The sequence below is a fragment of the Lepisma saccharinum genome, chromosome 13 (assembly GCF_977018435.1).
Source record: "Lepisma saccharinum chromosome 13, izLepSacc3.1, whole genome shotgun sequence".
Lineage (NCBI taxonomy): Eukaryota > Metazoa > Arthropoda > Insecta > Zygentoma > Lepismatidae > Lepisma > Lepisma saccharinum.
Window position 1 is genome coordinate 66,770,971 of NC_139241.1, and position 122,073 is coordinate 66,893,043.

The 122,073-nt window shown below is 38.4% G+C and overlaps 1 protein-coding gene across 1 annotated transcript; it reads right to left on the reverse strand.

Annotated features, from left to right (window-relative positions):
- Window positions 1–14,592: 14,592 nt before the first annotated feature.
- On the reverse strand, window positions 14,593–87,237 carry LOC145997393 (DBH-like monooxygenase protein 1 homolog). Its single transcript, XM_083134390.1, has 12 exons — window positions 86,956–87,237; window positions 58,178–58,327; window positions 46,302–46,481; window positions 42,140–42,226; window positions 30,318–30,513; window positions 28,874–28,978; window positions 25,585–25,751; window positions 22,213–22,329; window positions 21,986–22,111; window positions 21,455–21,630; window positions 18,513–19,029; window positions 14,593–17,570 (listed from the first exon to the last, which is right to left on the reverse strand). The coding sequence occupies exons 1-12, from the start codon at window positions 87,226–87,228 to the stop codon at window positions 17,397–17,399; spliced, it is 2,268 nt and encodes a 755-aa protein (XP_082990516.1). The 5' UTR covers window positions 87,229–87,237; the 3' UTR covers window positions 14,593–17,396.
- Window positions 87,238–122,073: the final 34,836 nt, after the last annotated feature.

Below are 122,073 nucleotides of genomic sequence, written 5' to 3' on the forward strand. Positions count from 1 at the left end.
ATTAATTTACAATTTTTACAAAACTTCACGCATATAAGAATGTAATTCTTAAGAAACAAAGTGAAAAATCTTCACCACAATTCAATACAATTTTAATATCCAATTAATCAATTTTTATCAAATCCCAGTACAGGTATGTAACAATGTAAATTCACTATACTGTAAAAAAATAGCAAAAATTATTGACCAGAAGCATAATTTCTGAACTTTCTCTTGACTTTCTTGACCTCCCTGTTGATTTCTTGACTATTTCTTGACCTAGCTGTTTATTTCTTGACTATTTCTTGACTTTCCTGTTGATTTCTTGACCTACCTGTTGATTCTTGACTTTCTTGACATTCTTAACTGGTAGACATCTCGCATCCAAAGGTGCTCGCTTTTCAACACACTCTCTCCTGGGAATGTGTGGATCAGGTAGATAAGTGGAGGAAGCGAGTGGGCGGATGAAAGCAGTGTGCGCTGTTGCAAATGTCTGGTAGCTGCAGCGGCGTTTTTCCCTTCATGCACTAACTTCTCCGCTCATGTGCTCATCGGTAGAGTTATTTCGAGTCACTATTTGAATCAGAATTGTTTTCGTTCGTTTACTACACAGGTTCCTGCTATGATCTTGTTTCTCTTCTTGCTGGTACAACAATACGAAACTGTAAACACAATTTCTTCTTGTTGCACTTCCAAAAAAATATATGCGAAAGTTTCGCATGCTCATTAATGAAACAAGAATACGTAAATTGTTCAATATTTTTTTTATAAAGGGAATAATTAATTATCTTACAACAAGATGTCCAAGTCTTTTATTAATATTCGAAACATTTATAAATAAATTGTCATATTGCTTCATGTATTTAATAGGCCAAATTACTTGCAAATTTTTCTCATTCTACTTTGGGTAAATTTTTCTAGTTCGTTTATCTGAGACGAATGAACTTCAGAAAACGATTACGGTTGAGCCCTGCCATCTGTTGGGAAAATATTGAACCACATTTGTTTCTTTACTCAACTCCATTGGAACTGGTCGTCAAAATTAACAACTTTACTCATTAAAGAAAATTTATAAAATAGTTTAATATTTTTTATAAAGGAAGTAATTAATAATCTTATAAGAAGATGTCCAAGTCTTTTATTAATATTCCAAACATGTATAAATAAATTGTCACGTTGCTTCTTGTATTTAATAGGTCAAATTACTTGCAAATTTAACTCATTCTACTTTTGGGTAAATATTTCTAGTTCGTTTATCTGAGACGAATGAACTTCAGAAAACGATTATGGTTGAGCCCTGCCATCTGTTGGAAAAATATTGAAACACATTTGTTTCTTTGCTCAACTCCATTGGAACTGGTCGTCCAAATTCCCAACTATACTTACAAACAGCAAGCAGAGGGGAATATATAAAATTTGGACACCTGAACTATCCTTTATTTTGGGCCCTGCCATCATCATCATCATTGTTATTATTATTAACAGTTTTGTTATTATGGTGCACCGACTCTGAATTTATGAGGGAAGTTTTAGAACACTAGGATGCTTATTTGCGAGTGTTCCCATATCATGACGCATCCTCATCGTTGCGATTAGTCAAACATGGAAGAAATTCCGCGGAAAATAACAATACTACAAATACGAGTGTGTGTGTGTGTGTGTGCGCGCGCGCGTGCTTGTGGATACATGTATATAAACACACGCACACAAATTTGGGCATATTCGCTTTCATTACTCTGCCTCATTGGTGTGTAACAAATTTTAAATATTTTTATCGCCTTTCAATTTGCACTACTTGCTGCGGATATTGCAAATTAAGCAGTACGATATCCTGCAGGAAAAATCCCTTGCATTTACGCTGGACATTTATTAGTAACAACCAGCCTCAGATCTACTGGGAGGGTGATGGTGGGAATCACTCCAGCACAATGCTTACTAGTTTCTACTAGTTTTTTGCATGCTTAATTGATTGATTTGGTTAATTTTACTTCATTTTCTGCCACTTTTGGCTAATTGCGAAGATGGGGATGAGTGATGATATGATGAAATTGATGAATGAACACTCACAAACATCAATGTCCAGACCGGGATTCGAACCCGGGACCCTAGCGTCGTAGTACGATGTGCTAACGACTCCACCAAGGAGGCCGGCTTCTTTGCATGCATTATGTTTAATTTTTTTGTATTTGTATTAGGAATGGTTATTATAGATATTGTAACGGAATTGTTGTACTGAATGTCAATTATTTATTATTATTTGTTCCTAATTTTGTATTGAGGTCTTCTAGTAATAATCTGCATCAAAATTAAATACGTAAATAAATAACAACTCCAATGCTTAATGCATATTTATATTTGTACATATGTATATATATATATATTAACTATAAATATATGTATAAATTATACATATATACAGGGTGTCTCAAAAGTAATAGCGCAAACTGACACAGGTGAAAGTACACGGTAATAGAAGCAAAAAGTCTCTGCAAACATGGGTCTGCAAACGAGCCGTTTTCGAGATAATTGCGAATGTGTGGTTACAAGCCGCCACTGACTTCATTGTTTGTAAACGTCGTCCTAGTTGGTAAAATGCTAATAATGTGTGCAAAATGTGTAGTTACAAGCCGTCATTGATTGCATTTTGTAAACACCGAGTGCTTTACTCCTTGCGCGGTCCGAGGTTTGCTCTTTGTTTACAAAACAGAACATTTCCGAGAGGTGGCGTTGTAATCAAACAGTATGGATACAATCAGTACAGAGAATTATACATGCTTGTGACCAGTTCCGAAATGAACCGGGGGTGTTCGAAAGCATTTTACCAACTAGGACGACGTTTACAAATAATGAAGTCAGTGGCGGCTTGTAACCACGCATTCGCGATTATCTCGAAAACGGCTCGTTTGCAGTATTATGCAGTTCGAATATTATGCATAATTAAGTTAGAAGTTAAAATAAATTTTACGTATTGTTCGTTTATTTTAACTTTCTGATTTACTATTGTGTCCCACAAATTTCTCCTTTGCTGTTCTAATAATCTTAGCTAACCATAAACTGAACTTAAAGAACGTTGTAAACCAAGAGGGTGGATGACAGGCAACACCTGCTAGTGTTGCCAGCTACGGAGATATGTCCCCAAATGACACTTTTTCACTCAACCCATGAATTCGCCAGTCATAAATCCATCAAATACATGATCAGCATCGGTTGCAAATGACAGATTGACATGGCATCAGTCCTCACAGTCGTCTAATTACGACCCTCCGATAATTTCTTATATATTCTTCTCATTCAAAAGTGCATTGCTGGAAAAAAAAATTAACGCTGCCTTCAATCAGTTATTATTTTATAAAATGTTCTGTACGGAGTGAACTGACAAAATTTTTGGATCCAATTTTCTTCCAGGCTGAAATTAATATTGATTTAATAGGGCGCATATAATTTCACGGGACGCCAATGCATTCTCTCTTTAACAACTTTTGTGCCTCCGCGATGGTGTAGTGGTAACATCGTCGGCTTGTGATCAAGGGGTCCCCGGTTCGATACCCGGTGGAGGCACATAGTGGCTCGGATCCCACTTTAAACTGTAGGTCCAGTCCCGATTAGCCTTACTGTGCACAAAGTGGAGTTAAAACATCAAACCAAGAAAGATATATATTTGGATAGCTGTATTCTTTTATTTCTTTTTGTGTTGTTGAAGTAGGTCATGAAAAATGAAGATTGAAAAGTTTTGAGACCCTGAAAAAATTTTCTACAGGGGAGGGAACATTACACAACAATTCATCCATCTCACAATAAACCAACAGCAAAAAATACATAAATTTTATCTCAAATGTGCATGCTTCCTATCCTCAAAACAATTGTTCATGCTCCCTTTCCTCAAAACAATTGTTCGTGCATTTAAGACAAAAATCAATTAAGACAAGTGTTATTTCTCTGTCTGGGAATTTGAGGACTGAAAGTGGTAAACGTTGTAAGTGCCAAAAGCGAAAGTGTTGGGAAATCGCATCGTTCCACACATCGTTCACACTAGTGACCTCTTTACACGCTCTTTGAACTACTTAGAGGGCTACCAGCCACTTTTCACGTTTACCACATTATAAATCGTGGCACAATGCACAGTTTAACGTGGAAAACCTTGTTTGAATTATTGTGGCACTTACAGTGTTTACCAATTTTAGTCTACATTTACAATGCATTACAGAGATGAATGAGACAGACGTTGCGAGTGAAGCGAGCAAGAAAATTTTTGGATCCAATTTTTTTCCAGGCTGAAATATTGATTTAATAGGGCGCAAATAATTTCATGGGACGCCAATGCATTTCCTCTTTTACAACTTTTGCGCCTCCCCGATGGTGTAGTGGTAACATCGTCGCCTTGTGATCAAGGGGTCACGGGTTCGATACCCGGTGGAGGCACAGTGGTTTGGATCCCACTTTAAACTGTAGGTACAGTCACGACTAGCCTTTCTGTGCCTAAAGTGGACTTAAAACCACAAATAAATAAATCAGTTTTACAACTTATTTTCATTTAGATCGTTCGGCGCCCAGGGCCGACTCCCGCCGCCCCCTAACTACGGTTCTGAACTTGATATAACCGAGAAAAGAAGATGTTGCGAGCAAAGAGAGCAAGAAAATTTTACGAATAGGTTTTTATTTGCATCAAATTTGAAGTTGTGTACACTTGGCCGTCAATGTTTGCCCCCCTTGCCCACCATTTCCGTCCCCCCTATGGTTGTGTCACTGCTCAGAGTAGGACCTCATCGACTAGGACCAGCGAAGAATGTGAACTCTACAAGAACTACAGGTTCGAACATTCCTTGATCATGTCCTCACCCTGCCTGTCCAGTCAGTAGAAGTGTTTTATATTAAATGGTGTTATGTTCCGTCATTTATCTGGGGTGTCACCCCATTCCCTTGTGTCCCTCTTGCTAAGCAAGCGAGTTGCTTCAGGCCACAAATCTACCTTGGATTCAATATGCTACAAAGCAAGTCAATGTTTATAAGCAAGGAGGGTTATAATAACAGTACATGAAAACAGATGTTTGGGATGTTGTTGCTCTGAACTAATAAGTAAACTGCTCGCCATTAAAAATGCAACACCCAGAAGGAGTAATCGGAATCGGACGAAATGTGCACAGTGTGTAGAGGAGAGGTGCAGAAGGAAATTATTAGGTGTTCAAGCCCGTCATGCGTCATGTGCGCCTGCCACGCCATCTGGTAAGTGGTACCTGTTGCAGGTCAGATAGGTGCAGAAGAGCAGTGAAAGTGCATGGTCGTGAGTGTAGTGTGTTAAAATCGGTCAGCAATGCCACGTCGTCGAATACGGAAGCGATTCCAGCAGGTTTCCCAGTTCGATCGCGGCCGAATTGTTGCATACCGTAAATGCGGATTATCCTAGGGATGTTGTTGCTCTGAACTTACTAAGTAAACTGCTCGCCATTAAAAATGCAACACCCAGAAGGAGTAATCGGAATCGGACGAAATGTGCACAGTGTGTAGAGGAGAGGTGCAGAAGGAAATGATTAATTGTTCAAGCCCGTCATGCGTCATGTGCGCCTGCAACGCCATCTGGTAAGTGGTACCTGTTGCAGGTCAGATAGGTGCAGAAGAGCAGTGAAAGTGCATGGTCGTGAGTGTAGTGTGTTAAAATCGGTCAGCAATGCCACGTCGTCGAATACGGCAGCGATTCCAGCAGGTTTCCCAGTTCGATCGAGGCCGAATTGTTGCATACCGTAAATGCGGATTATCCTACCGTGAGATCGGTGCCCGTGTAGGACGGAATGCATCCACAGTGATCCGTGTATGGAACCAGTGGGTCCAGGAAGGCACTGTAGAGCGACGTAGAGGTTCACAACGTCCGCGTCGGACGACGGAACGAGAGGACAGACGTCTGATACGCATGGCCCTTACAGACAGAACGGCCACGTCAACGAGGATTGCGCATGAAGTACGGGATGTTTTACAACGTCCAGCGTCCCCACGAACCGTGCTTCGTCCTTTGGCGAACCGGAGAATTTTTTTTCCCGGCGCCCACTGTTACGGATACCTCTGACGCTAGAGCATAGGCGTTTGCGTCTGAGATGGTGCCAAGACCGTCCTGCATGGATGGCGGAGTGGAATGCTGTAGTGTTCTCTGATGAATCCCGCTTCTGTATACAACATCATGATGGACGTACACGCGTGTGGCGGCACCGTGGCACTAGGCTTCATGACGCCTGCATTATGCATCATCACACAGGGCCTTCATTGGGTATCATGGTATGGGGTGCCATCGCCATAGGTGTTCGTTCGCGTCTCGTACGCATTCAAGGGACATTGAACAGCCAACGGTACATCACACAGGTTCTCACCCCTGTTGCTGTCCCATTAATCCATGCACTGCATAATGCCACTTTTCAACAGGATAACGCGCGCCCCCATGTTGCAAGGAATGTCCTCGCATTTATGGAAGCTAACCACATGCCCCTGCTTCCTTGGCCAGCACAATCGCCGGATATGTCGCCAATTGAACATGTCTGGTCCATGGTGGGTCGCCGGCTGGCCCAACTCAGGTTTCCGGCACGTAATGTTGAATACCTCTGGCACCGTGTGGAAGCCGCTTGGGACGCCATACCGCAAGCAGACATCGATAGACTCATTCTGTCCATGCCTCGCCGTGTTGCAGCAGTTATTGCCGCCCGTGGAGGCTGTACACGCTACTAGCTCCTTGGGGTTATGCAACCATGTTCTACGTGTCACATGTCACACCACCGAGCTCTAACTGTAATCATTTTCTTATCTTATTATGAACTACATATTTGCCAAGTTTCGTGTTTCTATCTCATTTCCTTCTGGGTGTTGCAATTTTAATGCGAGCAGTGTAACAAGCTCCTTCTTTTTTAAAAACTTGAACAATGCAATTTTTCCAGGGGTGGTCGACGGACCTTTTCGACTCCCCCCCTCCCATCTACCACCCTGCCGACGCTCATGTAAATTATATTTATTCGAAGGGAGTCACAGATTTGCTGCATTTTACCATGTTCCCATTGCTGACCTCGTGCATACATTTTCAAGACGGAAGCATTTCCTTTAACATACTACTTTACACGGAGGCATTTCTTGTAAAATTCCGGTAAGCTTTTGCGATTACAATGTGTCATATATAGAGCACGAAAGGCACGTCGAGTTACACCATATATGGTGAGTGCATGGTGTTTACAATTGAAATAACTAAAATGTTCTTCCATACGTGTGCAATAAACGTTATAAAGTATGTATTTAAGCAGCGCCATTGTTTAATACCTAATAACGATTTATATGAAACGTTATTCCTCTCGGGTCAATAGTTATCGGCTTTTAAAAATGTGAAGTGATACATTGTTTACATCTCACGCGGCCGCCATTAGACCTGCACTCGTGACCTAGAGGTCGTTTCTGATTGGTTATGCTACGAAAAGAGCTACGGAAATAGAGCCGATTCTATCCTTGAGAAATGCCATGAAATATGCCATGGCATCTGAATTGCCACAAGATTTTATACTTTACGCTGTGGTCATGGCACAAATGTTAAGGGAAATGCTAAGGAAATGAAGAAAATGCTTTTGTCTAATGCCGACCTTAGTGCTTGTATACCTCAAGAAGAAGAATCTGTGGGGTGCACTTGAACCACTGCAAAGGTCTTTCCACCCATGAAATGTCTCATTATCGTAATGATGCGACTTATTTAGGATGTGCAGACTGAAACAAACAAAGTTATATATTATTGAACACTTTTCGGACACGCGAAACTAAGTCGACTAAAAATAGACACAGGTTCGTGACATCGATGATATTTCCCCCAACATTTAAGCAAAATCTATCCATTATCAAATTGCATTCGTGCCATTACTAGCATTGTAGCTCTGATTAATTCTCTATATGATACAGCATTCCATTACATTGCAAAAGAGTAGTGCACATAGATATATATTCGTCCTGTCTCCAGGATAATTTATATAATTGTCAACATTATTCTTATTTGTGGCTATTTGTGATGACGTCATTCCCTATTGACCCACCTTGTGTTATTAACCTTAATCACTATTGATTTGCTAAAGACTTTGAAATCTGAGTAGGCTCATTTATATAAGTTGCTATACCCATTATAATGGATTTTTTTTCCTTTTTCGGAGAACGAAAGACGGATAATTATTTTGTAATTTTAATGAAACTGCGTGTAGGATTGTAAAGGTTATTCTTAATGCAAAAGAGCGTGATATAAAGATAGGGTAACCGTGGCTCAGTGTCGCTTCGAGTATTAGGTAGTATCCCCCTTTTTTCTGTCCACCAGTCAACAACATTTACCAAACTTTGTATTTAAACAAGAAAGCTTTTATTATGGTATTTAATAGTATATTAAGTATGATTGGTCTCCTAGAATTTATGCACACACCCTGCTCCCAACTTACTTCTAGACCCTTCGTCGTCCCATAATAACAAATATGGTTATAGTACTTCTCTAGAATTCCATTGAATCTCAAGAACATTGATATGATGAAGATCTCTAAATATTGTCCACGGTATTGCTAAAGGAAAATGACAAGACCAATGAAATCGCGCCAAGAAGTATACGGTATTCCTTAACGATACCAGTAGAGGCGAGGCGTTCGGTCATCGGGAGATGCGGCGATGACAAAGCAAAATAATAACAATATTGCCTTTTAAATATTTTAGAGAAGTAAAAAATAAGAAAGAATATTCGCATATTCGAGCGAAATTAGTCAAGTGGCACCATGAAACAGCTAGAAATACGCAAGAGATTCGCTAAGTTTAGCCTTACCTGTGGTTTAGCGCATCGAAAGGAGAGCCCAGTTCTACCTCCCGTGCCCACCCGTCCCGCTACGTTTCCTGTTGAGTGCAGTGGTGTCAGGCGGGCCAGGTCTGCGAATCCAAGGGCCTTCGACCGCTTTTCCCCCGCTCTTGAAGGTCTGGTCATAAGAGACCTTTTATTTCAGCCTCCTTGTTTACAAACACGGCAGGGTTTCTCTGACGTCATCAAGATGAAACTCCTCAGAATGTCAAGCACTGTAAAGCATGCAACCCTCTTGATTTAAAGAGAGAAACACACATTGAAGAGCATCGCAACGCAACTTCCACAGAATACATGAAAGTAATGGTGCATTGAAAAAACAATATAAGTAAGCAATAGCATAAATTTCTCCGCAGTTAGTGCTAGAGAGAACTGAAGAAAGAAAGTAGTTCTGGATCCATTGTATTTTATTCATAGTATTTATTCTTTTTGGGATCCTGCGGTTCAAATATCGATTTCGGAGAAAAATGTTCTTGCTTTACAAAACACGAAGTACTTCCTATTGTTTTGTGTTTTTATAAATGACAAGACTGAACAAGATTTTTTGTTCTCGAGGTGACAGATATGCTTACTCAGACAGAACCTTTTTCCTAACATATCTTACTTTCACAAAAATATCAGGATTCCGGAAAATGTAAAGTCTTGATTCGGAAATTTTACTACCCGGATTTCTGAGGCAATCCAAATTTCGGAGAGAGAGGCTTAACAATATTTCCAATTTTTCGGGTAGAATTTATTAAGAAAGATTTGTCTTCCTTATTTTATTATCATATACTCCTTAGGAAAAAAATTGGATATGGTCATCTCTACCTCACACGTCATGCACGAACACTGTAATCATCATTATCAATGTAGAAATCCCCCAGCCCAGGTTGAAAGATTGACCCTGACGTTTGGCAAGGTCTTGCGATGACTACGTGAAAATATCACGCTTCGCCACTGGATACCAGCTTGTTGTTCGGAACCCATTCTGCATGAACATGGTGCGCGACGGATGAGTTATGAGCAGGCAGTTTGTACAATATCTTCCCCCACATATATATATATATATATATATATATATATATATATATATATATATATATATATATATATATATATATATATATATATATATATATATAGTTAATGAATATATGAATATCCACAGTGGCGAAACCTTGTAAGAGATAAGAGGAGGCCCAGAGGCCTCTATTATTTATATTTATATTTATTACTTATAATTTCATTAAATGGCGCTTAATACAAGAAAACTGAAATATTATGTTTTACGATAATTACCGCAAATTTCCACCCCTGCCTGGTACTCTATCTTCGCATACAGTGAAGTATGATGGTATTGAGGCATTACTTTAATGATTAGTAACATAACTGAAAACGAAATCCAGTCCTTTCCGCTGGCGTAGTGTAACGTCGTCTCCTTGTAATCAAGGTGTCCCGAGTTCGATCCCTGGTGGAGGACCATAGCGGTTCTAATCGCACTTTAACCTGTAAGTCCAGTCCCGATTAGCCTATCTGTGCATAAAATAGACTTAAAATCAACAAACATATGGACAACAAAACACGCCAGGACCTCGTTAACCTGATTTTTTTGTCAAGGTTGTACTAACTACATGGAGGAGAGGTTAACGTTTGGGTGCCTCTAGAAAAAAATCATAACCTTACACCCTGAGAGGACGACAGTTCTCTTTTGTTAGGGCCGACCCACGTGGCGGAATGGTTAGCACATCGCGCTACAACGCCAGGGGTCCCGGGTTCGTTTCCTCGCCTGGGCATGGATGTTTGTGAGTGTCCATTCATCAATTTCATCAGTACTCATTCCCATCTTCGCAAATTAGCCAAAAGTGGCACAAGAAACGAAGTGAGATAAAGCAAATCAATCAGTCCTCTGTTAGGTATTGTTTATTGTTATTCTCACGTATTGCGATTGTTGTTCATTCCTTCTCATGGACGTATTACGTGGAAAGAGAGAAAAGGGAGGACTTGCCTTCACCCCTGAGTCGTCTTCGTTCTTCCGTCACAAATTGTCTGACCATCTCAACTGCCATAAATTTAGTCGTTCAGATAAAGTTGCTTCTGCAATGAGATGCCTTGGAGGGCTAGAAAGCTGTTGTATTTGTGGGAAATCGCATCACGGGTACATACCTAAGTGGTGGAATGGTTAGCGCAGCGCGCTACGACGACAGGGGTCTTGGGTTCGAATCCCATCTGGGCATAGGTGTTCTTTCTGAGTGTTCACTCATCCTTATTTTCGGGATTAGCCAAAAGTGAAACAAAAGGGAAGTAAAGTAAACCAAATCAACCAATCAGATGGCGAACGAGAAACAGATTTCATTTGTGCTAGGTGCTCTAAACTCAGTAAGGTTAGGGCACATATTGAGTCCCAAATTTGCAATAAAACGTTTGAAGTATAATGCTCAATTTAGGAGGTTACTGGAGGCCCAGTTTCATTTTTCTACTACAATGAACGCCGCATATTTAGAGTTTTAGAGTTGAAATTTCGATATCGTATAGATACCTTAGAGTATTGGTCAATTATTGCAACTGAATGAAATCAGCTCCCATGTTTCAAGATAATAGACGAAAACCCGATTTTTCCTATCTTGTCAGCGGCTCAAATTCTACTCATTTTGACTACACTTCATTCTAGTAGAATACGAAACGGAAAACTGAGAAATTGTATTTCATCACTCAAGCTATAAGCTTTCAATGTAAAAAATATAGGCTAATATTTGATACAGTATGTAGTGACAACGATAAATGCAGCAAATATGGAGGTTTCAAACTTAAATTCATGTATCCACTAGATAAGTTGACTGAAGCCATTAGCCCTGAACATGACGTTTAAAACAAACAGTAAACTTTTAATAATCGAATTGGCCAAGAAATAAAAGTTCCTTCTTTCCAGGAGATGAGGTGGTTCATACACTCCAAAGTTTGCAGCGTTAAAACCCGAAAGACCGGACAACTCATGGCATATCGAGACGATACTTGTCTATCTCTAGTCTCGTCTTTTTCTGTCCTTTCACACAGAAAATATAAATTAATAAAGAAAACGCTAAGGAAAAAAGAAAAACTTGCCAGTTTTTGATTCTATATCAGGTGACTAAGTGCAGTGCAGTGAACTTCCGACGCGACCTTGCAGTTGGTGGACTTTCTGCAAACGATTTACACGTATATGTGCGGAAGGAAATTAAAATTCATTACTACAATTTCCATAGTGAATGCCAAAACACGCCTTCTGCAGACTTGACTTTTCAAGAACTTACAAGTTGCACCTTTTCTCATGGCCGATAACCTTTTGTCAGCAAGGGGTCTCCTTAAAAATAGCTCGTGTTCGGAAAGTGCACCGGAAGATTTAAAGTTAAGCTGCCCTCTGTCCTCCTGCGCCGGTGTATTGTTATATGAAGGCGCACTTATAGGTACAGAACTTGCCAGGCTTCAAAACAAGACTGCAAACAGAAGCAGGGAATACCAACGGGTATACTTCATTTGCAGAGACGTGACTGCGATGTCATGTGCTTCTTGCTGTTAACAGAAACTTGAGTGCACGTTAACATATCTAGTGCAAAAAAGATTTTTCAAAATATTCTTCACAACCACGATAAGTCGAAATTGATATAGTATCATTTTTTAGGGAGTGATCGGGGGTAGCAAAAATACAATATTGCCCCCCTCTGCTGTTTTTTCACATCAAGTAATACTGAATTTGGGGGTATGGCCCCACCCATTCTCGATCTCGGCCATTTTGGAGGCGATGTGATGAGCACTACGCTCCGGCCACCTTTACATCCCCAGGTACCCATTGATTTAAGGCTGGGTGAGCCTCGGATCTGCTTTTTGCGGGGACAAGACCGGAAAAATTCTGATCTTAGATCATCCACCCCGGAATCGAACTCGGGTCTCCGCGTGGCAGTCAGATCAGACGCCCTACCAGACAACCACCGCGTCGTCTCGATTTTTTGTCACGTTCAACTTTTTACTTAGAAGTCTCAACCTTCATCTGCCCCCCTGGTTCGGAGTCCTTGCATCCGTGCATTGTAGTTGTAGATGAAAAAGAAGAGATTTAAAATGAAGCTGTTTTCTGCTCAATCCTCCCTTCCCATCGAGGTACGCTGGGTTCATTGTTTCACACCAAACGCACCAGTGCGTACAAAACCTGGTAGATTCAAAGGAAAATTGGAAACCGAAGCGGTGAATTCCTGGGGGGATAATTCCACGTTGCACTTGATTTACGGAGACATGGCTGCGATTCTAAAGTGCACGTGGATCTTTGTAACACGTACTTCTTGCTAGTATCGAAAACTTGTGTCCACGTTCAGTTAAGTAGTGCAAAAATATTTTTCCATTTTCTTTCCAAACGAAACATACGTTGGTTAAAATAGTCTAATTTTTAGAACGCGACCGGGGGGGGGGAGACTATCTTGACCCCCTCGATGATGAGTGGGGGCAAGTCCCCCCCACCCCCCGGGGTTCCGACGTCCCTGGTTATGAGGGTTTGTAAACCTTAATTCGAAATGTCCTCTCGTAGCCACTTGCATTTCCATCGTAATCTCCTTCTTTCCTGGAGTCCAGAACAGCTGGAACTTCCAGTAATCGTCCAGTTTCACGTGATTTTTCCATCGTATCGGCTGGACGGAGGGTGAAAGTATTATCACAAGAAGAAACGATAGTAAAGAGTTCACCGTCATTCTCGCTAACCTATCGCACACTGTCGCACGTGAAGACTTCGAATCGAGGCGTATTCATTGACCGATCAATATTGCCAGTTCGTGCTGATAAAAATAATCACCAATTAGCACATGAATTTCATTATTTGAATGGATGCGAGCTACCAACCTGTCGTTACTGAGGCTGTGTCCGAAATGTACAAAGTACAGACTTGAAGTATGGTCTTCACGGAAGTGACGTCACCTAGTGTAGTTCAAAAGCGCCAAGTACACAAGCAATCGGGACTACAGCTCGTAGCACGAATCGTAACAGACTTGATCACGTGATTTCTGCACTTGTTGTTCATTTGTTTGAAATCACGGAAGTAGAAAGCCAGCAACACAGGTTAAACACAAGTTTTTGGTTGAAGTTCTTCTAATGTGTGGAAATGTATGTTTTAGAACATTTGAATATGCTATGTGATTTCTGTGGTGGAAAAGAAGTGTTTGAAACGCGGAAAAAATAACCTGTCCTCAGTTTTATCTAGCTGATCGTATTTGGCGCTGCAGTCGAAGTGCAATTCGAAAGACTTTCACTTCCAGTCCACGACTTCAAGACCGCACTGCAAGACCATTCTCGGAGAATGCTCGCTTCAAGTACGTTCTTGCACCTCTCGGGACACGGCCTAACTCTTAGATGTACGATAATTTCACTACAGTTGGCAACGTAAAGTAAAGACAATTGCTAAAAATTACAACTGAAAAACCCATTTACGTGAATGTTTTTACAGTAAGTACATAAGTGACTGGCACATTGCCAGTTGGTATATCAGTACTCTCCACTACAGAAATCTTTCAAGACACTTTCTTTTATTTTGTATTTTGTTGCTGTTGTTTTGTTTCAAGGGTGTTTTCACACTTACAGACCACCCTCCACATATTCTGTGGCTGTATATGTATAATGCATATCCATACAGGAATACATGAAACACCTTAGAAATATCCCAGTGCTTCACAAACACCTGTAGATTCTCAACGTGCAAATTACTGTACCAGCAGTAAAGGAAACATGGAATTAACCACACAGTTTTAGTTATAACGTTTATTACAAAATAAACATATATAGATATGAATAATATTGTTTTATATACACAATGGACGGAACTTTGACAAACTACTACAGTGAATTACACTACGATATCACAGATATGATTTGGATAAATTATAATAACATATATAACACTGGGTAAACATATTTTACAGAAAAAAAGTTTACATATTAATATTTTATGCACCATAAGCATAAGTCTATGTATATTATACTCTTTTTTTTCAAAATGAAATTTTAGTACTTAGGCTTAGGGGGTTGCCCGATATCCATTTTTTTTATCGACTTTGAATATCGATACATCGAAATATCGCACAACTCTAGGCTTACTTGTTCTGTTCATCTGGGCGAGGGAGTTAGTTTCTAAAATATCTCCCCTTTCCGATCTTCTCTGAAATTCCTTGCACCAATTATTCCTTTAGTTTCCATGTTAACATTGAATCGTTGGCGTACACGGAGTAGGGGCTTACGTGTGCATAACCGCCTCTGTCTATAATTTAAAGAATGCTGGAAAGTAGCAAAATATAAGAGAACATAGGGAAGTAACCCATTTACAAAATTTATTATATTATTGCTACAAGAAAATCTGTACTGGAGCAGTAATTGATTCATAACTAAATAAAATAGACATCTATGCCTAGGGTACAAAAAGTACAGGAACTAGTGCTGATTTTCATACATATTATGTACTACAGTGTAATAGAGCCATGCCTATTATTATTATTGCTTATTCACGTCATCATACTTTATAAATATCTTTGTTCTCTTATGTATCTGTACATTATAACTGAACCCAATACTCTTATAATTTATCTAAATACAGTGTGTCCTCTTTAATTCAAACTTGGATAATTCGAAAAAAAGCACATTCCCTTGAAACCCCTATCTAAAACAATGTTAAAAATGACTACTTAATTCGAATTTTGAAGGTTAAATTTGGATAATTCGAAGTCAGGTTTCCAATAATTTAACATAAATCTTTCCAAGAAAGACCAAAGTGGTTGCTACATAAGAAATTCCAACAGATGACTCATCCCCCTTTTCTTCTTGAAAAGGTTTTTTTTATTGATAACAGAGGTGCCGACGGCAGATAAGAGAGGGCAGCGGGAATCTCCAGAGCTTTTGTTTGTAGGAATGTTACCTTCACCCTCTCAGAAACAAGTTGACAGGGGAGCGGATTGCCGGACAGAAATGGTCATTTGTCTGTGTTTTAGTGGAGTCACAATGTCAAACCGTGGTGCGTACAGTAGCTTAATATTAGATAAGAAAGTTGAAGTGCTTAGAGAGGTAGAAAGAGGAATGAAAAAGAAGAGCCAAATTGCCAAGGGATATGAGATATTTCAATGTAGTGTAGTGTAGTGTACTGTTCCTGGATGGAGATATGGATATAACATAGTTTTATGTTTAATACAGTGTGTTATTTTATAGGTGTGTTTTTTTATTATATTCTGGTTAATTCGAATTTTGGATAATTCGAATTTCTATTCGTAGCCCCTTGGAGTTCGAATTAAAAAGAGTCCACTGTATTCAATAAATTCTCCGTTTACTTCGTCTCTATATACTACTATATACAATGTTATATACTATACAATATACATAAGTATGAAAACAACCCAGACCAAATATACACTAATAATTTGTATTGCTTTGTCAAGATTACAGCACCATACTCTATCAAATGGGAAACAATGTTCATCATTGAAGTTTAATTAGAATAATTCACTGTCTTCTTGATTCCCTCAAATGCAAAAAGGGATCATCAATTATGGGTAAGTGTGGTAGCGTACATATTTATGTTGCCTCTTACACATTCCAACATAACGCGGTGGTACATGAGGGGATGTAGCCTCACATATTCTCAATATCGGCCCTTTGTGGAGGTGATGCTATCAGCACCACCTTCCAGCAAGAAAAAAAATATATTGAAATCACCCACCCTGGTGTCCCACGTGGTAGTCAGGCGCCATATCGACTAGAGCACCGCAGTTCTCATATGTACACACACACACAGGCACATGGAAAGAGATTGCGGGAAGTCGGAAGTAATAGTATTGAAATTTTTAAACATTTTTCAGTTTTCACAAGAACCGGTTATATACATTTTCATCTCTTTAGAAACCGATTTCGACAGAACTAGTTATTACCAACCTTTTGGATTCCACCTTAATGACAAAACTTGGCGAATATAATTAATTATTTTCTTTTCCCAATGGTCGTGGGTGCGTGCCCCTATGCTGAGTTTAAGAATTAGTACATTCCCAGTGGTTGCAAGAAAATTTTAAATGGTTCGATAGAGAGATTTAGGTTGACACGTCTCTTCATTTCAAACAACTTGTACAAGAAATAACTTCTTTTCAACGATTTTAAACATCTTTTCCAAACAACGGTTCTCAAATTCCCTGTTACATTTGTCGGGAAAGCCACTGGGGGAAGGAGCACCACAAAATTTCTAAACACCGCCATACGATTTGGTTCATGTGTTGTATTTCAACACGTTAGCTTTCTCCTAAGTTAAGCTCGTTCTGCTATAGACCACACAAACATTTTTTTTCCCTTGGGGATGAAGGTGCCAGTACTGTATATTTCTGAGTACCGCCAGGACGAAAAGAGAAGTATGTGGGTGTTGTATATAAACAGGAGATCCAATTCACCCTTTTACCTTGTAAATTGATGTTACATTAATTTAATTGTATTCCAGTTGTTTTCCATATTTCGTGTAAATCCAATGACGAAAAGTCGTTGTATTGTAAATATATATAAAGAAACAGTCTCCCATGTACGAAAGTACCTCAACAATACTTCAGTATCACAACTCAGCAACATAGCACATTCAGTGGATCATCAGCCCATACAAGCCACTCATGGTAGCACAGATAAGAGTTACCAAGGACGAAGAAACCAAGGAAGAAACTGCTTTGCTACGCAAACGATCCCACGTCTCGCATCTGACGTCATCGACTGAAACGAATTCTACGTCATCAGGCTTCTTCGCTTGCACAGGCACCTGGAAAGAGAGTAGAGTATATTATGTCGCGAGGCTAGTTTGTTGTGCGCAGTATTGTTCTGCGCAAGAAGGAGAACTTTTCTCTGCGACGTCATGTGGAAGATACGCAGTGGTCGATGCTGTTGCCTACTGCACATGCGCTGAAGAAGGAAGGGCATCAGACGCAAACAGTATGGTGATTTGATCGGAAACAGGAGCAAATAATGAACATAGATAATTATAATACAACGGGTTGTGAAGAAAATTGGAAATTTTGTGCTTCAGAAGTTTGTTTATCGGGACTGGATCTACAGTTAAAAGTGGGACCGTATGTGCCTCCACCGGGGATCGAACCTATATCCTTTAATTACAAGACAAGAAAGCGCTACTTCAAACAGCTGATTTCTATTCTGACTGAGATAAGATCCAATGCGTTAGACAGTTTTTGTCGTACACGAGGTAAATCATTGCCTACACCCTCGTGGTGGAATTTGAGCCGTTGACTGTGTTTGAACCGGAGTTCCAACCTGAAAAAGTGAATCTGAGCATAAAAATGTACTGAAAACATACTTTCCCAATTTTTTGAGTAGCCATCTCACTAAGTCGCCACATAAGGTTCCCGGTTCGAGTCCTTGCCTGGGCATAAACCTGAAGAATTACTGCTTACACAAACGTGCCTTTTCTCTTTGTTGCAATAAGCAGAAATTAAGTTTTGATTCTAATCTTACCTGTGTATTAGCAATAGGTTGATTGTGTACATGGGTATCTATATACGAATATTTTTCTACACATAGTTTATATTCTAACAATTTCTTTACGTGTTATATACTTTGAAAAGTGTTTGCTGTAAGAGCGGCCTTCGAGATCGAAACACGTCCGCTCAATAGAAACGAATCTATTCTTCCTCAACGTCATGATTAGCTTCAAGTGGAAGAAATGCGACAGAAAATACAAAACACTTACCTTGATGTCGACGCCTCCCGTCGCCACGCAGTATGGCCTGAGGTTCCCCTCCAGGAACCTCCTCTGAACCTCCATAACGAATGTGGAGTTTCCCCAGTCCAGTCCTTGGACATACTCCCCGAAAGACTTCCCAGCGAGCGACTCAGGGAGGCTTATCTTCAACTCCAACACCTCACTCAGGACGTCACTCTTCAGCACGAAAGACTTCTCGCTGAAGAAGAGTGCGGCGACTTCTGGAGGGGTTTGGTTCATCGTGGAGTTTGACGTCATCATCTCGTCTGATTCTGTGGCTCCGGCACTGGCCGCATCGCCCTGCATCATCATTGATGTTACCCTATCCATGCCCTGGACGGCTTCCTCTCCCTCCGGTTGAGCAATATTGCCAGCCACTGTTGTTTCGCTCTCTGGAACATCAGGAAGAGGTTCTGGCTCCACTGTAGGTCCCATCAGCTCAACAGGGACATCCGTTACTTTAGATGACATCATTGTTGTTGTTGTCGTGGTAGTGGTCATATGTCTAAAAAATGAAAGAACTCCGATAAAATTATGCCTTGCACAATAAGCCTTCAGCCAGGAAAACATTCTAAAATTTAAGGTTTTTTTTTCCCAGAATTTTCAATCTGAAGCCAAGATGACCAAAAATTGGGGTTTTCTGAAAAGTTTAAGCGGGGTGATAAATCGTCGCCAAAATCTAGCGTCAAACTAGAAATTACCTTCTTATAGAAATAAAACAAATTCAGATCAACATTAGACGCATGAATACGTCGTAACAATCTAGTGAAAAATAAAAGCTCTTACTCCGAGAAAATCTACAAAGGTTTTGACCTGCTAGAATGGAGTTTTAAGTCCAATCTTCCAGTCATCAGTGATCCTTGCAACTTGTTCATGAGGGCAAAATTAAGGACGACCCCATCGTGGGTGAATAAAATTTAAAAAAACGGAGAAGCGAGATGATTCTGAAATTGTAAATAGAAAAACTGTGATAGGGAGTTGGGCGATTAATTTTCAAGATAGGTCCGAGGAATTGTCACCACCCATGGAGAAAAAACAGTGAACTAGAACCCACATAATAACTTAGTGTTTTGAAGGTTAATTACTTTGCATTTTCACTTATACAAATGTCTCGCAATGTAAAACACGATTCCTCTTTCTTACCGCGCCTAATGCGATTCTTAACGTGAAGATGAAGATATTATCTCACAATTATCGACCAGGTGAGTCCTGGAGAAGATCGTAGCTATCCAGAGCTAACGCCAATTCCAACTTCAGGGTTTAATCGACGTTAGATCTACAAGCGGTCGTTTCATCTCCAGTACTAGATTTATTAGGCCTTAGCCGAAGATGAGATAGACGTTTTATCTTTAAAGCCCTGAGTATATTTCTAAAGGCGCACGTTCCACAACCTGACTGGAGTTTTCAAAATTTGTCTCTACTCTCATTCACTACTCTTTCTTTAATTAAAAGCATTTCACACTATAATATTAGTGTTCTTATGTTTAAATTTTCACAAATGGAAAATATAGCTGCATATATGTTGTAGTTACCTACATACTAACATCATTTAAAGTGTCTAAGAACATCAAATCTAAGTCAAACATAAGTAAATATCTTCGGAATGGATCCCAGGTTTCTATCTGTAACTGGTCTGGAAATTGTATCTACTTTTACTGGACCCACGTTTGTCTAATTTTGAATTAATTTAGGTTAAAATTCCTAAAACACTAATTACGTAGATATAAAATTGCACATACATTTCTAATTTCTGATTGGATCAACATTCTCATTCATTCTTATGCCAGTTATAATAATAATAATAACCCGTGGCTCGACAGCCCTTGAAGGGCCTTGACCGATCTCCCGACTGCCTGTCTCCCTCCCACAATTCTATCTAGACGTGTAGAGATCTACAACTGGTAATGTGGTGACGTGGGGTCAGCACATTGAACCCCCAGCCGTCATAGGAGATTTCCCAGACCGTGTTACTCTACCTACCAGGTTACCCTACCCTCTCGTAGCTCCCCAATTTTCTCACGATGGTGGGTTGCCACCGGCCCTATACACAGGCCGAAAACTAAGAGACTGAACCCAGGCGGACTCGAATCCATGTTGTCCCGCAGTCGGAGTCCAAAGCACAGCGTCTTAGACCATACGGCACGGAGGAGGACTCTTATAGCAGTGGATGATGTCATATAAGGTAAACAGTGCTCTCCTTTAGCAGAGCCAATCAGAATATACTATTATAAATTAAAGACGCGTCTTTTGTCAAATACTTGTATCGGCAATGACTTTACACTTCACTGAACGGAAATGTTTTTTTTTTTTGTTAATATATGTCTCCATCATGAACTAAATTTTAAACCACGAAAGGCCCTGTGAAGTTGAATAGTTAATTATGTATGGTGCACATGTTTTGAAACTTAGCATTGAATCTTGTAGAGAAATTACAGTAAATAAAGCTTTGATGAACATATTGATGATAGTAGACGTTCGTAGTTCATGAAGTCGCGTGAGTAATTAATTCTTATTTTTCTATTTTAGGACGCCTGGGCATGTTAAATAGTCATGAGGAAATTAGTCGTACTTGGAGGTAAGTGAAGAATAGTTGTAATTTAAGCTAGTCATGTATATAAAAGATTAAAGGTTCGTAAACTTCTATTCTCCCCATCTTTCATAGAGAGATAAATAGGGAAGGTTAGTAAAAAGTTCTGTTACTTTGTGATTCATTGCTCGTTGCCAGTTGCGTCAAGAAATCTTATAAACAAATTATACAAAGAGATGTATGGCATCTTGCTCTCTGATCAGCAGTTTGGTTTAGGAAAGCATGTCTAAACAGAAATAGGCTGCTACTTCTGACCTGTGCAAATATTTACCCCTGGACTCGAATAAAATTATTTTCACATAGAATAGGGATTTTTTAAGGAAGATTAATCACGAGTACTCACAACTCATCTATCTCTTCTTGAGACTCCAAATAGTTCTCAAATCCTTCCAGCTTCTCAACACCTACAGCATTCAGCAAAGTCCTCCCTGTGGGACGACTAACGCAGTTGGCAAGTTGTGTTCGAGGATAGTACAGAAGGAAAGCAAGGCACACTTCTTTACTGTCATCAAGTCCACCCTAAAAAGAAAAATAATCCAAATTATACTACGGATTGATTAACATTCTGTTTCCTGAGATTAACTTATGACAACAGTTGTTGTGACCTACAAATTGTGTGAACAATTAATAGATTCTCTTGTAACATAAAATATAAGACACCTGAAGAAATTTCCGAGCTTTTAAAATATAGTTTTCTCATATCCAGGGACTAAAGTGAGAAAGGCATTAGCTCCTGGTATCCAGAAATATCTGGTCGATAACCTGAGTCTCTTCAATACCATTTTAACATTGAAACTGTGTGTCCATAGACATAAAATTCTACCATCAAAACTAAATATTTTGAGAAAAACATCTACCTTACTACTGAACCTACCCAAACAGCAGATTTCTTCTTCTCTGTATTGTAATGACACTCCAAGACTAGGCTGTCTCCTAGCTTAACATTTATTGGAGGATATATTTTCCTCGTCTCCTGATACTTATAGTTGAAGCCATTGTCCTGAAACATAAAAAATAAGATAATAAAATCGACAAGTAGAAAATGGTATTTCTAAAGACTGTTTGTAGCGGAAGAGGAAGAAGTATATATTTCAAACGTACCTGTACGATAGGGAGCATTTCTGTCTCATTGCGTAAATGGCGTAAAATTATCTTCCTTCCGTAAGAATGAGTGTGGGCGAAAACTGCGAATATGTTGATACCAGTCTCTTGAAATGGCTGAAAGAGATGAGCAATTCTTGGTCAGTCCATTAAAGTTTAATAGGTCGTATTGGTGAAGATAGAGTTAAGTAAGCAATCTTTGGTCAGTTCATTGAAGTTTAGTAGTTCGTATGGGTGAAGATAGAGTTAAATAAGCAATCCTTGATCAGTCATTTGAAGTTTAATAGTTCGTATGGGTGAAGATAGAGTTAAGTAAGCAATCTTTGGTCAGTTCATTGAAGTTTAGTAGTTCGTATGGGTGAAGATAGAGTTAAGTAAGCAATCCTTGATCAGTCAATTGAAGTTTAATAGTTCGTATGGGCGAAGATAGAGTTAAGTAAGCAATCTTTGCTCAGTTCATTGAAGTTTAATAGTTCGTATGGGTGAAGATAGAGTTAAATAAGCAATCTTTCGTCAGCCCATTGAAGTATAATAGTGCGGGTGAAGATAGAGTTTTGTTTTGGTTGATACATATGACAAATCAAATTAAAGTATCTGCTCGCAAAGGCACTAACCACAAATTTAGGTCTTACAATCTCATCACTACAATTACAACCATTGGACAACAGTAGCCAACTTGTCATATCTACAAAGTTCGAGAACGACATTCACATGAGTAATCTGATGTGAATTTGATTAACTGACTTAATGACAAATTCTAATGCCAAGTTTGGCATCATCACTGAAACGAAACAACACGAAACCAACATGATATAGATACCAGGATCCTCGAATGAAAATGTCCTTTAATTCAACAAGAAAAGTAATTATGAAAGACAATGGGGGTATCAATTTCATAAAATGAAAATAACACTAAACGTGATTCGAGTTGTAATAGCACTTCAATTGGAGGAAGTTGACACATATTTTCTATGTAGTTTATCTTAGTATGCTTTATGTGACCGTATTGTTCAATGGAACATGTAGTCATACATGTCTGCATTGAACAAGACGATCATATTTGATAAATTATAGACGATAACCGAGCAAATGTAATGGCAGAAACTTGAAAAAAAAAAAAATAGGCGAATACGACAGTTCGTAATGTACTGCAACCATTTTTATTTTATGTGAGGTGTCAGTCGATAATGTTCAGTTAATCTACCTACATACATACACATGTAAAGGAAATATATCATTATGCATCAGCATTTCCTCATAAAAAAATAGGAAGGACTGCCCAAGTAACATTATTAGTAACGTTATTTCCTTGTTCAATTGCTCGATTGTAAGTCCAATCCTGATTTGTTTGATGTTTGAATTGATGTCTTAGGTACACTTTATGCACATATCGGCTAATCGGGACTGGATTTGTAGTTTAAAGTGGGATCCAAACCATTGTTCATTATGCCTCAACCGGATATTGATTACAAGGTGACGACGTTACCCTACGCCATCGGGGGTCCTGATTTGTGTTGAGGAGCATTAAGTGTACTTCAACTTTAACCAAAGTAAGGAGTTTGATCAAGCAAATTTACGTATATTCTTGTTTAGATTGATACTTTTTAAGATATATATATTCTTCATTGATTTGTCTACGAAACCCAAGCTACTGTTATATCGTGTTTCGTTCTCTGGTGCCAAAACACGATGAGAAATTTATATCTTCCTGTACTCCTCTCGTTATACCTTATCGATCTCCTTGCTAAGAATATTGAACAAGGCTTCTCGTAAACAAGATAATAATGTCAGGATATAGAGCTATGTTTATTACTAGAAAGAGCAATACGTATGTTAATGTATGGAAAACTAATCATGATTTTGCGTGAATAGTACAATGACACTGCTTATCACAGAATTCGACCAGTTTATATACCAATGAACTTGCAGGAAAATTTCCAGTATAGCGTACATTGCTCTTTTATGAACAACATGTGATTATGGATTCGTTTAGAGAAACTGTTATTAGGCTAATAAGAAAATAAAATTTTGCTAGGAGAAACTCTTCTTGGAAAACTTTTCAGTTTGGTCAAACTAGGTAATAAATTTCGATCGGTTTTTTCCGAAGATCAAAGCTCGCCTGCTTTAGACACCGGAAGAGTAGCGTGTACTTGTTTGCCCCAGCTGTTTTCGTGTAACACAAACTCTGATGTAGACCAAGATAAGGAACTACTCAAGAGGAATGTACAACACTCACGACACACCCTAAGGGTCTTGACCTTACGAAAGGGTTTTTCGTTTGAAATTCTGAGCTCTTCATATTGCGTGCAGCAGTTCGGTTGAGAAACATATTTCAAATCACAAATTTGTTTCGATAATTATGCACCAAATATAAGAATGTTCGCTTGAACACGCACTAAGTGTGCATGGCTTTGTTTGATATTTATTCAAAGTACGAAGGCTCCGCAGAACTTTGTTTCGATACTTATTTCAAATTCAAAAGCTGTGTAACAATATGTTTGATTACTTTTTCAAATGATAAACCTATGCATAAATTTCTTTAGAGGGTAATTTAAAATACAAAGAGTGTAGAGAAGTTTTTGAATGCTTGTATCAAATGAAGAAGCTGTGAAGAATTGTGTTTGGATGCTTATGCCAAATGTAAAATCTATTCAGAAATTTGTTTGGGATTTTATTTCCAAATACAAAATGTGGTCAGAATTTTGATTTGATGTTTATTTTAAATGAAAAAGATGTGCAGGATTTTGATTGGATATTTATTTCAAATGCACAAGCTGTACGAAACTTTGTTTGAAAAGTTATTTCAAATAGAACGGACATGCATTACTTTGGATGCTAATTGCAAATGAAAAATCTGTACAGAACTTTGTTTTGAAAGTTCTTACAAATACAAAGGGTGTGCAGAACTTTGTTTGGGTGCTTATTTTAAATTAAGAAACTGTGGAGAACTTCGTTTGGATATTTATTTTTCAGATCCAAAAACTGTGCAGAACATTATTTGGAAAACTTATTGCGAATCATCGCTGTATGAAAATTTTTATTTAAAAACTGATTTCCAGTACTTAATTTTTGTAAAGCTATCTCCTCTAAGTGGGTTGCAAATTTCTATCAATTGTTTTACATTCGTATTTTTTTCTTGTAGAATTTGAAAATTGGCAAATCTTGCAGCACAAAATGGCGAATTGAGCTGTGTAAATTTAGAGTACATGCATAGCTTTATCCTGATTTCTGAAGTTATGTTTCCAACTAAATCAACACAATGGCGTACCATTTTTTTTAGGGGAATAATGTGAATCTGTGAGAGTTGGTTGTCTGCAAAAACAAACATATCTGGCATGCCTGGAAGAAATTGTATATTAGAACTTTACCTACCTGGTCCATGCACTCGTGAATGCACCAACCGAAGGTGGCAAAATCCATAACCATTGGAGGAACCATTTGGAAGGAGTGGACTTGGTGCCCCACCGTCAGTCCCCCTGCATCGTACTTCTGCCTTCTGTCTGTATAGTATATGTCGAACCCAGAACCGTCTAAAATTACTGAAACGGGAAGAAACTAAAGATTAGAACTTCAAAAGACAAACATGAGACAGTGGATCAATAATCTAGAGATGATTAAGGTCACATCAATATTGAAAACCCACAAATAAGCTTCATTTTCTATAATTGGGTTTGTTCATGCCCACATTGATTCAGGACTGAAGTTAACAACATCAGGAGGTTTCCGATAAACAATTGTTACTTTTGTCCCAGGCCTCCCCGATGAGGTAGTGGTATCACCTTGTAATCAAGAAATCCAGCATTCGATCCCACGGTGGATGTACATGGCACAGTGGTTTCAATCTTACTTTAAACTGTAGCTCCAGTCCCTATTAGCCTATCTGAGCATAAATTGGACTTAAAACGAGTTTTTGAAAACGTATAGGATAAGTTATGTCAGACGGTTAGTTAATTTTCTATATTTTTGCGACACTCGATATATTTTTTAAAATTTTGTGACCCTATTTTGAAGCAGTTTTTGCCGTCAAGTGGAGATCCTTGAGCAATAACAGCACAAGTCTACCCTCCCCTCCCAACTGAATCCGAATTATGTGTCGAATTATTCACGTACTGTCACAAGTACAATGACTCTTTTGTCGTTTTTGAAAAAGTAATTTTATACCCTATTTTTGGAACAATATTAAGTCATTTTATAGGCAAGCTTTTAGGTAAATTTTAATGCAGTGGACACTTTAACTACAGCGCCTAAAATAACGTAGTGTGGAAAACGGCATGGTTCTGCCGTCTCTCGCTGGTTCCACTCGAAAATGATCCGCTAGAGGCGCTGGTGTTGACCCCGGGTGCTTGGTGTTCGACGGCTTATAATGGAAGTAAATGGGGATTTCGCTGCAACGTCTGATTCTTTTCCTTGTAACATTTCTTTGTATCAGAAAAATGTTATGATATTTGGTACAGTAGTCGCGAAAATATTAAAGAATATTATGAACCGTCGATCATGACCCGTCCTTGCGTTTTTTATTAACAATACGGAAACATAGGTATGGATTGTAACATGGCAATTGCTGCGAGAATTAGTATTATGTATGCATTATCCTGAAAGGTTCATTAATATTGTCATTGTCACAAATATTATTTTTATGGAATTTCACACAGACAATACTCGTTTATTTTTCAAAGATTGTTTTACATCCACTCGCGTGTTGTCAAACTTACCGCCCAAAAACTCGCAAGCGTGAAATATGGCACTTTTCATTTCCCGCTTACTGGAAAAATGTAAACAACGCGTTGGTTGAGTTATATTTTCATCAATGTTCTACTTACCAATCGACACGAATGTAAAGCAATTTGTTGATAGAGATGACAAGGTACATCCTAATCGGCTATTTGAACTCCATGGAATATGAAATTAAATTCTTTCGAATATCTGCATTTCGGGAAAATGACTTCATAATATGTACGCCACGAAACATTTTTTCTCCTTCATGACACTATTTCAATTTTATTAGTATACAAAAATAAACTTGTGTACACAATCCAACGTTTGACGTCCAGCCTCACATGCGATATGTTGATGCTCGTGTTGCGTTGCACATAAAACGTATTTATGTTACTTTTCTGTGTAAATTAATGCCATTTCGTGACTGCAAATCACTCCACAAATATAATTGTTTCCATCAATTCACTTACCGCCTTTCTAGAGAAACAAATCTACACAATATATTCCAAAAACTAACTAAGCCGCATTACTTTCATAACAAAATTAGCACCTGGGTCGATCGCACTGCCATCTACTTGTCATCGTCTCGGGGAACCAGTTTCTTGGGTCGTTTTCCACACTACGTTATTCAAGGCGCTGTACTTTAACTGTGCTGAAAGCCAGGGCTATTTTGATGGTGTGTATAATTATTATACACTTGGCCTGTGTGAAACACTGTTTTGAATTTCTTCTTCCGTAGGTCGTGTGTATAACAGTTATACACACCCTACAGTAAGAAAGTAGTTGCATATACACACTTGTTTCCAAAGGAGTTGTGTGTAAGAACTATACACGCCTGCAAGTTGTGTATTAATCTGATACACTTGACCTGCGACAGGAGACGTCCTGTGTATCTATTTGATACATGTGCTAGTTAAAGTGTTAAATTGGCATCTATCTGTATGGGACTTTCACGAAGTTGAATAACGCTCTCACCTTTGGTGCGAGAGGTTCAGGATTCAATTCCCGATGCGACCTCCCAAAATATCGGTGGTTTCTAAAGGATAATTAGGGAGCTGATGAAGAGGTTTTGTCGTGATATAAACCAGGTGATTTCCGAGCTTTCTACTCACTCTCATTTTCAGTGACGTTAGTCCTCGAAAGCTCGCAAGACTATCCGGAAATCACCTGGTTGATATCCCAAGAAAACCTCTTCATCATTTGCCGCCAGGAAAGTTTCAAGAATTAGGGAGCTATTTGAAAGTAACAGGAGCTAACCCCATAGTTTCCAAGGTCACAAAACAGAGGCGATGGACCTCGATGCCCTGACCACGCGTCACTCAAAGAAATGCGCCACCGAATTCAGTACATCTGTGGGTGTGTGTGTGCCGCAGTGGCATATACTGAGTCCAAGATCTGGGCTATGTCACGTGGTCCTAGGCTATGAATAGAAATAAATTTACCAACTCCTAAGAAATCAGGTTGCCAACTCATAAGAAATCAGGTTGCCAACTCATAAGAAATCAGATTACCAACTCATAGGAAATCAGGTTGCCAACACATAAGAAATCAGGTTGCCAACTCATAAGAAATCAGGTTACCAACTCATAGGAAATCAGGTTGCCAACCCATAAGAAAACAGGTTGCCAACTCATAGGAAATCAGGTTGCCAACTCATAAGAATTCAGGTTGCCAACTCATAAGAAATCACGTTGCCAACTCCAGAATCAGCATCATCATCTCACTGATATGAATAATATTTACAATTTCTGATCGATTTTCCTCCTGTATTTCATTCTCTAGACTTCAGGCTTCGCATAGCCCAGCTAGCCTAGAATATACGCTTCTGGTGTGCCGGTAATACTCATTATATTGTAATACTCACCCTGCTACAAAGCAGAAAAATCACGTAAGGTGTCCAAAAATAAGACAGGATTGTAAATAATAGAAGGTGTTATCCACTTACCTCCATGGTATTTCTTCAAAACATAATGAGCTTGCAGCATATAGAAGGAGGCTCCTCCCTGTACCTCACCAATGGGCATTCCTGTGCCTCTGGGAAACAAAATGCCTGAAAAGGAGAGCATTGATTTCCTTGTAAAATGATGTTGTAAAGTACCAGATAATAAACCACCATTATGTCTGATTTCTTTATTTCCACGGTGGACTTGAGAGGCACTCACCTCTTTGTTTCAAAATAGCAAAGAGCTTACTTGGTTAAAATCAATGTTGCTTCTATCTTATTGCCAGTCTTCTGGTCTTTTTTCTGTGGATAACACTGGCTACAGTGTTCAGATTTCCCTACAGCATTTGTCACATTAATCGTTCTGTATCTCTATTAGATGAGGCTACTCTGTTTTCAATCTTTCTATGTTCTTGTAAAATATACAGTTGGTTATGTTATAACCACAATGTTTCTATCTATAATTGTACTGTTATTATGTAATTTCTATGTAATTATGTGTATAGCTTTTCCTTTACTTTTGCTCACATCTCCGTGGCGAAGTGGTTATCACAGCCCACTGAGAATACAGGGGTCCCGGGTTCGAATTCCGGCCTGGGCATGGGTGGTGTTTGTGAGTGTCTCTTTATCAATTCTAATCGTTGTGATTAGCCAAAAGTGGCAGAAAAGCGAAGTAAACAAAATCAATCAATCAATCAACTAACTTTTCCTCTCTTTGTTGCCAAGCAAAAAAATTACAATTAATATCGGCGAAATACAATGCTGGGAACGGAATCTCTTGTTACATATCTTTGTATATTTTAAACTATACTGCATATTTTCAGCATATATATTTTTACATACAGTGCGAAATTTGTCTCCATTTCTCCAGTTTTGCCTTGAGTAACGAAGTTATATTTACGAGACAAACATTAAAAATATGATTGACTTTTCTTTAAAAAAAATCCATATATTTTATCTGATTGTGGCATCTTACTTTCACTTCATTCTGTTTTGAGCCACGGAAATCACACTACCGCCATATTTCGCAAGTAACCCCTGCCGATTCTAGAAATAGTGACTGCAGGTTAGCAGTTCAGGCAGTGACCCTGACGGAAAGTCAGTTGCTATACCTGTTGCTATACTTCATGAGGACTTAAAAAGATTGCTTCGCGGGCTTGCAGCAGACGACAATATGGGGTTGTGTCTGCGAGAACCAATCAGGTCCGCGAATGAGCAAGCCCGGATGCCATAGCCAGCTCGCTGCACCCTTCTGGAAGGGTGAATGACCTCTGCCTCTTGCTACCTCGGCCTGTTTGTTCGGCTGAGGAGCAGACGACACAAGAGTATCGGCAATAGTGTGCGAGCGACGTCTGCTGTTAGCCCGCGAAGCGCTCTTTCTAAGGCCTCCTGCAGTTTTTTTTTTTAGTTTTTATTATTATATATAATAAGAAGCACATTTCCTTACCTTTGGATCGTATACCCCAGACTGCAGCGAGTCGCTTGCACTGGAACCACTCTTCGGGCATCTTGGCCGTGTAGCACTCTCTTCCACGTTGCTTCACGAAAGCTTCCCACTTGTCCTCTTCTCTTCCGGTGTCGCACTCGTACAGGAGCATGTGCTGGACAAGGCTCTCGTGGCCACTTTCTATTTTGCCCTCGTACTGGAATATGCATCAAGAAGGAGATATGAATGAGGCTCGGTTTCTCTAAGGGGAGGTCAACGTTTTTGAAAGGTCATGATCTCAAGTGGGAAACATATATAGGGTGAGTCAAAAGTCAGGTTACATAGAGATTTATAGCATGTCTTCAATGTGTGCAAGTCTGGAGACAGCGGTGCCCACTCAGGAAAATCACCTACACCCTCTCGTCTTTTGTCAGCATCTTATTGCACTCACAGTCAGAAACTTCGAATGTAACCTGACTTTTGACTCACCCTGCACATTGATGTATGTCAATTCTGCAGGTTATAAAAACAGAAACGTTTTAAGGCCGTGTTGCAGCGAGCCACTTTCCTAAGGGAAGAAATATTAAACTCAGGAATATTAATCACGGAGGGGGAATGTTCTGCATCCATGCAGTCTGCATGTGATGAACATTCTGATAGTGACTAACATAGCAGTGCTGTACAGAGAATGCTGCTCAAAGTAATGTTCATGTTGCAGGTTCACACCTATTTGAAGAAAATGTTGTGTTGCTTAAAATTTATTATCGAGAATTTTTAATGTGAACATTTTTGGTCAGAACACTTATCTTGTATTCATAGTAATGTTGTATCAACTAATAACTGGTCTGTAACATTTAAAAACTGGATTTACTGCTTGCTACGTTCAAGTAAGAACCAAAAGGAAAACATTCCCCGATGATTTTATAATTTTGTTTAATTACGTATTAAAAATTTACAAAAAGTATTGCTTTAGATGTCAGAGCTTTGTATTATAATTTCACAATAGAAAGTTTTTTTTAAAATTAATACAGTATTTTGAGCTTCAGAACTATTTCGTTGATTTCCCAAAAATTACACTCTGTCTGTGGAATCTCTTCCTTCTTTTTCTCATCCATTCAATTGATAAGACAACTCTCCGAATGGTTATTTTTTCATGAACGACAATTTATATTTTTATCATGAATAAAGAGAAATACACATTACGAATATAAAACGACATTTGCAAATTGATTTTTTCGAAAGTCATTTCCTCCGACAAAGGATGTGTTTTCGTAATAAATGAACGATCTGCACAGGAAACAGGCATATAAAAAAAGCAATGTTATCAACTTCTCCCGAAGTCACGAGACTTCCCCGGGGGCGGAGGGATATAGTGCCCCTCTTCCCCTTCGTTTGAAGCTGCGTATCTGTCGCCTCGCTTCGCTTCACCTCTGCTCCAGTAGGTGTCACACTTCCACCGGAACATTCAGCTAGAATGATCAAAGATGGGATGACACGTATGAATGATTGAGTGTGAATTTTTGAACAGCCACCGTACCGTAGCCGTGGAGGAATCAATAATCACATGTTTGATTCAAAAGTCTTTCCGAGCTTGATTACAGTGTAGCCATCTACTTGGCTTTTTCACTGATTTTGAAATTCGTGCTAAGGTCGACATTCAAGATGAGTTGTCCTGCTGTCGTGTTGTAGACAATCGATACGACGAAATTAAAGAGCTATATCTATATTGAAAACCTTATTCGGTCACGATACTGCGTCCTTCTAGAGAAACGAAATGCAGCTGGTTGATTGAGTGATTTGTTTTCATTTTTACTTAGCCTTTCTGCCACTTTTGGCTAATCGCGATAATAAGGATTAGTGATGATATGATGAAGGAACATTCTCAAAGAACACCCATGCCCAGCCAAGGTCGGCATTCGAACCCGGGACCCTTGACGTCGTAGCTATATTCCTTTTGAGGAATGTCTGGAGTAAGAGAACGCGAACGCGTCCTTAGCGCACGTTGCGGCTGTGTGCCTCGTCCAATGAACGCGCGGAGGGGAGGGGACCGCGCGGGAGGGGGCGACTCGACTGGTCCAGTAGTTCTATAGTAAACATGACAGCTCGCAAGCCTACTAGGGGAATTCTGCATTCTGCACCCTTCCCCACCTAGTCTGGCCCCGCCCACAAGCTTTCCCCTCTGCGCGTCGCTACTCCAGACATTCCGGAAAAGGAATGTAGTGTTGCAATCTGAGCTATTTTGAGCCTATTTGCAACGACATACTAAAGAGTGGCCATGAATTAAGGGGACACCTCTTGTCACTCTGTGTATTAATTGAGCTAGAATTTTTTTATTTCCTTTGTATCTTTTTTTTACGCTTATGTAAAATCTAATCTACATAGCGGAAGAAGTGGATGTTGCTTAGAATGGCAGCAAGTTGCCTCAAGTATTGAGCAGCGTGTCAAATGTGTACGTGTATTTTCCATTACCAACAACGTGCAGCTGAAGTTCAGCAACGAATGCTGCAGGAATGTGGTCCTCTACCACTTAAAAGTGACACTATCTATAGAATCAATAAGTTATTTGATGCAACCGGAAGTGTTTCAGAACTTAACAATCTGATAAGCCACGAACACATAGAAGGAAAGACAATTACGTCTCCAAGCTTGCATTGATTTAAATGAACATCAATTTGACAATTATGTGGAGAACAGATAAAATTGTCATTGTGATGTCTAAGTCACTATCTTCAGAAAATAAAAAGTTGCCAATATTCTCATTGTTAAACGTAATTGATGATCAAAAGGTGCCCCCCCCTTAATTCGTGGTCACCCTGTAGAAGGAAAGTCCTAAAGCAGGTGTATAAACCAGCAAGTATAGCGTTTTCATTTCATTGTAGGTTGCATGTTTTTAGATAATGTTATACCACAGATTAGGATCTATAAGCAGATCTTCAACTAAAGCAGGAAAACCGGTGCACGGGAATCGCCATTCGCAAGACGTTTTGTAATAATCCGCTAAGAGGCGCTGAGGAGCACCACTCGCACTTTTGCTTTCACTACTTCTACCAAACAGAATAAGAGATGGCGCTGCTGAATGTCACCGCTGTCTAGGTCACTAATCTGTGGTTATACGTTTGAGAAAACATACAACAAAGACCATTTATTAGACATCTTCACCTGGTTTCCATTTCCCAAAACTATACAATATAAATCTCACATATTGCGGATAAAATTGACACGATTTTAAGGTTTACAGTTTTCGAACTTTGATCAGTTACTTGGTGCGGGGGAGGGGCTGTGTAAGGGGTGACAGTGTTTGAACCTTTTATATGGTATTTTGCATGTAACATTTGTCGAGTCATTGCAATTTCGTTAATAAAGAGATGCTCTCCTTTATATAGTGTAACCGACCTCTGTGTTGGAGTGGTTATCACAGCGCGCTACGACGCCAGAGGTCCTGGGTTCGAATCTCAGCCTCAACATTGGTGGTCTCTGTGAGAGTCCCTTCATCAGTTTCAGCATAGCATATATGCTCATCGTATCGATTAGCCAAGTGGCTAGAAGCGACGCGAAATACCAAAAATCAAATCAAATCATATCCACAAGGCATTGTGGAACTTTGTGTAGTGATAATATGGATGTTCAAGGGCGCTCGCAGAATTTTTCCTCAGGGTGGCAGAGTCATAAAAACTTTTATTATTATTATAATTATTGCTATTATTTTTGGTATTTTTCTTGCATAGAAAATAAATTCGCTTTGCTTTCTATCAATAAACATCCATCACTTTGTTGATGAACAGTTCTTTCTTTGTCTTCTTGTATTTTTCCCAATGCACAGATATCAAACAGAGACCACTTAATCTACTGTCCTTCATGGTACCTCTGATCCATGTTTTACGTGCCAAAGGGTACTGTAAAATAATGATGATAACAACAATAATAGTTGCTGTGACTTACGGCCAAATTTACAAATTCGCCATTCAAATTACATGAACTCTCTCCAGACATCTCAGGGGGTGCAAGTGCCCCCCCTGGCCCCCTCCTGCGGGCGCCCTTGATTATGTTATCTATTATTAACACTTTTCTTCCCTCTTCTACAATTTTGGATAATCGTGGCGATGAATATGAACAATGAGTGAATCAAATATGATTGAAACAGCCACTCCCAGGCCAGGACGCTAATCTTGAATCTACGCTCACACGAGTCGATAACTCGCGTGTTTGAAATAATTCTGCATGTTATCGTCAACAATGATGCTCATAAATTTTTGTTCTGAAAAATCTTGTAGGTTCCTTCACCTTTAAGCGAGCCTTGTAAATAAATAAAAAGGTCGTAATCTGTTCTTAGTATCTACTGTTAAAGGAGGAGCTTTCTTGTAAAATTATTTTCCTCTCGAGAAGAAAGGTGATGAGGTAGTACCTTGAACCTGAGCATTTACATACAACGTCATGAGAATATGGTAATAGTGTTCGACAAAGTTCCACAATGTCTTTTCACCACGCAAGCCTTCTTACTAGAATTTTTAACGCCACACTCGTACCTAGGAGACGAGACGAGATTTGATGTTCTCGTCTCGTCTCGCGTCTGACGAGATCTGACTTGTTCTCGTGTCGTCTCGCGTCTGACGAGATCTGCCTTGTTCTCGTCTAGATTTAAAAAGGCCAGTGAGCAGGGTGTGATATGTTACAAACAGTATTTGTTTTTTGTTTCTTTTTTGTGATTGTGTATGATTTTGTATGCTTGGGTTTCTTCCATGGTTCTGTGTAGTTTAAAAGAGCCAATAAGGTTTGAACTTTCAGCCTTCCCCCATGCGACGCGGGAGGAAGTATAAATATGGCCTCTGGCAGAGGACAGACAGAGTGTGTTAATGAACTGGATAGCAGAAGGGAGAGCGATCTTCGGGCTCCAGTGGACTCCCATGAGAAAAGCATCCCGAGGCAGTTCTGCCGATGCTTAGCTTCCACTTGGCAGTTCTGCCGTGGGGCTCAAGTTCGAGGAATGTAAATAATGTAAATTAGAGAATTATTGGAAGAATCCGAGCCTTGTTTTGTTAAATTGTAAATAAATGTATAAAGCCCATTTCTGCGAGTTTTCAGCAATCACCCTGTAACATTAATTCAGTAAGTTCTTGCCTGTGATTGATTCTCTGGTTCCGAGCGCTCTGGTGAGGAACGGGATGGGAACCCAGGACTAACGAGCCTATTTAGTTGTTTATTGGGGTTTTTCTTGCCAGAAGCGGCCCGGTAAGGGTGGAGTGTTGCGGAACAGATATCACTGCAGATTGGTCAGGGGAAAGGAGCTGACAGACAGACAAATACACACTATATGTACCGTATATAATTACAACAGTGTATTACATGGACTGTCCTTCACTCAAAATTCGATTGCTAATTGAATATTTTAATATTCTACTAACGCTATAAACAGGGATTTGCGTGACTAGGGAGAGGAGCAAAGAATTAACACACATTAAGAATATAATAGTTTCCGATATAAAATTCACATCTAAATGCTATTACGTATGTTTTATATATATTCATATACTTTGCGGTACCTGACGAAATATGATGATAAATGAATAAATAACAAGTCGGACTAATTTCTGCTTTCTGGAGATTGCTGGGTTCAGTGTCCTTAGAGAAGAGGCTCTTTGTGTGTGTTTTCGATATTATTCCAGTAAGGGGTATATTCGACTTAAAAAAAAAATTGTTTATCTTTGTTGTAAGAATAAAAACTCTCCACTTGGAAAAGTGTGGTGGTAATTGGGTGGGGGGGGGAGTTAGGAAAATATTGTTGGTGGGGGAATTCCTCCCTGTCCCCCCTGGATTTCGCACCCTGGGCCAATTTCATTCTCCAAAGGCAAATTCAGTCTCAAGAAATTTGACAAACTTTATGTCCATTATATGCTCAGGTAGTCCAATCGGGACTGGACCTACAGTTTACGTTGGGATCCCAACCACCTGGGATCGAAACCTAGAACCTTTGCTTATAAGACGAGGCATTGCCACTAGAACATCGGAAGGCTTAAACGAGGACTAAAAGTGGTAAACGTTGTAAGTGCCAAAAGCGAAAGTGTTGGGAAATAGCATCGTTCCGCACATCAGTGCATAAGAACGTGCACACTAGTGACCTCTTTACACGCCCTTTGAACTACTTAGAGGGCTACCAGCCACATTATCAAGCATGGCCCATTTCACAGTTTAACGTGGAAAACGTTGTTTGAATAATTGTGGCACTTACAGCCTTTACCAATTTTAGTCTTCAAATATCCAGTGTCGTTGATTGATTGCTTGATTTGGTGTATTTTGCTTCGCTTTTCCCCCACATTTGACATCGGGAAGATGAGGGTGAGTGTCGGTATGATACAATTGATGAAGGGACACTCACAAAGAATACCCATGCCCAAGCCGGGATTCTAACCGTAGCGCGCTAACCACTCCACCACGGAGGTCGGTATATTCAGTCTTGTCTCAACCTATAAGCAGCATTCACAGTGTACAGGAGTAATTAAGGTAGCCAAGTTTACTAAAAAACTTTTTTTTCTGTTTGACCCTAGGAGCCCTCCATAAATAGCAGTTTATCCTTAAAGGATGCAACCATGCCGCACAAACTCACAGTTGTCACTACATTGGTCGCACTTGCAGCTGGCGGGCTGGGAAACAGCGAATCAGCGATCAGTTGAATTCTCTTCAACTGACATCGGCTATTTTCGAGTCACAAGGCACCGAACGCTGACTGATCGCAACTCCAACTGGCGGTTGACCTTGATGGCTATTTCTGGCGCGTCCTGTCACCCAATCATTTTCGGGGGTGCGTGGTCCGATGGGTATCAACAAACTCAATTGCGAAGTAAAAGCTGAAGGGATCAGCTCTCTCTCCCGAAGCAACGTTGCCAAGCGTACTTCTGTTTTTGCCAGTTTTCTTTATATAACTGTGTATCCTCCTGCATTCCGACCTGTTTGTGGTTCTTCCGGAATCTTCATCGTCCAGGACCACGTGTGCAGTTGTACCATTAACCTAACTGATTTCTGGTGCTGACCCGAGAAAACGGTAAGTTTGGCAACATGTGGTGTACCCAACGCTCAGTTGTTTCGTCCCGCGAACAACGTTCGGTGCCTTGTGACTCGAAAATGCCCGATCTCAGTCGAAGAAAATTCAACTGATAGCTGATTCGCTGCTTCCCAGCCGCCAGTTGGAGTTTCGTTCAGTAAAGCGAGAGAGTTCTCCGACAACGATATCGTCAGTATCAGAAACCAACGGGGGTTAATGGAACAACTGCGCACGTGGTCCTGCACAATAAAGTTTCCGGAACAAACCCACAAGTCGATATGCAACTGGCAAGAGCAGACGTAGGCTTGGCAACGTTGCTTCGGGTGAGCGATGTTACCCCTGCAGCTTTTTACTTCGCAACTGAGTTTGTTGACCCCAATCGAACCACACACCCGCGAAGACGATTGAGGGACAGAAAAAGCCATGAAAGTCAGCTGCCAGCTGAAAATGAGACCACTATAGTGATAATGGATTGACTTTGCAATTACTTCTAACAAAATATATATATATATAGGGTGAAGCAGTCAAACGGGAAGATTTAAAAAAATCACAAAAAATAGAGAGAGCAAATATTAGTTAATTTTTGAACATGAATGTACTGTACATGAGTTGAAATTACTAGTGTACCTGAAAAATGTTCATTTGTTTTTAAATATGGTGTCAGTAGGATGGCGTCCTAGGTGTTGCACACATTGTTGGAGTCTCAGAGTAAATCCGCCCATGACGCTTCGTAGCTATTCCAACGGAATGTCGTGGATCTCTTGCCGAATTCGTTCCTTCAAATCGTCCCTGGTTCTTGGAGGGTTGTCCTTGAATACTTTGGATTTGAGGTAACCCCAAAGGAAAGAGTCAGGAGCCTTCAAATCGGGTGAACGGGCTGGCCACGGAATATCGCCGAATGTGCTGATGAGACGACCATGGAATGCGAGTCTAAGCACATCCATAGACACTCTGGCAGTATAGCTAGTTGCACCATCTTGCTGGAAGAGTAGTTCTTCATCTGGGTCATAGTCATCGAGGACAGGCAGGAAAAAGGTTACCAATATGTCAGCATAACGTCATGGACGGATTTACTCTGAGACTCTGACAATGTGTGCAAGACCAAGGACGCCATCTTACTGACACCATATTTAAAAACAAATGAACATTTTTCAGGTACACTAGCAATTTCAACTCATGTACAGTATATTCATGTTCAAAAATTAGCTAATATTTGCTTTCTCTATTTTTTGTGATTTTTTAAAATTTTCCCGTTTGACTGTCTCACCCTATATATGCGATACAGTTATAATAGTCCGGATGATATCGGCGACCCCGTGAGGGATTGATAGCTGATCGCGCTACGACGCCAGAGGTCCCGGGTTCGAGTCCCGGCCTTGTGAGTGTCCATTCATCAATTTCATCACGTCATCACTCATCCCCATCTTCGTAAATTAACCAAAAGTGGCACAAAAGGCGAAGAAAAATAAAGCAAATCAATCAATCAAGAAGGTATCAACTTCGTACATCTGAATACGTAGAATAATTATGTAATCTTGGTTTTCGAATATCAAAATTTTTACAGTTCGATCTCGTCTCGTTGTGATTTTTAAACCACAATCTCATTCTCGTCTTAAATTTTGAGACGAGACCGAGACTTTCTCGTCCTCTTACCGTCGCCACTCTTGCACTTCAGGGTTCAATATAAGATACGTGACCACCAGGATGACATGCAAGAACTCAATTGAGACCGGTCACGTGGTTTGCAAGGGAAGGGGGCCTCCATTTCCTCGCACGAATCTTGATATTTTGCTCTGCAATCTCTCTCTCTCTGTTGCTGCAAAACTTTCGAGACATCTTGACCTCATCTTGCAGTTGCCTACATATAAGCATCAGGCACCAGACAAAGTTAGCGTTAGTTTTAGAAATCGTCTCCGCGCGGGGTGATCCTCTACTTTTAGCCGTCAGTGTTGTCTATTTTCATTTTGTCCTGCGTTAATTGACGATTTATTGTTAGTTAGACTAACATAAGACACTAAACCTTTGCCATACCTTTAGACACTAAAGTGATGAGTAGCTTTTAGTTTTTATGTTAAATGATCCGACACTGTAAAACAAATACCGTACTTTACAGTAACGTCAGTGATATGAAGATAAAATTACTGTTGTTTCACCGTAATTAATAACAGAATTGCACCGTGATATTACAGAAATTTCTCCGTTGCAGTTCAAGTACCGTAACTGATACAGTCATTTCACCGTAATTTTACAGAAAATTTCTTGTGATAGCAACACTGTCTATTTTGCTATTATGCATAAATTTTCTCTGTAAAAATATTACACTTTTACTGACTTAAGTTTTAAGCCACACAAAGATCCCACAATGTACTGTATTTGTTAAGGTTGCATGTCCTTGTCACCAAAATCAACATAAATTTAAGGCATTGAAATATTTTTTGACATAGTTTTGGGGACTTATGAACATAACCGCTTCAAGAAAGTTTTAAAGTTTAGTTCAAATGTTGAAAAAGGATTTGAAATTCCATTATGGATAGGAAATTACAGCTAAATTATTCATTCATTCATTCATTCATTCATTCATTGTTTTCTGCCTAATGGGCAGGTTTTTCACTGCAATCTCCAGCTTTCCATATTCTCTGCCTTACGCTTCGTAATAGCATACTACCCAATTAATTTAATATCATCCATAAGCTGATATCTCTTTCTTCCACGGACTTTTCCTCCTTCAACCATTCCCTCCAAGGCATCCCTTAGAAGGCAGTTCCTTCTTAGACAGTGTCCTAACCAGTTTCTTTTCCTCTTCTTGATGGTCTCCATTATAGATTTTTTTCACCAACTCTTTTCAGTACGGCTTCGTTTCTTACCTTGTCCGTCCATTTTACGTGCTCCATTTATCCATTTTAAAAGCTTCGAGTCGTTTTTCTTCATTCCTTCTCAACGTCCAGGTTTCTGCATCATGTAGTGCTACACTCCACACAAAACATGTCACTAATCTCTTCCTTAGATCTGTCCATGGGTCCACAAAAAACATTCTTTCTTCTATTGAAAGCTTCTTTTGCTATTGAGATTCTCATTTTCACTTCTTGTTTGCAGCTCATGTCACTGCTTATAGTGCATCCGAGGTACTTGAAGCTATCCACTTGCTGGATTCTTTCACTGTTTGCTCTTACATTAATATTCCTTGGTTTCCGTCCTATGACCATTGCCTTTGTCTTCTTTCTTCATCCCATACTGCTCACAGCTGCTGTTTAACTCTTCTAACATACTATTTATGGTTCTTTCATCCTCAGCGAATAATGCCATGTCATCAGCAAATCTTATGCAGTTTATTCTTCTTCCTTCCAATTTGACACCTCCTGTGCCCTGGAAACAATTTTTCACGATATCTTCTAAATAGATATTAAACAAAGTAGGCGATAGGCAGCATCCTTGTCGTACTCCTCTTTCAATTTCACAGCCTTCTGCCATTTCGTCTCCTATTCTCACTTTAACTCGTTGATTCATGTACAAGTTGCTTAGAAGTCTTCTCTGTTTCCAATCTACACCAATGTTCTTCAGAATTTCTGAAAGTTTAACCGAATTCACTCTATCAAAGGCTTTCTCAAGGTCTAGAAATTCTACAAACACCTCCTTTCCTTTCTCTAAATATTTTCCCCAATGGTCCTCAGTAAACCAATTGCATCCCTTGTACATCTTCCTTTCCTGAAACCAAACTGTTCTTCCTCTAACTCGCCACTGACGTCTATATAGGCGTCTGTTCAGAATTCGTAGAAGAATTTTTGCCGAATGAGATATCAAGTTGATTGTCCTGTACTCAGAACATTTTCTGGCATTGCTTTTCTTCTGCAGAGGTACCAAAACAGTCTCCGCGAAATCTTGTGGCCAATCCCCTTACTCATAGATTTCATTGCATAAGTGCAATATTTCTCTTCTTCAGTCTCCCAGGCATTTGATAAGTTCAACAGGAATTTCATCAGTGCCCGTTGCTTTCCCATTCCTCATTTCTTTGAGTGCTTGCTCAAATTCTTCATTCAGGATGTAGTATCCTTTCTCATCATCAGGCACGTCTTCTTCATTTTCTACATTCAGACTGTCTGGGCGATTCTCTGTCTGGTAGAGCTCTTCAACTTACTTTCTCCACACATTCGATATTCCTTTTTTCTCTGTGATTTCACATCCTCCCTCGTCTTCTATCATCCACATTGTTTTCCATTTCTTCTTTTGGAAGCCCAAGCAGTTTACCTCACGATACATCAAGTCATACCTTCCCCTTTTTTCCAGTTCTTCAATTTCTTCACATTTTTGTTTAATCCATTGTTCTTTTGCCCTGTGAGTTTCTCTTCTTAGCTGGTTAATCAGTATCCTGTAATTATTTCTTCCTCTTCTGTATAAGAATGAGATGTGGGATGGAATAAAAGCTTGCTTACAGAAGGCAGTGGATGAAACAATAGGCTACAGGGAAAGGAAAAGTGCAAAGAAACCATGGATTACTGAAAGTATGCTGGAAAAAATGGAGGAACGGAGAAAATGGAAGCTAAATTATATTAAGTTATTTTTTCAAGAAATTAAATTCATAGAGGGGTTCTCCCCCATGTACCTGTGACTGCATACAATATTGATTGATCCTGATATATTAGGGGTGATACATACTCACTTACTCGCTTATTTCATGTTATCCAACAAATGAATTAAGCTTTTCTTTACACACCATAATTGCCTTCTCTGTATATTTAACTATCGGTTAGTACAGAAAAGTACACCATCGATTGCTAAATGCAGTAACTTCAGATTTAAAGAGTTCTTTACTTACCCCGACAATCCAGTTTTTACTTTCCATGTCGGGTGGTTTGAAGATTTTACACCAATAGAGTGACGTCACGTCAGGGAGAATCTCGACCTAAAATAGACATTATAATAATTAGATCACAAAGTATTGTTGAGAAGGAGAGGCTTAACCAGGTCCTCAGCATATTTATCATCATTCTGAATTTGTCCCCATTTTGATACACCACTACAGAATTTGTCTTAATGCATGAGCACAATCCAAGAATTTGCATTCCATTGCGAACATTATCGCAGGAATTTGTGAACACGGTGGTAGAATTTGATTTAATGTGTGAACATAAGGCTTTCGTGTTGTATATATATATATACTAAATAACTAACTCTCTAGCCTTCTTAAACCCGAAGGTTCATGGCTGCAGCAACTCAGGCCTTCCATCTGTCCCTATCTTGAGCAAGATATATATACTCTTTTCCATCCCTACCGATTTCCTTTAGGTCCATCTCAACGTTGTCCCTCCATCTTCGTCTTGGCCTTCCTACAGGTCTCTTACCATCAGGTTTCCCAACAAGAATCCTGTAAACTCCTCTTTCCTCTCCCATTCGTGCCACATGGCCTGCCCACCTAAGTCTTCTTGATTTAATTATTCTAATAATATCTGGACATGAATACAAATTATGTAGTTCTAAATTATGTAACCTTCTCCACTCCCCTGTTTCCTTATCCTTTCCTAAGGATCTTATTTTCAAATACTCTCAATTTATGTTCCTCTTTCAATGTAAGGGACCAAGTTTCACACACATATAATACTACAGGCAAAATTACTGTTTTGTATATTTGAACTTTTAGTTTCTTAGATATTAAACGAGAAGACAAAAGTTTATGAAGAGAGAAGTAACATGCATTTCCTGAATTAAGCCTACTTTTTATTTCCTCTTTAATATAATTTTCACTTGTTAATATTACTCCTAAATATTTGAATTTGGAAACTGGTTCAAACGAGCTGTTATCAATAATTACATTTTGATTATTCCTGAACACTTGTTTTCGGCCTGTAAGCATATATTTAGTTTTCTCTTTGTTAACTTCTAAACCTATGTCTATAGCAGTTTTGAAAAATATTTTAGCATTATTCTTAATTGTATTTATATCATCCCCTAATAAGTCTACATCATCTACATATGCTAACAACTGCGTCATACCGTTTAATTTTAGACCTTCGTTAGTTTCTTTTACCTTCCTAACAGCATATTCTAAGGCAAAATTAAAGAGCAATGGAGATAATGCATGTCCTTGTTTTAGCCCATCATGAATTGTAAATTTGTCAGACACATTAATACCCACAAGAATTTTACTATCTGTTTCACTGGTCCATACTTTTATCATACTAACAAGCTTCTTAGGTATTCCAAACTCTACTAATATATTATATAATTTATATCTTTTGACCGAATCATATGCTTTTTTGAAATCAATGAATAGCTGATGGACATTTTGATTATATTCCCACTTTTGTTCAAGTGTCTGTCTAATGTGAAAAAATTGATCTGTAGTTGATCTGTTACGTTAAAATCCACATTGATAATTACCTATAATCTCATTAGCATATGGGTTAGTCTTGTTAAAAGAATGTTAGATAATATTTTATATGTTGTTGAGAGTAGAGAAATTCCACGGTAATTATTGCAGTTCATTTTATCACCTTTTTTAAACACAGGAACAATAATGGATTCTTTCCACTGTTGAGGGATTTCTTCTTTATTCCATATTAAACAAATTAATTTATGAATTTGACATATTAACGAATTTCCACTATATTTAATTAACTCAGCTGGTATTAAATCAATGCCAGGTGCTTTGTTATTCTTTAGCCTTTTAATAGCATCTTTAACTTCAGTCAAGTTAGGTTCTGGAACTAATGGTTCTGCTGTGTGTACTTCATTTCTGATATATCTCCTACATGGACATTTAAAAGGTCATTAAAGTAGTTCTTCCATCTATTTAGATTATCACTTGGGTCAGCTACAAAATCACCGTCTTTATCTTTTATCAAGTTTACTTTAGGTTGCCACCCCTTTCCAAACTCATTTCCTCGTTTATATAAATCTCTGATATTTTTGTTTTTGCTGTTTGTTTCAATTTCGCTAATTTTGCTTTTCAAGTCATCTCTTTTTTACTTCTAAACGTGCGGTTAATTTCTCGCTTTATCCTATTATAATTACTTAGCTCTGTATCATCAGAGTTATTTAACCACCTAAGTCTAGCCTGATTTCTTACCTCTATTAGATTATGACATTCATTATCAAACCATGGCTTACTTTTTCTTGGTTTATGGTATCCTATACTTTCTTTAGCTGCTGATTCTATTGCATTACGTATGTGCTCCCAATTCTTATTTACGTCTGTTTCATTTATATTTTCATCATCATTTAAATCCTGCAAAATATCAAATCTATTTGACAGTTTAATTTGGTAATCTTTCTTTATTCTTTCATCAGAAATTTTCTTATATTAAATTTTAGAACTTCTAGATTTTGTTGCTTATGATTTATCACTGCGAATCTTTCTCTTAATTTAGCAATTACTAAATAATGGTCACTGGCACAGTCAGCACCTCTATGTGTAGGAACGTCAATTATACTAGTATGCCTTCTCTTATCAATGAGAATATGATCTATCTGATTATGAGTTTTACCATCTGGAGAAGACCAGGTATATTTATGGATATCTTTATGTCTAAAAGTTGTACTTTTCACAATTAAATTCTTTGAGGTTGCAAAGTAATCAATCTTATACCATTATCATTACTTAATTCATGAAGACTTTCTTTACCAATCGTGGGTTTAAATGTCTCTTCTTTGCCAATCTGTGCATTACAGTCACCTAACAGAATTTTCATATCATACTGAGAAAATTTATCAAAGACCTGTTCTAACTCTGCATAAAAATCATCTTTAGTATTATCATTTTTATCCTCCGTTGGTGCATGTATGTTTATTAAAATAATTCTACACCACCTACCCTGTAAAACTGCATATGATATCCTATCATTAATAAATTCTACTGTTTTAAGAGCCGAGATAATTCTATTATTTATGAAGATGCCTGTTCCAAAATTATGATTTTCAGTAACACCATAGAAAAAAGTATAATTTTTAGTTTTACAATTCCCTTCTCCTGGCCACCTAACTTCCTGGACAGCTACTACATCTATTTTATACTTAACTATCTCACTAACTGTACACTGAAATGCCCCAGGCCGGTAGAGGCTCAGAACATTCCAGGTACCTAATTTAATATCCTTATTCCTAATGTAGATCTTATTCTTAGTCCAGGGACTTCCCAAAGTAGTTCCTACCCGGAGATCTGAATGGGGGACTATTTTACCTCCGAAATATTTTACCTTGGGAACATCCATGGCCTCATATTGCTGTTTCTTTACATGTCTTCTTACAGTGCAGAGTTGTCAACTCTACGCCTAAACCCAAATATGAAAGGAGGACCGCACCTGTCGTTGGTCAGCGGATCCCTCGGATCTAGCTGGGAGGATCACATTGTAGTCCACTGACCATACCCCACTTCTGCCGATTGTGGGACGCTCATAGAGCCATGACAGGACAGCTCTGTAAATCCCAACATAACAAAATGTTGACCATTTCACTCTCTTGGTTGACTAACTTCAGTGAACAAGTCACTGGGCGATGAGGTCGTCACATCCCTACGCATACACACACACACACACACACACACACACACACACACACACACACATATACCTGTGTAATGTTTTCTGAACGCTTCGAAATCGTAAATACGAACTGGAATGTTACATGAAATGTTTCCGTGTAAAAGTACTTTCTCCCTCAATTTTTTTAAAAAGAATTTTGGGACTCTTTATGTTCAGTGCTCAATGTGGAAATCTCTAGCTTTAACCCTAAGCTTGGTCGAGTTTGGGGACAAACATGAAGAAGCTTATATGGATGATCGTGGAGTCAATGCTATAGGTGAGGATGCTGTCAACGGGGGAAGCTTATGCAAGTTGTCATAGCTGAGAACATAATTCGTGAAGATTTTCTTACCTGGAGGAACATCATCTCGTGGCCCTCAGTCCCACTTCTAGCACTGTTTATGTTAATAATATTAGATGCAATACTTCTGTATGAAGCTGCCCTTACTGGTAAATACTTACATCTGGCATCCTAACAGGCCAAGTCTTGTAGGAGGATGGCTTCACAGGTGATCTCTGAGGCAGATCCAGAACAATGACTTTGGACCCTCTGTCCAAACCATCAGATTCCAGATTTCCGAAATTGCTAGCTGGATAGGGGTCGTCATGGAAGTATGCCCACGTAACCCGGACTCCACCTAGCTAGATGAAAAACATAGTTGAAACCTAAAGTTCAAATCACCAATCCTGAGACCTTCTGTAAACAAAACCACGTGCATGCAGAACTCATTGCAAATTCATAGAAGTAAAATAATCCACACGAAAATCCAGCGTTGTTACAGGATTCATTACGTAAGGTAAAACAACGGCCAATTTGTAGTATGGGATACGCTGCCGGAAATGACGTCTCACTTTAAACCCAATGCTCTTTCTTTTGTACTTATTGCATCACCTTTATGGTTAACTCTTTTAACCAGTAATCATTTCCCATAAATCTGCCTTCTTTCTTGCATGCGAATTGAATATATTTTACTTGCATTTTTTTAGACAAAATTATATAACATGGTAATGTATATTTCAAAAGTTTGATATCTTAGACAGGAGTGTATTTGAAATTTGTTTGTAGATTTTATGTAAATTGTATCTTATGTAAATAAAATATGTCATGGGCCTGCTGTAAGTCCAATAAATATATTGATGATGATGATCAAAAGAAGACAAGAAAGTTCGTAAATTTATTGCGGTTGGAAACTTTGACAAGCATCTTCATAACGATTTTTGTTCCGCCAAATATAGTGCACTTCGTAAAATAACTTGGTGACATGGCAAGGCAAGATAAGTGTGAACATTTTGTAGGAATATGCATTGTAGCTTTCAATGAGCTTCGAGATTTATGTACATAATGATATTTCATAACATTGCTTATTTTTTAAAAAAAATAATGATGGGAACAGCAAGGAAGTAGTGCCACTTGCAACATGGCGAGTTCTATGCGTGGGGGAAGGTCGAGCTTGTTTTCAAAGCACCAATAAGGACAGCCTTTAAAAAGGGGCGAGGAACAGATTCTACTCAATATTTATGTAACGTTCTGTCAGTGGTATCCTGAGAAACCCGTAATCAGCTGACGCGGAGGGATACATCGAATCGGTGAGACGGTTTGTTTACAGAAGGTCTCAGGGTTGGTGATTTACACTATAGTTTAGAGTAACAATGGTTTTGGGTAATTGTTATAAAGACTCGCGGAACATGATAGTACACTGCATAAACTTATAAAGTTTATTGAGTTTATTGTGAAATATTCACACCGAAAATTCCCCTGAGGGGCACTGGTGCATGTACATTATAAAATACATGTTAACATCGCACATAATACCGTGCGTCCATTTCGATCTGCAGCCGAGAGATCGGGAGAAGCGTGGCGGGCGGCGCTGACGGAGATGCCGACATTTGCGGCCTGAAATGCCCGCTTATTTTTATGGACATATGCAGACATTTATATAAATATTGCAAAACGAGCACTAATCTGTGTTATAAGAGTATGGTTTTAATTTTAGTAGCTTAGTGACTGTATGTGCCGATGATTTTGACACGCCCACCTCTTGTGAAACATGGCGTAGAGGTTTGTTTGGAGAACGTTCTAACGCTGCACCAATATCATCGAGTTTCGCTTCGGTTAGAATCCGTCGTTTTTGCTTAGGTGTTTTAAAATTTAACGATACAGTTTCTCGTAATTTAAGGACAAGATGTCTAACCGTATCTCTGTGTGGAGTTGAAACGCATGGGAATTTCTGTACAAATTACCTACACACGTCCCGACACGAGTTTGTTTTCACGTACGTGTCATACATAAAAATCTTTGTTCTAACGTGAATCTTGCGGCTGGCATTCCAATCGTCTCACTGACACGTCACACATACACACTACAATAACACAAACAAGTAACTGCTGCAAGTAACCAAGAATAACACTCTTGCGCACAGTACGAAATTAACACGCTCTTGGTTTACATTGCTCGCCACTATATTTACAACTCTGTCTTCATCTAGTCGCGAAGGAACAAAAAACTCGAGCTCGGATATTTCGGATTGCAAGGAAGCAGGGACGGCGACAGGGGTGGGCACGGGTGGGCAAGTGCCCACCCAAAAATTCCTGTGCCCACCCGATTGCCCACCCAATCAAATTCAATAAGTACATATACTCGGGGATATATGAATGATTAAATATTTAAGTGTAACCTGGTGTTCATAACATGTATATTTTACTTGTGAATATTATCTATGCCGGAAATGTTCACATATTATCAACCCATAAAAAGCCACTTTTGTCATTGTTGAAACAAAAACTGTGATCAAATTAATACTTCCATGTTTAAAAGCAGCTAGTAGGCTTAGGAGGCTCAAAATTATGCAGGGTACGATCATCAAGATTAAATCAGAATTGAGGGTGAACTTGAGGGCTGCAGCTCCGGGCCTCCACTACGTATATATATTCCGGCCTGGCTATGGTTAAAATAATCTCCAAATAAACAAATCTAAACATCATCTTAGCGTTACTTCCACCAGCAACACAATAAATTATTTCGACTTTTTAATTAATATTAGAATAATTTAATCAAGAAGACTTAGTTAGATGGACAGGCCATGTGACACGAATGGCGGAGGAAAGAATAGCTTACAGGATTCTTGTTGGGAAACCTGATGTTAAGGGACCAGTAGGAAGGCTAAGACGAGGATGGAGGGATAACGTTGAGATGGACCTAAAATAAATCGGTAAGGATGGGAAAGATTGCATTGTTCTTGCCCAGGATAGGGACAGATGGAAGGCTTGTGTTGCTGCAGCCATAAACCTTCGGGTTTAAGTATGCTATAGAGCAGGCATGTCCAACGCGTCGATCGCGATTGACCGGTCGATCTCGGGGCGTTTGTTGGTCGATCGCAGTTATCTATTGTAATTATACGAATATAATGTATAATGGCTGAGTAGGTACAGATTTTTGCAAAGATTAACGATTAATAGTAGTTCACTGCCTGTTGTGGCAATAACAGGTAGATCACTGCTTGATTGAAGTTAGACATGTCTGCTATAGAGTATAATATAATTTTAATTAGCTCTGCATTGAAATTCCAGAAGTGTCCCTTTTTTTTCATTACAATTTTTACATACCTGTCATCTTCAAATATCAATATGGCATACGAAATATCAACTTTATATTCGTTCTACTAATAAGAAGAATCACAACAATCACTACAATACCGAAGTGAATAAATTTTAATAAATCAGTTATATATGGAAAAAGCTACAGAATTATTCTATTGCTAATGAGTGGCTTATCCCATTTAGAAATCCTCTTTCCACACATAAATTTTGTCACATGAATCAGCCGAAAATGTCAACAGAATCTGTAGATGCAGCTGAAGTAAAGAAAAAAAAAGTTATGTCACGAAGTATATAGAAGACGATTTTGTTAGTTTGTTTCTAAGCCCACTTTTATGCTCAGATAGGCTAATCGGGACTAAACCTACAGTTTAACGTGTAGTCCGAACCCGTGTGCATTGTGCTTCCACCAGAGGAGGGGGAATCGAACACAGGACTTCTTCATTATAATGCGACAGCATTATGCCATTGGGGGAAAAAATATACAGGAAGAACTCGCACAAAACGTGGCATTTTAACACCACAGAAGATGCGTCTATTTTAAGAGGGCGATTGCCTGAGACAAATATTTGAGACTTTCGGAAAACAACGTCATTATTCACGGAATTAGCTGCCTTGATCCACTAATGAAACGCTGTGCAATTGAAACTACCACCTCAACTTTCTAAGAGCTCGAAACTCGATTTTTGGAATAGTAAGTTGTGGTTGATTTGTTTTATTTAAAGTCGTATTTCTGATAATTTTGATACTGACAACGATAAGGTTCAATGGTGATTAGATGAAAGTAACGAAGGGGCGAAAACAAACACATGCTGACACTCAAAATACAAACCCTAATAAATTATTACTTTGACAGTGGTTCCAGACGCCAGGGACTCGTTGCCCTGAAATAATAAAGTTTCCAGGGTATGCTGCACAGGATATAGGTTGACATTCTAGTGTGTTCGAAATGGCCACCCCATACAACCCAATGAAAAATAGATGAAGTATTACTGGTACGATGATCAACTTCGATGAATTCCTTGTGTCCTAAATCATTTTGTTACCTCAAAAAATATGTTCATGTAACCATACGTGTATTGCTTCTCCCGCATTATTAATATGACAGTTCTTCAGAAAACGAAGAGCAACTTAGCTAATAATCTCTTAAATTCTGAACAGATTTCTCAATCTTACTTGTTTATTACTTATGACGAGTGATATTTTGTCAAAATAGCTTTTCATTAGCCTAGTGATACTTAATGGACAATGAACAAATATTTTTTTTCCGTATGTGTTTTAAATCATTCCTAATAAGGTTCATTTTAATCCAAACATTCAGTGGCGGCGATTAGGAGGAGCGGGAAGTGGGGGATGCAGTTACCCAGCCACATTTTGCCACTTTTTGCCGCCGCACTATGGCCTCTTTATGCTAAGCCTTTTCTACCAAGAAAACGTATATTCAGGGGTGCCCACAGGGGGGATTATGGCGCAGGCTGCGCCATCGAGATTCTTTGGGGAATTATTTCCCTTCAAATATTGTAAAATTGAACATTTATATATTTTTCCAAAATACAGGTAAAAATTTTACACCTTAAATTCACCATATTTAATCCATTAGATGAAGAAAAGAAAGCGTTTAAGGTCATTATTGAAGGTGCGAGGGGGAGGATAAATATCCAACTCTCATATATTAGGCCTTAATTGACACGTGGGTTCTAGGGGGAATTCTGAATTAAACGTTGGCGGGGACAGTATTCAACTCTAAGTCTTAGATTATGGCGGGTATTTTAGTTAGAGGGGCATTGAGCATTGAGGTATCCAATTCTTGTGTATTACTATTGTCTTAGAATGTTGCAGAAATTCTGGTGTGGAGACTGAGAATTAATTTTTTGGAAGAGGCAATATCCAGTCTTCAATATCAACAGTAAGTCTGAAATTGGCATGGACATTTTTGTGGTAGGATTGAGTATTAAATTTACAGGGGGAGATAGGAAGCTCTTGATAAAGTGTTAAATCTTTGATTGTGAAGGGATTTCTGTAGTGAAGAGAGAGTTTGAACATTAAATTTTGGAGACTGTATTTAGCGATATGGTATCCACACGTTTTCGACCCCGAACGTGCCTAAGAAAGCATTGACATCCCGTTAAATTAATATTCTTGAAAGCCTGCAAATAAATGGATGTAAAAATGTTCTTGCTTGCTTCGCTCGCAATAATGTGTTTGTTACAACAATGCGTGTTTGGCGCTTTACTGAGGTGGATGTGAATTTTTATGCTATAGCTGCATTACAAGACATGAGCGATATTCTCCATATTCATGAGTAACATCACTTCTTAAAATATAGTGCTTAGTGTTCGTATACTGCTTATTTTAAAGCAGGTGCATCATTTGTAACAAAAAGCTAAGGAAAAAGTTACTTTCGGTGTAGGGATTACGATATAGTTTCAGGGCGCAAATTATATGATTGGGGGGGGGATGACATGGACGTGATTTTTGTGGTGATGAGCCATTGGCCTTGGGGGGGGGATGGGCACCCCTGCGTATATTGTCCTTGCCCCTCAAATGTTGGCACCCAATCGCTGCTACTACAAATATTCAGATAGATTTGTCAGTTGTACAAACCTTGTAAGCTAAGAAAAGTTACCCCCAAGAAGTAGGAAAACTCTTTCAGTCAAAAACTTGTACGATGAAAATACTATGCTCAGGAACATGCATTTAAATTATGAGAAACGATCGTCTACCATCGCACTTTCTATCATTGTCGCCGAATACATAAAATCAAGTATGTGCCTTGTATTTGCAACACAAGCTTAAACCTAATTCACATTTATTTCACTGTATTAACATACATGAAAGAATGTGATTAGAATGTATGGCTGGTGTATGGCTGCGCATGTGTAAACACTTCCTTGAAATAATTGTGTCCATCAGAGACAAAACGAAAGGAAATGGAACAAGATGCGACAATAGATTAGAAAAGAATAAAGAGGAAAACAAGGAAAGGGAAAAGAAGTAAGAGGAAAATCGGGAGTGTGAGAGAGAGGGGGATACATACGTCTTAGGTACACATACATGGTCTTACATTTATACTGCCCACCCTAATCTATCACTATGGAGCTTCTGCCCACCCGGTCGAAAATTTCTGGCGCCGCCCCTGCAAGGAAGCTCACGAAAACCATTCACTTTTATCGGTTTCGTCTGCAGTGTAATCCTGATACAGTGTTGCACATTCGAAACCTCCAAACGATTCCCATGGCCACAAAACTCTTTCAAGGATATAAACTTAAACAGGACGTTACTGGTCAAAACTATGATTAAAATGCTTTATTATCTGTGGCTCTTAACATCGTTTCTATAGCGTATTTATTTGTGTATATAAGAGCAGAACTTGGATGAATTACAGAAGAACTTTTGCGTGTTATAACACAGGTTAGTGCTCGTTCTGCAATATTTATATAAATGTCTGCATATGTCTATAAAAATAAGCGGGCATTACAGGCCGCAAATGTCGGCATCTCCGTCAGCGCCGCCCGCCACGCTTCTCCCGATCTCTCGGCTGCAGATCGAAATGGACGCACGGTATATATCTATACATCAATTGGGCAGTATGTGTTTTATAATAGTATAACATAATATGCACATAGTGTGCACATTATTTATTTGAGAAGAAACAAGCTTTTACCAGGCTACACGTAGAACAGTTATGAACATTTTGATCTAAAGTTCAAATCACAAACCCTGAGACCTTCTGTAAACAAAACCACGTGCATGCAGAAAGCATTGCAAACTCATAGAAGTAAAATAATCCACACGAAAATCCAGCGTTGTTACAAGATTCATTACGTAAGGTAAAACAATGGCCAATTTGTAGTATGGGATACGTTGCCGCAAATGACGTCTCACTTTAAACCCAATGCTCTTTCTTTTTTTACTTATTGCTTCACCTTTATGGTTAACTCCTTGCACCAGTAATCATTTCCCATAAATTTGGCTTCTTTCTTGCATGTGAATTGAATATATTTTACTTGCATTTTTTTAGACAAAATGATATAGCATGGTAATGTATATTTCTAAGGATGATATAGATAGGAGTGTATTTGAAATTTGTTTGTAGATTTTATGTAAATTGTATCTTATGTAAATAAAATATATAATGGGCATAAACAGTCATATGCATTGCTGTAAGTCCAATAAATGTATTGATGATGATGATTAAAACAAGACAAAGAAAGTTCGTAAATTTATTGCATCTGGATACTTTGACAAGCATCCTAATAACAATTTTTATTCCGCCAAATATAGTGCACTTCGTAAAATAACTTGGTGACATGGCAAGGCAAGATAAGTGTGAACATTTTGTAGTAATATGCATTGTAACTTTCAATGAGCTTAGAGATTTGTGTACATAAAGATATTTTATAACATTGGTTATTTTCTAAAAATAATCATGTGAACAGCAAGGAAGTAGTGCAACTTAGTAATATTGCCTGACTTATCCTTAGAAAAATAACATGCCGAGTTCTATGCGTGCGGGAAGGTCTCCGTGTTCTCCGAGCTTGTTTTCAAAACACCAGCAAGGACAGCCTTTGAAAAGGGGTGAGAAACAGATTCTACTCAATATTTATGTAACGTTCTGTCAGTGCTATCCTGAGAAACCAGTAAATGAAGTGGTTAAGTTCGTATCCCAGTGCAGTGGTGTGTCAGTGTCTGCAGTTTTAAGGGTTATGAAAGAGAGAATGACCGGGAGAGTAACAATGTATGGGGCTGCATATTCGTCTGATGTTCTGAGAGCGGGTTCTCACATTCAGAGGCTCTTATATAAAATGAATAGGTGCGGCGAACTATGAGTGTAACAGCAGATGATTGCGGTCATGAATCAGCTGACGCGGAATGATACATCGAATCGGTGAGACCGTTTGTTTACAGAAGGTCTCAGGGTTGGTGATTTACACTTTAGTTCAATTGCAAAAAAATAATTAACTTCTCTATTAAAAAATTGAAATAAAGCAAATGAGACCAGCCAGATACAGAAATTGAACAATGAAACTTGGCAAATAACTTTCACCAGACAAACGTTCTAAATCACTTAAATCATGTGTCCAGATTAATGGAATTGCGCTGGGGAGTCCTTCCGAGAGCAAAATTAACTGACCAAAGGAATGATTGGGCATTCCCCAGAACGAAAAATTTAGCACGCATGCTTCTCAATACACATGGGCCATTGTTGTTCAAATTAAACTGACGGTAGTAAAGCAACGAAAAATAACCTACCAGTGAATCAATCAAACTTGGAACAAGTGTGACCGTCTTAAGATTCTAGGTGAAAGCTCTTACCCCACCCCACATGTTTTATTTACTTGACGCCTGTATGCGAGTCTAATAATGCTACATTCACCATATGTCAGTATGAGATTCATAAGGAGCTATATTATGCAATAAATATATTACAAGTGTTGAAATTGAATGCAGGCTTCTGTATATACCATAAACCTTAAAGATAACACCGATCAATTTTCAAGTGAGCGTACAACTTCACACACAGCCTCTCCAGCTTCAATGACACCAAGTAGATTCTTGCGGAGTCATTTCCTGTCGTGGTCTACAATTTAACTAGGGTGGACGCAATTGACCAACCTGCCTCACTTGCCCCACTCCCCTATAACTGGATGTCTGTGTAAAAAGCTCCTGTCTGTTCCAGTATGTACAAACTTGGAAGTGTTAATATGCGAATTTTTAAAAAAAGAGGTTTACATGTATCAGTTTTGTGTGCATTTGCCAAAAATACGCAATGCTCTTTTGATTCCGACAATAAAATATCCTTACCGTTATCGGCTATTGTGTGTCAAAACTCTAGAAAGGGGGAGGGGGGAGAGGACAGTTTATTTTTTCTTGGTAGAAAAGTGAAGTTAATGGGGCAACTGTTCCCCACGCCCCCTATTAGCCGCCACTGATCCTTGTACATCAATAGCTGAGGCTGTAAAGATGCACTGAGCACACACAAGGACAAACACACGTCAACCACCACCCACAGAGGATTATCCTGACCGTGGAATCAGGCGCCAGTGCCTCGTTGGCCTGTAACAAGTAATTACCGGGGTGTACTATACGGGGAAGTGAAGTTGAGTTTTGGGTTCCTTAGCATCTTATGCAATTATCGCAAAAGAATGATAACGATCGTTTTTTAAAGAATTAACGGTTGTTACATAGTTCGTTTATCTAATTATAATAATTTAATGTGAGATATGGTTCCCTCAACACAGTTTATAATAATTATCTATTTTTATGAATGAAAAAATATTCAAATTTAGATGCCAAGATTGGTTCAGTTCTTTTCTTGTTACTTTAAAAAAAATAACGGTAGAATATTTTATGGTTTACGGTAATTTTAACGGTGTTTGGTGTCATCATTTTACAGTGAGTTTCCTCCAGAGAGTAGCTGCATTACTTAGAAGTTTAATTTCTCAACACAGCTGCCCCAGAACGGAAAATGCACTCTTAGGACAGACAAGTAATAAAATATCGACCTGCGTTCTTGTTTCACCAAAATAGCTTCTCCTTCAATTCTGCCCTATCCAATGTTCTGTCCCACTTACAATCACACCACGGAAGTTCCTTTGGAAGCAGGAAATGAGCATTGAATTAATGATCAGCCAGCTGGCGAACACGAAAGCTTACTATTATTGAATAGATCGTTTCGCAGTCCATGCAGGTTTCCTGCAGCTTGTGAAACTGGGGCATTTATTTTGCTAAAATATTCGGGGTCGTACTTGGATAGTCATAATACGAGAGGTGCCAAGAACCACGGCATTGTGGTTTAAAAGGATATAACATGCTTCAAAGAGCGATACCTGGCCGTTCGGCGAGCCAGACAACTGCAAGATACATCTGAGAGGAAACACGCGACTATACCGCGTTTGGTAGAACCTGTCCCGTTTCCCGCGCTAGGGAGCGCTCTACAGTTTCGGTGCCAATGAGAAACGAGGAAAAAATCGTCTGCTGGGGAGCGAGGAGCGAATGGAAGCCAGAAGAGAGGCGCTTACGTAGACGCTGTTGTGACGTTGCGTATTTTAATTGGCTGCCTGGCTTTGACTTTCCCCAGCACGGAGAAAAGGGAGCGACCAGCTAGCGCGGGAACCGGGACAGGTTGTAACAAACGCGGTTTACCTACTTCCGGCTTAAGATCATCTTAGCTGAATCGTCGGATGGTCGTGCGCGGTCTGTGAATGAAACTAGTCAATGCAACAACTAACATACAAGCTGCAAAGGGGAAAATTACGGAGAAAAAATATATTTAGGAAAGAATGAAAGAAAATAGTTATTATTCTCGGAAAGGGGGTAAATATGGTATATCTTCTTTGATCATACGTTTAATTGAATTTAAATAATTAAAATCAATTTTGAGCTCATTTTCACATTCAGCTTCATAATATTCCGAGTTCGATCAAAATATTTATTCTGAATAGAAAAAAATGTTTCCACGTTAGGTCTCATTGTGGATATATACTTAGTATTCTCTGAAGTAGATTGTAGTTATTGTTCAAATATGGCGTCAAATTCACGCTCTTCGTTCTTTGAAGCAGACGAGATATTCAGAGAACGTGGTCTTGATAATAAAACAATGAACTTCTCTCTTCTTACACTTCAAACCAATATTTAAACATTTTCAAAGCATAATTTATTTATCTTGAATGCAGAGAATGTTGTCAGACTTCGCCATATATAACTATAGCCATCCCCGCAATAACATTATCCCAAACCGCACATATCTCGCCGCCATCTTGCAAGATCTTGTGCAGACGAAAAGAGTCAACTTTTCCTTGACTTGCTCCGGCTGCAAGATGGTTGTAAGCCGTCTGAATGGCCGGACGCTCTTACTTTGTAAGACGTGACGTCAACTTCTGCCCGCCGGACGCTAAACGTGCAAGATCTTCAAGACGACTTGAAGTTGTCTGGTTCGCCGAACGGGGGACTTATGTCTGTGACATTTGGCGCTGTGATCGTATGGCTCAGTTATGAGAAAGTTGTCGATGAGTGAAGGCGTGTTTAGTCTGTCTGGCTGAATGGCTTTTAGAAGGGATTGTTGAGCCAATGTTGTTTAACTTTCAGACGAGTGTCAGTCGACAATTCAAACAATTTTCTTGCGATTGTCACACCAAATTTACTGTTAATGGAAAAGTAAGACTTCGTTAGGAGTACTCTTAGAAGTTTTAGAAATTATAACTATCATTCAGTATTCAACAAAGTTTCACTTAAAAAAGTTTAGAAAACTATTATTGTCAGACAACAAGGTAGCTTCTATTACGGACGTTTTTAAAACTGAATTACAAAAGTGTTAGTAAAATGAACGAATTTTCAGTTAGATATTTCTGAAAACTGTTACTGTTACAGAAAGAACAAAGAAGCTTCGGTTAGAAATCTTCAGAAAAGTGTTAGAGTAGAAATCTCTTGAAAATTGTTACAATTTGTCAAAATGCAACAGGTTCAGTTAGCAAACTTTTGAAAACTCTATTAGACGAAGCAAACAAGGTTTCATTTAGAAGGCGTAAGAAAACTGTTGTTATAACTCAAAAAGCCACATAGATTCAGATCGAGATCTTTGAAAGTTGTTACTGTTATTGTAAACGTAACAACGTTTCGGTTACAAGTCTATTGAAAACTGTTACCGTTAGTCAAAAACAAGATATGTGTTACAATTCTTCAACAACTCTCTTAATGTTATTCTTAATAAAATGTAACAAATCTTCATTAATTATTGCACTTACTCCTAACGGATAATCCCCCTTATCGTCGCATGTGTTCCACTGTCTCCTGAACATGATGGTGGTGTGGGTGGTGTTCTGGTAACCACGTATCAATTGGTAGTTCTGGTAGTCATCGATCTCCACGTTTCCTTCTGCATTGATTCTACCATCCTGAAAAAAATATAAGAGTATGGTAGTTGTTCGAAATTCCACTTGTCTATAATTTTCTCTACGTTACAGTTCAAGTTTTCAAAAAACAGGTTTGGGATATGTTTTTCAGTACTGAAGAAATAGTAATGTTATTGTAGAATTGGGTTGAAATTAAATTTCTGGACGACTCAGCACTAAGGCTATTTGCGCCAATCACGATATATGGGGACAAGCCCTCTACCAAAAACCACATGAAGGACAGGTCTTAAATAAAACAAACCGTGTTAATTAAAACTCATTATGTGAAGGCACTCCTTACCGAAACTAAAAGCAGGAGAACGCGGCTGCAGCTACCAGCCGTTTGCAACAGCGAGCGCTGCTTCACTCCGCTCACTCGTCTTCTCCCCTTATCTATCGTTATGCGCGGCCCTGCTACACAGATTGCCCTTCAACACATTGTATTTACTGTATAAACGAGTTTATATTGTATTTATAGAATACTCCTTATGAATGTAGACTGAAAGGTGGGACAGGTTGTAATATGAAACTGATTAGAACAAATTACAATTATTATAATTCATCAATACAAGAATAATAATTATTATAAAAAGTTTAAGTCCAACTTTAGTCAGAGACGGGCGAATCGGGACTGGACTTTCAGTTTAAAGTGGGATCCGAACCACTATATGCTTCCACCAGGTATCGAACCTAACGACCCCTTGATTGCAAAGAGACGACATTACTATTACGCTATCAGGGAGGCACTGAATGAAGACATTAGATAGTTATCCTAAAATAGATTCGAATCGGAACCCTTAGTTTTCCAGCACGGCACGTTAAACGTTAGTGGTGGATATTTTGATTAATGACCGCAATAGAAGTCGTTTGTTTTTGTTGATGCAAGTTATCGTGGAGATATGAAATATTAATGCATTCTCATTTCCAAGCCACGTGGTTGGCGTCGCAATATCAATAAGCACGCAATCATCATTCCACTGTGAGGTTTATATAGACTCTTTTTAATCATTAAATGCTCTAAATGTAAGTTATTTATATCGTGGTTGACGTGAATGACACGATATTTCATCGTTAATATGACACTTGCGACGTGGAATCAGATAGCGAATCAAATAGCATATCTTCGATGCTATATTTCCTAGTCGTGACAGTATCAGATGACATTGAGCATGGACGTTCGAAGAGGGGAAAAGGGGGACCATGGCCCCCCTCTGGGAAATGAAAGTCAACCAAAAAGTACATATTTCACACATATAATTTCATTTCAGTCACAGTAATATATGTTAATTATTGCTATGGCGTTGCAGGAACATGATAACTTCAAACTGAAAAAAGGTAAAGTGCTCCCCTGTGCTTAGCACCACGCCATGAAGGCGTATAGGGGGTGTGGGGAGGGGTCAATACTATTATATACATCGTTTGCCCCCCTGGAAAGAATCCTGCTGACGTCCATGACATTGGGAGAGTTTTTTTAATCCGATGTAATAGAATGATCCTTTTGGTGTTAATGCAGAATTGGCATTGTACGGCGTCATCTTAGATGTCATGTTACACCAAATGTCTAGAATACATTTCTACAAATATCTTCCTTCGAACCTAGTTAACTTGCAGGCCATTAATAGAGCTACATTTCTTATGAAGTAGCATTTTTTATAAGGTTGCCAATGTTTCTTTCATACCTTCCATACGCGTTTTCGGTTCTACTAGCACTGATAGCGAGTTTGCTCCTACCACTAGCGGCGCCACTGTAGATTTCGCATTTCAATCAAGGCCTCTTGATTTACACATATTGTTCTGTCGCCACTTTAGATGGCAACTCACTATCGTGTGTTTTAGAGTTTACGCTCAAACGTGACAATTAGAAAACGCTAACGAAGTTGATTATGACATAAAGTCGAGATCAATTTTAGACAAAACAAATTCTTGCACTTAATACAAGGTTTGGAACTAATTGTGGTGTTGCTTTCTGATTACAGTTGTTCTATGGGACGGACAAAAGAGGGTCGAGTGGGGAGAATTCTTCTTTGTGAATGAGAAAGGTACATGATTTGAAATTTCGGGATATAGATCATCTGCGGGAGTAGTTGTATTTACGGTACTATAAACCCGAGAAAGTATGAACCCCTCCTCAAGCAGATTTGCTATACTTAAAACAAGCTTAACATGAGCATATGAGCTTTTTGTTCAAGTGTGGAATCTTGTCTAATCTAAGATTTTTGTGAAAATGCCCTCGGGAATTTCCTCAGAAAGTATGACCCTCTCAGATTGATTTGTTTATACTTACAAAAGGCACTTCTGTGAGATTGTTATCCATAAATTTGTTAAAAATATGCCCCTCTTGTGACCACACTTAAAACTGGCCATCCACACACATACACACACACACATACATATATACACACACACACATACACACATACATATTTATTTCTGGTTTAAGTTCTTGGATACCAGGTTCAATTTACATATCTAATATTAAAACAATGTAATTCTTCTAGAATTGCTCCGTGACTCTCTCATTTCTTACATCATAAACATATGATTTTTCACCTATGAGAATGACACTACAAATGGTGTCATCGGGTAATTCCTCGTGGAATTCACAGATAATTTTAATGTTTGTCCTGTCGTTCACTACAACTTGTTTTCTTTTTGAAGTGTTGATTACAAACATGGGTCTCCGTGTTTTGAATTCATCTGGTGAGTAATACATATCAGTACTGCCAGTAGTGACCCTTTTGAAAGCCGAAAAAGCCTCATATAATTTGAGGAAATCATCCTTGGACATGTCTAAATTGTAATTTTCTCTAGGAAAGACCTCATTTCTGCCATTTTTAAGATAAATGTTCTTGATGTTGCAGTTATCAAATCTACTTGAATTTTTTTCCTGATTGTTGTGTCTCCCAGTCTGAAACAGTACCACCACAAAATCAGGCATGTCAAATTGAATACTGGAGAATGAATTTGTGGCATCAAACTCATAATAAGTACCAGAGGCAGGCTTCTGTACGCATTGATATGTATAAAATTGCAGAGGAACCTGTGGATTTTTTAGGATATCTGCTTTGTATTTAAGAGCGTAACTGGCCTCATATTCAACAACGGGGATTCTTAGCTCCATAGTCTGAATAATGCATTTGCCTGCATCAGGTAGAGTATTAGGCATAGCTTCCCCCGTAGGGTTTAATGTGCTGTACCTCATCAAAGCATTATTATCATTTGCAGCTCTTCTAAATGTAATTCTTAACCCGCCCTTCCACATAATTTCTTTGTAATCCGAGAAGAATCCTGGCAACAGGCGCATCGGGAACAGCACAGTGTGGTTCTTAGATAATATTTTATCACCAGCCTCAAATCCACCTATTTTGTAGTAAGAAGCTTCGGTTTTGGATAATTTTAGTGTGGCCAAAGCCGTGGAGGTAATGCCGGGATAATCTATTCTGTTTATAACAACGCCATGCTTTCTGATCTCAATTTCAGAGAACAGATGCGGCACAAAATTGTCTACAAGTCTTATATTTGAATTTGCCGGGTAATCTGTACCATCGAGCTTTACAACATCAAATTTGATGTATAGATCTGCTCTGTGGGGGTGTATAAAGCCATCCCCTACATCAAGATCAACCTCAATCTCTGTGTTGGGTTGATTTAAATTTGCAAATGTCCTCCTGTTTGGGGGGAATGATTGTAGCTCATAACTCTCAATATTTTCCATTGTATGTATTTTTATTTAAATGTTAATCTCTATGATAGCAGTTGTTGTGGCTCCAGCAAAATCAACTAATTCTTCTTTTTCATTAGTGACCATCAATTCAATATAATCTATTCTATTATGGCACACAGGAAAATATAATGTTGGGGATGGATTGTAGATGATTGGCTCCATGAATTCGGAATTAGGTTTGAATGTTGCAATGATGCCGGTTTGTTTGTGAGTGCCTATGCCATTTGATTTGGTGATCATACCCTCAGCCACATTACAGTGAATATTCAGAGTCTCTATGGCTAAGAATTTAGGTATATTCATAGCAGTGTGTTTGATGCTTGCTTCAAGTTTTGTGTTGTTCTCAAATCCTAACAGCTCTCCTATAGTACCCAGATGTACTGTCTCCGTAGCAGATACAATCTCTACTCTGTGAGTGACAGAATTTTGACTTAACACTACACCTCTGGGTAATTGAGCATTTAGAGTGGACAGATTATATTGCCCTGGAGTGATGACAATTTTTTGATCCCCTACTGCAATTGTATTGTTGTGGTGCGTAATATTAGGGATCAGGTACATGCCGTAAAATGCTCTGAGAGCTATTGTTTTGGGATACACTATGTCATCATGCAATTTGAGTTTCAATATTGAATTTTGGCTGGTGAGATGGAATACCCCCATGATGTTTCAGATACCACAAGGCTTTTTGAAAATTTTCAATTGATGGTTTATTTATTTGAGACATATATCTAAGAACAGATAAACACAAATGTCCGCAATTAACATCTTTGAAGTTTTGAACACGGGCATTATTGTAATAAAGATTAGCTGAATTTAGATATTTTACTAAATTTTCAGGTGGAACACCTCCAAATGAATCAAACACAAATGCCTTATTGTTTAAATATTTAAGATAACAGATCCAGTGAGTGCCCTGATTTTTGTACTCATCCAAATTAACAATGCCACACTCTTTGTTGAGTGGTTGTTCCGGTAAAGAATCAGACATGTACACACCTCTAAAATGTTTGATGCCCAATGGCTTGATTAAAGCTTCAATATCTTGGTTTGTAAGCGCCTCTTGTTTTTTTTAAACTTATTCATGGCTCTCTTAAGACCTTTGCCCTTTTTCTCCATGGCCAGGTTATGGCGCCTCTGCTCATCTAATTCTGCCCTATTTTTCTTGGCATCTATTACCGTTTTTGCTATGGCAGCTGATCCCCCAGCCAAGCTCCCAACAGCCCCGAGAGCTGCTAAGATGGCCGGGATAGTAAATATGAAACCCCCCACATGTGATTTTTTCCTTGATTGCTGTAATTTTTTTAATTGGGGGGTACTAAGCAACAATTTCATACCATGGCCCTTTGCAAGACAAGAGCTTTTTTTCTTGCGCTGCTTTTTGGTTAAAAGACTGTCAATAGTTTTAAGAGATTTGAGACCTGCATAAGGTATTTGATACATAACACCCTTGGCCTTCATTGTAGGTTTATTATATACATGTTCACAACCCCCACCCCAGTTTTTGTTTGGTGCTCATAGCTATGGTGGTCCCCAATGCTGCTATTCTTTCACTCAAAGAAGCATCTTTGCTTACAAATCTACCAAATGCAGCCTCTTCTAATTTCTTGTCTGCAACATGTCTCTTGTCAAGATCAGAATGTGTGTTGTATGCTATGTCATGGTCTCTACAAGCAGCATCTAAAGGATTAACACCAGGATCCCCTCTGTTTAATCTATGGTCCAATTTTGTACCGGGACCACAATACTGATAGCCTGGAATGTGTAGTTCAAATGGCAGCTTGTTTATAATGTCATTAACCAACCCCCGACCCTCAGAAATATTCCAAAATTTAGGTGGTAGAGTATTAATAATTTTTATAAGATATCCAATCCCCTTAGGGTCATTCACTATAAAATTAGACAATTTTGTGCTTATCATGTCCATAATTCCAACCTTTTCATTGTAAAAATTGTGGTTGCCAGCATTTTCCTCCCCAGCTATCACCAGCAACCTATCTACAAGTTTCCTGACATCATCAACCCACACAAATTCTTTAGGCAGGGTGTTGTATTGTTTGATTCCACTGCCAGTCTTGATCTGTGACCATATGGGTTTGATTAAATTATTGTATTTTGCTCCACTGCTAGACTTGACTCTTTTTTGTGTGGGATCATTGTTCTGGTATAGAGCATCTGATTTTATTAATATTTCTTTGTAATCCTCATAATCCTGATCTGTATAGCTGCCAGGCCTTTTCCTAGTCATCAGTTCCCACAATCCAGGTGTGCCGGTGTACTTAACAAAAGCACCTTTTTCTCCGAGACGAGATTCTGAATATACAATTATATCATCTCCCATAAATGTTACCCTGAAATTGCCGATTCTATGTATGATGCTCCCATCAAGCTCTGTGTCAGCATATAAGCCAAACACCTCATCTTTGTTGTCTTTAGGTGTGGTTAAATATTTTTGAGCAAGAAGACCCAATTCAATAGGATCCTGACTAGCTTCAATTCTTCGAGGAGCAACAGGACTAGGTGTATGAATACTGGAAAGTGGGGTGAATGGATAATCTAATATGTTCCTAGCAGCTACAGGTACAAGCTCTGTGATCAAATTTTGATTTTGCTCTGTAACAGTTTTGATATTCTTACCTAAATTATTAATAGCATCAATGACAGGCTGTTCTGTTTGTTTGTGTTTTTCATAAATTCCACGGTTCTCTGATTTCCATCCCTTAAATCTTTTTACAAGATAATCTCTTAACTTAAGATCATCAATGATTGGTCGTTTCATGGTTGTTTATTTATGTCTCAACGTTTAGAAAATCGTTGATTTTATTTCTGTATTTGCCACTATTGGGTTTTCTTGTCATATCAATTGTGACAAACCCATAACTGTCCTGGCTCCAGCACCTACTGCAAAACTTGGAAAAATCATTGTAGCTCAAGTCCCCACCTACATATTCATCATGTATGTGTTTGAGGTTGGTATGATCTTGATGAAACACACATATAAAATTGCTGTTGTCTCGGATCAGTTGCTTCGGAATTTTAGAAAAAGTCTGTGCCAGGTAGAAGCAGTCAATGTTTTTGTGCCGGCCCTGTGTAAAGAAATTTCTAATCTTGTTTTGATTATCCAGTATAATGTCATCAAACACAACAACAGAATTATCGAGACATTCATGAAGTGGCTTAACATCTGGTTCAAAAGTGGCAATATCCAGTCCATCATATAGCTTCATCAGCTGCTGATATTTTAATTGTTCCAAGCTCTTAGAGAAGATATACAAGTGCCTGTTTTTCCAATCTAACCAGTTGGGTGCCAATAAAAAATTATCAACCATTAGTGTAGTTTTACCACAAGCAGATGGCCCAACAATAAGACACCTAATATTATCAGGCAGCAGCACTCCATTTATCTTATTCTGCTGTTCAGGTTCTGGCAGCCTCTTTATAACATCCCAGGTGCTCATATTATTATTTTGTCTGCATCGATCCAGCTGTTTTCCGGATGACCCAGCCATTTGACAAGTAACTTGTTGCCTTTTCTGCGGATGACTTTTTCTATGAGATATGTGTCAGGCTGTTTAGTTTTGCTGAGCTCTTGTTCATAGAACCTGCCTTTGAGAATTTCTCCTCGGTGATCCTTTATTATATATGTGTTAAGGGTCCCGGGTTTAACTTGAACTACTGTAAATAATTCTGTGCTCCAGTTTCTTGTAAAGCCTCTTTTGAATAAGTGCTTATATTTGCTGATTCTTACTTGATCACCCACCCTGTATTTGGCCCTTCTTGTTGTTGGCTGGTATCTAGGATAATAAACAGTCCTGATCAATTTTTGCTCATCAGATGAAGTTACTTCAGCGGGTTTCATGTTGATTGTGGAATGGACCGAGTTGTTATATTTATGTAGAAGTTCTGGTAGGATTGTAAGCCATTTATAATTACCTTGGAGTGTAAATTGTTTATACATAAGATTTTTTAAGGTTCTGTTGAATCTCTCTACAATTGAGGCTTTGAGATCACTGTAACTCGAATAATGTTTTATTGCCTGGCTTTTAATAAATTGTTGAAACACTGAATTATAAAATTCTTTGCCATTATCTGTTTGCAAATAGCGCGGTGATCTTCCTGAATGATTGATGATTGTCCTGAAGGCTTCTGTAACACATTTTCCAGTCTTGGATTTGAGTGGCACAGCCCAGGCAAATTTTGAAAATGTATCTATTACAGTGAGTAGATACTTGTAGCCCTTGTTGATTTTGTCTAAGTTTTTCAACTGTCCAGTTGCCATTTCAATCAAGTCGCTCTGCCATAAATCATCTATGCCTTTTGTAACTACTGGGAGTCTCTTATAATTATGTCGGGCTTGTCTGTGTAATTCATCAACAATAATTTGTCTAGACATGGTATGAAAACAAGAATATTGCAACTATAGGGTGTTCAGCAGCTGAGACTGCAGGATTTTCTAAATATAATTTGTCCCCTATTTGTATTTTAAATTCCAAAGAGCCATCATCTTCAGTATAGGCTGTTTCTAATGTATTAGGATCTGTAAAATCCTCTAACTCTACATTGGTGATTTTTGGTTTGTTGTCAGCATTTGTTATTGATAAGGTGGGGTAGTGGTGTGCCTGTGGCTGATGCCAATATTTGATCTTGATTGGTCTCAATGTGCCTCCAACAAAAAACTGGTAATAAAATTGTGCAGGGGACAGCATATATATTTTGCTACCTGGTGTAAATGGTGAATCATATTCTTTATTGGGGATGCTGTACAATTCAAGAATTACTGTATGTTTTGGATTCTCGATTATGCCTGTTATTTCCTTTTCTGCTGTGAGCAATCTGCTTGTTACAGATTCAAGGTGCTCATTGATGGTCCTAACAACATCATCATGGCCTGGCTTGATCTTTACGTCCACAACAAGTTTCTTGTATTGTTGCACAATTTCTTGAAGCTGGGTGGCAAAAACAGACAGAGCATTTGCTTGATTGGATTCCATGGTCCCTAGCTGTTGCTTGATATTAGCTACAATTTGTTGCAAATTTTCAACAACTGCCAATTTTGAATTCTGAGCAGTAAGATCATGGACCTGTCTTCTGATATCCTCAAACAGGGCATGCAGTTCATTAATATGTTGATTGGTTGGTAGAGTGGCAACTGTCTGAGTGAGATGTTTGATCTCTGCCTGGATATTCTTGATATCTTCTGATTTCAATATGCGATTCACTGCCCTCTTAATATTTTTAAGTTCCTGTGATGTAGGCAGATTTGATACAGTATTTTGCAAAGATTCAAGTGCCAATTTCACATTGTTTAATTCAGAAGCATGAGCCACATTTTGCATAGCATTTTGGAGCAGGGCTATATCTGCCTGAGAGGGTGTGGATTGTTGTAAAATTTCAAGTTTCGTTTGGATATCATCTATCAAGTGATGAAAATGAGATAGCTCAGATTCAGTGTTGAGGTTTTCAAGCTTTGTGATTTGTTGCTGGACACTGACAAGAGTATCTACAATCCCGGGCAGGCGAGATTCTAGTACATTTGCCAAATCACTTTGCACTGCTGCTATTGTACCTTCAAGATGGGTTATGGAACTTTGAATTTTTCCAAAATCTTCATATGTTTCAAGTTGCAGCTTGATGTTGGCAACACTCCGAGTTATTGCATTCAAAGCATCAGAAGATGGCAAATTGTTCATAAAATTTTCAAGTGTCTCAATTTTTCCTTTAACCTCGGCTATGGCATTGTTCAGAGGGTCCAGATTAGGTATCTCGAGTGACTGAATCTGTTCTTTTAGAGTGGAAATCACTAGATCAAAATCTTCTTGTGATTTTATGCTTTTGACAATTGTTTGGAGCTGTGCCTGGACATTATTTATCTGCTCTTCTAATTGCTGTTTCAATTGCTCAGAGTTGGTAGCCTGGGTCTTAAATTTGGCTTGAAGAGCTGCTACAGCTTCTTCCAAACTTTGAAAATTATCCAATGTAGCCAGATCAGTATATTTCTGAAGCAACAGTTTGAGTTCGGAATCAATTTTAAGAAGAGGGTCCATGCATTGTGATTGTAAATTTGTAATTTCTAATTGAAGACTGGCATTGAGTGTGGTTTGTAAAGCTTGTAAATCACTTCTTAATTTCTTGACTCTGACATCAAGCATCAGAATCTCATCACTGTGATCTTCATGCCTTGTATGGCCAAATATATCATTAGGCATTTTGTTTTACTGGTTATTTATTATAGAGTATCTGATTCTTAATTCTATGAAAAAGGGTATAAGCTTGTCATATGATCCAGGGACCTCAATATATAAGCAGTCACCAGCAGAAACAGTATATACAGTGCCAGAAACCATGTTTGAGTGCTTAATTCTGTAAATATTTCTCCCTACTGAAATCTTGACATCACCCTCGGGGGTTGTAATAAATTGCAATTGCCCACCTACAGGTAATTGGTAGTGATTTAAATTATTGTTAAATATGTACAATGTTTTGCCTGTTTCTTCATCATTATCTATAAATATACTATTCAGATGAATAATTAACAAGCCACTCAGTTTAGACATTACAGATTGTAAATCAGGAGAGGGTAGTGGTGTCGGCAGGTCCATAATAGCCTGTTTTTTGAACCCAAATAAGTTCATAGGCATGTTTATTTATTTCAAATCATGCTCTGGAATTGGGCATTGATTTCCATTTTTCAAATCACAATGCCCCCAAGGTAAAGTATGTGTGCCACATGACAAAATGCATCTCTTATCATCATGTGGGTCCAGGGCCACTTTTCTTACAACATTTGAAGTCAACAAGTGATCCTCACTCTGAATTCTATTTTCTGATGTTCTGATTGAACTCTGTGATTTGATGCAATTTTTGTAATCTTCAAATACAAGCTCTTTTTCAACAGTTACTCTGCCAATGCCCTTGGCCTTTTTGGCAACAGCACCACTACATGTTTCAAAACTGTACATCTTGGCTCTTAACCCAGCAAATTCCACAATAACATCACCAAGTGTCTCATCTTTTAACTTGCCAGGCACCTTTTTGTTGTGGTGTTGTTGAATTCTTGTATGTTCACTGGTATCAAAGTATTGAAACAATTCAGGCTGTGACATATCTTGATAAACATCTTCTGTTTGAATTTCAAGAATAAAACTATCCGTGTCCATGTACAATAATTTTACACGATCACCGTAAAAAGGTTTCAGCACATCATAATACAATATTAACATATGTAATTTGGACAATTCCAATATCACAGCCCCTACATAAATAGGTTTATCAAACTTGATCTTTGTTTTCATCATGTTGAAAAGTGCCATGTACTCATCATAAATTCTTCTGTAATTGAAGTTGGGCTTTGCAACCAATTTTTTGCTCCGGCTGGGGTCAGTAATTATTTTAACATCGGTATGTTTCCTGACATTTTCAATTGTTTTGCCATACACTGAATTCACCATCAATTTAAACAAGCCCTTATCAAATTCGCTCTTTGCAGATGTTCGAAGCTCCGTATTTGTATCAATGTATGGTTTCAACCATCTTGAGTGCCTGAACCTCAAGACTTTGCCAACTTTGGTCACTTGGACACCATGTTTCATCAGGAATTGGAGGTTTTTATAATATATGACATAACCCTGTTTCGGCTCCAGTGTCGTCATGAGCTTCTTCTGTTTAGAGCCAGGTGAGCACTGAACCTCGGGAATTGGGGGCAGATCAGAAAATTTGTTGTGTAAATGATCAGGAATTGTCAGATCAGTCTCTAAGAAGAGGCCATACTCACTGTCATCAAAATCCTTAAGATCTTCAATATTGAAATCTTCGACCCACTCAAGCTCTGCATATGGCAATTTATCCATCATAGCGTGACCATAGAGGTTGTTTGCATCTCCATACAGTATATAATTTGATGGCCGTGTTGGATCATAATCAGGCATGTATTTGTTATTTGCTCTGGCATATCTCTGGGAACATTGCACCATCCCCCCTCTTATACATTCCTCCATAAACAGATACTTTTCTTGATCGTGGATCAGATCCAATGGCTTTTTGGTGTTGAAAAACATTGCAGCCCATGCTAGGCCCGGGGCACTGTAAAAATACACTGGGTCCAGTCCATAATTTTGCATGGAAGATTTTCTGAATATCTGTATTATATCAGCTAAGAGGGTAACATCAAGTTTCAAATAAGCCATGTGATAATCACCAAATGTCTGGCAATTTAAATTGTCCCACATCAACTGGGCATGGTGATAATCTTCATCACTGATTCCAGATCCTCTGATTTTGCTGTAAAATGCTTCTTGTGGTGGCAGGGAACACTCATCAAATTTAGAAGAATCTGTGACATAGTCATATGGATATACACCCTTCCGCCTAATTAATTTCAGGTCCTGATTTGGAAACAATGCACGTGTGATTTTCAAGTCATCATCAGATAATTGAGAGGCCAGTGTATCCAGGCTAGCAGGTAAAAATCTGTAAGAATCAAGAAATCTTAATTGAATAGGAACACCATCAACTTTAATTATCTTGCTAATAGATATATATTTTTCATCATTTTCAGCTAAAATATTTAAATTCTGCTTCTCAAACCCCTCGTACTTGATCAGATGATGGAAATCATAATTGGATGCTCCATGGCAAAATATGGGGATAAATCTTGGTCTCTTGATCTTAATATTACAGCTATTACACAGGGCCATTAAGAATTTACCATCTGTATGAGAATGGTGTTTCACCTTGATATTTGTATCTGAAAATTCAGAATCACATACCGGGCATTTTTCTGCATTGTTGAAATCCTCAATCTGTTCCTCTGTTAAAGGCAACATAGGCTTTGATTTTAATAAGATGTTAGATGCTATGTCACGACACATATTTTCCATTCTATGTGCAAATTCTTTGATGGCATCTTCTCCCATGTATGAATCTATTTTAATAACAACACCGTCCCGTATAACCACATAACAAAAGCTGGATGGTTCATGTTGCTGGTATGGTGTACTTGATGATTCTTCTGGATCTGGGCTACAGAATGCAATAGGTTTGAGGTTCGATTCGAAATCACAGACAATATATACTGGGTGTTCCAACAGGGCTTCATACTTTTTGAATTTGCAATTTTCACCTGGATTGGGCATCACCATATGAACAGGTTTATGGTTGCCACAGTATTTCAGATGCTCTTTTAACTTGTTTTTTGCAATTTCTGCATTCTCTTCCCGAACCCCCTTCACCATTTTTTGACCATCAAATACAGTCAAACATCTTCTGCACAACTTGAATATTGTATGAGTTTTGTCTAGTTGTTTTCTGACTAAAGCTTCAAGACTGTGTATCAGAGTGTAATGATATGTGCCATCCCCTTCAATTAAGAGCAGATCAATCGGAATTGCAGATTCATCATCAAGTGTACTGATTCTGAGAGGTTCTATCAAAGAATTGCCACGTCCAGTAGAACAAATAAAAACATTAATAGATAATTGTTTGCCATTGATGTGCCTGGCCCTTTTTTCAAATTTATCAATATTCTGAACTGACATTGGATATTCTAAACCCTTCATTGCATCGTCAAAAATATGTTCATGCTGTTTGTAATAACTTATTCTCTCAGGATGCCTTGAAACTAGAAACAAAGCAGCTAATATACACCACAGAAAACATTTCTGGTCGGTATTTTCTATATTAACCACGGCTCTTCTGTTTTTAATATTGGCAGGTAAAGGCAGATAAGTGGATCCTTGTAATGGAGTGAATTCAGAAATATTAACATATAACTTGTGTGATGAACCGCATAGGCTCCATCCGGACTCTTTTGCCGCAAATTCAGAGTGTTTGATATTTAATTGATCAATCAACCTGCTTATTATTTTGTCTGAATTTGCATTTGAATATACCGGTACAGTTTCTGTTATGTGGGGCTGTGTAAATTTTGTGCCATTTGGTTTCTTATATTGTACAAACAATTTGAGGGATAGCTTATAAGAGCCATTTTGTGCATTAAGAATTGCCTGCAGATCAGAATTTATACTGTTCAAGAAATTCTCAATGCCGCATCTTAGCTCTGATACAAACTGGTAATCCTTAAGTTGGGCATTAAAACTGCTACGGGTAGGTTCATGGCGTGGCTGTTTTGCTGCTCTGGCATTAACAGGTGCTTCGTGCCTTCTTTTCAGACCAGATGTAGATGGTTGAGAGGGCAATGCAGAGCAAGTATCTTTATGTTTATATGTGAAATATTCCATGTTGTATTTTCTATTGCATTTGGGGCAAATTTTTGTGGGAGTTTTGTATTTGTCTGGATTACAAATTTTTTGATGCTTGGCCCAATTGGGGCTGGATATATTTTTATTGCATTGATTACAATATTTTTGATTCGGCATTTTTGTTGTTGTTTATTATATACAATTTCCTGGGTTTCAATTCAAAACTTTATACTGAATAAAAATATCAGTTGGGGTTCAGCACTGTACTTTGTGTGTGTGTATGTATATATGCGTGTATACACTTAATATTTTTTGGCTTTGGTATTTATATACAATTTCTTGGGATTCAATTCAAAACTTTATGCTGGATCAGTTGGGGTTCAGCACTGTGCTTTGTGTGTGTGTGTATGTGTGTACGTGTATTAATAGTTTTGGCTTTGGTATTTATATACAATTTCTTGGGGTTTAAATTCAAAACTCTATGCTGGATCAGTTGAGTTCAGCACTGTGCTTTGTATGTATATGTATATATGACCTTACTTGGATTATTCCGCCAAATTATATGCTTCAAGTCTCCTATACTTTGGTGGAGCAGTGGGTTCCACTGCCAATCCAGCAATGGTGAAGAATCTGCACTGTACCCTGGCTTTTATAGTTTTACAGAGCCAATAGAAACACTGTAGGGGTATATTCAGAAACATGAGCTATTCTCTAACATTTTTGCCGAAGTACTTTCTTCTGAGTGTATCCCGTTTTTCTGCTGAGCGTACATGCAATCCCGACCGCAGCGCCTCCACGCTTAGGGGAGCGGAATTGTCTGGAACTAATTTGTAAAGGATCGCTGCTCCAAATATTGATCGACACGCCGGTGCTGGGCTCGAAATGAACTGATCGCTGTGCAGAAAGTATCGATCCCACCGCTTTGGGGCCGTCATGCGCACATATTGTTCAAGTATTGATCTTATATTTTCTCGGGGCTTGATTTTATATATGAACAGATTACAACAAATAAATTGAATATAACAAATGCAAAATATCCTAGTTTCTATTCAATCCTTTTATGTGAATTGAAGAAACCAACAATTCACATATCCCCATACCGCCATATGCTTGTCCTATTATTTCACTAATAGGCAATGTTCTCGAAGAGTCCTAATAGGCAATGTTCTCGAAGAGGCCTAATAGAACAAGATACAGCGGTATGAGAAATATGTGAATTGAAAATATTTTAGTAATATACGACGTCTAAGAAAAGGAATATTCAGCTCCAAAGTACTTTGTCTAATGCTTGCTACCATTTCCCTATTACTGGCAAAAGAAGTTAAAAATGTTGACATAATGAAAAAAATGGACTTGTTCCCAAGTATTCACCGAGTTCAGGCATTTGCACATAGATGGGTCTGTTGTCACGGAGCAATTCTAGAAGAATTACATTGTTTTAATATTAGATATGTAAATTGAACCTGGTATCCAAGAACTTAAACCAGAAATAAATATGTATGTGTGTATGTGTGTGTGTGTATATATGTGTGTGTGTGTGTGTATGTGTGTGGATGGCCAGTTTTAAGTGTGGCCACAAGAGGGGCATATTTTTAACAAATTTATGGATAACAATCTCACAGAAGTGCCTTTTGTAAGTATAAACAAATCAATCTGAGAGGGTCATACTTTCTGAGGAAATTCCCGAGGGCATTTTCACAAAAATCTTAGATTAGACAAGATTCCACACTTGAACAAAAAGCTCATATGCTCATGTTAAGCTTGTTTTAAGTATAGCAAATCTGCTTGAGGAGGGGTTCATACTTTCTCGGGTTTATAGTACCGTAAATACAACTACTTGCGGGAAAGGATAGTCTCTGTATCGGCTGCTTTGATACTTACATTTTCAAGAGAATTCAAGCAAACATGTTGAAACCTTAAAGGAAATGTGTCAAAACTGGTGATGGACATTTTGCATCAAGTAAATGTTTATTCATATGTTCTCCCATTGGTTTCGGGATTAATGCCCAACCTGCATGTAATAATCTTTAAAACTTCTCCTTCGAAATTAGCAGAGAAAACTAATATATGAACAAATTCTTATGTGTGGATTGGCATATTTGCCCACTGTTAGGGTTTGCACAAATATTTTCTTATAATGCGACCGCCTTGTCGACCAATTCGCACCATTTATCCAGAAACAAACAAGCACACTGGATAAGTAAATGCTCCTTTAGCGACCTCTGTTGCAGGGTGGTTATCCCAGCGCCCTGCTACGGCAGGGGTTTCGGGTTCGAATCCAGACCTGGGAATGCATGTTTTGTGTGAGTCCCTTCAACAAGTCCATCATATCCATCGATTAGCCAAAATTGGCAGGAAAACGAAGCATGTAACAAATATCAGATCAAAATAATTTTATCCTAAGGCAACAAATTTGCATGAATCTCTTCTAGAGATTCTCCCCCCCCTCTACCTCCCCACCCATGCTTCTCTGAATATTAGAGTCCCACGTCACTATATTCATTGATTATGTTCACCGAAATCCGTGGTGGAGTGATTAGCACACTGCGCTACGGCGACAGAGGCCCCAGGTTCGTATCATCATATCATCACTTATCCTTGCCTTCGGATTTGTCAAAAGTGACAGCCAAGTAAAATAAACCATATCAATTTATTATTGTTTAGGTTCAGAAACACGCAGTCTATCCGTGACGTAGTGGTTAGAGTAACGCAGGGGTCGTAAGTTCATCTTGCCTCAGTATCGATTTCTGGAAGAAACATAATATTCCCAAGGGAATCTGAAATGGGCATATCGGTGATCTCGACAGTTGTGAATTTGAGCAAATGTTTGCACAGACTCGTACACACTCCACTAGACAGCAGGGCAAACACTGTGTAGCAGCGACACGCAAAGGGCAAATATTGACGGCATACTCTATCACCAGGCAATCAAGAGTACGTTTTCTGCTTGTGTATTAACTTCAAAACTGTTTACCAGATAGTACAACCTTTCCGTGCAATGAAGGCTGCAGTATGTTTAGCGTGAGCCAGCTCTAAAGAAAATACAAAACAAAAGTAGTTTGCTAAATTTCTATCGATGTGTTATGTTCCTTTTAATCTTTCAGGTTTATACTTATCAAGTGTTTCGATCAGTGGCGGCAATTGGATCCCAAATCTGGGGGGGGGGGGGGGGGGCAAGGACAGTTTACTTTCCCTTGGTAGCAGAGGCGTATATTCGGGGCTATCTAGGCTATCTGCGAAGCCCAGACTCGGGGAATAAGATACAGAAAAAAATCTATCAAAAAATGTTCATAAAAGTTTTCATTTCAATAAGAAGATGAACCTATTTCTTAGAAGTTGGAAACATTGCTCGCTTTCTTTGAATTCGCGAGACGGCTGACCCAGCTGGCGGGCAACTCCACGGGGGTAACGGGTAAGCTTGACAGGGCTCCGATCAATATTGCAAACCAAATTTCTTCCCACCATGTAATTTCCCCAGGATCGGGGAATTGTGGAGTCAAACTGTTACAGGAGAGAGAACAGGGTTGCATATGGCGGGGAAAAAAAACCTCTGAACTTCCTCAACAGTATGGGTCAATGTTGCAAACCAATTTTCCCGAGCCCGTAATCTTCCCAGGAATGGGGAATTTTGAAGCCAAATTATCGCGGGCAAGGGGAAAGTGTCATGTGGCAGGGACAAGAACATGATTGAACGCTTGCAGAGGAGTTGAAAAAGAGGTCGTTGACCTTCAAACAGCTACAGATACAGTGGGGAGTAGAAAATTGTTGGCTGAGCGGGAATGGTTTACCGAAATGACAAGGACCAGTTCTAAAGTGAGAATCATAGAACTTAAGACCTTCTGTAAACAAAAGCACGTGTACCCTAACAGTGTTGCAAACTTATGAAAGAAAAAATAATCCACATAGCCTACAAGTTGTAAAAACATTCCATTTGTCAACAGATGCGGAATAAGCAGTGTATCACTGAGTGATGACCTGTTGAAAGTTATTGAATGTATGTTAAAAAAAAAGTTTTAAAAATGCACATCTTGCCTGGTGGCCGACTTTCAGACTCATCGCCGAAGTTCCCTGGCTCGAATCACGGCATGGGTGTTATTTGTGACTGTCCCTTCATCAGTTTCATCTGACGATCACTCATTATCATCGTCGGGATTAGCCAAAAGTGGAAGAAAAGCAACGCTAAATTAATAAAATCAAATACAAAATTTACATCTTATCCCCCAGGAGTAAGACGGTTCCGTACCAAAGGATTAATTTTCTCTCATATTTTACTAAAAAAACCTTGCTAGAAGAATGTGACACATGAGATAAATTACGTATTGAAACCGGGGTTTCTTCATTAAATTTATTTGATGTTGGAAAGTGTTATGATTTATTATTATAGATAATGAAAGTAAGCTAATATATATGATGTGATTGACTAAATTAATAATTATGCAGCAAAGACACCAAGGGAAACTAAAACGGCAACTTAGAGAAGCATAAAATTAGGGAAAGAACACGTATTTAATCACTTGTAGAAAATTTATTATACTTCAATGTGTAGATTATCAGTTAAAATAAGAATACGTTTTTCCATGTTACGTAAAATTAAAGGTTGCGAGTGAGCAGCATATGATGGCCGCACCATTCACGAACAGCTGGCGCGGAGTGATACGTTACTCGAAGTGAGACGGTTGTTTACAGAAGGTCGGAAGGTTCGTGATTCTTACTGTAGTCTAGATCGCGTCGAGTGGTCTTGGTGCGTGGAATTTATTTAGAGGTAGCGTGTGAATACAATAGTGAGTGGATTGTTTTTTTGTGAATGATATGTGCTGTGTGTTGTGTAGTGAACTGAAATGAGGGACATAATTAACAAGCTGTCTATTCGGCTTACGAATGACGATAAGCTCCAAATCGTTGTGGATTTTCTTGTATGTCCACTTTACGAACAGATAAGCTAATGGGGATCGGACCTACAGTTAAAGTGGTATCTAAACCACCATGCATCGAACCCGGGACCCCTTAGTTTCAAGGCAACGACGTTACCACTGCGCCAACCATGGACGTCCGCAGGATTTTTTCCAGGGAGGGGCAAGGAAGGTATTATTTTTTTCAGGGGGGGGGGGGGGCAAACGAAGGCAAACTTTTCCCCAAAATAGTGTTGTTCCCTAAAAAACATTGCTTAAATTTGAATTTATGGTGTTCATGCAATAATTAACACATATTATTGTGGATAGAATGAAATTATATGTGTGAAATACATATTTTTTGGTTGACTTTCATTTTCCAGGGGGGGGCCACGGCTCCACCTTGCCCCCCCCCTTCCGGACGCCCATGGCGCCAACAAGGAGTACCCGAACTTAAAATCGTGAAAATAGGTAGGTTGAAATTATATTTTTATTCTCGTATATAGGCCTACATAATATTTCACAATATGGGTCTCACATTTATGCAAATAAGAATGAAATTCTTGAAATCCTTTCCTTACTGACAGTGTAATTTCCATGTTTTATTTATGAGGTATATATTTTTAATCATAGAGTCACATCACTTCAACCCGCCACCCCAAATGAGTTAAAAAAACAAACATAAACAAACCCCACCAGCAAATCTTTGTCCATTCGAACACTATGATATGGTGCGATAGCCCAGGTTCTTAACCCAGCATACGCCACTGCTTGGGAAGATAAGTTTATCATAGTGCGGGGACGAAAGTGGCAAAAACGTTGGGGGCAACTGCCCCCCCCCATCCCCCTAATCGCCGCCACTGGTTTTGATTGATTGATCTGGTTTATTTTACTTCACATTTCTGCCACTTCTCGCTAATCGCGAAGATGAGGATGAAAGATGATATGATGAAATTGATGAACCCGGAACCTCTGGATTCGTATAGCCCTGTGCTAAACACTCCGCTACGGAGGTCGGTTATTCGAGCGTTTTATTGAAATGCAAGAGTCTTATTTATTATATGCCATGTTTATATTCGCCATGATAGAATTTTTAGTTAAGACGCCATGTTGCTATTTAAGCGCATGTTTCTATTTACAATGAAGCTTTAGGTTCTTATTTAGTGGCCAGGTTTCTATTTATGGGTCTATTTCTACGTCAAGTTCTTATTATTTGACCGTCTGTTTTATATTTTCATTCAAGTCTTTTTAAATTTAAATGTCAAAATTTTACTTCCACGTTGTGTTTTTATTCAAGCGCAAGTCCTCCGTGGCGGAGGGGTTAGCACGCCAGGCGTCCCAAGTTCGAATCCCGGTCTAGGCATGGGTGTTTTTGTGGATCTCTCTCTTCATCGATTTCACAGGAACAAACACAGGAGGGAACCTCGTCCCCAGGAAATGCTACCGGAAAATAACACCACTCCACTTGAACAGAGAAAAAGGAGGCAAGTGAGAGATGAAGAACTATCTTCTCTACCATCTTTCTTCCTTACTACTTATATAACCTTCATCTCACTCTTCATACCCTCAATTCCTGACGTATACCTGGATTTTATCCTGAGACTCCCAGGAGTTCTCATTAGTACTGATGCCCCTCCCTGTACCTCTTCCAAAATGTTGGACTCCACAGCATCCTTCCTCAACCTAGCCCTTCTTTTCTCTTTCTCTTCTTTGGCTACATTAACCATTGCCTTCTCCCTCCTTGTTCTCTTTAATATCCGTACTTAAGCTCATATTTCTTGCTCTTTCTTTTTCACTTGTATTTATTTCTCTCCTTTCTCTTATTATTATATTATTGTTTTTATATATTATTATTTTTTTTTTCCCTCAAATTTCTTATTTATAGTGTTGCCCACGAGACGAGACGGGACGAGACTTTGGTCTGTCCCGTCCCGTCTCGTGAAAATGCTGTCTCGTCTCGTGTCTCGTCTCGAAAATATTCGTTTGTCCCGTCTCGTGTCCCGTCTCGAAGGGTTCTGTCTCGTCTCGTCTCGTCCCGTCTCGTTTTGTCCCGTCTCGTCTCGTAAAAGTGATCCGGGATATCATACCAACAAAAGTCAAAAGTAGCAGAAATACAATATTTTTCCGGAAAGTGGGATAATGCTCCAAATATTTTACCCATTGCGTGGTGAGAATAAATAAGGTTCGTTAATCATGAGGACATTAATATTAAAAATGCAGTTTGTTGGTTACTGAATGCTAGGTATCTTATGAAATCTACCTTGAGGCTTTTCTCGCTTCATACAACTGTCTATCCATCGTACATTTATACAATTAAGCAAATGTTTAAATTAATGCATTAATATAATTCATAGGTCTATTCACTTAAATATGTAAATTAATCAATTCCATTATTGTTATTGCATGACATGTTACAAAGATGGTAGAAGAATAGTAATATAACAGCACAAATATTAGCTAATATCTAGCTTACGTGTAGTTAAGATCGTCAAAATCTGCATAAAAACAGCTGTCCTGGCAAGAAAATTAATGTCAAAAAAGGTGATGAATTGAATATTTGCTGAATAAAAAAAAAAGATGTTACATTCAGTTGACGAAAAATAAAGTTCCTGATTAATATTTTATGCTCATTATTATAAGTAGTAGCGTACATAAAACTTCATTGATACTGTCATTCAAAGCAGTATGATCCCAATAGAAACCTTGTTTTCTAGTAAGTTCGGCAGGAATATGTAACCCTCGATTATGCTAAACAAATATATTTTTTGTTTAGCTAGAGCAAGGCCCCGGGAGGATGCAAGAAGCCTTTCCTGCAAAAGTGTATGTTTTACGAAGCGAAGAAATGTGACAAAACCACCACGAATGGAAGGCAAACCTGCATTAAGTTCATATCGCACGTTTACAGAGCCGTGCCTCCTGAAGTTATAAAAATCCCAACTTCAATGATTCTTTTAGACATGCTATAGTTGAAAAAAATATGTTTAGATGCACCCAAAGTGCATCATTATCAGATTATACATATAACGTGTTATTGGAATCAACATATTTGTGTACATTGGGTGCCTCCCCGATGGCGTAGTAATAACGTCGAGGTCTTGTAATGAAGGGTCCTCGCGTCGATACTCAATGGAGGCACAAAGTGGATCGGATCGCACTTTAAACTGTAGGTCGGTTCGCGATTTAGCCTATTTGCGAATCAAGTGGACTTAAAAAAACAAAAACAATATCAACCTTAAGAATATTAGAATAAACTATTCACCCGCAGGTAAGTCAAATTTCACATATCCTTCTTCATCCTCGTTCATAGACTTCCTGCAATACTCTTGTGTTGCATCCCACCAGGTGCGAAAAGTGTGAAGTTATTATTTCCCCGTACTGCGTTATTTCTTTTCATAACAGTAAGGCTAAATTCTCGTTTTATCTGAACTTTTTAAAAATGTGCAAAATACGTCTCTATCTTTAAACAACCACCCTTTCCCATGTATGTGTAAAACAATCCCACTCTGTCTCAGAAAACCTCTTCCTAAGATCAAATGAAGGAAACAACTCTCAAGTCTCAACAATTATAAATTTTTGCTTAAATTTCCTATCATTTATATAAACAGTAGCACATATCACGTCCTTTGGTGCAACACTGTCAACAGCTAATGTTACTTTCCTCGTCCTAATAAATTTACTTCCAACCAGTGACGGCGCCAGGGAAATTTGACTGGGAGAGGGGGATGGCTGGCTACAAAATATTGTAAGGGGGCAGTCACATTAAAACGCCCGAAAACACTACACATATATATACTTATATAATAATAATTATTATAATAATTATTATTATTATTAGAATTATTATTATATTCATGTATGGTCTTTTGTGTGTGTCTTTTATTTAGAGTGGACGTTTACAGCCTAAATTTACTTCTTGATTACGAGTTTATCTCCACATGATTCGTTTTAATAAAGACATTAATTCTTTTTTATTGGTAAGTTGCGTTGTCTCTAGTGGCCTATTTCAGTATTGGAAGACATTCATAATTTTATAATTCATCGTCTTTCTTGAGATGAAACTACTGATATAAATATTTAAGTTATAAGATAATAATATAAATGATGAAAATAATTCTTCTAAGAGTTTAATTTTCTTGCAAAATAAACGTGACGTTGGAAGAAATTAGTCTTCTTAAGTATTAGAAACAATGTGAGGCACTTAGTGAAGTGCAATTCTCCTGTAGGAGAATTCTGCTCTAGGTGCTTTGGAGAACATATTGCGCACCTTTGGTACGTCCAGGACTTGACATTTCTTCTCAATGGTAAGAACAGCCAAATGAGGCAGTTTTCATCCAGCATCCTGTTTCGAGCAAGCCTTTTCAAAGATTTTAAGGACAACCATCTTCGTAACGCTGAAGAGTTTTGGGCAAAATTTGTGTTTCACCTTTCAGGGAAATGTTATCACAGGATAAAAAAATCAGACAAAGGTTACAGTTATCTCATAATTCAAGAAATATTCTGACCCTGGCAATACTTACTCTTAATCTACCACTCCATCGTATGTTTATGCTACACAATTACAGGCACGTATGGAGTTCGTGGGAAGAAGTTCTTCGATTTTGATATGTACGAGAAAGAGCGAACCTGCATCTAATGATTGAAGAGTGGCAAATCCTAATAAGCGTTCTTTTAAATACCCGCGATATGTTTTGAATCGAATTTTAAGTGTAATTTGCATTTTAAGGTTCACGTTCAATACATTTCCAAATAATATCCCCTCATTAGCTTCACGAGTATCGAAGAAATCCTCTTTGTTAAGGTTTGCCTCAGACTCATCATCTCGAAATTCAAGTCCCTGAATAGTAAGAAACCGCGATGAATCCACAATAACTGACATGTAGTGTCGGTTTTTCTCCAATCACCTTTGGTCCTGGGTTCGATACCCAGTGGAGGCACTTTAAACTATAAGTCCAGTCCCGATTAGACTTACTGTGCATAAATGGACTTCAATCAACCAACCAACCAAATCTTGAATCAACTTTGAATGTCTTTTAATACTTAGCGTTATCACTAACGACCACGATTAGAATAAGTTGCCCGTACTACAGATGATGTCTTGTGGTCCTGAAAATATTCGTGATGTTTTAAAATCATCCACATTCAACACTTTTTCCGAGTTCTTAAGACTGGTTAAAACTGGTTAATCTCGGCTATTACAGGACATAAATGAATGATAAATTACCTATGCCCAGGTCGGCGCTCGAATCTTGGACGAAACAAATTAATATTTGTTAATCAAGTTGGTATTATAAGCAGGAAAGTGATATCATGCAGAATACACCACTTTGAAAAGGTGAAAATCGTCATACTCTTATAAATGAACTCTCTTATTATTCGATATTTAATTAACTTCAGTTGGGGGTCCCGGGTGGGGGTGGCGAAGTGTCTGACATGGGGCGTCCCCATGCTCCCTCTGGCGTCGTCACTGCTTCCAACCCTCTAATAACTTCGCTGCTGATAGCCTCACCTTCGAAATGGAAGCTTGTGTGTCGGCGAATAATACAAAGGACTTGTGTTCACTGTCCCTCTTTCATTCAAAGTCTGCCGTTTTCCTTTTCAGCTTTTCCTGCAAAACTTCCTGTCAGCAAGCAAACCAAATTACAGAATTTTTATTGCCCCTCCCTTGCATCAACTTTCATACCTACTTTAGGCCTGGATTTATGGCACGTACCCGCTACTGCAGGTCAACCTCGCCCTATGTTTGGTGTTTGCCCCCTGAAGCAACGGTGTCCATTGTTCAAAGCGAAACCTTTGTCAGTGGGGAACGGCTAAAAATAGTCTCGGAATACACCCTGCTCGTTAACAAGCTCCCACCACCCTGACATTGCCGTCAGCTTCCCTCTGAAGTTCGATAAAACTACTTTGTGAAATGTGTTTAATAACGAGTGAAAATGTTACTACATGTATTTTGCTCATAAACTTGAAGGCTAAATTTACAGAATAAAAAGAACAGCTACAACATTCCTTCATCTGATTTACAGAAAGGCTAATCGGGACTGGACCCACAGTTTAAAATGGGATTCAAATCACAATTTGCCTTCACCGGGTATCGAACCCGGGACCCCTTGATTACAAGGCGACGATGCTACCACTGTACCCGGGGAGTCCCCTCATAGAACAAAGTTTCCTTCTACGACGATTATACAGAACTTAGTGCAATTCCTTCATTTGTAATCTATTCTATATCAGCCTCAGTATTTCGTTATTACAATCCAAGGAATAGTATTCTCCTTAAATAAGAAATAAAGAAATAAAAAAAAACATTGGAAATAATCTTCAAACGGACGTAAAAAATCGAATCCAACCACCTGCAGAATGCCTGAGGGAAACAACAAGAATTTTCTCAACAAAGACATATCCGAAATTTCCATAACATTCTAATAATTTCGTAACCCGTGCAAATAATCATGTGGTAAAATCTTGTCGTGGTTCCCTGTAAACACTAAAATCACCAAATCATTTCTTTCCATATTTCCCGTATTTTCTCCTCCTCTTTAGCTCTCAGCTGTTCGGAGTGGGATAATGCAAGATTATTTGTCCCTAATTATCTCCTTTTCTTAGTCTTGCTTATATCTTGGACTCCTTAATAACTTTCCCAACAACTCCTTATCAATCTGTACTGCCATGTTTCCTACAATGCTTTTCCTACTTCCTAATAACAATCACTTCTGTACACCCTTTGATGTAAAAATTAAATAATGAAAATAAACCATATCCGTCGGTCCGTTTATCTTTCCAACCTATAGAGCTGAGACTAATTTTACAAGATAAACCTCGGACGCAGACACTCCACGATCTTTTGGCCCCTCCTTCCACCTTCTCTACCTGCCTTTTACTTGATGTTATTCAGAATTGTATTAGTATCTGGAGTACTATCGTAACATAAAGTTATTAACCTGGAATATTTTTTTTAAAAAAATGGGGAGTAACGCTGTGTTTCGAAAGAGTATAGGAAATAAGTTTAGGTATTCATTCATGCCTCTCTCTAGAATAGTCTTCTTATTTTGACTTAATACACGCTTATCAACGTTTCTAATTGAAATATTTTATTCAAAGCAAACAAGTATTTGCAACTGATTAAAAATTTTGCTTTTATTTTTTCGAGACATTCGAGACGAGACGAGACTTTTCAAAACCCGTCCCGTCCCGTCTCGTGTCTCGTCTCGAAAACGAGACGAGAAAGGCATTCCGTCTCGTCCCGTCTCGAATTTCAAAAGGCTTGTCCCGTCTCGTGTCTCGTCTCGTTTTCGAGACGAGACACGAGACGAGACGGGACATGTCCCGTCCCGTGAGCAACACTACTTATTTACTTATTACCTAACTACTAATCAGTTAGGTAATAAGTAAATAATAAATTTGAAGAAAAAAAAACAAAAAAACTACTAATCAGTTAAAACAAGGAGATGCATTATCTCCATTGCTCTTTAATTTTGCCTTAGAATACGATGTTAGGAAGGTAAAAGAAACTAAAGAAGGACTAAAATGGTGTGACTCAGTTGTTAGCATCTGCAGATGATGTAGACTTATTAGGGGATGATATAAATACAATTAAGAATAATGCTAAAATATTTTTCAAAGCAGCTAAAGACATAGGTTTGGAAGTTAGCAATGAGAAAACCAAATATATGCTTACAGGCCGAAACCAAGGGTTAGGTAATAATCAAAATCTAATTATTGATAACAACTCGTTTGAACCAGTTTCCAAATTCAAATACTTAGGAGTAATATTAACAAATGAAAATTATATTAAAGAGGAAATAAAAAGTAGGCTTAATTCAGGAAATGCATGTTACTTCTCTCTTCATAAACTTTTGTCTTCTCGTTTAATATCTAAGAAACTAAAAGTTAAAATATACAAAACAGTAATTTTGCCTGTAGTATTATATGGATGTGAAACCTGGTCCCTTACATTGAAAGAGGAACATAAATTGAGATTATTTGAAAATAAGATCCTTAGGAAAATATTTAGACCTCAAAGGGATGAGGAGACAGGTGAGTGGAGAAGGTTACATAATTTAGAACTACATAATTTGTATTCATGTCCAGATATTATTAGAATAATTAAATCAAGAAGACTTAGGTGGGCAGGCCATGTGGCACGAATGGGAGAGGAAAGAGGAGTTTACAGGATTCTTGTTGGGAAACCTGATGGTAAGAGACCTGTAGGAAGGCCAAGACGAAGATGGAGGGACAACGTTGAGATGGACCTAAAGGATGGAAAAGATTATATAGATCTTGCTCAAGATAGGGACAGGTGGAAGGCCTGTGTTGCTGCAGCCATGAACCTTCGGGTTTAAGAAGGATAGAGAGTTAGTTAGTCTAACTACTAATCAATGTAGTGATTTCTTTTATATTCGGAGTTTCTAACATCTACAATGTCTCTACCCTGTACTCTTAACTCATCATTTTTACTTTTCACTATTTGTTCCATTATTATCATTATTATTAGTACTATTAATACTATGCATTCTGTTAACCAAATATGTTCTGGCTCACCAGAACAGTTGTGATTATACAACAAAAGGGGGGAAAAACAGATGAATCCGTGAATGTTCGCGGAAAAGACGCCCAGGGTTTATTTTAAGGTACCTGCGCTAAAGCGTATACCTCCGAATGTATATTATTATTAATAAAGTGTTTTTTTCATCGATTTCATCATATCGTCACTCATCCTCATCGTCGCGATTAGCCAAAAGTGGCAGAAAACCGACGCTAAGTACAAAAATCAAATAAAACCAATCAAAGCGCTTTTATTTATTCTCTAGGATTCTAGTGATTTGTGAAATTCTATTTAGCTATAGATCAGGTTCTTGTTTGATCTTCACATTTCGTTCATATATTATAAATAACTTTTATATTTATGCTCTCTATAGGTTTATATTGTTTGATTTGTTGTTTGAAGTCTATTTTTTGCACAGAAAGGCTAATAGGGACTGAACCTGTGTGTGTGTGTGTGTGTGTGTTCATGTATTGAAGTGGCAGGTTTTTATTTACGGGCCGAATTTACATTCATTTTTAAATCATTTTTCTTTCTTATTTTATGTCACTTTTATGTAACTTTTAGCTAACCGCGACGCTGAAGATGAATGAGGATTTGACAAAATTCATGAGACACTAGCCGACGTCATTGGCGGAGTGGTTAGCACAGCGTGCTGCGATGCCAGGGGCCGCGGGTTCAAATCCCGGCCTGGTCATGGCTGTACCTTGTGAATGTCCCTTCATCATGTCATCACTCATGATGAAGATGTTCTTCGCTATTACCCAAATGTGGAAGAAATGCGAAGTAAATAAACTAAATCAACCAATCAATCTATCAATAAGATACACTCACAAGGAAAATGAAGCAAATGTATCAAATCATATCGAAGTCTCTAACAAAACTGAGAATCTCGGATGCTGTCAGTCTCAACTCGCCTTTAAAGAGGTATTTATCGTTCTTGGTATCGACTCCACAAATCTCAAAGGATCATAGCCTCGTTCTCGTCTTGAAATCTGTACGCTCACATCTGCCTCGTCTCGGTATCATCTATAGCCTACTGATCATTCATCTTCTTTCATGAAGTCACGTACAGAATTCAGAATGCACGAGAAAACTCCCCTCCCAAATGTGTATTTTTTCTTGTAATATTTGAGTGTAAATATATGCAACAGTCTCCACAAAATAATCACGCACAACTACAATGACTTACTTATTTTGTGGTGACCTCACTGCTCCGCTGCACGATCTTGCGTGAGAATAATAATTTCAACCAATAAAATCGCGCCAAGCAGTATAGGACCTACCTTAATGATACCAGCTTTAAGCTTCTTGTCCGGAACCCATCCTACCAGAACATCATGCACGGCGGATGAGTTATGAGGGTTTGTGAACCCTAATTCGAAATGTCCTCTCGTAGCCACTTGCACTTCCATCGTAATCTCCTTCTTCCCTGGAGTCCAGAACAGCTGGAACTTCCAGTAATCGTCCAGTTTCACGTGGTTTTTCCATCGTGTCGGCTGGACGGAGGGCGAAAGTATTATCACAAGAAGAAACGATAGTAAGGAGTTTACCGTCATTCTCGCTAACCTATCGCACACTGCCGCACGTGAAGACTTCGAATCGAGGCTTATTCATTGACCGAGCAATATTGCCAGTGCAGTCTGGTAGAAGTCACCAGATGACAGATCAATTTCACTTTTTCATCGACACTGAACACTTTTGCTAGAAAAGCACGACGTTTCTCAACTCATACTAGCAATGTGTTTTTAATATTTGGAATATTCATGATTTTTTCATTGTGTTTTTGCTTGTTTTGGTGGTTGATGAAGTTTATTTTACGTCGCATTTCTGTCAGTTTTGGCTAATCGCAAAGATGGGGATGAATTGTGATAAGGTGAGATGAATGAAGGCACAATCAGAAACACATATGGCGACACAATAAGACTCACTGAATGTGGGACCAGACGCCAAAGCTCTGTTAGCCTGCAAAAATTTAGCCCATCGTGCTCTCCGTGGAACATGGGGCAACATTTCGGTGCTTCTCGAAACAGTCACTACTTACACCCTACTTGTTTTGTTTGTGTGAGTGCGTGTGTTTAGATAATACATTTTAAAAATAAATGAAACTCCTCACCATACATTCATCTATGCCATGAAGACACATCTCCATGTCGGACTCGTATCGCGCTAGGATACCAAAGGTCCCGAGGTTCGAATTTTCGTCAAGGTATGGATGCATCATTGTGACTACCTCACATTAATTTTTCGTAAGTTTTTCATTCATCCTCATTGTGGCGATGAATCTCAAGACGTAGATAAGGGACATAAAATAACCCTCGGAGCTTGGAGTTAGGACTCTACATATTCTCGATCACGGTCACGTCATATATCAGCAACCCGCTCTGGCTGGCTTTACCCCAGATACCCCAGAGGCTGAGTGAGAACCAGAGTAACTTTCCATAAATATTAATTTGAGTATTTGCACCTGAGGCAATGCACTTGTGAATTCGAATCCAGGTCTACAGCGAGGTATCCAAACACCACACAGACTTCACCATCAGGTCTCGGGTTACGCACATCCAGTAATTTTAGTATATACAGGGTGTCCAAAAGAAAAGTATACCCATAATAAAAGTGATAGTAACCTTTGGGTATAGTTTTGTTTGGGACACCCTTTATAATGAATTACAAGACTGACACAAGCACACATACATTTATGTAGAGTCGCGGAGACCCATTCGTCTGACTGTCACGCTGGAGACCTGGATTCGATTCCTGTGGATGGTTATCTCAGATGAGAATTTTTAAGACCATGTCGTTATGGTGAAAGGGCATCCCCGATGGCACAGTGGTAGCGTCGTCGCCTTGTAATCACGTGGTCCGCGTTCGAAACCCGGTGGAGGCACAAGTAGTTCGGATCCCACTTTAAACTGTAGGTCCAGTCCCGATTAGCCTTACTGTGCACAAAGTGGACTTAAAACATCATCTTAATCAATCAATCAACAAAAACCTTATGGTGAAATAGATCTGTGTTTGTGTGCGCGCGCGCTTGCCTGTGCGTGCACAGGATTGACGTACGTTATAAACGGCGACGATACATTTTGATGCACAGACCAAGCAACGAATAAAGTCGATTGACTGGCCTCAGAGGAGTTTATTTTGTGTTTAGTGACTTTTATCTGTTACTGGCAACGCTGCTGGCAGTTTCCATGGTAATGGCAGACGAGTTACGTGAGGTAGAGAAGTTTTCGCTCCCCGTATTATTACGTTAGCTTTCGTGTCTGGGTCATGCACCTCCCTTGATGTGGCCAAGATTACGCCAACAAATAGTAAGGACTCACCCACGCTCGCAAAATATACAATCATTAATAAATAGTGGTTTCGGATAATATTTCTCTAACGACGTGACAGTTTACCAATAGTTTATGTCAGTGATCTTATCCACAAACACCGTAACAACACCAAACTTTTCCCAACCACCCCAAATATTGCACAAAAGCCCAATTTGTACTTATTTTCGCCCTAAATATGTTCCTATACTCTTCTAAAAACTAACTCGCACCCCTCCCTTCCCCCAACATGAAAAATTATGGATAAACCGCCGTTGGCGTCAGGGTCAGGACTTCTAACCGCATTATAGAGCTATTCACACTTTCCAATTTTATTAATAAATTAAATAATATCATATATATTACAAAAATTTTATTAGTTTGGTTGTTTAAGTCAACTTGTATCCACAGATAGTCTAATCGGGACTGGACCTACAGTTCAAAATGGAATCTGAACCACTGTGTCACTTCAGAAGTAATCGAACCCAGGATTTCTTTATTACAAGGTGACAAGCGTTACCACTAAGCTATCAGGAAGGATGCAAAATTGTCTTTGTTATTTAGCGTCCCTTTTATTCCACTTCTGCCTAATCCCTACGATGAGGATGAGTGATCGTCAGATGAAATTGATGAAGGGACACTCACAAACATAGGCGTAGCTAGAACTTTATATTTGGGTGTGCACAAAGAAAAAAATGAGGTCTTGTACCTTTTTAATAGCATATTTTGCAACACAATCACTTGGCTCTTTAACTGCACTGATGTTTGTAAAGGAATATAAAATCACTAAATTACAGTGTTGAAAAGTTCTGAATACAGTATGTAACATTGTTATTCGTACACATAGAATTTCCGAGGAAAAAAAGTCATATCTATTAGTAAATATAATTATTTTCATATGTACCTGGAATTTAATGTTAATAAAGGTTTCACCAACAAATGTCAATAAAAATGTATGTTCATAGTGTATAAACAGAGCACATAATTTGTGTGTAAAGAGAAAAACACGCTGTTTCATGCAACATTGTTATTCGTACAGGCAAGAGTTTCAATCTTCCTCGCATACAGCGCCACCGCTATTCGGGCGATTTCGTGCAGTTTGCAAGTTCGTAACAAGTTTGAACATGCAGTCGCGCTCCCCGTCAAGCGGAATGCTGGCGTAGGTATTATTGTAGGCCTATCGTCTATCTATCAGCGTGTTCGAAATGGGCAAGGTGAAGGAACTTAGTTCCGATCTGAAGGATGTTATTATAAATTTGGTTCTTAGAGGTTATTCGTTTAGAAAAATTGGACAAACAGTCAATAAATCACACTCCACAGTTCAATACATAGTAAACAAATTTAGAGAGAAAGGTTCAACACAGAATGTGCCGAGAAAACCAAAAGAGAGACGGTTGAATAAACGTGATGAACGCTTTATTTTTAAAAGAGTGCGAAAAAAAACCGACTAAGTGTTCCTCAGTTACGACCGTTAGTAGAAAATGTTGCTGGCAAGATGATGATGTCCGATCAAACTGTTCGACGTGTCTTGTGGAAGCATGGATATCATGGCAGAATACCACGAAAGAGGCCGTATGTAAATAAGGTGAATCGCAGGAATAGACTTTCATTCGCGAAAGAGCACATCCACAAGAACCAGGGATTTTGGGATAGTGTCATATGGTCAGACGAGTCCAAGATTAATATATACGGGTCAGATGGTATAAATAGGGTCTGGAGAAAATCAGATAAAGACAATGATCACATTAACACAGTTCCAACAGTTAAACACGGTGGTGGATCATTAATGATTTGGGGCTGTATGTCGTCCAAAGGTGTTGGTACCATCCACTTTACTGATGGTATCATGGATGCATATGTCTATTTGGACATATTGAAGAACAATGTAAAGCAGAGTGCCCAAAAAATGGACATGCCGCCTATCTACAGATTCCAACAAGACAATGACAGTAAGCATAAGGCGCGAGTTAACATGAATTGGCTAATATCGAATGTGCCCAAACTACTACAAACACCAGCTCAAAGTCCAGACTTAAATCCCATTGAGCATTTATGGGTAATTTTATAGAGGCGAGTCCATAAAGCAGGAGTCAAGTCCAAACAAGAGTTGAAAATTGTTGTGCAAGCCGAGTGGAATAAAATAAGCTCTGAAACATGTCGGAAACTGGTTAATTCTATGAAGAACAGGTGTCAAGCAGTAATTAAAGCCAAAGGATACGCATCAAAGTATTAGAACTGTCAGTCACTTTGCTCTGAACATACTTTTTTCTTTTATATTATTAAGTGTACGAATAGAAAAGTTGTACAAAAAATGGCATGTTTGTCTTTCAGTTTCATTCAATTTATTATTGTCATTGGTTATACAGAATTTGGGTAAGATTTTATGTTCCTAATGATATTAGTTATTGAATAGTAAAGAAACAATTTCAAAAGAGTGTATTTCCTTTCAGATATTAAAGCATTTTCTTTGAAAATCCGTGTGTACGAATAAGAATGTTACATACTGTATATGTAGTAGAAAAAAATCAAATTGCATACAAATTACACACACACACAAAATGTTCATAAATGTTACAAACAAATAAATCAAAATACACGTCATCTATAACAAGAGACGTCTGTCAAAATGTACAATGTTCTTAAACTCATTAATAACTTCATTTACATCAATAGACTAAGCTTTTTCGTGTTCCACAAATAGCAAGAGCAGGGCTTCCAATCTATCCTGCTTCTGAGTTGCTGTTAATTTAGTTGTAACTTAGGTAAGCTTGGAGAAAGCTCTCTCACACGTGCAGCTTGTGACAGGTATAGAAGAAAAGCGCTGCAGTACAGAGTAGAATGCAGTAAATATCTTCTATCTCCAATGACATCAAAAAATCGAAAATCTATAGACACTCGTTTCATCAGCGATAATGCACACGTTTGTACCAAGTAATGACATTTTCAACTTCTTACAAACTGCCGCTTATTTTTTCTCTTATTGAAATATCTGTCTTTAATTCTCTTTGATAAAGCAGCCCATTGGGGTGTGCCTAGGCACACCCGGCACACCCCGTAGCTACGCCTATGCTCACAAATAACACCCATGCCGGGATTCGAACCAGGAAACGTCGGTGGCGAGTCCGAAAGTCGGCCACCAGGCAAGTGTACATTTGGATTTTTCACTTCTTACATACGTACATTAACTTCCAACAGGTCATCAGTGAAACACTGCATATTCCGTGTCGTTTGACAAATGAATATTTTTGCACCTTGTGGCTATGTAGAGTATTTTATTTTCATAAGTTGGTAACACTATTAAGGTACACGTGCTTTTGTTTACAAAAGGTCTTAAGTTCTACGATTTCCACTTTATATACATATGCACGTATGCATTATTGCACCCTGCCCTTAAGGGACATGTGGGTATGTGGATTTCTCGATCCTGGCTGTTTTAGGAGATGATGTGGCCAGCACCACGACCCGGTCTTCTTTACATTCCCCTTCCCATAAGGGTTTCTCAGGCAACCATTCACTGGACCCAGAGTGAGCCCCAGAGACACTTATGCAGAGAGGTTGTGAGAGAAAAAAATCCACGTTAAATCACCCACCCCGCGAATCGAAGCCGGGTCTTCCAGGTGCCAGTCAGACACCTTACCGGCTTAAGTATATATGCATACACATGTAGAGCGAATGTGTCGAAAATATCACAGCGAATGAAAAGCTTTGCCAGAAGAAGAAACCGTTGCTAAACTACAGGTAAAGACGTGAGTATACGCTTTGGAGATTCTTAAAAGCATTTGTCTGGCTCTGTAGCATACCACTGCATAGAAGTGAAACATGCTCCATGGCCGGGGACGGCTCAAAATAAAATTTTCACTCGGACGAGGTGCATTTTGGGCGTCCCCCATTTCTGCCCTGTCAGCCACCTAATTTTCCTCCACCTCTCAATACGGTTTTAACGAGGATAAACAATAGCCTTTTTTAAAAAAAAAAAAAAAAAAAGTACTTAAATGTTACTGGTAAGGAACACGTTTATTGTAGGTTTGTATTTATTTAATACCTACATTATGAAATGAAAATAATAAATCTTTTAGCTTAAATTGCAACATGATTTTGCAATATACTTATTATAATGTGCAGAATTAACTTCAATTAATTTTTGTCTATACAAATCCAATTCATTTTAAAGGCAAATAGCCACACGCATACACTCAAAATACAGGGTGTCCATAAATTATCTTTACAACTTTAGACTTTAATAACTTGAAAACTATACTAGATAATGACAAACGGTTTTCAAAATTTGACAAGAAACTCGTAAAGTTTTTTTTTTGTTTTCCAGGTGACGCAGATTTAACGAAAAATGTGGACGCCACAGGAAAAAGGTGAGTGTGTAGCCTGGTTTATAGAGACGAAGTCCGATACCCAAGTGCCTGAAGCAGCTGCACCTTGTAAGCATACAGACGTAATCTCTTATTCAAGACTTTGTGCACTGTTGCTCGTGGCATTGCCAACTCTCTGGCCGCCGTACGCACTGATTTTGTCGGACTCCTTGCAAACGCCTGCCGCACCCTGTCCACATTGGCGTCTGACACAGATGGCCGACCCGTCCCCTGTTTATGGAGAACACTACCCGTTTCCATGAATGACGTATGCCAAGCCTTAATAGTGGTTCCCTTCCATACTGTGTCCGAAAGTTTCGTTGCACTTGAGTATCGGATTTCGTCTCTATAAACCAGGCTATACACTGAGCTTTTTCCTGTGGCGTCCACATTTTTCGTCAAATCTGCGTCACCTGGAAAATAAAAAAATAAAAAACTTTATGAGTTTTCTTGTCATATGTTGAAAACCGTTTGTCATTATCTAGTATAGTTTTCAAGTTATTCAAGTCTAAAGTTGTAAAGATAATTTATGGACACCCTATATAACTTTGGCGCTACTCAAGGGGGACCCCCTGGTAGGGCGCCCGGGTCACCAGGCCCTTAGGAGGTCCATGACCTTGATTGAATCTGAAAGGAGAAGATTCGAAAGCCTTTGATTTGGTACTTTCAGTGAACGTTAAATATCAAATGGATAGGCAGAGTATAAAGCGAATATATCCTAAGATGTTGAATGAACCATTGATGGGATTGGTTTTGTTTTACCTCCTATTTCTGCCACTTTTGGCTAATCGTGAAGATGAGAGTGAGCGATGATATGATGAAATTCATGAAGGGACACTGACAAAGGACACCCATGCAGTGGCGCAACCACAGAGGGGGCAGGGGGCATTGCCCCCCGACCTTCGAGGGAAGTCAAATCTAGGAGAGAAAGGGCTAAGGGCACCTGCGGGGGGCACAGAGGAGAATTACCCCATCGATTTCAAATTTTATGCAAATAAAAGTACTACATTTAGTAAAATATTCTTGCTCGCTTCTTGCCGTCATCTTCTATCTCACTATGAGGCGTCTAGAAATAACATAATCCTTCATTGAACCGAATTGGAGGCAACTGAAAGAAAGTGATTCGCTCTCTCACGTGAGAAAGTTGCTGATTCGCAACTATGTAGATGACATCGCCATTGATACGTTACTTACTCTATTGTATTATATTTATCGTTGATTTTTTGTTTTCCCTAATCGCTAATCGTCGTAATCGTATCGATTAGGGAAACTCAAAATGCATCAAATCAAATTTGATGCACTTTTCGTGCATTAACTGACAGAGTTAAACGTGTAATTTTGCTTTCCTTGAAATTATCATGTCTGATATTCTCAATTGATGTATTTTTAGTGCATCGCACGGAACAGGAGCTGATAAAAGTGCCCTTCGATGCAGGGGTGTCCATCCCCCCAAGGCCTATGACGCACTCCCCCCAAAAGGTAAAACATTCGCCCCCCCTTTATGCCGAATTATTTACTCAAATTATTTTGGTCAAACATAATTTGCGGAACAATATAATATAGACATATTTAAGCAATATATGTTTACTTTAGGTATTCTAGGCTCACTTTCATGTTTGCTAACATAAAACGTACAAAACTGCTCAAGCTCAATGCCATTGTTAGTGTACTGAACCCTATTCTTAGCAGTTTGTCTGCTTAACAGCACGTCCACCCCTTCCAAACCGATTCTAAAGTCACAAGCGGTGGTGTTTCATTTCAACCATATCCCGGTGATCACCCACTGTACATAACAACCATAACTAAAAATAACAAGTCAATCAAACGAAATTATCCCCTTCCATTTTTGTGTGAAAATATATAGAATTGGTATAAAATTTTGTCCCCCCCCCTCAAACTGTTATGAAACCGTCCTGTGGGCAACCCTGCTTCGATGCACCAAAAATACATCATTAGCAGTTTATGCACCATATTTAATGTGTCACTGTAGTCAATATGCTTTTGTCATTTGACACGTTTGGGATTCTGTGTTAATCCTTGAACTTCCAGATTCGGAGTACGCTATCCAATCCTCCACACCGGCACTATCTTTCTTCCAGAAAGCCATGAATAATCCTTCTATGACGCGAAAGTTCCTTTGACCCCATTTGCAAGAAGCACCGCCTCAATTTTCTATCATTTGCAGACAAGTTAGGCCACTCAGCGCCCCAAATATGTCTCACGATACGCCACTTTAAGAAACTGGTACAGGAGATAACCCCAAGACTTCCGTGTTCGAACGGAAGGAGGATGAAGGAAGTGAGAAATTATCAGACAACGCCATCGGATCTTCGTGCGCAGTGAGTTGTGCCGTGACCCAATATCTGACACTTGTAGCACTGAGGGCCAGTGGGGAAAACTCATCGTAAACTACTACGACATAACCACGCTCTGGTTTCTGAGCGTTCATTTTGTGTGATCTATGGAGACTTCATCTTTTCAGAGCCCTAAACTTAATATACGACCAATCCTGCAATTCATGTATCAAGATGTGCCTTTCATCATCCATTGGCGATTGATTTCCACATGCTATTCTTGTTATGTGCACGTGTGAGCACAAGCCGGTCGACGTGGTGGAGTGGTAAGTACAGCGCTACGAAACCAGGGGTCCCGGGTTCGGATCCAGGCCTGGACATGGGTGCAGAGGCGCAACCACGAATGTTTGTCTGGGGCGGGGGGCAAGTACCAGGATAAACGTACCAACAACAACAATAATGACATTATTATTATTATTATTATTATTACTAGTGGTAGTAGTAGTAATAGTAGTAGTATCAAAAACGTTATTATCCTCTTAAATTACGCAAAGAGGGGGTAGAAGTCGGTGCTAAAGCATTTGTTTGGAACAAACGATTTGAAATATTTTTTGAACACCGTCAATTTTACGTTAGCTAACAATGGAAAACAAGCACACAAACTGTATTTTTCAATGGCAGAAAATGAATGATAAATGCATTCCGTAGATAACAATTTTTGTACATATAACATGTAAATTTTATGTCTTGCACATAGTATGCAACATGGAGCGACATAAAATAAGAAAATATATATGCACCATGCTAATATTAATCGTGTACGTATTCAAAGTTTATTCAATAGGTACATATACAACACATATTATTTAAATACATTACCTTACAGAAAATAATTATATTGCGAGCGAAGCGAAGAAGAACATTTTTAGATCAAAATTTTTACAATTTGAAACAATATTGATTTAATAGGGAATAGGGGACAAATAATTTCACTGGACGCCATGGCATTCTCTCTCTTTTACAACTGTTTTCATTCAGATCGCTCGGCATCCATGACCGACTCCCGCTGCGCTAAGGCTCTGAACTTGACGAAACCGAGAATAGTAGGTCTTAGCCCATTGCAATTTATTCTTGTGTTAAATGACAATTTTTGGGTTGATAAAACTTATTATTATTATTACATTGTTGGTCAGGCTTTACAAACCAGTAAATGTCCAGTTTTTAATTTTTTTATATTTCATACAATTGGAGTACTGAAATGCATGCATGTATATAAATTTGTATACACAAGGTTCAAGAAAATGCTCTAAAAAAATAGGGTATGTTTTTGTGTTGTGTAAGATTGTGAGCCAACCACTCAACGCCAAAAATTGAAATCTTGAAACCAAGTGGCAGCATACGACACCAAATACTCCTTTTCACCACCAGTTGGCTACACTGCGTTCATCATTTCAGTTCCGTCAGTGAAAGCAATTGCGTATTTACACAGTCACGATCTGGCAACATTTGTCAAGGGAAGCGCGACATGTCCACTGAAAGTGAGCACCCTGTCAGCAAGCTTGAAAGGTAAATAATGACACTGCCATTGATGTCAGACCAACAATGCATTGATAACAATTGAAGAGAGCCGTGACCTTGGTAACTGAAGTTTCTTGTTCACGCTCTTCGATCTGGGGAGACAACTGGTATCACCTTGTGCCATCGTAACGTTGTGATTACACTGATGAACAAATTCAAACTTTTTTTTGCTCCTTTGAACGAAAATAGGTGATTATTTATAATTCGACCCCGCTGAATCCAAATCTGAAAGTAGAAATGCTGTATCACCTAACGTTTTCCCTGGATTTTCATTTTTTGTTTTTAATAAAAATTTAATCCCCTTTGTAATAATACATCGAAATTTGAAATTATTTTTGGTTGTTTGCTCATGAAATAAGATTTAAATATTGAAGTGAATAACTATGAAATATAAAAAAATTAAAAAATATATATAGGACCGATTTTGACTGTTAAATGAAGAAATTTCATGCAAAAAAAGGGAATAAAACACATTTTTACTCGCATTTTCAAAATTTCTTTCTTGAACTCTGCCGTTTGTAACTGCCACCAGAAACCTCTTCCTTGAGGTTCCAACAGTAGTCTGCTAACATATGTTCTGTACCGATTTTCCTGCATATCGTTTCTCCATGACAGAAATATCCTGGTGAAATCTCTCGCCGCATTCGTCACTAACCACGCCCAAGTTAGGAGGGAAAAAGTCCAAATGCGAATGTAAAAAGTGAATTTTCAAGGACATATTGCACCCCATGCGCTGATAACACTTCAACAAGTTCATAACAAGTTCCTTGTAGTTGTCAGCTTTAACATTTCCAAGAAAATTACAGAATACTTGTCTGAAAGCTAACCATGCGCATTTCTATTTTTCTGTTAGCAATTCCACAAAGTTGTCATCATGAATGATCTCACGGATTTGCGGCCCAATAAATATGCCTTCTTTTAACTTACTATCACTGAGTTTAGGAAATGTTTTTCTCAAATACCCAAAACCCTCACCCTGTTTATCCAAAGCCTTAACAAAATTTTTCATGAGCCTTAACTTTATATGCAACGGTGGTAACAAAATCTTGTCTTTCTCAAGTAGAGGGTGATTCCTAACACTCTTCTCTCCGGGAATTAAGTTTTTTCGTATGGGCCAATCCAAAATGTTGTAATGTTAATCTTCTGCCCGGCTGTCCCATTCGCAAAGAAAGCAACAAAATTATGTAAACCCAGATTGCATGCCCAACAGTATACCAATCATTTTGAGGTCTCCGCATATCTGCCAACCATATTTTTCATAAATTATCAGTTTTAATATTGTATCCATATTTTCATGTTTCCTTCACGGTGGAAGAATAGGCAAGGGATACTAATGGGTATATATTCCCATTATGCAACAATACTACTTTTAAACTATTCTTAGATGAATCTAAAAATAGTCTCCACTCGTTTGGGTTGTGACTCCTTCCAAGTTCTTGAAGAAGGCCTTGTACATCAGTGCAGTAAGTTAACTCATTACTAACAGAAAAAAATGTGTCAGTAATTGTTGGCGTTTCCGACATCACACCTTAACACCATCTTGTAATAAATTCCATCCTCGGAGACGAGAACCTAATAATTCCGCTTGAACTTTAGAAAGGTTGAAGTCTCTGACTAGATCATTTAGTTCGGATTGGGAAATAAAGTGAGGTATATTTGGATCAGAAAAATTTGGATCGGTGTTTGAATATGAGGGTCCAGGTTCGTCATCTGGAGAAGAGCACTGCTTGGTTCTGTTTCATCCACTGTCTATTCTTGAGGAGGCTTAGGAATTGGTATAAAATCATGACCGCCATTAAGCCAACCACGTAAAGTTCGCGAACAATTACAACGAATTTTACCTGGTGCCCAGCTTTTTCCCTCCTCTACTTTACTTCCAAAATACAACTCATATGCTTTTTTCACTATAGGAGTGATAGTATTTCTCTCTCACTTCGGAGTAAATTCCCCGCAAACATAACAAAACAAGTTCGGGTTATTCACACATTTGCGTGACATGGCGAACTCATTAATTGAGTTATAATATATTTATTTAAAAAACAATTATGAATGCTCTTATTGTTTTGTTAAAATACAACTTACACTTCACTTCTCTATACACAATATTATATTCACAATTTCACGAACATACACAAACATAAAATACGGCTACTCGCGAAGGCTACTCGCGAAGTTATGGGAAAGGAAGTTAAGACTCGACTAACCCACAAAAGAACAAATTTTAACAGAGAAACAGGAAATTTCTCTACTGCCAGATGTTTCCTCCACTAAATATTAAGTGCCAGTCATAAACACACAAGGTCGCTGAAAAGTTCGCATCCATTTGCTAGGAACCAAACGTTAAGCCGGATGCAGAGCAGGGTGCCGAGACCTGGAACCATAAAACTATAAAATGTGGGTGTTCTGCAAAATATTTAGGTGATACAGGAAAACGGATGTGATATTCGTTATCAGCACATCTGAATACATAAAGTTCACTTAGTTTTATTTAAAGGAGTATTTCATTGTTTATCAGTGTTATTAATGGATGTTCTCTGCGAATCTCAGATTGAACAGGCCCCCCCACCCGCACAATCCCTCACTCAGTCAGAAGCTCATTTTTCGTACGGACAAGACAGTTATTGACAAAACTTTAAGCTGTAATGATGTGGTATCTAGATTTTGATTATTTAACGTCGCTTTTCTTGAGTTTGTGGCTAATCGCGACGATGAGAATGAGTGACATGATCTTATGGAAGGGACACTCACAAAGATAGTCCATGCCCATGCCGGGATTCGAACCCGGGACACCTGGCGTTGTGGCGCGATGTGCTAACCACTCTGCCACGGTGGCCGCAGGTTATTTTACGTCGCTTCTCTGACACGTATGACTGACTATTCGCGATGATAATGGATAAGTGATGTTATGATGAAACTGATGAATGGACACGCACAAAGAATATCCATGCCCAAGCTGGGATTCGAACTTGGGATCCTTGGCATATCTGCTGCTCTAAGCAATTGTAAATTCGAGTAGTAGGTGCTTTTACATACTTCACCGAGGAACCGATGCCCGGTGGAGGCACATAGTAGTTCGGATCCGACTTTAAACTGTAGGTCCAGTCCCAATTAGCCTCAAACTCAAGAGTTTCTCAAACACTGGAGCCGGCCCAGTGGCGGAGTGGTTAGCACATCGCGCTACAACACCACGGGTCCCGGGTTCAAATCCTGGCCTGAGCATGGATGTTTGTGAATGTCTATTCATCAATTTCATGATATCATCACTCATCCCCATCTTCGCAAATTAGCCAAAAGTGGCACAAAAAGCGAAGTAAAAAAAATCAAATCAAACACTGGGTGATTCAAGCACGCCCCCAATACCTCCTTACATTTCGTCAACACCCCCTAAATTTATTCATAGAGGACCCAAATTTGGCTCATTTTGACTCCAAATTTACCCATACACTCAGTGATTTATCAAGAATTTTCCATTTAGGGGTGTAAGTTCGTTACTTAAGGGGTGAAAGAGTATATTTGGAGCCAAAATGGCAATAAATTACACACTTGTGAAATATTTTAGGGAGGTGTTCAGGAAAATTACGGTGTAAATGGGGTATTGAAAAAATCATTGCTAACACCACCTTAAATATGAACACTCGACCTGGAAAATTAAGGATAAACCGTTGCCCATTCAAATTCTAGAGCTGCGGTGGTGTACTATCCGTGACAAAAATATTGAGCCCTCTGTTCTCGTGCTTGCAAAATTGTACTCCATGGGAGGAAAAAAGTCACTGGAAATACGGAAGTGTCTGCTTTTAGACAAAAGCAAGACAAAGTGATTTAAACTCTGTTCTCTATTCAGACAAAAATGTTCGTAAAAGTGTAGTTTTTTCGTATGTTTTTTTTTATGTAAGTCGAATTCAATTATGTGTAGCTTCTTGTAAACCTGTCGTAAAAACATGAAATTTCTTGTGATTGAAGCTTGTTTATGTCGAAATATGTCAGCCATATATAGAGGAGAAGGTCTAAATATGGGCGAAGGTTTAAATATGGGTTTTAGAGTTATCAGCGCTCCCGGGTGCTGCAGCCTGGCAGAGGCTATGGAACGGTGTTATAGAATTGCAACCTCCGAAAACTTTTTGCAGGTATGTTTTAACTCAGCGTTTTCTGAATCCTCATGTGCTTTGTATAGGCTATGATATTAGCGGTACATAAAGTAAATGTGAGCTTTTATAATGCCATGATTTGTTTGTGAAATATGTACCACACAGAGCGAAAATAAATTGAAGAAGAAAAACAGCGTGGTGGTCTAAATATGGGCTATAACATGAGGTCTAATGTTGAGATCGCATTTTCAACAAATATTTGGATGTTTTTCTTAATTTCAAATTTTCCCAATTCCGCGTGATTTTCAAAACAACAGATTATTCATAAATATGAATTTTATAATGTTTTAGCGATGAACGACTGTTTTTTTAAAATTTTATTTGCTTTTGGTGATATTGCTAGTAGTAGCCCATATTTAGACCACAATTTTGAAATACATCATTTTACCATTTTTTGGAAATTGCTGTTTTTGAAAAGAATTGTAACCTTCTATACTTTAGCATGCTTTTACATTTAAGTATATATTTCATAGATATGTACTTTAAAGGCAGTTGCTTGAAATATTAATTTTTTCCTCCGAAAATGACAACATAAAAACGGGGGCTCATATTTAGACCTTTTCCTATAAATGTTGCTATCATCTGTGGAATAGCCACAAGTAATGTTTAATAACAGTGTTGCAATCTCAGCGATGGTCAGCCTAATGGGGATACAAATCATATCCAAATGAGAGCATGGAATAAAAATCAAATTTCCATATCTTATCGTTGCACATTGTACGAATTCAAAACAACAGACAGAATTGTTTTTCCTGGCAACCGGCTCGCGCGTTTTCCGTCTCGTCGCTATGTCCGCTTTGTTGACACACGCCGCCGCCAGCCATTTAAACTCGGCGTTCAGCCAGCAGCTTTGACACGGATAGTGAGCCGAAAGCTTTGGTTACTAAGCGAATTGTTGCGCACAGGGAAGCATTGTTGAGATGCTGTAATTGACTAATGCAAATTTTATTTCATCACTACAGGGTTCCTACCATGAATTATTGTTATGTAGTTGCTGTACATCGCAGGGACGTTATTTCTTTATACAGAGGAGACTGCGAAACCCGAAGTCACCGATTCGAATATTTGGTAAGAGCTTTCATTGCATTTATCAAATCGTAATCATCGTTACGCTTCTCTGTTTAAATGAGCGACATAAAATGATACGGAGAAAATGACGTTCGTATAAATATTGGGCAATAGCTAGAAAATGTAACAAAAACTACAGTATACAAAGAAAATGTATTTCATTCGAAATATGACAAATTGTTTATTTATTATTTTACACTGCCACAATGCTTCGGATCGGACCAACAGAACGCACTTTCAACATTCCCGCAGGGCGTGTAGCGAGGAGACAACGCTGTGGAAGTCACCTGCAGCCTGCGGAGTCCGAGATTGGCCGCTTCTTGTCACACGTCATCCGTGCATTTATATCTGTGGTCATACTTGAGATACAAATGTTAAACTTCTGGATTTGGATCAAATGTGTCATAAAATGTTTTTTTACCATTTCAATGAATTTGCAATCAGTGGCGTACGCAAGGGGGGGGTTACGGGGTTGAACCCCCCCCCCTTGAGCTTGTGAAATATTATGAAAAATGCTGTGGAAAAAAATGGCCAATTTTTTAGTCAAAGATCTGGGACAATAATATTACTATTACTACTTCTACTACTACTACTACTACTACTACTAATAACAATAATAATAATTTGAATTATTATCTCCATGCAGCATGGAAAAAAGCACAGCATTCCAAACACACGCGTCTTTCAGAGTGATGCCTTGAAAATAAACCCGAGTTTATGAGGTTAGGTTAGGGTAACTATGATTTAAAAGATAAAAAAATTGTTTTGTATCTCAGTTGCAACAATGTTCAATACACTGCCGTATGCAGGATTTTTTTTTCGGAAGGGGCTGGAATAGTAAATGTGGATAGCACATGGCTTCGTTTTGGAGGGCAGGATGCATAATAAAATATTTCGTATTTTTGGAGCTTTTCAGTCTATTAAAATTGTATTCAAAGACAAAAATGTTAATCGGGATTCACTTTAAAAGAGGTTTCGCATTTACACATTTTGATTTTTTAAAGTTCTTAACTGACTTTTATTTGAAAATTCTGATTTTCTCAAAATTTTGGTAGGGGCTGGAACACCATCGGCCATCCCTCTACGTACGCCAGTGTTCAACGAACATGTATTTTGTTTTGTGTGAACAATGAGAATTAACTAAATAAAGTTATTGGTACGTTGTAAGAGGCTAATGTATAGACAAAGGCTAGGCGGACAAGAACACAGTCACCAATTCGCCTTCCCATTATATTGTTTACCGCAGCACGTTTGAATGTCTCTCTTCAAAATGTCTCACCTCGTTGACCAGACAATTATTTCGTAACAAAGAAAAAAAAAAAAAAAAAAAAAAAAAAAAAAATGCTCCCAGGATTTGAAATAATCGAATGACCAGAAAGTAATTTAATTCTATTGTTTTCATAAATACTATATTTATGTAGATCTCTATTACTTAACAGTAGTAGTAGTGGTATTAGTAGTATTATTAGTATTAATTCAGCTAATTAATTAATTATAAGTATTATTAATTAATTGTGATTATTATTATTTAATTAAAGTATAATAACACAATGGTAATGTGAATTTGGAAAAAAGTTTTAGAAATAACACCCCCCTTGATGAAATCCTGCGTACGCTACTGTTTGCAATTATGCATTTCAAGATTGCACGTTTCCATAAAATTTCAATTTTTGAAGTATGTAGTAAAGATCTGCATTTGACTTTTTCCACAGAGGTGCAAACATAATTCGTCTTGGAGTACAAAAAAATTCAATATTATATGAAGAGTTGATTATGAACTGTGTGAGGTTAAGTTCCCCGTTCTTGTAAAATGGAAGAAAAAACTACACTTTTTAGTGATTTTTTTCTTATAATAAGAAAATGCCATGTAGAATAATTTTCAGATGACGCTTATTAAAAAATAGATACGCGAAGCTTTCCGATGAGGTATATTTGACTTTTTTCCACCCACGGAGTACAATTTTACAAGCACACAAACAGAGGGCTTAATATTTTTGTCGCGAAGAGTAGTCGGCAGGAACGTCTGACTTCCAGACGGGAGACCCGGGTACCGTTCTCGGGTGGGTTGGGTGAGCTCCAGAGAATAAAGCGGCTCTGGGGCTCACCCAATCTCAAATCAATGGCTGCTGGCAACCCTGGAAGGTAAAGGCGGCAGGAGTGTGGTGATGATCACATCACCTCCGAAATGGCCGAGATCGAGAATGTGTGCCCTAAATGTGCCTTCATGGCACGGTGTTATATCCACGGGGAACTTTACCTATTCAAAATTCTGGATTAACTCCCTGGCCGCACTAAATTCTACTTATGGTAATGGTGGGTGCATCGAACCTTTTTTCTCGCATAATTTAAATTCGGTCCAATTTGCGTATTGTTTCATTGAAAAAAGTTTCCTGGACCGTATTTAAATTGATCCGGAAAAAAGGTTTCTGGACCGAATTGAAACACTTTACAGATAAAATGGTTCCTTACGGTCCAGAACCCGTTTACGCTTGCTGATTTTCTCTCCTGGACCGGAATTGAATTTATTTGAGATTCCTGGACCTTTAACAACTCTGCTTACAACAAACCTTGTCATATACATATTACAAGTTTCTCCAAAACACTGTTGCAGTAGAGACAATAAAAATTAATAGACCTTTGTCGCGTTACCATGAATGAATGAATTTGGTTTCTAGTGTACTTTATGCACAGAAAGGCTAATTGGGACTGGACCTAGAGTTTAAAGTGGAATCCAAACCACTAAGTGCCTCTACATCGGGTATCGAACCAGGAATCCCTTACAAGTCCACGTTTCATCGTTACAAGTAACTCGGTGCTTTCAACGACGGGATCGAAATAAGTGTTCACCAGTGGCGCAACCACAGAAGGGGGGCAGGGGGGCATTGCCCCCAAACCTTGGACTAAAATGAGTTCCAGGGGGATCAAGGGGAGGCAAACATTGACGGCCAAGTTGTACCTGCAGGGGACAATTACCGCTCACAACTTCAAATTTTATGCAAATGAACATACTTTTCGTAAAATTTTCTTGCTCGCTTAGCTCGCAATGCCTGCTTTTCTTAGTCTTATCAATTTCAGATAGCTAGGGGGCGGCGGGTGTCGGCCCTGGGCGCCGAACGGTCTAACTGAAAATAAGTTGTAAAATTGATTGATTGATTTTTGGTTTTAAGTCCACTTTACGCACAGAAATACTAATCGGAACCAGACCTACAGTTTAAAGTGGGATCCGAATCACTGTGCCAAGTGCCTCCACCGGGTATCGAACCCAGGACCCCTTGATCACAAGGCTACGATGTTACCACTACACCATCGGGGAGGCACAAAAGTTGTAAAAGAGAGAATGCATTGGCGTCCCGTGAAACATTTTCTTGCTTGCTTCGTTCGCAATTATGTCATTTTTCCCTGCAATGCATTGTAAATTTCCAGACAGAGAAATAAGCCTTGTCTTAATTGATTTTGTTTTAAAAGCATGAACAATTGTCTTGAGGAAAGGGAGCGTGCAAATTTGAGAGACAATTTATGTCATTTTTGCTGTTGGTTTATTGTGAGATTGATGAATTGGATGTGTAATGTATTTAAATAATATATGTTGTATATAATATGTATTAAAGAAACTTTGAAAATGTACACTATTTAGTGTCCACGTCGCTCCATTTTGCATATGTGAAACATATATCGTGCATGAAAGTTATACATGTTAATGTAAAAAAGAATTATAATTGGAATGCATTTATCAAGCATTTTCTGTCTTTCAAAAATAGTTTACGTGCTTGTTTTCCATTATTAATGTGAAATTGAACGTGTTGAAAAAATAATTCAAATTGTTTGTTCGAACACAAATGCTTTAGCACCAACTTCTATCCCTTCTTGTATAATTTACAAGGGTAATAACGTCTTTGATGCTACTACTACTACTACAACTAATAATAATAATAATAATAATAATAATAATAATAATAATAATAATAATAATAATAATAATAATAATAATGATGTTGGTCCCGGGTTCGAATCCCGGCTTGGGTATGGATGATTGTGAGTGTCCATTCATCAATTTCATCATGTCATCATTCATCCCCATCTTCACAAATTAGCCAAAAGTAGCACAAGAAGCGAAGTAAAATAAAGCAAATCAATAATAATAATAACAACAACAACAATAATAATATTATTATTAGCATTATTATTATTAAAATTATTAATATTATTATTATTATTATTATTATTATTGGCACGTTTATCCTGGTACTTGCCCCCCCCCCCCCCCCCAGACAAAAATTCGTGGTTGCGCCTCTGGTGTACACAAGTTTTGAAACACGCTGTACTGAACAGCCGGACACATTTGTTAATGCGGTTATACAATTGAATTCGTGACAATTACTGTAGATTGAAAGGAAGTGAAGCATTTGTGTTGCGTCATCCATTTGCGCATGCATGAAAATGACCAGCGGTACGATTAATCGAGCACAATTCCACCACGTACTTCATAATATCGCCACCAGATGGCAAATGTAGGTAGAGATAGTTCTGAGAACATGAGGCCTGTGGCTCCACGTATCGTCAGTTTGCGCAATTCTTTCTAGATGGGGCCAGTGTCAGTTATGGTGCATCGTTATTGAAGCGACGAATAGAGCTACAAACATGTAAATAGATAAAATGATTATTATAGTCAACGATAGTTCAGCACAACAAAAAATTACTGATTGGACCTATCTGGCTGGCCGTTATTCACTACTCTGAAGGCGAAGTAAGATTGAAAGAATATGGCAGTAGATGGCATTGCTTATTATATTCTATTTTATTTGCTATTACTGCATAAATTTTGAATAAACATTAGTTTGTATGTTTGAATTAATTGGACATTAATACACGTCTAAACATTATTGCAGAAGATGAATACCTTGTAATTTTGAGTACTCACATACTGAATTGAATCTCTGTTTGCCTCAGTATTATATTAAAAATTTCTTTAGAAGTTGTTGATAATGTACACACTATTGTTGCTTAAGTTGTAAAATCTCTATATTTAAGAAGATTGTTATAATTTTTGGAAGGCATTTCTAGGAAGAAAATGCCGCAATATATTAATCATAGAAAGGCTACGCGTGTATACTAACTATGTTTCTATGACAGAAGAACAATGGTCTTGTATTTTTCACGATTTGGTTAACTCGCAGTAACAAATATATGGAAAGAGTTCGTATCTTCAATATATTTAGTGTTGGTAATTTATTATTGGTGATAATAATAAGGTTTAAAGTTAGCAAGTTTGGGATTGAATGGTTTCTCTTATTCAATATAAACCCAAATAGTGCCTTGTAAAATATTTGCTGTTTGAGTTTTTGCTTGAAGTAGCTACACCTTGTGGAATAATTGGTACTGATCTTTCAGTTTTTAAAGGGAAATTCGAACACGGAGCCCCTTGATTATAAGGTTACGACGTTCTTATACGTTACGTGACGGCTCAAATGAAATGCTTAATAATACTAATTGATTGATTGATTTGGTGCTTTAAGTCCACTTTATGCACAGTAAGGCTTATCGGGGTTGGATCTACAATAATTATAATTGTAAATTAAAGAAACATGGTCACATGTGACGTAACGACCCTGTGCGTATGTGTACGTGCATGTATCCGTGCATGTGTGTGTAAAGTAAGTTCTTACTTCACTAAAACCAATGGAGAACATTTCTTTGTGGTTTGCCCCCATCCCCCCACCCAAGTAGTACGAAGCACCGATATTTTATGTGCGTCCTTCGATATTTTCTTCTTACGACATGGCCTATGATATTTACATCCTACAAATTTTGAAATGAGAAAGCAAAGAAAACTCATTAAAAATAATATAGATTATATTAAAAAATTCGTTGTTTGCATTTCTCATTTGAAAAAATAGCATTTTTAAGAATATTTCTCTTATTTCAAAGTGTGTGAAGATCGTCTTTTAAAAACGTACTATTACTAGTACTTTGGGGAACAGAAAATTCCAGCAGATGTTTTTTTTTTTTAACCAGAAAAGGATCTACTATAGCTCTTTTCAGTTCTTACGGCGGGCGCTCTAGAAGCTGGCAGGGGAAGTGGGGAGCAGGGAAGCGACCAATCCAGCACGATAAGAAACGTATCGGCCAGTAGAACGAGTTTCACGTAGTACTTTTTCGGCAGCGTCGTGGCTCTCGGCGCCACTGCTGTTGTCTGGTTGGTCTGTTGCGTAATTCCCGCTCCCCACTTCCCCTGCCAGCTTCTAGAGCGCCCGCCGTAAGAACTGAAAAGAGCTATAGCAACTTGTATGTTTTCCATCTCCCTTTACCTCAGCCAAATGTAAATTTCTGCGTCGCAAATTCTGACTTTGTCCTTCTAAATAAGAAAAGGTTGGTTGGTTGGTTGATTTGTTGTTTTAAGTCCACTTTATGCACAGTAAGGTTAATCGGGACTGGACCTACAGTTTAAAGTGGGATCCGAACCACTTGTGCCTCCACCGGGTATCGAACCCGGGACCCCTTGATTACAAGAAATAAGAAATGGATACGGGCCTGTGTTTAACATGACCAAATGCTTAAGGCGAGGAGATACAGTTACGCACCATGTGTGCATTTATTTGAATATCGTTGGAATGGGCAATGCGACTGAAGAGAAACGTGGGGATACAAGAGAACATGAATTTCTCCACATGTGGCAGGTCGAAGCGTTTTTCAAAGTTGATTATTAAGCTAGATACGACCTGTAAAAAATATGATTAATAAGTATTATAAGTATTTACAGAATCCCATGTATTTCTTATGGGTAGGGAGACAAATTTATGGTAAATAAAAACTGAGGAGAGCGGTAAATAAAATGTTAGATCAGCGGTATATACCAGCGGTGTAAAAAAAATTGGCACACACTTTTTCATCATGAGAGGAAACAACATACAAAAGAGCTATAAATTGATAAACTACTTCATTTTTTATACTGTACACATACACAAGTGCATAGATTTCAACTGTAATTGCCAGTAGCGGCGATTGGGTGGGGCAGGGATAGTTTACTTTTCTTGCTAGAATAGGCTTAGTATTTAGAGGCCATAGTGCAGGGGCAAAGAAAGTGGGGGACCCCGCACCCTCCACACCCCCGAAACGCCGCCACTGGTAATTGAACTGAAAAATAAAGAAGAATTTCACTTAACCACAGTTCTAATTCTCGCTGTGCATATATATATATTTACTCACTCTTCCACATTCACCTGTGAGTGGAAGAAAGCGTCTTCCTGATGTGATCGAAGATAAAACGTTATTCAGCTGCAAGTGGTAGGAAGGAAACTTTAGGCAAACGTTTCTTTACAAATCGACAGTTTGCGCGCACAACCCCAATTGCCGGTTTTTGCGTGTTTTCTACTTAATTTGATGATATTTCACGGTTATTTCGCGAAAAAGCGTTCATTTCGTGGAAAAGCACACATTTCGCATTACTTCGCAAATAAAACTCATGCATATTTCATCATTGGGGGTGTAGTTACGTGCAGAATGTTCAAAATTGCATCTTTTTTTCATATTTCGCGATTTCGCGCATCGCGAAAATTCAATGTCCCTACTTATGGGGAATAAATTCAACGTCAAGTTACGGCTAATCAAATGGGAGTTTCGACTATTCTGCTTGGCAATCACTTCTTCAAACTGCCCTCTGTAACGGTCCCTTGGTGCGTGAATGTATTACAGGAGTTGAAAATTAAACATCTAAGTACCAGTGGCTATAGACCGCAAACAAACGGCAAAGTTGAAAAATTGAACCATACTATGGCCCAAATGATCAGTAAATATACAGATAAAAACCAGAAAGACTGGGCCTCTTACCTTGATTTATGTGTGTTCGCATATAACTGCAGTCCATTGGAAGGAGTAGGTATTTCACCCTTCGAAATTCTCTATGGGCGTAAGCCTCAATTTCCCCTTGAAATAGGCTTGAACATGAACCCTGTAGACCCATTTTCAAACACGTTTCGCCAACATTTACACTCAGTACAGAAAATAGCAAAGGAAACACACGAAAAACGTCATCAATTGAGTAAGAAGCGCATAGACGCAACCCGACAAGCCCCATCTTATGCACTTAACGATTTAGTAATGGTATTTATGCCAGGAAGAAAGAAAGGACTATCAGACAAATTGCGTAGAAAATACGAAGGCCCCTTTAAAATAACTCAGGTCAGAGGACAAAATGTCTACGATGTAGAAAAAGTGAAAGGCAACAAGGTTTTACGGGTTAACATAGCCCGGTTAAAGAAATTCTGGTCACGCAAGGTGACTGCAGTCGAGTAAAACAAAACGAAACAACGATACAAAAAAAATGCATTCTACGCTGAATATCATACAGTGTATCCCTTTTACTGCACTTATACTCCTATATAACCTTTTTTTAAAAAAGAGAGAAAAATATTTTTTTTTACTGAATGGCCCTGTATATAGAGGAAGAGAGGAAAGTACACATTGAGCTCACGTTTCCAACCAGGATCCATTACTTCTTTTTTTCCTCTCTACAGAGCCCAGCATTTGATCTTCCTTCTTCATACGGATATGCTCGAAGAGCGGCCGCCGACGAGTTTATCTTATCTAACTTCCTGTTTGTCAACTCCAGTTTTCAGCCAAATACAAGCTTCTATCTCCACAAAATAATTACTATGGAAACAAAATATTTTAACTTCATAATGTATAATGGAAATATGTCTCTCCTTACAGGTCATATCCCTATTACCACCCTTGCATACTTGGAACAGGACATGCGTGTAACATAACACGGCAAGTTGTCTCATGATTTACATTTTGCCTCAGCTTTACACAGCTTTTGATAATGGATATACTGACTCAGTCACTCCAAATCGCAGCGCTGTAGATAACTGGATCAGCCTTTGCATTTTTTTTTCCTAGTTATACATCATTTTGGTTATTCCTCACTACTAGTGACGTTAATATATATATAAGAGCATCATCCAGAGTTGTTACTTACCTTTATTCTACATGTGTATTTTAATTCCAATTAATTGTCCTAAATGTCCAAGGGTACAGTACTTGTAGACGCAATTTCACTTGTGATTACAAAGGACGGTCCGCAATTTCAGTCAGTGGTGGACGAAATAGCGTCCTATTTGAACGTTCCCCAAGATAAAGTATTGGAACCCTCCAAAATACGAGGTATTAATAAACACCTTCTTAGGCTGTATAGAACCCAGACGGCGGAACAATTTTTTTCAGACTGCACTGAGGTAGTGCGCAATTTTGTTCGATTGCATATTAAGGCAGGTATCTATCGGCAATTCCCGATCCCTGTCAACGACAAAACAAATGCAGAAGTTCTAGAACTTATTAAGGACCTTGATGTGTTCCTTAGTCAATCGGTGCCCTAGGTTCGAACCCGATTTGACTACTGCCATCCTTCATGGATTGAATATTGTCACACGAAATTGTTTAGTCTAACGTCGCTCTAGTTAGAGTTCTTTATATACGAACCGTGTAGCCGCATAGCTCATGGCTATTTCAATTGCTACCTGGACTACACGACTTGGAAGTGAAATTTTTGAGGTACCCATTGTAGGGAACATACGCGATAGTATTTCTGAAGAAGTAGTCCAAAGTGAACTTCTCCTGTTCATAAAATTTGTTAACGCTTGTGACGCACCCCTACAAACAAAAGAGGATTTTTTGTTTGCGTCATTCGTCCAATTACATGACTTTATCCTAAAGTGCTACAACAAGTATCTACTCAATTGGAAGTTCGACTGTGAATTTCAGGTGACCAACCAGAAATTGAAATTCTACGCCTACTAATATGGATGTCAACATGGAACCTATGGATGGCGTTTTTGATGATATCAGCATCTCTAGTTTTTCTACAATTCCATTTCTTCGTTCACCAAGCCTTAGTCCTACTTCGGATATATCTCCTTTTTGGGATGACGAAATATTGCACATTGCGTCCACTTGGGAATTCGAATCTGACCAGCTACCTGAGGTCTTCCCTACATCCCTAGCCGTGCAAATGACCGATGCGGTCGATATTCAACTTGCTACTCTACCAGCTGATTATGATGGTGAAATTGAAGCACTTATTTACAATTTTCTTGTGTTTGACCTCTCATCAGCTTTTATAGCACCCGACAATTTCTATATAAATGAAGGCCTCAATGTTATGGAACTAGTATTACCTAAAGGTCAACCCCTTTATTTTTTTGTACTCCTCGATCTTATTCATTTCCTACGAATTAGTTTTGGACGTCTTCGTACGCTCCATACCAGAGAGGCATGGCTTCATTCCTTTCTTCAGTCACTACGTGAAGGAATTCAAGCTTTTATTGTCTCCTCCGGTGACCAATGGTGGTTACAAACCTACCTGGACCTCCAAGAGGGTCTCTTGCATTTTTGGCCCTTAGTTTTAGAATCCCGCGTAGTACTTTTCGAACCTTGAAATGACTACCCCAAGGGAACTCTCATGATAGTAAACCTTACAGTGTACATATTACTTTATTTTATATTTTTTAAACTTAGTTTATACCTTAATTATTTTTATCTCAAGTTGAGAGACATTAGTTCTTATCATCTACTATTTAGAAACATGGATGGATTACAGGTTTATACTTCATTTGTGATGTAATATAGGTTCACTTTTGTTGCGATTTATTGAATCTCTGTTTGTAGATATCCTGCATACGTATGCTACAGTGCTTCCTATTTTCGTGCTTCCTACGTTTCGTTTTCGTATTAGTTTTATTATTATTTTCATTATTATTATTATTTTAATATTTTATGGTTATTTACACATGTGTTCTTACGATTCAGCAACGTTGCAACTTTGCTTCGGGACGAAGCAACATCAGGTGAGGCGAATGTATCTGAACTCTTTCACTCAGACATTTTTCAGTTACAGAGGTAGAATGAAAATGTTCCTCATCCTACTACTGTTTGGATTGATTTCATCCACTCCTACAATCAAGCTTATGCCAGGGGCATATTGGAAACAACTCCCCAAAGTAACACTCTACGAGGGAAGCGTTCCACTTACCTATACAGAGGCATTACCACCCCCTGTGGCAGTGGATCAGGCTTTTCTAAAACCAGTACGAGATGATCTTACAAACAAAGTGGATGGATATCATGTACACCAGGTATTTAACAAACTGATGAATCTGGTAAGTAACTATCAACTTACATTTATGAAACATTTAAATAATAGTCAACTTGATTTTCCCCTTCCTGAAGAACATCTTAACAAGGGAAAAAGAAGTTTAGGATTAAATTTCATCGGAGAATTCGCGAATTGGTGTTGCGGCATCATTAGCGAACAACAATTTCAGAAGTTACTCGTAAATGAACAGACTCTAAATGCAGAAATATATAAAATCACCACGAGTCTGAAAAATGAGCACCAACAAGTTCATCTGCTAAGGTCACAGGTTCAAGAAACAATTTCTCAAACAAATGAATCCTTGATCGCAACCCAGACTCAATTAATTTCTTTAAAGAGCAAAATTAAAGACATATCTCACGAACTGATACAAACTGAGAATGCCACAATATATAATCAATACTTGCTGGCGTTAAAAACATTGATTCTACATCAATTAATATTAAGAAACAACAGAGATATGGAACTGAGGGAATTAAGAACGAACTGTTTTTCACATAAAATTCCTATAAGCTTAATTGGGCCTCAGATTTTGAAACGAGACTTAAAACAAATGCAATTCACACTAAACAAAAATGGTTATCAACTAGCGATTCCTATTTCTCATCTCATGCGATACTACACAATGCCTTTAGCTCATTGTTTATTCACTTCAAGTCAAATTTCAGTAACACTCAAAATTCCAATAATTAGATCAGGCGATACACCTATTTTAGAAGAATTTCTAACTGTACCATTCAAATGGGGAAACAGTACTTGCAATATTATCCATCCCCCCTTATTTTCAGCTACAAATCAAAAGTCTATCAGATTACTATCTGGTACATTTCTATCTACATGCGATCCTCACAACTCACCTATGTGTTATATTCCAAGATATGGACATGACGCCACCCTGGGAAGCTCGTGTGCCCAGAAGATACGACAGGGAGCCACAATACAAGAACTGGCGGGACACTGCATGTTTCAGTGCTATGCGGGAAACAATGTAATTATCACGGAAGTAGCTCCGGATCATTACGTCATCACAAACCCACCGTCCCAGATAACAGGCGAATGTTCTAAGGAACCTTTCCAACTTGAAACTCTAGAAAACGGACCTGGTGCTTTCGAAATAATATTACCTTGCCACTGTTCTTTATCTACCACTAAAGATACCTTCATACCCAGAACTTTCCCATGTTCAAGTAAGACCAGTGATCAACTAAAGTTTTATCACATTTTGCCAGCATCTTGGGGGAAAATACCCACTATGAAAATTGACATTTTATTCGCAGGAGCCAAATCAGCAGAATTCAAACATTTCAACGACTGTTTAGATACATCTTGGCCTAAAAAGATCCCATTTTTAAAAATATCTACCCAAACAGAAGACTTCCCCGACGAAGATGACAAATTAATTAATCTCAATGATTTACCTTTTCCTTCATACCCCGAGAATAATCGATTACGAACAACTATTATATTCTTCTGGAATATAGGTCTCACCTCGCTTATCACTTGGATCATATATAAATACCGGTTGTTAACCACTCAAGTCATAGCACTAACTCAAATTAAGAATGTAGAAGCTCTCAACTCAAATTCTAGTACTCTTGACGACGTACTTATTTATATAATCATTGTCCTAGTAATGTTGCTAACTTTACTAATACTTTACTGGATAACCAAGCACTTCAAATTGCGTTGTTGCAATATGACCACCCCTAATGAACAAACATGTCATGCCAGAAACAATCCAGCATTCTTTATAAACGAGGAAGTCCCGAGACTATCTCAACCTCCTATTAAACCACCTAGACCCTTACCCCGAAGACATACTTTAGGACGAAATCCAGTCCGACTTAATATGACCGCATGACTAGCCGTCATACTGATACTCTTCATGACTAACATTAACAATTCCAACGGATTATCCATGAAAACATTTATCTCCTCTGGTCTATATATAAACCAAATAGATCCTCCTATCTTATACGAAACTTCGATTCCCTTAATATATAAACTAAAATATACACCCCTAACTTCAATTTACTTAGATTGGGAAAAATTACCCACCTCTCTTGGAAACACTTCCATATCTACAGATACAGCTCTTCAAGGGTGGAGTTACTATAGAGCTACGAAAACGCATATCAGAACATTGTTGTTACAGGATAGTGACATAGATGAGATTGATCACAGAATTCAAGATTTCCCAGCCAAAAATTGGATAAATATCAATATCTTACCAATAAGAGATTCACCGGACTTATTCCCACTTATCATATCTTCCTGCCAAACAAAAATTCCCCATCCTGCTCTAATTCCCTTCACGTTATTACATCAACAACTAATGGAACTAAAACGTAAGATTAATGTTTACAATTATACCTTATCTGTTCCCTTAAATAACCTTGGTCAGTACTATAACTTGGCAATAATGGAATGCACCATTAGTTCTACTACTACCCTAATGGCTCTTAAGATTCCCCTAGTACGAAAATCTGCCCACTACACAACTTACCAAGTTAAAACCCTGCCATTTCAGAATTATGACCAAACTTGTAACCTACTCGTAACCTCTTCTAACGTCGTATTTAATGCCAAAGAAAACATGTTCTATAAAACTTCCTGCTCCCTTTCTCAGGATACTCTCTGTTTTATAACCCCTCAACGTAATATGTATTCCCCTGAAAATATATGCCTACTGGCCATATTCGAAAATAACGTCATGAGACAGGTGAAACATTGCCCTCTTAAATGTAAGGAAACCCCAAAGACGGTTTATCCTATTCTTTTAAACGTCTCCACATACCTCTTGATAACCCCTCTTTACGAAGAAATAAGGGTAAAATGCGAAAGCATCTTATTTAGTTTCCAACGCCAATCACCTTTTGGCACCCTCATAATTCAACTGGGATGTCAATGTAATTTATGCGTCAGAAAATCCTGTTTTCAAGCCCAATTTCCTTGTATCCTACCCAATCCAACGAAAGCACAAATATCTTTAATTCTGCCCATACATTGGATAGATTATACACGGGCAAATCGCTCAAACTTTCTATGCAACTCTGAACTTCATGAAGATTCCACATGCAAAATTAACCTTCACTCGGTTGATACAGAAATAAAGGATAGCACTTCCAACATTTATCTTTTAATCTGGCTTTTATTCCTCTCGGGAATCACAACTACCTTCATATCATGGATCCTATACCGCATCTATTTTAGAAAACAACCTTCTCGACGCTCAGTAAATAAACCGGTTGCCATGAAGCAAACTCAACTAGAACCCCCTACATATGAAGCCCCGAAGGCACCGCACATATATGAATGTATCCTAGGCTAGGATTGACATATCGATGAACTATAATAGATTTTTTGTTCCAGATCCCAAATATTTCTCTACAGGGAACCACCACCGTGCTCATTTCTTCAGAACTTCAGTCCAAGGGATGAAGAAGATGATAACCTAAGATTGTTCACTCACCAATCCTCTGGTCCAAGTCAATCGGGACCAGATCTCAATCTATCTCTAATTTGGACTTCAACACACCTGTTTGATAACGTCCGGATAAATCACCTCAACTTTTGGAACCTCTCAACAAGTGCTTGGAACTTCCCCAAGCGAAACACCCTAGATGTGCGACGTTAGAATTGTAAAGCAAGAACCTCCTCAATTGATGTATAGAAATAACGATTTGTCTTGTGACAACAGAACTAACACCTATGTTAGGTTGAATTGTGTTTAATCAATGAATTGTAATTTACACCTATGAAACAAATATTATATACCACATTTAGTTAGGAGTAGGAATTTATTTTAATTTTTTTTCTCTTTCAAATTTTTTGGCTTTGAATTTTTTCTAAATGTTTTACTTTTGTAATTTTAATTTACCCTCAACCTTTGTACAGGGAACACCCATGTCTATGTATAAGTCACATACGCATATTATGGTGTACCATGTGCTTGTTCCCATTTTATTGTTTTCATATTTTAATCTACTTTCATATATACGAGGGTACCTCATTTAAACATTAGATTATATAGATGGAGACCATCTAAGATCAGGTGAGGCGAGTTGTAACGGATGGATTTTCAACCATCCCTTACAACAAACCAGATTGATATAAAATACATTTTATATCAATCTGGTTTGTTGTAAGGGATGGTTGAAAATCCATCCGTTACACCTCTTCCCGTTGATATAATTTTCTATTCGATCGGAAGTTTGATATTCCCAAGATAGCAAATCAAAAAATATTCCCATATGCCCAATGCTTTTCTCCTTGCCTCCTGGCAGTGTTGCCAAACCTTGTGCGCATAAAAGAGCTAAATTTCACCTTAAATAGAGTCAAAACTGACTTTCAAGGAGCTAGATTTACGAAGTGCTTCCTAGAGTAATTCTAGTTGTCAAAGGGGTGGGGTGCTGCTATTAAACTGCTCCTCCCCTACCAACCTTTTCTCGCGGCGAGCTGGGGAAGGAGGTCCGTGCGCTGGATGGTCGTAGGAGGATGAGAAAGCTTAGCATTAAGCTTATGGGAGTATTGTTTTACTTGTTCTCTTGGGAATACCAAACTTCCGATGGCGTAGATAAACACATGAACGGAAAAGAGGACAGGTTGAAGATTTTCTCTGTGTTAGGAGAAGTCGAAAATTCCATTTGATTAACCGTAACTTGAAGTTCTTCGTCCATAAGGAATGCATGGAAGTATATAAATAATTATGCATCATATATTTTACAGATAGTATCTAGCTTAATAATCAACTTTAAGAACTGCTTCCGCTTGCAACATGGGGAGAAATTCATTCTCTCATGTGCTATGCTTTTGTGTTTCTTAGTAGCATTGCCCATTCAGACGATATTGTAATAAATGCGTACCTGGTGCAAAAGTGTCACTCTTCGCCTTAAGAATAAATTCCATCGTTAATATTGCTGTCATTCGCTTTAGGAGCAACGTGAAAAATAATCGTCTGCCTTGAGTAAAGACATGGATGTGCAAAATTGATGTTGACACGTTCTTTAGTCAAAAGAACATGATTTAACTAAAAGAGCAAATAATAAGTTCACATGAAAGATTCGAAAGCATTCGCGTAATGATGCCTCTAATGGTATGGGGTAATATCTCTGTTAGTTCGTCAAATAAAAATCAAAGTTAAGTTTGCACTAAGAATAAGGAAGTCTATTTTACTTCTTTGCAAACTAAATACTTATATGCCTAACATATAATCCATGTCTCTCAAATAAATTAAACTTCTTATCATTCAACTTGATCACTCTGTTCAAAAACCGAGCCCGAACTTTCAAAGTCAAGACAAAAGAACCTCGTAATTGCCACGACAACAGCTCTTAACAAGATAAGTATATACAGGTTAGTCACTATCCTGACATTATCAGTGATAGGTACAGAAATTAAGATTAAAGAACAATAAACATTTGCACAAGAGAAAAGATAATTAATAACAATAAATATTAGTGCAATGGGAAAGGACGTGTCAATGTTTTGAGATTTAAAGCTCCAATTTAAAATTTCCTTCAGTGGGGTTTAGGTTTGCATGAAAATTTAAGCTATTTAGAAAATTTCAAAATGATTCGTCCTTTGAAACGATAAAATATCGACTATCCGTATTTTTCTACTGTTACGGCGGACGCTCTATGCGCTGGCAAGGAAAGTGGGAAGGGACCGGGGAAGCGACCGATCCAGCACGATAAGAACCGCAGCAGCCTGTAGAACGAGGTTCACGTAGTACTTATTCCTGCCGCATTGTAACTCTCGGCGCCACTGCTGTTGTCTGCTTGGTCTGCGACGTAAGCCCAGTTCCCCACTTCCCTTGCCAGCATATAGAGCGTCCACCGTAACAGTAGAAAAGACCTATAGGAATTTGAAAACTGTAACCCAGAATGGACATTTGTGTCTTTGCCATGAGGGCGAAAGTAAGTGCCACGTCACGAATTTCTGCTCTTAAAAGTGCTCCGTGATCCAAAACGTTTGGGAGGCTACGATGTAGTATTGTTTGAGCGTCGTCAGAATTTTTTTGAGAAGGAAAGTGAATCAGTTCCTTGATATAGCTAGAATAAAAGAAATAATATAAGCTAATAAATAAAGGCACATATTTTTGGTAAATATCAGTACAGAAGGGTTAATAAAATAAAATTTCGCTGTTATAGCCGTGAAAAATCGGATCCAAAGCGGTATGTAAAATGACATTTTCGTTTTAAACTTGTGAATATAATCCTAAATTTGATTTAAAAAATGAGCTTATTACACAAAATAAACCTTTCCCTTCTAATGGCACATTTATGAAGTTACCAGCGTATTATGTTTATTCCTGCATAAAGGCGTCCATTTTTGCTTCTCAATTATTTACAGCAGAATCAATCAATTTTCTGTGAATTGCATCACTCACAGGATAATTCTGACTTCAGAAAGTGTGGCGTCGGTTAATAAACTCTAAATTTCATGTGTAAGAGTCTATTTCGCATTTTGCAGTTCATTTCGCATCATTTCGTGACAAAAAGAGGATAGGGAAATGCACCTCGCACCTTTCAGAAACATGAAAAATAAATATTACAGCATGTTATTTCACATTTCGTGTTTTCGTCACAAACCCATTTTATTCGAAATGTATTATAATTGACATCTTTGAAGAGGCATATCCAGCATAATCCTTATTCTTTTTACAAAGTGTGTTTATTGTGATGCATCAATATAAGCTTGTGGACTATAGTGTGTTATTGGAGTCAACATATTTCTGTGGGTATTTACACATGAAAATCAAAGGGAGATTAATATAATAAATTACAGAACTGTAAATAAAGACCACCATGAGGTGTGTTATTCAACAGAACCCTCCAAAAAGAGTAGGGTACCATTTTAACATGTATTTTCAGTTTTCACTGACCTTATCATGTTTGTTTTTCATGTGAAAAAAATGTTCACTTCCTGCCGCAAAGTTTAGGTAGGGTTACAAGCTATTCAAAACTATTTTTTTACCAGATTTTTAAACATAATTATCACTGTCAAATTAAGGAGAAAACAAAACTTGAAGAGTCATAGCTGAATTTTGTACTGGAAGTGGACTTGTTCAATATTTTCCACATTTCTTCAATGGGTGGATCAACCTCTACCTACTATGTGTCACAACACCAACTGGGGCTCTACAGGTAAGTGTCAAATAATTGAATAATACATAATTTTATATTTAGGGATTTTGGTCGGCTTGGGAAGTTACATCCCTGGACCTCCACTGGGGAAAATTCGCTTTGAAAAGGGGCCATAACAATTTTAAAACATAACTAAATATCCTTCATGACTTGGCCTCAAAACTTATCACTAAAACTGTATATAGGAAGCTTCATGATCGCTACATATATAAATCTGGACCTGTTTCAAATAAACATTTTATACAGGTAAATTTTTATTAGCTTGGACTCGTTCTCAAATATTCATTTTGGAACGGGTGTAATAAAATACATGAGCATTTCCAAATGCCACATTTGTTTCGCAACCCATCAACATCCGTCATGCAACTCGACGCGAGGGGAATTGCTGTAGTCGTCTTCCTGGCAGTGTTGCAGGATCATAATTGAGGACGTGGCTTAAATTGCACATAATTTATTTCTCTTACGTAAAACAACAATTGTAATGCAAGAGGAAGTATCGTGTCTCCAATTGTCGGGTAATAATTTGGTATCATATGATACGAAGAAAATTAGAATCGCTTCTACCAGTAAAAAAAAGTGCAGTATCGTCGAAAATATAGGTAATAATTTTTGTTTTGCACATTGACATTCAGGACTCGATATAAGTAGTAAGGAAACTATTGTGGAATTCTTTGTTTCATTCTGTTACGTCACACAGATGAATCTCTGAGAAATAATTACGCTTCCGAGCAATTATATTATTAGGTAAGATTGAAAACGCATGTCGCCACAGAATTGTTTTAAAAATTACAATTGTTTAACACGAACAAATAATTACACTGGTCGACATGGATCTCGATGTCTCGCAGATGACGGTTGTCTCTGAATAGTTTCAGCATGCTGATTCCAAAAATGAAATCCATGTTCACCCATTACGTCTAGTTTTCTCAGAAAATGGCAATATATTAGCTACCTTAATTTCCCAATAGTAGTGTAGTTCCATAATTTCCTCAATAGATGGCTCTGTTTATACGGTGGTAAAATATTGATTTTCTACCATATAAATCATCCAATTTTTAACTATAAATGCATATAGAATTGTAAGCATTTAATCGACCTTTCATCTTCACGTGAAACATTGGCTTAAAAATTGTGTGGACTTTGATTACATAAGTTTTATTTTCGAAATTCCTCATAAAAATTTCCTTTTCAAACTGTTATAATGGCTTGATTGAACTTCGTGACGGGGAAAATCCTGACGCGATGGGAAGAAATGGATGTAACTTCCGTGATTATCATTCAAAATACTTCCAGAATCACCAATTGGTTTGAACCCATCCGAAGTTGTTTTTTTTTTCAAAATGTCGACCA

What these genes read in the sequence shown, in the direction of transcription:
- LOC145997393 (XM_083134390.1), bottom strand. Translation starts at nt 87,228, where the DNA reads ATGACGGTAAACTCCTTACTATCGTTTCTTCTTGTGATAATACTTTCG. An exon ending in AAATGCTCCCTATCGTACAG is followed by an intron (nt 22,112 to 22,212) that starts GTACGTTTGAAA and finishes TTTATGTTTCAG; the next exon opens with GACAATGGCTTCAACTATAA. An exon ending in CGGGAGGCGTCGACATCAAG is followed by an intron (nt 17,571 to 18,512) that starts GTAAGTGTTTTG and finishes CTCTCTTTCCAG; the next exon opens with GTGCCTGTGCAAGCGAAGAA.